This window comes from Quercus robur, chromosome 2, assembly GCF_932294415.1.
Source record: "Quercus robur chromosome 2, dhQueRobu3.1, whole genome shotgun sequence".
NCBI lineage: Eukaryota > Viridiplantae > Streptophyta > Magnoliopsida > Fagales > Fagaceae > Quercus > Quercus robur.
Window position 1 is genome coordinate 27,451,903 of NC_065535.1, and position 117,535 is coordinate 27,569,437.

Consider the following 117,535-nt stretch of genomic DNA (forward strand, 5'->3'; position numbering starts at 1 on the left):
TATGTTGAAATTTATTTATTGTTATTGTTAAGCTAAAATATTTTAAAATGATTATTTGATTATTTATTTAAAAGAAATATTTTTATAAAATGATGTAATGACAGTTTTGTGAATGATAAGGCATGTGATGGTGTCATAAATGTCATCCCTCTCTCACTGTTTCTCTGTGTCTCTGTTCTGCGTTCTCTCTACGGCTCTACCCTTCTCTCTTCCTCACACTTCAGACTCCTCTGACCTCTCTCTTCTTCTTTTTTTTCTCATCTCTTTCTCTCACACTCTCTACTCTCTTCCTCTCACGGCTCACGGTGAATCCTCTCTCTTTTCAAGATCGGCTTTGGGTGGCTCCAAATCGGAGTGGGTGGCTTCAGATCAGCGTGGGTGGCTTCAGCTCGGCGTGGGGTCGTGGGTGGCCGTGGGTAGCCATGGATGGCCATGGGTTTTGCTGTTAGTGGGTGTTTCTGGGTGGTTGGAATTTCAGAGGTGTTTTAATAGAGTTTCTGGGTGGTTGGAATTTTAGAGGTGTTTTAATGGAGTTTCTGGGTGGATGGAATAAGGAGGAAGATGACGAAGAGGGAGATGGGAGATAGGATTATTTTGGTTTTTTTTTTTTTGGAGAAACTTTTGGTTTGGGTCTGTCGGTCTGTGCTTTGGTTTTGTGCTTACGTTTACTTTTTTTGGTTTGGTTTTGGATTGTGTTGTGCTTGTGATATAGAGGAAGATGGGAGGAGAAAGAGTTGATCGGGTTTTTATAAGGAAGGAGGAGTATTGGGAAGAAATAGTTATTAAAATCAGAATTTTTGTTTTATAATGCTGATATTTTAAAAATAATGATGATGTGGAAAATTGTGGGAGCTTCTATGGCTTTGGTTATATATATATATATATATATATTGTAGGGACGCAATTCGTAACGACCCCAAGATAATATTGGGCTCGTACGTAAAGAGACCCAAACAATATCATTTATAGAGCGTGGGTTTGAAAGGCTAGACCTTGGTCACCAGACGGTGATTAGTCATGGTGTTCATACATGATTAAATCGTGTTCGCTTTAGGAGTCTTTCTCCTGGAGGCAAGTTGGGAGGCTCTGGTTTTTGGCCATTTTTCCCAGCCCCTCTCTCTGGATTGCTTACTTTTTCTTTTATACTAGCCTATATCCCTTATCCAACGTCCATGTGTGGGTTCGACTTTCCAGGACTGATACTTGTCCCATCAACCCATACCCAGAGTGGTTGGGGGGTGGTTGTAAAAGTTGAAGAGTATGGTTCTGTCAGGTGCAGAGTATTGAATGGTAGTAAGGGCAGCTTTCCCTTTATCCTTGGTCGTTATACTATCCAGCGTACCCTTCTCTATTGACATAGATATTTTTAGATTTTTTCCCAAACTGTTCCTATACCGTTTTTGCCCTTCCTCCCAGGGGGACCTCGAATATGTCGAGGACAAAATCATCATCGACTGTGTCTCAAGACTATTTGGACTTTTATTACCTATCTTCAGCTATAACTTTCCTCGGCTCGGGCCTTGGGCCCCAATGTAAAAATGGGCCAGGGCCACATATTATTGGACCCCACAATAGCCCCTCAAAACCCTGTTGTCCGACCTCTTGGTCGGAGAGGAGGGTTTTGGTAATGTCAAGCCTTTATTACGGCTCGTTTAGCTCTGCCCTTCATCAATGTGGGTGTCCCTTCATCAATGTGGGTGTCTCTTCATCTATCCAAGAAACACACCAGACTACGAGACATTCCTCTGAATTCATTCACGTTGTGTTCCTACCGTTTCATTATCCAAAACGCGCCTTTAATGACTTCCCTTTACGAGACCATTTAATTTCGACGGTTATTGACGGTGTGGGGAAGTGGAGTGGGTATATTCTCGTTTATAGATTTTCTTGGAAATTTGAATAGATTGAATGCCTCCCATTTTGCCCTTCATATAAGAAGAAAGGCAAGAGGTTATTTCTCTTACACAGAGACCTTTTAATCCTTTTAAAGTCTAAAACCCTTAGCCTCCCCCAGAGTTTCCTTTATCCGCTAGTTTACACCTTGAATTGTGATACATTTGAGATAAGAGCGGGAATGAAGGGACCATACCCTTCCCAGAAATGCCATGTTCTTCTGAAACTTAAAATGGCTCGGTCAGGGCAGGGATGGCAAAGACACAAGCTACTTCTCATCCTTCCTTCAGCCAAAATCCGAAGCAGGGGCTCGTCGCGTTAAACTTTTGGTGCGGTTGAGCTGGGGTCACCCATTATCAGTACCAGCCGCTCTCTTATGGGCATAGCTAACATGGCACCAGCGTGTTAGGAGTCAAGACTGACGTAGGGACCAAGTATCCCTGCTTCTTCCTCTCTTCCTTCACTGGTGCCTCCTTTTGCCTCCCCTTCTTCTTCTTTCCCATCACCAGATCCATCCTGGTGCTTTTCCTTCTTCCTCTTCTTCTCCTCTTCTACCAAGGAAGGTCCTCCTCTCAATATGGGTGCTACTGAGGCAGAATTTGGAAAAACTTGGGAGTGGAGCTTAAAAAGACTTCTGGTTGTTTATTAGTTTTGTTTTTTATTGTTTTTGTAATTCGTTTCCTACATAGGCTTGTCTAAGCCCTTCATTGTACGTTGTAATACCTCCTTATATTAATAAAAGTCATCATTGCTTTATTTCGTATATTCTATCTCTTCTTTTTGAAATGGTTATGCCGTGAATGGACGTACTACCCTGTGACTTCTTTTTTATTTTTATACTCTGAACGATGCTTAGGGCCAAAATCCCAGTTAATAAAAAGATCTTGCTCTGTGCTTGTTGAAACTATCCGACATAATAATGCCGATTTGAACAAATGATACTAAGGGCTGAAATCCTTACTAAGAAGAAAAGGAAAAGATATTATGATGAGCTTATTAGAGCTGGCTGGCATAATAATGCCGATCTGAGAAAACAATACTTAGGGCCGAAATCCCTTACCAAGAAAAAAGATGTCATTATGAACTTATTAGAGGTATCGTGTAAAATAAGACCGACCTAAAAATGGGTTATATACCCCAAACTTGAACGAGGTGATGGCTGAATGCTCGATGCCATGTAGGGAGTAATCATCCGAGGATATATAACCCAAAAGGTACAGCCCCTGTAGGTCGCTGAGTAATAAGGCGTTTCGCCATCTTCCTAATAACTTTCATAGCCTTAACCTTTTCTGGTATTTGGTCCGAGGACTGAGCGACTTAGAATTCTTTTTAAGTAGCTGACTTCTCCATAGGTTTGAGTCCGAGGACCATGCGATACCTTAGTTCTGGCCAAAATTTGATATTTTAGTAGTTGGTTTCCCCATAGGTTTGAGTTCGAGGACCATGCAATACCTTGGTTCTGTCCAAAACTTGATTTTTTAGTAGTTGGTTTTCCCATAAGTTTGAGTCTGAGGACCATGCAATACCTTGGTTCTGTCCAAAACTTGATTTCTTAGTAGTTGGTTTCCTCATAGGTTTGAATCCAAGGACAATGCAATACCTTGGTTTTGTCTAAAACTTGATTTCTTAAGTAGTTGGTTTCCCCATAGGTTTGAGTCCGAGGATCATGCAATACCTTAGTTCTGTCCAAAACTTGATTTCTTAAGTAGTTGGTTTCCCCATAGGTTTGAGTCCGAGGACCATGCAATACCTTGGTTCTGTCCAAAACTTGATTTCTTAGTATTTGGTTTCCCCATAGGTTTGAGTCCGAGGACCATGCAATACCTTGGTTCTGTCCAAAACTTGATTTCTAAGTAGTTGGTTTCCCCATAGGTTTGAGTCCGAGGACAATGCAATACCTTGGTTCTGTCCAAAACTTGATTTCTTAGTAGTTGGTTTCCCCATAGGTTTGAGTCCGAGGACCATGCAATACCTTGGTTCTGTCCAAAACTTGATTTCTAAGTAGTTGGTTTCCCCATAGGTTTGAGTCCGAGGACCATGCAATACATTGGTTCTGTCCAAAACTTGATTTCTAAGTAGTTGGTTTCCTCATAGGTTTGAGTTCGAGGACCATGCAATACCTTGGTTCTATCCAAAACTTGATTTCTAAGTAGTTGGTTTCCCCATATGTTTGAGTCCGAGGACGATGCAATACCTTGGTTCTATCCAAAACTTGATTTCTAAGTAGTTGGTTTCCCCATAGGTTTGAGTTCGAGGACCATGCAATACCTTGGTTCTGTCCAAAACTTGATTTCTTAGTAGTTGGTTTCCCCATAGGTTTGAGTCTGAGGACCATGCAATACCTTGGTTCTGTCCAAAACTTGATTTCTAAGTAGTTGGTTTCCCCATAGGTTTGAGTCCGAGGACCATGCAATACCTTGGTTCTGTCCAAAACTTGATTTCTAAGTAGTTGGTTTCCCCATAGGTTTGAGTCCGAGGACCATGCAATACCTTGGTTCTGTCCAAAACTTGATTTCTTAGTAGTTGGTTTCCCCATAGGTTTGAGTCCGAGGATCATGCAATACCTTGGTTCTGTCCAAAACTTGATTTCTAAGTAGTTGGTTTCCCCATAGGTTTGAGTCCGAGGACCATGCAATACCTTGGTTTTGTCCAAAACTTGATTTCTAAGTAGTTGGGGGAATTAACCCCTCAACTGTGGCGTTTGGCGCCTTGGTTTAGGGGGATTAGCTCCTCGGCCAAGCCCCTAAAACCATCCGTACTGCTGACGCTACGTAGCGCAGCCCCTAGTGAAGAAACGTAGCCCCTAGTGAAGAAACGTAGCCCCTAGTGGAACTTTACGCTAGAACACTACATCCGGCTGTTGGAAATGATGTGAGGGATTGTCTCCACCCACTGCCTGTGCCAAGACACAAGCCCTTCCCACAGACGGCGCCAATTGTAAGGACGCAATTCGTAATGACCCCAAGATAATATTGGGCTCGTACGTAAAGAGGCCTAAACAATATCATTTATAGAGCGTGGGTTTGAAAGGCTAGGCCTTGGTTACCAGATGGTGGTTAGTCGTGGTGTTCATACATGATTAAATCGTGTTCGCTCTAGGAGTCTTTCTCTTGGAGGCGGGCTGGGAGGCTCTGGTTTTTGGCCATTTTTCCCAGCCCCTCTCTCTGGATTGCTTACTTTTTCTTTTATACTAGCCTGTATCCTTTATCCAACGTCCACGTGTGGGTTCGACTTTCCAGGACTGATACTTGTCCCATCAGCCCATACTTAGAGTGGTCGAGGGGTGGTTATAAAAGCTAAAGAGTATGGCTCTGTCAGGTGCAGAGTATTGAATGGCAGTAAGGGCAGCTTTCCCTTTATCCTTGGTCGTTATACTATCCAGCGTACCCTTCTCTATTGACATAGATATTTTTAGATTTTTTCCCAAACTGTTCCTATACCGTTTTTGCCCTTCCTCCCAGGGGTGCCTCGGATATGCCGATGACAGAATCATCCTCGACTGTGTCTCAAGACTATTTGGACTTTTATTACCTATCCTCGGTTATAACCTTCCTCGGCTCAGGCCTTGGGCTCCAATGTAAAAATGGGCCAGGGCCACAAATTATTGGACCCCACATATATATATATATATATAGATAATAATAATAATAATAATAATAATAATAATAATATATAGATTAATAAAAAAAATATTATCCTACCCTAATTAGTAATTAGTAAAATATGATAGGTGTATAATATGGTAAATATATGGGTATAATTCGGCATCTCTTTAGAAAAATACATTTCAAAAATTCGGTATAAAAATAATAGACTAGAGTACAAGTGGGCAACTACTATAGGTTTACTTTTATAACTATTTGTGTTTATGTAGACCGTTTCTTAATGTTTTTCTATACCATTTTTTTTTATCAATTAAACAATACGGTTCTCAATAAAATGGAAATAATTTTTTTTTTTTTTTTGGGAAAAAACTATTTATATAACCATACAATTCAAAAGAGAATGCCAAAACCCGAATTTAAAAAAAAAAAAAACTTTACGAAGATATGCCTATTGTATATATAGTGTATGTTTGGTAAAAATTAAAAAGTCAGCTTATTTTACTATTTAACTTATTTTTGGGACTATTTATAGGTTTCACTGTACTATTCTAGCTAACTTTTACTTTTTTTTTTTTTTTGATACAAGATAGAATTCTACTCTAGCCTAATCTAAGTGTATATGTGTGTGAAGTTCTCTTTTGGAGACTTGAACCCTGGCCCTTATCCCCCCACACCTAGGATATGCGATGGTAGCTAACTTTTACATTTATCTACAGTACTTTTAGCAAAAAAAAATTCAATTTCAGCAAAATAAGGGAATCCCAAATAGACCCATAACATATGCGTTTTTACTAACTAGGAATCCTACAATTACTAAAATAATTCCTTGTGTCACACTCCCAACCCGGACAAATAGGCTTAAGCAAACAACAATTATCAGCCACACACCTTATAAGTGTGCAAGACCATCTTATACAATAATGACTATCCTCAAAGAATTATTACATCAAAGTAAAATCCAAACTATCTTTAATAATTCAATTGCCAAAAATCTCCAAAGCATTGATGAAAATTGTAGGGGTAAGGGCCCAAGATCATATATTGGGCTCTAGGCTTCACCCGGGACAATTGACAAGTCCGAGGAGAGGCAAATAGTTGTTAAGGGATCCCTAGTTAAAGTCTCATAAGCAGGGAATGAATGGAAGATGATCCGAGGAGGAATACCTCCTCGGATGTGACGAATGTAGCTCAAGTGTGTACCCTAGCAATTAGAGTGACCCTCCAAAAGGCTATAGCGATAGAAATGTGCCTCATGAACATACGAGAAAGAAGGAAACTCAAAATATCTAAGGAAAAGCTGTTATCACTGCATTAAATGAGTTGCAGCTACTTTTCTAGCCGCATTTATGTGGAGAAGACCTCTGAACAGTGCTGCCTTGGTTACCACAACTCACAGAAGGCTAAAAAGGGTGTCTGATGGGACGAGCACTCAAGTAGGGACTCAGATGATCAACAAATGTAGGATCAAAATGGCCTAAAATGGGCTATATAATGTGAGAGACCCTCCATGAGAAGGGGATCGGAAAATAGAGAGAAAAAAATATTATAGCAATTTAAATCATTCTGATATCCAAGAGTGATCATTATATACAAGTCTAACCTCCTCATACTGAAAGTCTATTGATATCAGCATCCTTTATTTGTGTTTGATCGTTATACAATTCAATATTAGCCATTGTCCAACTCATTAGGACCTAGTTCTTTGATCCATTCTCTACAAATTTATTGTATTGGGCTCATTGGGCCAAGACTCCATATATTTTGGGCTTAGGCCACAAATTGTGACCCTACAAAAATAAAAGTCCAAATCTCCAATACATTTTTTTTTTTTTTTTTTGGTTGAGATAGTTAAACTATGTTGCTAACCTCATAACTCAAATCATTTCCCCCTTAAACTCTCAAGCACTTTGTGTGTAGATAGGTGCCAATTAAGTTACAAGACTCTTGACTTCAATACATAAAATAATAAATAGCAAGAAATTACTAAATACTAAAAGCCCAATCTTATTCCAAAAAAGATTCATAAGCTCCACTCGTTGGCATCTGAAGATGTAAAATTCATTTTTCTCTATTTTGGATAACACTAGGAAAAAAAAAAAATCACAAAAACACATGTACCCACATCTAGTCATGTATTATTGTTTAAAATTTTACTCATTGCTACAGTTAAATCTAGCTATACATGGCCATTGTATAAAAATCTAAAAATTAAATGCGCATATTTTATTCTGGACAAAGTTTGTCTACAAGCTTAATTGTAACCTAAGGCCACAACTCTCACTAAAAAAAAGAAAAATTAACATGGCTATATATTTTGAAATTTTAACCATTATATTGCGTGTTCTTTATGTTTTTAACACACATATCAATTTTCTTGTCAATCGAATGTTCTTTACTATTCGATTCATAAACTTATATGCATAATTTTAGACTACAAAAATTTGAAATTTAAACATTTAATTGATGACATTACTATTGATTTTTGATCTTCTAGAAATATTGCAAGTTTGGAAGATATAAGAATAAAATGCAATCCAATGGTAGATTTTTGTTAAAATTTACATCCAATAAAAAATATTAGATGGATTTGTAGTTATAGGCTATAACCAAATTTGTAACCAAACTTTTTCCATTAATTCCACTCACATCTCTCTTCAATTATTTTACTATCAAAAACTCAATGTAGATCTGTGTGTGTGTGGTCAACAGAGAAATCTTCTTCTTTTTTGACAAAAGTGATAGACAGAGAAATCTCTCTTTATAGTACTTTGGACGAGGGAAGTGGGTGATTACTTTGGGCTTATCCTTGTGGACTTGAGACAAGAAGATGACAATGCTCATTGAAGACTAAAATCTCTCTCTCTCTCTCTCTGAGAGCTAGCTTGTCTTTGATATCAATATCATATTTTTTTTCTTGATTGAATGTTAGATTAACCAATTTTATGGTTCAATGTCAAAATGAGCAAAATTTTCTATGTTGACTCAACTACTTTAACCTAGTTGACCAACAATCAAAGAAAGCCAAAATTTCAACAAACCACCTAATTTTAACATTTCATATCAAAATGCATACTTTCTTACACTTTTCACAAGTTTGGGTTGGCTGAGTTGGAATGCAGTGAAATGAGTTTTTATTTGGTTGTTTCTATTATTTTATTGGAATGATTTTTTTTATCGACTAAAAAAAAAAAAAAAAAAAAGAGAGATCGGATGTAGGATAAATTGTAAAATAATATGTTAAAATAGATAAAGTAGTTTTTTAAAAAACTAAACACCAAAGTTTTTAACACCTCAAATGTAAATGCTCTTATATATAGTTTTTTAAAGTCTCAAATTTTACAAATACAATTGTATTTTTATCCACTTTCATCAAAATCATTAAAAAGCTAATACAAACGTACACTATGTCTGATTTACCATTAGAAAAATTAAGGAATAGAAACTTTCAAATTTATTACTATTCTTTTCAATATTTTGTTTCGTAAATGGGGAGAAAAACAATAAAACAATAAAATATTATAGTCTCTAGATATTTTTAATATAAATTTTAATTTTAATTCTTTTATTGTTTTTCTCCCCGTTTTAAGTTATACTCCCCTCTATTAACAAATGAACATTGATGTCTAGCTTTGAAAATAATCTTTCTAATATTTCTCTTATTTTCATATTAAAAATATCTAGAGACTATAATCTATTTGCATTGACATGTCAAGTGTGTGTTTGGATACCAATGAAAAATTAAAATTATTTTATTATTCAACTTATTTTTACAACTATTCATGGGTCTCACTACACTTTTTGGTACTATTCATGGGTCTCACTGTACTATTTCAACTAATTTTTACTTTTATCTACCGTACTTTCAGTAATAAGTTTTCAATTTCAGCAAAATTAGCACTATCCAAACAGACATGTTCATTTGAAAAAGTAAAACAAACTAATAATATTTTTCTCTAAAAAAAATTATAATATAAATAAATTTATTTCTACCAACTTTTTTTTTTTTTTGGGAGAATGTATTTCTATCTACTTAAAAATAGAAAACAATGATAAAAAATCAAAAAATAATTACAAAAAAACGCACGGGAGGGTCGTTAAAGTGTCACTGTCGAATGACATTATGAATGTACATGGGATGTTATTCAACACCAACCCTAATGAATCCAGTTGCAAAAGATCAAAAGTGTAATATAAGTATTTTTTTTCTTTTTTCTTTTTTACAAATTTACAGAATCACACTAATAGATCATGAATCACGAATCACGAGTTGACCAAATTTGTCTTTGTCCGGTGGCGGTGAGAAATGGAAAGAGGTGGAAGAGATTTAGACATTTTGTCCTTGATAGTTTGCAAGATGTGGGTGGCAGAAGGCCTGAGGGTGGGCGAGTGGCCAAGGCAGAGGGCTGAGATGGAAAGCATGGCCCTTGCTTCTTCCATATCATAGTCTCTGCCCAGTCGTGGGTCCACCATGTCCGCCACATCCCTCGTCAGCAATGTCGGTCCCACTATAGATGTCAAGAACTGGCCCCTTTCGGAACAGAAGGCCTCCATCCCTGTCACAAGCTCCAAAACCACGACTCCATAGCTGTAAATGTCGTTCTTCTTTGAGGCTAATCCAGTTCTCAGGTAGTGTGGATCGGTGTAACCTGGAGAACCCATCATCACTTGCTTCCTCCTCGAGGAATAAGCAGGGGAAGATGAAGAAGGTGGGAGTATAGACGAAGAAAACCCCATCTTTGAGAAACCGAAATCACAGAGCTTGCAGTTGAGATGGTGGTCCAGTAGGATGTTTGAAGCTTTAATGTCACCGTGAACAATCTGTGGGCTACACTTTTCATGCAAATATTCTATTGCTTGCGCTAGCTGGAAGGCTATTGTCATGCGGCTTCTCCACGAAAGCACAGGCAATGATTTCCTTTTGCTTTTTGCATCTTCTTCTGCTATACCATCACCACCACCATGGAGCTTCTCTTGCAAGCTTCCGTTGGAGACGTACTCAAATACCATTGCCCCTTGTTCTGAAATTATATATATATATATATATATATTATATGTATCAAATATCAATATATCACAACTTCTCAAAAAAAAAAAATATCACGGATTAATTTCAGATCTCAAATCTTCAATTAATTAAAAAGATAGAGCAAAATACTACATATATGTACAGTACTCACCTCCGTCATCACAATAACCAAGAAGCTTGACGATATGTTGATGGCGAAGACGGAGCAGGATGTCCAGTTCTTGCTTGAACAATTGGTTGAGGCGCTCACTGCCAATGTGGACCTTAATTGCCCCCAGCTCCAGTTCCAGGCCCTGGAAGTGAGCCAAATAGACGGTGCTAAATCCTCCCGATCCAATCACCTTGGAGAAGTTCTTGGTCAGCCTCTCAACCTCATCCCAACTGAATTTCCTGATCACCCCAACCCCATCAATATTCCGCTTTTGACCATCAATTAGCTCAAGTCTATTAGTCTTACTACTATCATCAGTAGCTGTATTAGTAGTGGTGCCATTGCTAGTAGACTGGTTCCGGTTCCCATCATGGTCCTGATTATAAGTAACGACACGATTGGATCTGCGTCTAATTTTGAATCCAATAAGGCACTTGAGGAAACCCATCACTTCCAATTCCAAAAGCAGCAAAGCCAAGTATAAGGATAGCTAGCTAGCGCTGGTCAACGTGGTGTGGTTTGATGTCCCTCCTGTCCGTCCTTGAAACTTTTATAGGAGATGGAGGTGTCGGTGGGTGCAGTGTAGTTGGTAATAGAATCTATCAAGTATTGTATTAGATCAAGGACAAACTAGTAGCGGTGGTACTAATACTAAGTGCTAACATAGGAAGAAGAAGAAGAAGCGACCCAGAAAGAGTCTAGGTGAGTTTGAAAAACTAAAAAAGAAGAGATTTCAAAATGAAAAAGGGATGGACAACACACCAGAAGACAAATACGGACTGTCGGTTCAGGGTACAGACCCGTGCGGTTGAACCTCTCTAGATTTGTTTAATCTTCATACTGGGGGTCGCTACGGATGCAGAATCCAACAGTGCCTCCTTTTCTGATCTAGAGTTTAGAGAAAATGAAGCTTCCAAGGAAAACAGTTTTATTATTTGTTAAACGTGACATTGTCTCATCCCAACAAGAGGGACCGTTTCTAACGATGGAACATCAAATAAATATGGGTTTTAAAAAAATACTCCAGTTGTGATTTTCCAAGATTCTGGTTTCCTACCCTCTACTTTTTTTTCTTCTTCTCTTTTTTTCCCTACCTTTTTTTTTTTAATTTTTTTAATTTTTTGGCCTTATGTCAATTCTCAGGTCAAATTAGGAGGATTGCTAGTTGCTCACTCGCTTTAAAATTTAAAACACGAGGCAATACTATAGGCATCACCTTGTGGCCCACTAATACCACTAAAGGCAAAAACTTTTTTTACACATTGTGATTTATAACTTTTTCTTCTTTTCTTTTCTTTTCTTTTCTTTTCTTTTCTTTTTTTTTTTTTTTTTTTTTTTTTGAGAAACACATTGTGATTTATAACCGTTAAATCTTAGTTATAATATATTTCATATTGAATATGCTTGTATAGATGTGGAAGAGGGAAGCATAAAATAGAAATACAAGAACACAAGAGTTACGTGATTCAGTTTAACGACCTACGTCCACAGAGGAAACCCTAAAAAGGTCTACATCTTTAATATATATTACAGTGTAGTACAAATCTTTTGTTACAATAAACCATAATATGGATATATATAGTAGACTAAACTCTAAACTAATAGACTTCTAGTATAAGTAAGAGACTTGGCTTACACACAAAGTAAAATTAAGTTTGAACCTATGCTAATGGGCAAATATATCTATAACAGTAACTAAAGACAAAGTTTAGTTACAAAATTAGTTGTAGCCTAAGGTTACAATTTTACTCAATTAAATAAACATTATTACATATTTTGAAAATCTAACTATTGAATTATATGTTCTTTATGCTCTTAATACACATGTCAAATTTTGTGTCAATCGGATATTATTTACTATATGACTATAAGTTTATATTTTATACATAATTTTAAATTACAAAAACTTGCAATTTAAATAGTTTATTAATGACATAGCTATTGATCTTTAATTTTTTAGAAATTTTGTAGCTGGTGGGACTAACGAACTCCCCTTCCTAGACGACCTTATCAAATATATTAGTCCACCTTGGCACGACACGGATGAATATAAGCGAATCATTAATAAGAGCATTCAATGCCTTGGGCAATTACCAATTAAGGGGCAAACCGTTGGAGTCCCATCGAAACCCATATTCATGAGCCCTGAGGCGTTACAAAAAGGGCACTAAAGCTGCAATTAAGGCCCCAACGACTAGAAACCATGAAGTTGTATATATACTGATCAGAGACAAAGCAGGTACAGAGATTCATCCAAAAATACTCTTATATTTAGAACAGTCTTATTATTCTCTAAAAACTCCCATATATACTAACTTCGGCATCGGAGACGTTGTGGCAGGCACCACACCGGTGACCACCTTAAGGGAGCCATTGTTCTACATTTGCAGAGTTGGTGGCACGGATTCAACTTCGTCTGGACGAACCTACAAGACTGATGATTTGCACATCATCAGTTTGGCGTCGTCTGTTGGAATGACATTTTTACACTTAGGTTTGAAAGCATGGTTCCAGTCAATTCCCAAATTCAAATGGAGTCCAACCAAGATCCTGCAACATTAGCTCTGCAAATCCAGACACTTGCAGCTAGCATGGAAGAACTCACCAGGTAGAACCAGGAGTTGAGGCTACGGCTTCAGCAAGAGGAGAACCGGTCTAGGGCTAATCAAGAAGACGAAGGAGATAGTCATAGAAGGAGCGACCGTCAAGGACCAGCTACTTTAGATGAACCAAACTCGGATCTCTTCCAGGAGATGTGAAAGGAATGGACAAGCTGAGGAATGTCATTAAAGGGAAGAAAGATCAAAGCCTGGATAGGATGGTTAAAATGACAAATTCACCTTTTACAACGGCAATCTTGGAATGTCTAGTACCGTCGAAATTTTGCCTGCCTTAGCTTGAACCATTTGATGGACTTAAGGACCCCCTAGACCACCTCAACACCTTCAAGACGACATTGGGCCTTCAACAGCCTCCTGACGAAATATTGTGTCGCTCTTTTCCCACCACTCTCAAAGGAGCTGCAAGGGAGTGGTTCACGAAGTTACCAACATCGTCCATCGACAGCTTTGAATAGTTGGGCAATGCCTTCTTATGCCACTTCGTTGGAGGACAACGCCCGAGAAGACCTGCAGGCCACTTACTCACCATTAGACAAGGGGAGAAAGAGACCCTGAGGTCGTACGTGAAATGTTTCACTCGAAAAACTTTAGAGGTAGGCGAAGCTGATGACAAGGTACAGTTAACTACCTTTAAAGCTGGATTGAAACCCAGGGAGTTCGTGGTCTCACTCGCGAAGAATCCTCCTAAGACGATGGTAGAAATTCTTTTGAAGGCACAAAAATACATGAACGCAAAAGACACTATAGCCGCGATAAAGGACGTAGAAAAGACTAGTGAAAAAGGAAGGAAGGAGGACGATCGCAAAGGACGAAAAAGGGATTTCCCCAATCATCAGCCTAGTGACGGGGATAAAAGGAAAGATGAAAAGGCTCCTCGAACAGTAAAACTCATACCTTTAGTTATGCCTGTTGACAAAATTTTGGCACAGATTAAAGATGAGCACTACCTCAAATGGCCAAGGCCATTACATTCGTCACCTAATATGCGTGACAAGAAGAAGTACTACCATTTCCACAAGGATCACGCCCACTACACAGAGGATTTTAGAGACCTAAAGGAGCAAATAGAGGAACTTATATGAAAAGGGAAATTGCAGAGGTTCGTAATGAAGGGGGAACCTAGTAAGGCCAAAGACGATAACAAAAACTAGCGCGAAGCCTCTCCCAGAGTCAAGGACCACACATTCCAACGTCCGCCAAGCATGGTCGGGGAGATAAAAACAATCACAGGTGGGTCGTTCAGATCCCTCAGGAAAGCATGTCAAAGGCAGGTAAACAGTGTCCACAGAATACCCCCTTGAAGCAGAGACGAACGGACAAGGACATGTTTTTCTCAGAAGAAGATGCTAAAGGAGTGAAGCAACCTCATGATGACCCCTTGGTCACAATGCTTACAATAGAATGATTCAATACTAGGAGAATTCTCGTAGATAATGGCAGCTCCGCAGACATCATCTACCTCTCTACTTTTTAGCAATTGAAGCTAGATCCAAGAAGGTTGCGCCCATTTGACTCCCCCTTCATCAGCTTCAGTGGAGATAGAGTGTATCCAAAAGGCATAGTACATTGACGATCACAGTAGGGTCTTACCCGAGGTAACTGACTCGTCAATTGGACTTCTTGGTAGTAGATTGTCCTTCATCTTACAACGTAATCATCGGGAGGCCCACACTCTACCGTTGGAAAGCAGCCATGTCCACCTATTGCTTGAAAGTAAAATTCCCAACAGAAAATGGCGTAGGCAAGGTAAAAGGAGATTAAGTACTGGCCAGGGAATGCTATCAAGCCGTGTTAGTTGCAAAAGAAAACCATACATGGATGATTGAGGAGAAGGAAAAAGATAAAGTAGAAGCCTTGGAGACAGTGGAGTTGGTCGAAGGAGAAACAACAAAGACGACCAGAATAGGGACGGCTTTGAGTCCCGAGATGAGGACGAGACTCATCCAATTCCTTAAAGAGAACATGGACGTCTTTGCATGGAGTCACGAGAACATGCCAGACATATCCCTAAAGGTCATCCAGCATAGGCTAAATGTGGACCCCGAGAAGAAGCCCGTCCAACAAAGACGTCGGGTCTTCGCTCCAGAATGAAACCAAGCAATTATAGACGAGGTCAACAAGTTGTTATCAATAGGCTTTATACGAAAGGTCTACTACCCAGATTGGCTTGCCAACGTTGTCCTAGTGAAGAAAGTGAATGGAAAATGGAGAATGGGCATGGACTTCACAGACCTAAACAAAACTTGCCCAAAGGACAGCATTCCTTTACCAAGGATAGATCAGTTGGTAGATTCCACAACAGGGCATAAACTACTAACGTTCATGGATGCATTCTCGGGGGACAATCAGATCAAGATGGCTTAAGAAGACAAGGAGAAAACTGCTTTCATCACGAGCCAAGGGCTTTATTGCTATAAGGTAATGCCCATTGGGCTAAAAAATGCAGGACCAACCTACCAGAGGTTAGTGAATAAAATGTTCAGCAAGTAGATCAAAAGGAACATGGAAGTATACGTGGATGACATGCTCGTCAAGAGTAAAGAAGAGCTCGCACATCTAGACGATCTCAGAGAGACGTTCACCATGCTTAGGCAATACCAAATAAAGTTGAACCCCAGTAAGTGTGCCTTTGGAGTAGCCTTAAGGAAGTTCTTGGGATTCATGGTATCCCAAAGAGGGATAGAAGCAAACCCAGAAAAGGTGCGAGCCATACTTGACATGGCATTGCCTAAGACCGTCAAGGAAGTCTAGAAGCTAACAGGAAGGATAGCGGCATTCAACAGGTTCGTCTTTAAAGCAACGGACAAATGTCTACCCTTCTTCAAGACATTGAAGCAAGCTTTTACTTGGACTAACGAATGTGAGGCAACTTTTCAAGAAATCAAGCTTTACCTAAGCAATCCACCCCTCTTGAGTCCGTCCAAGAAAGGGGAAAACCTGTATTTATAACTGGTAGTATCAGCCACAGTCGTGAGTGCAGCCTTGATCCGAGAAAAGGACAGGAAACAACTCCCAGTTTACTACGTCAGTCAAGCTTTCCAAGGGGCAGAAGCCAAATACCCAAGGATTGAGAAGATTGCATTCTCATTGATAGTAGCCTCTTGCAAATTGCGGCCTTATTTTCAGGTGAACCCCATCTTGGTAATGACGGACCAACCCATTAAGCCATGAACAAGCCCGAGGTAGTAGGGAGAATGGTCCAATGGGCAATTGAACTTAGCCAATTTGACATTGAATACCACCCCAGGATAGCTATTAAAGCGTAAGCGTTAGCAGACTTCATTGCCGAGTTCACCATCACAGACGAGGACAGTGCAGCCAATGAAATAGAAATATGGACGGTACAAACTAATGGTTCGTCAGCCCAAAAGAGGGGAGGAGTGGGAGTCGTCATCATCACCCCAGAAGGAGAAATGCTTAAGTATGGGGTTCAACTAAAATTCCCGGCCACCAATAATGAAGCCGAGTATGAAGGAATATTGACGGGGCTAAAGGTCGAGAAAGCACTAAGAGCTAAAAACTTGCTCCTCCAGAGTGATTCTAAGCTGGTAATAGGGCAGATAAAGGAGAAGTATGAAGCGAAGGAGGAGAGAATGCAAAAGTATCTCAGGCTGACGAAACACTTAACACAAGAATTTGATGGGGTGGAATTCGTGTAGATCCCCAAAAGCCAGAACAGGGTAGCAAACAAGATTGCGAAGCAGGCATCATCGGAAGAAAGACCAACGAGCATGGGCCTAGAAATGGAAGTCCAAAAACACCCTAGCATTGAAGAAGTCTCTACCTTTGCAATCTAGAGCACAAGCAACTAGATGACCCCGATCATATCCTTCCTCTAAGACGGACACCTCCCATAGGACGTCGAGGAGGCCAGGAAGGTCAGGAAGAGAGCAGCCAGGTTCACGATCCTAAACGACATTTTGTACAAGAGAGGCTTCTCCATGCCTTACTTGAAGTGTGTCGACGTAAAGGAAGCCAAATATATTCTAGAAGAGATCCATGAAGAGGTTTATGGAGACCATGCAGGCCCTAGATCTTTGGTAAGCAAAGTCATCAAAACAGGTTACTTTTGGCCTACTTTGCAGGTAGACGCGAGGGAGCTCGTCAAGAAATGCAATAAATGCCAGAGGTTTGGGAACGTCCAACGCCTCCCAGCAAAGAGACTGACAACAATAGCCTCCCTATGGCCATTTGCACAATGGGGAATTGACATCATCAGCCCATTGCCCCGAGGTAAGGGACAGGTAAAGTTTCTACTAGTCGCTATTGACTACTTCACAAAATGGGTTGAAGTAGAGGCATTATCAACCATCATCGAAGCAAAAAACTAGAACTTCGTATGGAAGAACATAATTTGCAGGTTCGGGATACCACAGACGATCATATTAGATAATGGGCGACAGTTCGACCGTCAAGGCTTTAGGGACTTTTGTTTAGGTTTAGGGATCAAGAACCAGTTCTCATCCCCTGGACACCCATAAGCAAATAGACAAACGAAGGTGACTAATCAAACATTACTCAAGATCATCAAAGCCAAGTTGGACGACGCTAAGGGAGCATGGCCAGAGGAATTGCCCAATGTCTTTGTGGGCTTATAGGACTACAGCAAGAACCCCGATGGGAGAAACCCCCTTCAAACTCACTTACGGCATCGAGGCAGTAATCCCAATCGAAGTAGGAATCACCAACATCAGATGAGAGACGTTCCACGAAGGAACCAACGACGAACAACTAAGGATCAACCTGGATTGCTTGGATGAGGTCAGAGACGGAGCTTTTCACAAAATGACGAAGTATCAGTAAAAGATGGCTAAGTATTACAATAGGAGAGTGAAACTCAAATGACTTGACATAGGGGATTTTGTCCTGCGCAAAGTCACCCCAGCAACCAAAGACCCTGCCCAAGAAAAACTCGGTCCAACCTAGGAAGGACCCTACCGAGCCGTCCATTACTCTAGACAAGACAGTTATCACCTAGAGACCTTAGACGGGCAGAGACTACCTCGACCATGGAACATTGAGAACTTGAAGAAATACCACCAATAGATGTAACAGATAATTGTATTCATTTTTTTGAAAGCAATAAAAGAACTATTCAACTAACGACCTAATGTAAGCAAACCTAGCAACTTAAAAGCCAAAAATTTGCTAAGTAACAAGATTCTGCCTAGACAGATGTAAGTTATTGACGAAGCCAAAAAATGACAAGATCCCTTAAATGGATGTAAGTCATAAAAATGGGCTAAGTAACAAGATTTCGCCTAGACGAATGTAAGTTACTGACGAAGCCAAAAAATTACAAGATCCCTTAAATGGGTGTAAGTCACAAAAATTGGCTAAGTAACAAGATTCTGCCTAGACAGATGTAAGTTACTAACGAAGCCAAAAAATGACAACATCCCTTAAATGGGTGTAAGTCACAAAAATTGATTAAGTAACAAAATTTTGCCTAGACAGATGTAAGTTACTAAAGGGACAAGACTCCACCAACAAGTATGAGTCACAACAAAAACTTTAACTAAGTCACACTAATGTAAATTACTGACGCAAAAAAAGGCAACTAGAGGAATGGAGCAATCACTGAGCATCATGCAAGGAAAGAATGAAAACAAGTAAGTATAAAAATTACTGACATAACTGAAGGCACAAAAACAATGGGCAACTAACATTGTTTCAATATGATAAGTAAAAGCCCATAAACACTGGGCAGAAAACATCGTTCTTGAATTAGAGTAAAAACATTGTTCTGAAATTAGAATTAAAAAGCCCAAAACACACCAGGCACAAAAAAAAAAAAAAGCCAAGTAAACAGATTCAGGTGTCTGTAGCTGTTTCGTCACTGGCTGGAGGCAAAGGAGCGTCCCCAAGAGCATCACCTTTAGGAGCTGTGGACTGAGAAGCTTCATCAACCGCCATCTCCTTGTCCACCTCTTCAAGGTCTAGGTTCTCTAAGTCCACTCCGACAAGATGCTTGGCAAGATACCGCCTTAGGAGCTCGAAACCTTTGAAGTACCAGCTGAAGAGGACAGTATTGTATTCCTTTGTCATCTGGAAAGCCTCCACGGACTTCGCAGCAATCGTCTTGATTTTTTCTCTCATGGCTAGAAGCTGTTTGTCCTTCTCCAAAGTTAGCTGCTTTTCCACCTTCAGCTCATCGAAAAGGCCCTTAACCTTTTCCTTGACGGTATTAGCTTCGTCCATCGCAACGATTAGATCCTTCTTCAGTTTGGAGTTCTCCGGCTCCAAGGCCTCCACCCTAGACACTACAATAGTGACATTCACCTCTTAAGTAAGATACTCTGAGGTAATGTGAAGACTCTCCCCCAGCACCTGAAAAGAGAGTTAAAATATTCAAGACAATGCAAAAAGAAGAATGAATTTAGACAAATACATTACCTGGACAAGCTTGTAGATGTGACGACCCACAACCTCGTTGGGAGGAATGCCTAAGAAGACCTTTAATTCCTCAATAGAGACGACCTCATGTGCCCTCGCCACTGCAACCCCGTGTCGTCCCAAACGCTGGAAATACGAGAATCAACTTTCTCCTTTCCCTTAGCAGCCTTAACACATTGCTTGTACTTGCTCTTAAGCTGGGACCATCTCTTAACTACACGAGACCATAAATAGAGGAGTTAGTGACGATATAACGCACAAAAAAAAATGAAGATTAAAGAGTTGGTAGAAATAACGACGCACTTAGGTTCGGGGTTCTCCACCGATGAAGTAACCTAGGGAGATCACCCCAAACCTCGTCAAAAGGAGTCTCCCAGTCATCCTCGGACACAAAAAAGAATCGGGACTTCTAGTATCTGAATGACGAAGGCAGGTCCTAGACGATCCTAGTCCTCCTCTCCTAAGACATCAGTTCGTAATACCCACATTCTTTGGGTTCCTTTAAACGATACAGATAAACAAGTTCATCCACCCTAATCATATCCCCATCAGTAGCAGCCAGCCATATCTCCATACAACTGACTACTATCCTCCACGAATTGGGCATAAGTTGCCCAGGAGCAATGTCGAAATGGCCTAGAAGCTCCATAATGAATGGGTGGACGAGGAATTTAAGCCTACTTAGGAAAGCAACCTCATAGAAGCATTCCTCCCCAAGTGAGAAGTGGCAAGCTCGTTCCTCCTTATAAGGAAGACGAACCCTAACCCTATCAGGGAATTAGAATTTACCCCTAAATCTGGAAAGTGTCTCATCGTCCAAACTACATACATCCCCAAGGGCATGGAAAGCCCTAACCTCATAAGGAATGGAGACAGCAATATCTCCCTCCATAGGGTCATCGCTAGATGACAACCCTGTCTCTAGCTCACTTAACCTCACCCCAGACATTACTCCTTACTCCCTAACTAAACCCTCAAACCAATCAATTAACTAATGGAGCAAGGGTAGCAAATCAGCCAATGTAACGCTTAAACTACTACCCTCAAAGACAAAATTCTCAAGGTACGGGAAAACACCTAAAGATCCCCCCAAACGCGCAAAAAGAAATGAGATTAAGGGGCAAGCTATCCTAAACTCAAAGCTACTAACCATGGAAACCCAGAAAACAAAAAGGGAGGATAATCCTAAACCCCCCCCCCCCCCAAAAAAAAAAAAAAAGAGGAGGAAAAGGGAGCAAAAATCAGAAATCAAGCACTATTTACCTATGCCATAGAAAAGCAAAGGAAAAGGGAAAGGAAAGAACATACCTCAAAAGGAAGCTCAACCATAGAATGCAACGACTCAAAGAAAATCGCAAAAAACAGGCTAGAGGTGAAGAAACACAGAGCAATGATTAAGAGTTGGAGAAAGTGAAGGGGAAAGTGAAATGAAGGGAATTTTAAAAACCAAGGCACAAAAATTGAAAATCAGCGGGAAACTCAAAAGTCACACAACTGGAGCATTAACTCCACTGGTCAGAACACGCCACGTGGCCACAATGTATATGGCGCCGCCACTATGCATTAAATGTGGAGCAAAACCCCAAGAGCCATGTCTAGCTAGAAAACCTTTCATCTTCTGAGGGTCGTCATAACCACGACGTCGCCAGAACCTGGGGGGCAACTGGTGGGACTGACGAACTCTCCTTCCTGGACGACCTTATCAAATATACTCGTCCACCTTAGCATGACACAGACGAACACAGGCGAATCATTAATAAGAGCATTCAATGCCTTGGGCAGTTACCAATCAAGGGGAAGACCGTTGGAGCCTCATCGACCCTATATTCATGAGCCCTGAGGCGTTACAAAAAGGGCACTAAAGCTATAATTAAGGCCCCAACGGCTAGAAACCATGAAGCTATATATATACTAATCAGCGACAAACCAGGTACAAAGATTCATCCAAAAATACTCTTATATTCAGAACATTCTTATTATTCTCTAAAAACTCCCATATATACTAACTTTGGCATCGAAGACGTTGTGGATGAACCTACAAGACTAACAATTTGCACATCATCGGTAAGCATGAAGAATATAAAAAGAAGATGTAATCTAATAGTAGATTTATCAAAATTCACATCCAATAAAAAGATATTGAGTAATTAGGTTACAACCAATTTTGTAGCTAAACTTTGTTCTATAACTAAAAACATGACTTATTTATTTTTGAGAGGAAATGATAGTAGACTTTATTTAAAATCATGTTATACAATAGGAAAGAGAAAATAGGGATAGTCTTTTAACCAAATTATGACCTTCTCATTCTCTTTTGCAACACTAGCCAAAATTAGAGTAGCATGATTAAATCGTAAAGATATACTAACAAAATAATAATAATAAAAATATCACAAAAAAAAAATTAATGTCTTCAAACATCCAAGCTATTGCAAGAGAACAAGTCCTCTCTTCAAAGTCTCTAGATGCTCATAAAAACCAGTAAAGCGTCAAATAACACCCTCTTGATTTACTATGGTATCATTGTGATGTGGATAAATTTTCATGTCAAGGGAGAGGGCTAAACAACGACTAGGGTGGAATGAGATACTAATAGTTTACCTCTATTCATTGCTTGTCTCGTATAAGGATGAGTTTCCAAAGGTAAAAAAATACCATCAACAGCTTCAGAAGGACATTTAATTGGAGAAGAGAAATTATTTGAGGCTTCAACAATAGAAAAGTTGTTGGATTTACATATGAGGCGTTTCCAAGACCGAAGCGATTTAGTTTGACCGAAAAAAACATTTGAGGTATTTAAAATTATATCCATATCTACATCAAAATTTAAATCCCCCTTAACAACCTTCTGTTTATCCGTATCTTCATCCAAATTCAAAACTCCTTCAATTTTCTTATGATTATCCATATCTAGAATATTTTTCAAATTTCCTTGGATAATCTTCTACTAATCCATGTCACCTACTAGTTGTTGCATAGGACTTAAACATTGGCACTTATCTTCCTTCGCCATTACTATAGCTGTTTTATCTATAAGTTGTTGCCTAGAAATCAAACAATAAGACTTATTTTCCTTTGTACCTACTTTTGTTGTGGAATTTGAAATAAATTTCACAGAGAAAGGACAAGGTTTATCCGAAACAATCACCAAGGGATCAACGGTAGAATCCAAGGTATCTTGGGGAGAATTATCTAAGACTTGGAGGTTTGAATTTTGAGAAGGGATAGGGTTATTAGCAATTTTGAATTTGGATAAGCTGATATCTCACTCATAAATAGGGACCTGCGAGGAAATAAAGGAATTTGAATTTTCCCGCTCAAGAGACTTTTTGGCAGGGTCATCCACGAGGTGCCTAGTTGTCATCTCAGTGGATTTTCTGACCAACAAAGGGGATGTTAGTTGGTGATGGGTTGATCGGGTTCATCCTCACCTTTATCTTCCACAGATACATGTACTTCATCATTGTCTTTCTCTCTTGTTTTGGATTTGCTAGAGCTATTCTTCTTCTGTCCAAATTTTGGAGCTAGAGCACGAAGCAAAGGACCATATTGGAAATCATCCTCCTCTAACGAGAGGCAACCTTTTTTAATTTTTTGGCATTCACGGTCATGATGACCAAGTATACCACAGTGGTAGCAAAAGATAGGCAACCTCTCATATTTGAAAAAGACTCATCCTTCGTAAACATCTTCAATATAAGTAATTTTTCCTCTCATCAATGGTTTTGTGACATCAATGTCCACTCTAATACGAAGAAATGGACCTCGAGCTAGACTGCTCTTAGGAGTTTCAACCATAAAAGGAGTGTCTATTTCCTTAGCTATACGAGTACCAACAGCTCTATTCATACTTTTAATAGGAATGTTAAAAACACAAATCATACAGTGTTGTTTATTTTTGATAACAAAGCAGATGTTGATACTATTTTAGCCAACCAACCTTGGAGCTTTGACAAACATCTTATGGTTTTGCAACGCTATGAAAAAGACATGGATGTGGAGGAACTATCTTTTAATATCATGCCTTTTTGGGTACAAGTGCATGGGATCCCAATAAGATTTAGGAAGTAGAGAGTGGTTGAAGGAATATGTGAAACAGTTGGTCAAGTGTGTCATGCACCAGATGGAGTGGTGTGCAAGGGTACAGGTTTTTTGAGGGTGAGGGTAAACATGGACATCACTAAACCACTACGGAGGGGAAGGATCATTTCTTTGGGCGAGAACAAAGAACAGAGGGTGTTTTTCAAATATGAGAGGCTCCCAAATATCTGCTATTGGTGTGGTTGTTTGATACATAGTGACAGGAACTGTGAAATATGGCTAGAAAGTGAACGAACTTTAACGGCGGAGCAACAAACCTATGGTTCATGGATTCGAGCACTAGCTTTCAGTAAAGTGCAAAGGAACGTGATTACTGTCCCAGGTTTCTATGAGAGGAAAGGCCGCCCCCCTCAGGCAGCCATGGAGAGTCAGGCAATGACGGCAGACACGGTTGCAAAACCAAACTTGACAACATACCCTGGTATGGTAAGTGCTAAATCTATGGGATCTTTTGCCCCCACTACAAGAAATTTGGGTTTAGGCGACGTTTGAAAAACGTCAGTTTTAACCCAAAAAACGTCACAATAGCCACAAATGGCCTACAGCGACGTTTTTTTGGTGACGTTCGAAAACGTCGCTATAGGTCTATTGCGACGTTTCAAAAAACGTCACTATATGATACTCTTTAGTGGCGTTCAGAAACTTTTAGTGACGTTTTATAAAACATCACTAAATAATATAACATTTTCGTTCATGATGTAAGAAAATACATTTAGCGACGTTTATAAAACGCCACAAATAATCACACCAATAGCGACATTTTGAAAACGTCACAAAAGCATTTGTCCTTTTGCTTTTTAGTGACGTTTTTAAAACGTCACAAAACCTACTCTTTTTTTTAAAAAAAAAAAATATTAAAAATGCTATATAAAACTATTGAAAATTCAATAATAACTAACATATGCTTGCAATAAGCTTGTAATATATCAAATAGACCTATCATCATTATTCCACAATATCAAATGTCCAATGTTAATGAGTCATGGTGGTTGAGAATTTAGTAACAATAAAAAAAAAAATATATATATATATATATATATATACACACACATATAAAGAGCATTTAGTTGAGATTATTTACACATTAGTGGGTAGTGAGCTTTTTAAAAAAATTAATTTCAAGCTAGCTAAACCAAAAAACTAATAACAAAAAAAATTCAAAATCTACATACTACAGAAAAATTGTAGGAAAAAAAAAAAAAAAACCAAGATTTACAAACTTGTACATAAACTTACAATGATTTAGCCTTTGATGCTCAAGTCTTTTTGCTCAAAAATCCAAATTTGAATAAGAGTTTTCTGTACCAAACTCCAACCAAAACAAGCAAACAAAAAAAATTAGTACAAAAGTTTCATGACCTATTAAAGAAATACTAAATCAAAGCAAATTCATAAGCCAAAATACAAAGACTCCATGACCCATTAAAGAAAAACCAAATCAAAGCAAACCCATAAGCCAAAACACAAAGACTTACACTTTAAAGAAACTTGAACACCAAAAAAGAGGGAAAAAAAGAATGGTAGTGGCAGTGGGTGGTGGCTAGAGAGGGAAGAACTCGTACATCATTGGGTTGGCGGTGGCGGCAATGGCTGGCAATGGCTAAGTGTGAAGAAGTCATAAGGGTGGGGGCGGGGGGGGGGGGGGGGGGGGAGGGGGGAGAATATGGAAGTAGGAAGGGAAGTTTGTTTGAGAAAGAAAAAGAATGATAAGAAAGAAAAAGGACTGAAAAAACGTGTAAGGAAAGGAGACGAAAAAAAAAAAAAGGACAAAATGGTGGGAACTTTCCCACTTAGTGAAATTTTGAATGGGGAACATATAGCGACGTTTTGAAAACGTCACTATATCTTTATCCAAAACGTCGCTATATGTTTATCCAAAACAAAAAGAAGAAACGGTGGGAACTTTCCCACTCAGAAATTTTGAACGGGAAAAGGACAAAAATTTTGGGGAAACATATAGTGACGTTTTTGAAAACATCGCTATATGTTTATCCAAAACGTCGTTATTTGTTTCCCCAAAATTTTTTGGAAAATATGGTCTGAGTTCTTTAAAAACTATAGTGACGTTTTCTAAAAACGTCACTATAAACAAAAAATACGTCACTAAAACTGTACTTTTTGCGGCGTTTTAAGAAACGCTGCTATTGTTTTGGGTTACAACAACATTTTTGGAAAAACGTCGCGAAAGGATCACTCTTTAGCGGCGTTTTTCAAAAACGTCACAATATACTATTTATAGTGGCAAATTTAAAAACGTTGCCTAAATCCAAATTTCTTGTAGTGCCTGAAAAATACTTCCCATATTGAGAATTCACAAGGAAGTCCACCACCAGAAACTATTATGGCAAGCGCAAGTCCTAGAAAATCAAATTCAAATTCAAATCCTACTTCCCAATTTGAAAAGTCCACAACTGGTGTGACTAATGTTGGTCCTGATTTTGAGCCTTTCCATAATGAATATCCCACGAGTGATCTCTCCAAGTGTATCGATGAGATAGACCGAGAATTGAGGAAGTTTGACTTACCTAAAACTCCTGTGATGCACACGACTAATGACTCTCCTTTCATAGAATCCTCACCTAAAAGGTAGTTGATGCACACGGATGTAGACACATCCCACATTAAAAATTTCTCTCCCACACACCTTTCTCCCTCTTCCCCCCCCCCCCCCCCCCCCCACACATATCTCCACCCATATCTGAAAAGGACTTATCAAACCCAAATTATACTCCCAGCAACAACAATCAACCAACCTGGAAGAGGATTACAAGGGCTGCCACGGGTCCATCCAATACAAAGACACATAATTTGAGTAGGCAAAAGAGAAGCTTGACTGGCACAGAAATTTACCATGAATTACCAAACAAAAAGCAGGCAGTTTTCCATGGTGAAGATGAAAATACAAAGATATTGGTGGAGGTTGTTGAACAGCCCTACTAGAAGCAATAAGTCTGTTAGTATGGAACTGTCGTGGGCTTAAGAACCTACGTACAAAATATCAACCTGCAAAAATAGTGTGGGTAAAAGATCCCTCTGTTGTATTTTTAGCCGAAACATGGATAGATAAAGATAGGCTCGTTCAAGTTCAAAGATGGATAGATTTCAAGAATATGCTTGACGTTCCATAGAGTAATAAGATGGGAGGATTGGTGATTTTTTGGAAGGAAGATTTTGACTTATCAATTGAGACTTTCTCTCCAAACCATATTGATTCCACGATTAATAAGGGCAAAGACAATGAATGGAGATTTACAGCTTTCTATGGGGAACCAAATACGCGGTTTAGGTATGAATCATGGGCAAAACTTCGTATCCTAAAATCTCGTAGTAACACTCCGTGGATTTGTGCAGGTGATTTTTACGAAATTACAAGACAATCTAAGAAGTTAGGGGGGCGAACCAGACCAAATAATCATATGCAACCTTTTAGAGATGTTCTTGATGAATGTGGGTTCATGGATATGGGTTTTGTAGGGTCACCTTTTACATGGCACAAGCATTATGCAAACTATACAGTTTGGGAGAGACTAGATCGAGCGGTAGCTAATAATGATTCGTTTTCAATGTTCCCGGGGACTAAAATTCACCACTTGGATGTTACTACTTCGGACCATAAGCCTTTGTGGATTGTACCTGAAGGGATGGACTGTGGTTTTCAAAAGCCCTTTCGGTTTGAACAAATGTGGATGAAGGATAAATGGTGCACAAATACTATAGAAAAAGTTTGGAGAAAAGATATGAATGAGCTATGGGATACAAAATTGTCACCAAGATAGACCAATGTGGCAAGGCACTTACCCGTTGGAGCAAACAAGCTTTTGGGAATGTGAAACGTGAGATTGAGAGGAAGAGAAAAGAATTGTCTAAGGCTGAGCAAAAAGCAATTCATAGGGGGCGGGGCGGGACCCAAGGCATATGAAAGCATTGCAAGAGGAAATAAACTTACTACTTGATAAAGAAGCCACTATGTAGCGGTAAAGATCCAAAATTATGTGGTTAAGAGATGGAGACAAAAACAAAAAAAATTTCATAGTAAAGCTTCCCAAAGACGATGAAGAAACTACATCACTAGACTCCATGATGCTGGCGGTAATTGGTGCACTCATCAGCAACAAATCAATGATACTATTGTGGCTTTCTACATGGATTTGTTCACTTCAAATAGACCCGAGCACTTGGAAAAAGTTATAGATGTTATTCCTGAGGTAGTCACAGCCGAGATGAATGCACGCTTAACTAGTGAATTTACAGCTTTGGAGGTGGAGGTAGCTTTGAAACAAATGGCCCCCAGACCCGATGGTATGCCCCCCTTATGCTATTAAATATATTGGCCCTTACTTGGTAATGATGTTACACAATCTGTTTTGCACTTTTTGAATTCGGGTTCTTTACCTACTTCCCTTGGTCATTCTTTTGTTACTTTCATTCCAAAAGTGAAAAATCTAGAATCAGTGTCTCAATTTAGGCCAATCAGCCTAAGTAATGTGCTGTACAGGGTGTTTTCTAAAGTCTTGGCTAATATGCTGAAGAAAATAATGCCACAGCTTATTTCAGAGCACCAAAGTGCTTTTCTCTCTAATTGTTTGATTTTAGATAATATCATGGTAGCCTTTGAAACTTTGCATTACATGAGAAATCATTGTGTAGGTAAGACAAGGTACATGGCTCTAAAACTCAACATGAGTAAAGCCTACGATAGGGTTGAATGGGAGTATATAGAGAAAGTGATGAGAAAGATGGGTTCTAATAACCGTTGGGTGGATCTTATGATGGAATGTATTACTACTGCCTCCTACTCTATTCTAATTAATGGTGAGCCTCACAGTGATATCAAGGCAAGCAGGGGCCTACGACAAGGCGATCCACTCTCCCCATACCTTTTCCTTATGTGTACTAAAGGACTTCATGGTCTCATAAAAAAGGCAGCAAGTAATGGGGATATTAAGGGAGTTTCTATATGCCGAATGGACCCAAACTAACACATCTTCTCTTTGCAAACGATAGCTTAATTTTTTGCAAGGCCAAGGAGGATGAATGTTTAAAGTTGCTTGAGATTTTGGCGACCTATGAGAGAGCCTCGGGGTAGCAACTTAATGGGGCAAAAACAACACTCTTTTTCAGTAAATCAACCTCATCTGAAGTGTAATAGGTGATCAAAGAGGCTGTTGGGGTACAGGTGGTTCAGCAATATGAAAAGTATTTAGGTCTGCCTTCCTTTGTGGGTAGAAATAAAAAGGAAAGCTTTGCCCATCTAAAGCAAAGAATTTGGAAAAAATTGCAAGGGTGGGAAGTTAAACTACTATCACAAGCAGGGTGAGAAATTTTAATCAAAGTTGTCGTACAAGCACTCCCTACCTATACGATGTCTTGCTTCAAGTTACCAGCCACTCTTTTTCATGAGATTGAAGCTTTGATCTGGAATTTTTTTTGGGGGCAACGTGGAGATGCTAGAAAGATACATTGGGTAAAGCAGCAAGAATTGTGTAAAACCAAAGTCACATGGTGGTATGGGCTTTAAAGACCTCTCCCGGTTTAATGATGCTTTCTTGGCTAAACACACGTGGCGACTCCTTCATGACCATCACTCCTTATTTTATCAGGTCTTTAAGGCAAAAATTTTCCCAGATTGTAGTATTATGGAAGCAAGGGAACCAAGCAACGCTTCGTTTGCATGGAAGAGTATCCTTAGGGGTCGAGATGTATTAAAAGAGAGGTTGTTTGGCAGATTGGGAATGGAAAATCAATGTATATATGGGGTGATAGGTGGCTACTAAGGAAGTCAAATAATAAAATCATCTCCCCTTCTATTGCAAATGATAACTCTGCCATGGTTAGTTCCTTGATTGATCAAACCAACCGTGTGTGGAAGGGGGAGCTCATTGAGTCCTATTTCTTTGAGTGGGAAGCCAATATCATCAAGAACATACCTCTTTGCCGATCTATACAAGAGGATGTTTTAATATGGCCTTTTAGCCCGGACAAAGAGTATTTAGTTCAGACGGGATATAAATTTCTACAGAAGCAGTGCAGAGCTAGTGAACCTGGCTCTTCTGATGGTACCACATTGCGGCCCTTATGGAAGAAGATTTGGGGTTTAAAAGTTCCAAGGAAGGTCAAAAATCTGGTATGGCATGCTTGCAAGAATGCGCTGCCCACCAAGATGAATTTGCTTCAACGCCAAGTGGTTACTAGTGGTGTGTGAGTTGTGTAACTTGCACACAGAAGACTCAGTTCATGCTTTATATCGCTGTCCAAATTTGGAGAATTTCTGACAAAGTACCCCTCTATGGAGTCATGGCACCATCAGACAATGCAATAGTTTTTAGATATAATGTTTGTTATTTGTGCAGATAACAGGAACCCAGAGTTGTTCTCATCAGTGGCTTGGACTTTGTGGAATAGAAGAAATAATATCAGACTTGGAAAACCCTTTATCCCGCTAGAATAGGTGCTGGACAAAGCTCGTGAACTCACATTGGGCTGCTTACATGATCCCACATCAGCAACAGCAGCACCGAAACCATCAGTTGTAGCGTGGACACCTCCACCCTTACATGGATACAAGGTTAACTTCAACGGATCACTTTTTGAACATGAAAATAGAGTTGGTTTGGGAGTAGTCATACGAAACCATGATGGATTAGTGATGGCCTCATTGTCTGAAGTCGTTCCGTTGCCATTCACAATCATTGAAGTGGAAACCTTGGCGGCATGCCGAGCTATGGAGTTCGCACTAGAACTGGGATTTGATAACAATGTCCTTGAAGGAGACTTTGAAGTCTTAATCAAGTTTTTGAACAACTGCAGCAGGTCATTGTTGCCCTTTGGTCACATCATAAATGATATTATTTTTCTTGCTTTGAGCTTTATTGGTTTTAGAGTTACACATGTTCGGAGACAATGTAATAAGGTTGCCCATTTGCTAGCTAGAAAAGCAATCTCATCCTCCCCTTTGTCCGTCTGGATGGAAGATGTTCCACCAGACCTTTTATCTGTCATTCAGACTGATTTGAATAGCCTTCCTTAATAATACGTATTGTTTTGATTCTCAAAATATATATATATATATATATATATATGGGGAATGTTGGAAAGTAACGTTACTAGGGCTTACATCACCATTGAAGCACTTCAATAAGACCAAGGACTTCTGTCTTGAACTTCAATCATGTTCTCCTCCTTAACAAAGATAGCCAGAAATAAATTACTCCCAACTTCTTTAATAGTCACACCATGAGAGCACCACCAGAGTTGGTGAAGAGTAGATTTAAGAGCCTCCTTGTTGAAATCTTTGTTGGTTTGTAGCTTGAATAGAAGACTAAATTGGGCTCATCGTTTAGAGAGAGCCACTTCCTCAGAACTAACAGTCATAACCCATTTTTCTTCTTCAGACTGGTGAACTTTTTCCATAACTCCTTCATAGAAGCATTCATGTTGGCAATGATAAGGAAAAAAAAAAGGTAAGAAGAGAAAGTTTGTGTGAGAAAGATAGATGGATTGTGGAAAAAAATAAGTAATAAAAAATTAAATCTCCTACAAAAATCTGATAGTTAAATTTAAGAGGATTAAATTTTATGTATGGAAAATGCAAGTTGGTTTCTTTTATGTTCCAAAGTCACAGAGAGCCAAGAAGAGAAAAGTTTCAATTTGGTAACTTTAAATTTTAACTAAAAACATTACTTAATATTATATTTTAAAGTTTAAAAAATTAAGTATTTAAATAAAGATTTTACTAACGTGTGCCCTAAAAGCACATAATAGTATATTATTTTTGGAAAAAAATTTTATCGAAAATTCCTAATAAAATTTTTCTAAAAATAAATTTGTTAATACATGTCTTTTCTTTTATATATACCTTAAAGGCATACATTAATGGAATCTTTTAAATAAACATCGCCCAAAATTAAGAGGTGCCAACAATGAGGTTTTTTTTTTTTTCTAACAAATATTTATATTATTCAAATCTCTCACTCCTACCATTAAAATTATAAAATAAACGAAAAGTAAAATATCAAGCCAATCATTTTAGAATTTTAAAATATATTATTCTTTATTTTATAATACATCATTTTAAAATAATATATTTTCCTTCATAGCTCAAACCAAACCCAAAGTCAAATCACCCAAACCCCTAGTCAATTTTGTCACCAACCATCTCCATTTACATCTTCTCGTATCCACACAAAACCCATCACCAAAATTTTAACTCACTCTTCACAAAACCCAACAACTTGTCACTGTAGTTTCGACTGCAACCTGTCACAAAACCCATCAATACAAACCCATATACGGCCTGAGATTTCAACCAAGGCGCCCTTATTACCATTTTAGCCACCCATGTCACTAGTAACAGTATTCACCATTCAGAGAGAGAGAGAGAGAAATAAAATAATGTGAGTTAACTATATGAAATTGCTAGTGGTCTTGTATATTTACGAGACCACTATAGCTTTTGTATTATTTTTTGCAAAGCACTGGATGTGAATATTCTAATCTTTGATTCTAAAATATTTCTCTTCATCTATATATATATATATATATTATCTGAAGCCTTCATCTATGATCTAACAATCTTTAATTATATCCTAAAATCTATTTATTTTCCTTAAATTAGATCGCATCAAAGAATCAAACTTCTTACCTTTATTATTTATTTTGAGAAAATTTCTTGCCTCTATTTAATGAGTTGCAGAACCATTATGGTCACATATAAGACCATTTTCATTTGAAATTTATTTATTTTATAATTTAAATTAAATATTACAAATTTAAGAATATTTAAAAAGACGTGTTGTTTAAAATTTTAAATGATTTAGTAGTTCAAATTGAGAGAATTGAAAAAACCAATACACAAGGTACATATTTTCTTCTATTCTCTTATATAATTTATCTTTTGACATTGTCGGCACGCGTTAGAATTTAGAATTGAGTCTTTAGTCATTTGATGCATTTTTCATGTGGTTGCATATTCTAACCCCACACATAATCATCATCCTAACTACTCGTGCACTCACAAATTCCCTTTTTTTTGTTTTCTATTTGGCATGTCCTTTTCTCTTTGCTAAAAAGACTCATGCAAGCTAAAGTCAGCCCTTTTGATTCATTTACAAAAACTTGCTGCCACGACGTCTTTGTCATAAAATTCTTCTTCTTCTTCTTCTTCTTCTTTCTTTTTTTTTTTTTTTTTTTTTTTTTTCTTTTTCATTTGATATCATAAAAGTTTTTAAAAAACCTTATATCAAAGCTAGATATATTTTTTTGCGCTAAAACTTAGATATATATAGTATTTTAGGTGCAATACATTAAGTTTCTCAATCAAATTCAAATACATACTTGCACTGAATTAAATTATCTTTGGAAAGGATAATGCTTATTGTGTTTTATTAGTCAATACAATCATATGTATGAATTTAATTGAGAAGCCTAGTACATTGCACTCAAGATATTGTACCTAAGTTTTGCCCTAATTTTTTATAAAAATTTTGTTTTCCTTTTAGATTTATCATGTTCCATTTCTTCTTCTTTCTCCAAAAAAAAATAAATAAATAAAAATGTTCCATCTCTTCATCTCAAGAATGCGTTGTCTCTCATCCCCCTTCCCCCATATATGTGTGTGTGTGTTTCTCAAATAAAAAAAAAAAAAATATATATATATATATATATATATACTCAGTGTTGTCGAGTCATCTTACATCGGTAAGGTGTAATATTGAGAAGGGGTTTATCACTTACTCCACGACACTAACTGTTGCATGCAGTTTTGGTATCGGCGTGTGAGTGTATTCTTGTATCTCATTCCTCTTCCCCCATATATGTGTGTGTGTGTGTTTCTCAAATAAATTTAAAAAAAAAAAATGCGTTGTCAATTCCCTAGTGAGCTAGGGATCTCTCTCTCTCTCTCTCTCTCTCTCTCTCTCTCTCTCTAACATACAAGGCCTATATTACAAAAATTTTTATCATTGAATGTACTCATCTCATCGCCTAAACATATGGTGACGAAACACCTTTCTTCGCTTAAACTCGGTTGCCAAATGTCTTGGTGATGAAAATATTAATAGCCAAATTGTTTAATAACTAAAAGAAAAAAAAAATCATAGGCAACAAAACTAGTTCATTGCTTAATATTTTTCTTGCTAAACAAAAGTATTCGCAGACAAAATAAATGTGAAACCAATGTTTTTTTTTTAATTTTTAATTTTTTTATGTAACAAAATTAGGCAACGAAATATTTCATTGCTAAATGTATTTTTTTTCTCATTTCAAATGATTAAGCAACAAATTATTTCATCACCAAATTATTTTTATTTTTTTAGTTGTCGTCAATTGTTTTATTTTTTATTTTTAAATCTATGATAACGAATAATTTAGTCACCAATTCCTTTTTATTTTGAACTTTGTTATTTCAACATTTTGGTGAAGAAAAATTTTGTCAGCAATTATTTTTAATTTTTCAGTTCTAAACCCTAAACCGAATTTTCTTCACCAAATTTCTTTTTTTTTTTTTTTTTTAGTTATTTTCTATTTTTATTTATTTATGCTCATTACATTACATTAATCTGTTCATTTTCAACCATGCATTCCTAAACAAACCATCCACATAATCGAAAAGCAAATAAAAAACAATTATACTATTCAAAGTTTCAAACCATCCATGCAAGTAAGTTGTTCACAGCATAATTACAGCAAAAGATGAAAGATATCTTACAACAATATAAAATAAAAATGAGTTCAAGTAGTTCCACACAAAATGTCTTTATGCTCCCAATCTCATATTTGCACAAAGATAAAGAAAAATATATCTAGACCATAGAGCAAAAAGATTAATTATGTTAGTAATATAAGAATTATTGTTAGTAATGCGTTCGAACTAATAATAACATCATTACATAATTTACATTTTTTTTTTTTTTGAGAATGTACATAATTTACATTTAAGTCACCACAACTCATTAAAGATAAGTTGTAGAAAGTAAAGATATATTTTTAAGGGTTATTTAATGCACGAATATGTCTAACTCTTTAACCATGAGTCCTATTGGTGAGCGTATGTTCTTACACTTGAGGGTGTTGTAACTGTTGTTTGTGTAGCTCACCAATGGCCCCTAAAAACAAGAGTCTCATTCCAAACCCCCACCCCACACCACGGGGAAAAAATAGGCTAACTAAAAATAAATAAATAAAAAGGACCCAAAAATTTCCTTTACTTAAAAAAAAGAAAAAAGAAAAAACAAGGACCCAAACTGCTAAATATACCAAATTTTTGAACCATCTTAACTATCACATTGATACTTTTAAAAAATCTCAATCATGCTCCAACAATTTGATGCACTAACGGCATAAAAGAAAATAAAAGGCTAAGAAACATCATAATCTAGCACTATCATATTGATAAGTCTGAGAAAACTGCAGCACGAACAAGAAAAGTAAAATTTACGCTCTTCGCATGTCTCTCTATCAACATCACAACCTTTTTTTTGGTAAAAATTCATCCTATAAAGAACCCATGTTGGACCCAATTAGTAAAGAAGTATCCAAGCATTTCTTATTTTGGTATGGATGACTTATAACAATACGATTAACACAAGGAAAAATGAAGAACAAACAGTGTTAATCATGATTCTAAGGGCAAAGCAAGAAAATACAATATATTCAAAAAAGTTAATGCAAGGGAAGAATTTTAAAATTCACTCAAAGTCCCCAACAACAAGCATTGGTAAAATAAAAGGACAATGTAAATGCAATGAATATTATTAAAAAAATCTACAATTGTTACTTTATCATGAAAAAAAAAAACCAAAAAGTCTATTAGCTAGTATATGAGCTCCCAACACTACCAAAAGTGTTATAGAAACCCTTGCTTCAAAAAGTTTATGATACCAGTTGTTTGAGTATTTTGCGAGTCTATCTTTTCCTCATGCCTTATGTTTGCATCTTTGAGCTCATCTATCTAACCCTTGACATGCAGGATATATTGAGTTGAGGAAGTAGATGAGACAGTAGTCGTAAGAGATGAGGAAGACCTCATACTAAGTCTCTTTAGGTAGCTAGATCTAGGCTTAAAAACCATTATAGATATCTCCTCTACGGTCAAGGGATCTGCTTCTTCGTGACCAACAATTTCGACCCACACCCTTTTATTTTTGACAAATAGGTGATGGGAAAATTATTTTGTCACTAATGATACCAAATTTTTTACATATTGGGCAACAATATTAGCTTTTCATTACCTCTTATCAGTAGTTGGCAATGCCCAATTTCGTCTCCCTAGATCTCACTTTCCAAAATGAAATAGTTTGTCGCCATATACATCCGTAAATCTTGTGCCTAAAAATTTTGGTGGTGCCATTTTTTTCATGACCTATAGCGACAAAATTTTGATTTCATCACCATGTTTAATTTTTTTTAATATTTGATGAGAATTAATTGTTTCCTCACTAGATATTATTTGAAGACAATTATTTTTCTTCGCTAGATTTTGTCACCACACGCCATGTTTGTTCTCTCTCTCTCTCTCTCCTTGTGAGATCTTTTACTTGCTAATATGTCAAAGTCAAGATGAATTGATCTGTAAGTACAGAAGAAAGAGATGACTGCTCATGACATATTAACCTAACATAGTTTAACACTATTTGTAATTTTAAAATCAATTTAACGATACATATTAAAAAGATGAGATGGAAAATGTGGATTTTAAAAAATTATATGTCAAATTTAGAAGAAATCAAAAATGACTTTTGTTTTATATTATCATTTCTTTGTGTGTAATATTTAAAAATGTGGGCTATTAGCCAATGTAGCACAATTCGTGTATAAAGTTAACAATGTTATTTATTGGTTAATGCAGCATAATAATATTCTTGTGTATATATAGTTACTAATGGGATTGACGAACTCAACTTCCCTAGACGACCTCATCCAAACCAACGAGGCAGTATTGATAGACGAATTAACTAGGTGCCTCCGACGATATTAGCCACATTACTGACAAAGGAAATTCAATGTAGTCAAATAAATGCCTCAGACGGATACAAGGACAGGTGTACAGACCGTTAGAAGCCCATCAAAACTCACATCATTGACCATGAGGCGTTACCAAAAGAGGCATTAAAACCACCATAACAGCCACAACAGCTAGGGGCTATGGGAATGTATATATACAACCCTCCCAGCACCAACATGAGGTATAGAGACTCACCTAAAAGCACTCCTAGTTATTTTGACATTCTGTTATTTCCCTAAAACCTTCTTATACTGACTTTGGCATCAGAGGCGTTGTGGTAGGCACCAAACCGGTGACCATCTTAAGGGATTGCTACTTTTACTGCGACGTAAACAAGGGTTGGGCTCCATCTGGACGTGTTTGCAATTACTGAAAAGTTTGCACTTCATCAGTTTGGCACCGTTTGTGGGAACGACATTTTCGTACTTTGATTCAAAAGCGTAGTTTCCATCAATTTCTATATTTACATGGAGTCCAACCAGGATTCTGTAGCCTTAGCTCTGCAAGTCCAAGCCCTAGTGGCCACCGTTGAAGAGTTGACCAGACAGAATCAAGAAATGAGGCAACAACTTCAACAGGAGGATAATCGGTCCAGAGCCAACCAAGAGGATGAGGGAGATAGCCATAGAAGGAGTGACCACCAAAGACTAGCTACCTCGGATAAGCAAAACTCAAATCTTCTTCGGGAGATGAGAAAGGAGATGGATGAGCTGAGGAATGCCATTAAGGGGAAATGGATTGAAGCCTGGATAGAATGGTCAGGGCAACAAACTCACCCTTCACTACAGCAGTCTTAGAATGCCCAGTACCGTCGAAATTTCGATTGCCTCAACTTAAGCTGTTTGATGGGCTTAAGGACCCCCAGGACCATCTCAACACCTTCAAAATGACATTAGGCCTTCAATAGCCTCCTAACGAAATACTGTGTCATTCCTTCCCTACCACTCTCAAAGGAGCTAGAAGGGAGTGGTTCACAAAGTTACCAACATCGTCCATTGATAGCTTCGAGCAGTTGAGCAACGCCTTTTTGCGCCACTTCATCTAAGGACAACGCCCTAAGAAGCCAGCGGACCACTTACTCACCATTACACAACGGGAGATAGAAACCCTGAGGTCGTACGTCAAACGCTTTACTCAGGAGACCCTAGAGGTAGACGAAGCTGACGACAAGGTGCAGTTGACGACCTTTAAGGTGAGGCTGAAGTCTAGAGAGTTTGTGGTTTCACTAGCGAAGAATCCTCCTAAGACGATGACAGAGATGCTCCTGAAGGCATAGAAGTACATGAACGTTGAAGATGCATTAGCCGCTATAAAGGACGTAGAAAAGCCAGGAGACAAGGGAAGGAAGGAGGACGATCGTAAAGGACAAAAAGGGAGCATCTCGATTGTCGAACCAATGACGGGGGTAAAAGTAAAGACAAAAAAACTCCTTAAATGGTAAAATTCACTCCTTTAGTTATGCCTGTTGACAAAATTTTGGCACAGATTAAGGATGAGCATTACCTCAAATGGCCGAGGCCATTACATTCGTCCCTCAACGTCTGTGACAAGAAGAAGTATTGCCGATTCCACAAGGATCACGGCCACTACACAGAAGACTACAGGGACTTAAAGGAACAGATAGAGAAGTTTATATGGAAAGGGAAGCTGCAGAAGTATGTGAAAAAGGGGGAATCCAGTAGATTCAGGGGTGATAACAAGAACCAGCGCGAATTTTCACCCAATGACGAGGATCACACATCTTAGCGCCCACCAAATGTGATCGAGGAGATCAAGACGATCACAGGTGGCCCATCCACAGGTAGGTCATTTAGATCCCTCAAGAAATCGTATCAGAGGCAGGTGAACAGCGTCCATAGGATGCCCCCATTTAAACAAAGACGGACTGACCGAGACATGTGCTTCTCAGAAGAAGATGCTAGGGGAGTCAAGCAACCTCATGACGACCCTTGGTCATAATGCTCACAATAGAAGGATTCAATACCAGGAGAATCCTCGTGGACAGTAGCAGCTCTGCGAACATCATCTACCTGTCTGCTTTCTAGCAGTTAAAGCTAGATCCAGGAAGGCTGCGCCCATTTGACTCTTCCCTCGTCAGTTTCAGTGGAAAAAAGGTATATCCCAAAGGCATAGTGACACTAACGGTTACAGTGGGAACTCACCCATTTGACTCTCCCCTTGTCAGTTTCAGTGGAGGCAGGGTATATCCCAAAGGCATAGTGACACTGACAGTTACAATGGGAACTCACCCAAGGTAGCTAACTCGTCAATTGGACTTCTTGGTAGTAGACTGCACCTCATCTTACAATGTAATAATCGGGAGACCAACGCTCAACCGCTGGAAAGCAGCCACATCCACCTATTGCATGAAGGTAAAATTCCCAACAGAGAATGGTGTTGGTAAAGTAAAGGGAGACTAGGTACTGGCCAGAGAATGCTACCAGGCCGTGCTAGCTGCTAAGAAAAACCATACATGGATGATCGAGGAGAAGGAAGAGGATAAAGTTGAAGCCCTAGAGACAGTAGAGTTGGTCGAAGGAGAAGCGACAAAGACGACCAGGATAGGGATGATGTTGAGTCCCGAGATGAGGGTGAGACTTGTCCAGTTCCTTAAAGAGAACCTGGATGTTTTCGCATGGAGCCACGAGGATATGCCAAGCATATCCCCGAGAGTCATCGAACACAAGCTAAACGTGAACCCCGAGAAGAAGCTTGTCCAGCAAAAACGATGGGTCTTCACTCCAGAATTGAATCAAGCTATTACGGACGAGGTTAACAAGTTGCTATCAGCAGGCTTCATCCGTGAAATGTACTATCCAGAATGGCTTGCAAATGTTGTCTTGGTGAAGAAAACTAATGGGAGATGGAGAATGTGCGTAGAATTCACGGACCTAAACAAAGCTTGCCCAAAAGATAGTTTCCCTCTGCCGAGGATAGACTAGCTGGTGGACTCTACAGCTGGGTATAAGTTACTGACGTTCATGGCAGCCTTCTTGGGATATAACCAGATAAAAATGGCTAAAGAAGACCAGGAGAAAACAGCTTTCATCACGAGCCAAGGGCTCTATTGTTATAAGGTAATGCCTTTCGGATTGAAAAATGCAGGGGCAACCTACCAAAGGTTAGTGAATAAGATATTCAGCAAGCAGATCGAAAGAAACATGGAAATATATGTGGATGACATGCTCGTCAAGAGTAAACAGGAACTGGCCCATCTGGACAATCTAAAGGAGACGTTTACCACACTTAGACAGTACCCGATGAAGCTGAACCCCAGCAAGTGTGCCTTTGGCGTAGCCTCGGGAAAGTTCTTGGGATTCATAGTGTCCCAAAGGGGAATAGAAGCAAATCCAGAGAAGGTGCAAGCCATACTCGATATGGCCTCACTGAAGACCGTCAAGGAAGTCCAAAAACTCACAAGAAGGATCGCGGCACTCAACAGGTTCGTCTCTAAAGCGACGGATAGATGCTTGCCCTTCTTTAAGACATTGAAGCAGGCGTTCTCCTGGACTGACGAATGTGAGGCAGCGTTTCAAGAACTCAAGCGTTACCTAAGCAATCCACCCCTTTTAAGCCCATCCAAGGAAGGGGAAAACTTATTTTTGTATCTGGCAATGTCGACCACGGCTATGAGCATAGCCCTGATTTGGGAAGAAGGCAAGAAACAGCTCCTAGTTTACTATGTCAGCCAAGCTTTTCAAGGATCAGAAGCCAAGTACCCAAGAATCGAGAAGATCGCATTTGCGTTAATAGTAGCCTTGCACAAGCTACGTCCATACTTTCAGGCAAATCTCATCTTGATAATGATGGATCAATCCATCAAAAAGTCCATGAACAAACCTAAAGCAGCAGGGAGAATGGTCCAGTGGGCAATCGAACTTAGCCAATTTGACATCAAATACCACCCCAAGACCGCAATCAAGGCACAAGCTCTGGCAGACTTCATTGTCGAGTTCACAATCCCAGACAATGACAGCCTCACCAATGAGACAGAACGATGGATGATATAAACCGATGGTTCGTCAGCCTAGAAGAGGGGGGGAGTAGGGGTTGTTATCACCGCACCAGATGGAGAAGTGCTTAAATACGGAGTTCAACTGAAATTTTCGGCCACCAATAATAAGGCCAAGTATGAAGGCATATTAACGAGGCTAAGAACCTGCTCCTTCAGAGTGACTCCAAGCTGGTAATAGGGTAAATAAAGGAGGAATATGAAGCAAAGGGAGAAAGAATGCAGAAATACCAAGGCATCTAACCCAAGATTTTGATAGGGTAGAGTTCATGCAGATCCCAAGAAGCCAAAACATGGTAGTAGACGAGATCACAAAAATGGCCTCATCAGAAGGAGCAACAAGCATGGGCTTAGACATGGAAATCCAAAAACGCCCCAGCATCGAAAAGGTGTCTACATTTGCAATCCAGACTACAAACAGTTGGATGACACAAATCGTATCCTTCCTCCAAGACGAATACCTCCCACAGGATGCCGAGGAAGCCAGGAAGGTCAGGAAGAGAGCAGCCAGATTCACAATCCTAAATAACATCCGGTAAAAGAGGGGCTTCTCCATGCCCTACTTGAAGTGTGTCGATGAAGAGGAAGCTAAGTATATCCTGGAAGAGATCCATGAAGGGGTTTGCAGGGACCATGCAGGCCCCAGATCCTTGGTAAGTAAGGTCATTAGAATAGGTTACTTTTGGCCTACCATGCAGGTGGACGCAATGGAGCTCGTCAAGAAGTGTGACAAGTGCCAAAGGTTCGGGAATGTCCAACGCCTTCCAATCGAGAGACTGACGACAATAGCCTTCCCATGGCCATTCACGCAATGGGGAATCAACATCGTCGAACCGTTACCCCAAGGTAAGGGACAGGTAAAGTTCCTACTAGTCACTATTGATTACTTCATAAAATGGGTCGAAGTAGAGGCACTGGTAACCATCATCAAAGCAAGGACCTAGAGCTTCATGTGGAAGAACATAATTTGCAGGTTTAAGATTCCACGGACGATCATATCAAATAACAGGCAGCAGTTCGATAGCCAAAGCTTCAAGGATTTCTGTTCAAGTCTAGGGATCAAGAACCAGTTCTCGTCCCCAGGAAATCCACAGGCAAACGGGCAGATAGAGATAACCAATCGGACGCTACTCAAGATCATCAAAGCCAAGTTGGACGACGCAAAGGGGGCCTAGCCGGAAGAATTACCCAATGTCTTGTGAGTCTACAGGACTACAACAAGAACCCTAACAGGAGAAACCCCCTTTAGACTCACTTATGGCACCAAAGCAGTAATCCTAGTTGAGGTGGGAGTAACTAGCATTAGGCGAGAGATGTTCTGCGAGAAGAGTAATGACGATCAGTTACGAGTCAACTTGGACTGTCTGGACGAAGTCAGAGAGAAAGCTTCTAATAAGATGACAAAGTACCAGCAAAAGATGGTTGAGTACTACAACAAAAGGGTGAAGCTTAGACGACTCGACATAGGAGACCTCGTCCTACGCAAGGTCACCCCAGCAACCAGAGACTCTGCCCAAGGGAAACTCAGCCCCACATGGAAAGGACCCTACCGGGTCGTCAATTACTCCAGGCAAGGCAGCTATCACCTGAAAACCATAGACGGGCAGAGGCTTCCATGACCATGGAACACTAAGCACTTGAAGAAGTACCACCAATAGATGTAATAGACAATTGTATTCATTCTTGAAAGCAATAAAAAGGACTATTCAGCCAATATTTTAATGCAAGCAGATCTAGTAATGTGAAAATCACAAAAAATGGCTAAGTAACAAGATTCTACCTTGACGGATGTAACTTACTGACGAAGCTATAAAAATGACAAGATCCTTTAAATGGGTGTAAGTCATAAAAATGGTTAAGTAACAAAATTCCGCCGTGATGGATGTAAGTTACTAATGAAGCCATAAAAATGACAAGATCTCTTAAATGGGTGTAAGTCATAAGAATGGTTAAGTAACAAGATTCCGCTTTAACGAATGTAAGTTACTGACGAAACCATAAAAATGATAAGATCCCTTAAATGAGTGTAAGTCATAAGAATGGCTAAGTAACAAGATTCCGCCTTGACGGATATAAGTTACTGACGAAACCATAAAAATGACAAGATCCCTTAATTGGTGTAAGTCATAAGAATGGCTAAGTAACAAGATTCCACCTTGACAGATGTAAGTTACTGACGAAGCCATAAAAATGATAAAATCCCTTAATAGGTGTAAGTCATAAGAATGGCTAAGTAACAAGATTCCGCCTTGACGGATGTTAGTTACTGACGAAGCCATAAAAATGACAAAATCCCTTAATAGGTGTAAGTCATAAAAAATGGCTAAGTAACAAGATTCCGCCTTGATGGATGTAAGTTACTAACGAGGTTAAAGATGACAATGTCTATTAAACAGGTGTAAGTCATAAAAATGGCTAAGTAAACAAGGTTCCACCTATACAAAAATAAGTTACTGACGATGTACAAGTCAATTCCCCGCCTAGACAAGTACAAGTTACGGACGAGTCGGTCCTCCTTCAAAAGGGCAGATCACAACAGAAAATTTAACTAAGTACAATGTACCAATGCAAATGAAGCAGCCAAATGAACGAAGCAAGCAAGGATCATACAGAAACAAGGACACAAACAAGCAAATAAGTATAGAATTACAAACGCAAGTGAAAGCCCAAAATCAAAGGGCAACCAGTATAGTGTCATTGTTGCAATCAAAACAAGGTACGATTGTCCTCAAATTAAAATGAAGATATTGTTCTCAAAATAGACTTAAAAGGCCCAAAAACACAGCTCACTTAAAAAAAAAAAAAAAAAATGACAGGTTCAAGCATTGTTGGCATCATCACCAGCAGGAGCACTCTTAGGAGCATCTTCCTCAGAAGCCGAGGACTGGGAGGCTTCGTCAGCAGCCATCTCCTTGTCCACCTCTTCCAAGTCCAAGTTCTGTAGATCTACTCTAGTGGGATGCTTAACAAAGTACCTCCTCAGGAGCTCAAAGCCTTTAAAATACCAACTGAATAGTACTGTGTTGTACTCGTCAGTCTGCTGGAAGGCCTCAACGGCCTTGGCAGCAATAGTCTTAAGTTTCTCCTTAGCAGCCAAAAAATGTTCTTCCTTTTCCAGAGTTAGCTGCTTTTCGACTCTGAGGTCGTCGCTCAAGGTCTTGACTTTTTCCTTCAGAGTATTGGCCTCATCCATGGCAACAATCAATTCTTTAGCTTGGAGTTCTCCGCCTCCAGAGCTTCCATCCTGGACTTCATAGATGCGACCTTGGCTTCCTGAGTGAGGTACTCCGTCGTAATGTGAAGACTCTCCCCCAGCACCTGAAAAGAAACTTGGAGTCTTAAAAAAATAAATAAATAAATAAAATAAAAAATAAGGGAGAGGAACCAAAATTGCACAAGTACTTTACCTGAACAAGTCTATGGACGTGACAAGCCACCACCTCGTTGGAAGGCACACTCGAGAAAACCTTCAGGTCCTCAGCAGTGACAACCCCATGTGCCCTTTCCACCGCAAGTTCAGCATCGTCCCAGATACTGGATGCTTGGGAGTCAGCCTTCTCCATCCCTTTACCTACCAAGCGTGGCCTCTTGGAAGTAGGAGTAGGTATCTCTTCAACAGAAGTGGTCGGAGAAGCTGTCTTCGTCACCTTAGTACCGGGGACAGCTGGAGCAACGAGGGCACCTAAAGTAGTGGGGGGGCCCATCCTTGTAACGCGCACTGTCCTCTTACCAAGATTGGACAATGGCTCGTCCTTCTTCGATCTCATCTTTGCATACATGTCTTTATTAAACTTAGTCATCATTCCTGCAAGAGGAAAACACTTTGTAAAAAAAAAAAAAAACCAAGTGTATACAAGGGAATCAATACTGACAAACCTAACACTTACTCTTTTTTTCCTCAATATCAATATTGTGCAAGACGAAGACGGAAGGCTCTGGACCAAGGCAATAGAAGGCAAGAGTCCGTGGGTCCACAAGATCGTCCCAGTCCTCAATTGACTTTGCGTATTCGATCTCCTTCTCCACACGCTCTCTGTACCTGCTCTTAAGCTTGGACCGTCTCTTAACTACGCAAAACAATAAGCAAAGGAGTTAGTGGCAATAAAAATAAACACAACGAAACTCAAATGACGGGAAGAAATAATTACACACCTAAGGTTGGGGTTCCCCACCGGCAAAGCAACCTCGGGAGATCACCCCAAATCTCGTTGGAGGGAGTCTCAAAGTCGTCCCTAGACACAAAGAAAAACCAGGACTTCCAGTACCTGAAAGACGAAGGTAGACCCCTGACGATCCTGGTCCTCCTCTCCTAAGGCACCAACTCATAATACTCGTGCTCCTTGGACTCTTTCAAACAGTACAAGTAGACGAGCTCGTCTACTTTAAGCATGCCTCTGTCTATAGCGGCCAGCCATATCCCCATACAGTTGACCACTATTCTCCATGAGTTGGGCATAAGTTGCCTGGGAGAAATACCAAAATGATCTAATAGCTCCATGAGGAACGGATGGACGGGGAACCTCAACCCACAGACGAAGGCAACCTCATAAAAGCATACCTCCCAGGGAAGAAGTGACAAGCCCGATCCTCCTCATTGGGCAGACGAACCCTAACCCGCTCCGGAAACTAAAACCTATCCTTAAACCTACCTAATGTGTCGGCATCCAGCCCACACACCTCCTTGAGGGTGTGGAAAGCCCTAACCTCTCGAGGGGAAGAGACAGCTGTATCTTCCTCCATTGGGCCGTCGTTAGATGACAACCCAGTCTCAAGCTCACTAGATCGCACTTCAGATATCCTCTTCCTTTCCTCTATCAAACCCCCAAACCAATTGATCGATTGGCTGAGTACAGGAAACAACTCACCCACTACAACTCCTAGCCCACAACCCTCAAAAACAAAATTCTCAATCAGAGGGAGAAAAGCATTGGAAGTGTCTAAAGAAGCCCCTAAACGAGCAAACAAGAAAGAGACTGAGGGACACACTACCCTAACCTCAGAACTATCAACCATGAAAACCCAGAAACAGAAAAAAGAGATGAATGCTAAACCCTAAAAATCAAAAGCAACAAAAGAAAAAAAAAATCAAAAGCTTTATCGCAACCAAGAAAGAAAAGAAGTAAGAAAAAGAAAGAGAAGTGTACCTTAAAAGAGGGCGAATGTAAGAAGCACCATCACGCTACGCACCAGCTCGAAGAAAAGTTGCAGAGGGAAGTTGGAGAAGAAAACACTTAGAGCAATGATTGGAAGTTTGGAAAAAAGTGAAAGGGAAAAGTGAGGAGAGGAGAAGTTTAAAACCAAGGCTCAAAAAACTGAAATTTAGCGAGAAACCCAAGGGTCATACAATTGGAACATTAACTCCACTAATCAGAACATGCCACGTGGCCACGACACGTGTGGCACCGCCACTATGCATTTAATACGGAGTGAAATCCCAAGAGTCATATACAGCCCATAGACCTTTCATCTTCCGTGATCGTCATGACATGTCACGACGACCACAGAATCTAGGGGTAGCTGATGGGATTGACGAACTCAACTTCCCTGGACGACCTTATCCAAACCAACGAGGCAGTATTGACAGATGAATTAACCAGGTGCCTCCGACAATATAAGCCACATTACTGACGAAGGTAAAGAAGCCATTCAATGCAGTCAAATAAATGTCTCGGACGGTTACAGGGACAACTATATAGACCGTTGGAAGCCCATCAAAGCTCACATCATTGACCATGAGGCGTTACCAAAAGAGGCATTAAAACCACCATAACAGCCACAACGGCTAGGGGCTACGGGAATGTATATATACAACCTTCCCAGCACCAACATGAGGTACAGAGACTCAACTAAAAGCACTCCTAGTTATTTTGACATTCTGTTATTTCCCTAAAACCTTCTTATACTGACTTTAGCATTGGAGGCGTTGTGGCAGGCACCACACCGATGACCGTCTTAAGGGATTGCTACTTTTACTGTGACGTAAACGAGGATTGGGCTCCGTCTGGACGTGTTTGCAATTACTGACGAATTTGCACTTCATCAATTACAATTCTCAAGTTTATATTCCTTTAAAAAATAAATAAATAAATAAATAAATAATCTCAAGTTTATATGGTTGAATTTAATTAGGGAACATATTTTACATTATCTAAATAAGCTTACATAAATTTAGGCGTATAATATTAGATATAGATGTGTACCCATAGTCAAACTTTCTATAACTGGTTCATCAAAAACCACTTTCTATAACTTGAACTCCCAAAGCCTCGGCCCATTAAGGACCTGGTTGCTTCTTTTTAGAAGTTTCTCAACAGTTAACACTCTATCGTGTTGGTCTTGAGTGTCAAAATCAAATAATTACGAGATATATTAGGACAAAGTCAAAAGTAAATAGTAATGATGATGATATTCTTTAGTGATTATAGGGATTTATATGGAACCCAAATCATTTTTTTATTATTCATTATCGGCAAATCTTGCAAAACAAAGATAAATATAATAAGACTGAGAGAATTAAATGGGATCTAGAGCATCATCAATTTTGCTAGAAATCCAACTCAGTTTTCCTATACCCAAGACCTACTGAATGCGAGCTCAATGGCAAGGTCATGCATTTAAAAGCCCAGTTTGGGCCAATAAATAGGGTGCAATGTCTATAGGAGCGGACTGATGAAGAGCTACAAGCTGGCATTTAGAGATGGGCTGCACCAAAGGCCCTAATATTCGAGAAACTCTGCACTTTCAATTTAAAACCAAGTGTAGTTAGATTGAGGTCAAGAGGTTTACTTTAGCAATTTTGTTCTATAAAATCACACTTTACCCCCTAACAATATCACTAATTATTTTGAGAGTAATACTATAGTCACAAACTTTTTTGTAATATTTTTACAAACCGTTGAAGTTGCAAATTCTTATTGGTTCGTATTTGGGCCTACCACTTACATTACTTTTTTACATAACAATAACCACTAACCACATCAGCAATTTATAAAAATGGTTTTAACTCTAGCATATACTCCTTTTGAAGGCTATAAAAAATTTATAGATCTAAAATTTAAAACAAAATATACAAGTCCAGAAAAATTAGCCCAACAATAAAAATTACCAATAGCAATTTTTTTTTTTTTAAATTAAGTCCAATTAACTAATTTTACTCGAAACAAACAACTTGGCCCTTTAAAAAATTTTAAACAAACTAATTTTGTCCTTACCCAACAGTACTCATTAAAGACACTAAAAAAAAAACATATGCGATTGAATAGCAAATCCAGAGGGTGGAACCACAACATGTAGTCGGCAACAAAACCACCTCCCTTAGGGCACATTTGGTAGATTGTAACAATAATTACATAAGAATAGGAATATGTATTACAAGGAATATAAGACGTTGTAATGTAATGCTTATTACTATTCATTTGTTTGGTAACAACACAATTATAGAACTCTGAAGACAATGGAATGAAAGCATTTTAAATCAAACTTAAGAAATATTCTAGAAAATATCTTACTTATATAATTATATTTCTTAAAAAATAATATTTTTTAAATTTGAAAGAGAGATTAGTTATTTTTTTATGATTTTTTATTTTCATAATTGTTATATACAAATGGAAAGTTTGTTTATCTGGAAATATATTTACTTTAGAAATTAATACACTTACTAAGGAATAACTATTACATCTCTTTTAGAGATGAATAGTTATTAGCTAAACCATAAGAATAATTATTATATACTACAGTACCTATTACAATCTACTAAACATATGCTTAATTCCAAGTCCTAACTGCCAAAGGTCTTGTAGCTGAATTGGCACCTCCTCATGCACAAAGTGTTTGTGAGTCTAAGGGGGAAAGGGTTCAAGCTGCGGGGTTAGCAACATGTTGTAATTATTTCTAATAAGAAAAAGTCCTAACTCCGTTTCTGCCACATAGCATGTTGTAATTATCTCTAATAAATTCCTGCCACACAGCATGTTGTAATTATCTCTAATAAAAAATTAAAAAAAAAAAATCTTAACTCCGTTCTTGCCACAATTCCATTAAACGACTTCTATATGTTTAAAATTGTCAAGTCAATTTATAATAAAAAAAATTGATAAATTGACTTGACAATTTTAAAAAGATATAAATAGATGAGAGTCTTTTAACCAAATAACGAATAAGTGACTACTCCACCGTAAGTAGTATATAATTTCTACATAAATGGACAGCCTAGTCTTTTATTTATTTAAAAAAAGAACAGGCGGTGCAGTCAGCAGCACTGTAATAAGAGATAACACAGGGACTTGTTCACACGTAAAATTATTAATATTATGGGAATAAAAATTATATATATATAGGGAGTTAAATAAAACATTAAAAAAAGGGGAAGCAAGGGGCATGTGCAGTGAACTGGGCAAAGGGGTAGATGCCTGGCAGTTAGGGGTTTCAGAAATCCGGGAGAAACGCCACGCACGTTCTTACCACCACCTCATGTAAAATGGGCCCCCTGCTACAGCTGTATCAATCTGTTCTTGTCTGCCTTTCCCATCCATCCTCATTCCTCAATGTAAAATGGATTTGGGTTTCTGACCTTCTTTCCTTTTCCTCCCAATTCTTTTTCTTTTCTTTTCTTTTCTTTTTTTATAACTTTTTTGAACCCTTAATTAATTCCACTTTATTAGTTTTAATATATATATATATATATATATATTTATTAATTAATTGTTGGATTCATCATTTCTAAAAGAAAATCTTTGTTGAAACCCAAGTTTTTCATTTTTAAAAGATTATAAGGTATAGAACAACTGCTTGATTCAAAAAGATTTTTGAGAAGTTCATCATGAAAAAGAAAAATAAAAATTAATAACCACTTTTCTTAACATCTCCCCCTTACACTTTTCCAAACTCTAAGGGGATCCTCTTCATTATAGTCCAGACTAGAAATAGTAAATGGTCTATACTTTGGGATTAATAATAATAACTTTTTAAAATCAACCACTCTAAATATTTCTCAAAAAAATAAAAATAAAAATCTCTTTAAATATTTGAGATATAAAACTTGTACTAAATATCATTGAATTTACATTTGAATAACCTAAACCTCACTAAACTTGTCTATTTATCTTTACCATGGTCAGGACAAATATATCAAAAATAATCGTATAGAACATATTAGTTTTCATAAATTTTTTAACAGAGAAATAAAAAAACTTATTTTTAGGATTGGTTTGGGTTTGAAAACCCACTAAACACAAGAGATTGACAATAAATAATTTATTTATATATATATAAAAAAAAGTACTTGACAATATTTGAAAATTAATCCCTTTTGTATCATCTCGTAATCCTAATCACTTGATCCGAGACATGGGGAGAAATAAGAAAATTTTGCTTATGTGATATAAAATGTATACAGTACAATAAAAAAATAAAAAATAAAAACTTGATAGACAATTCATAGTTTTTTTTTTTTATGAAATAGACAATTCATAGTTGATTGTAAAGATTAAAGAATTAGGAAAGTGACTTTAGTGGAAGGAGAGTACGTAATAAAAATGTGTGAATCGTACAAAAACCTACAATTGCCGAATTTGATAGGAGCCGATCCAGTAGCCACAGATGATTGAGATTATTCGTTTGGTTTACCTCGGCATAAAAGAGGTGGTAATACGGAATTTAAGATGCCCCAATCACATGGAACTTATTTAAGCATGTCAGGCGGAGATGGGGCCGACACGACAACCCCAACTTTGTTAAAACTTAAAACTAAACTAAAGTCACCTCATCTCTTCTGACACCACCACTGAGCACTGATCCAGCCAGCGCTGCCTAGGCTAAGCCAAGCCCTCCTCAACCAACCAAACACAAACACCCAGCTGAGCTTACTGTTATGCGGCTTATGCATATATGGGATTAGAGTTGTTCTCCACTACAAACAAACTTATAATTTTTGACGCTACAAATTGTTACTCACTCAGTTTTACATGATTTATTATATTTTCTCCACCAATCAGCCACATGAAGTTATACATTTTTTTGTAGTGTTAGATTTTTGGGTTTTCTTTAGCGCATATGTTGAGAAACTATTTAAGTAATTTTTTTATAGAAAAATGAAAAAGTGATCATACATTAATCAGATTCTAGATTTTATTTTATGAGGTGATTGAAAATATTATTGAAGTGACAAGTGAAATTCAAAAAGTTAACTTTATTATCTTTACCTTCTATAAAGCTGATAAAAAATCTAACATAAAACAAAATGATTTGATATAAAGATATTTCGAGATCTTATCAACACTACCCTATTATTATATGAAAAATATAAAAATAATTCATGAGTTTTCATTTCAAGTGTGGTGGGTTTTAGTAGTAATATTAATTAATAATTATAAATAAAAAATAAAAAATAGTAGTTGTGGTAGATCTAAGCATTTGGCCTATCTATTTTGGGTTACATTTTAACTCTGGTTAAGTTGGAGCGTAGACATATTCTGATTCGCCTGGGCTTCAATCCTCGAGTTTGTTCCGATCGACTGAAGAAGTGCGTAGTTTAAAGAAAAAAAAAAATTTGGAGTTTGAACTTGATAAAAGAAAGAAAAGGAAAAAAGAATCTGTTGTGTGTCCCTTGAGAGAAGGGGGGCAATACTTTGCTGCTGTCAGTTCTGAAACAGTTAAAACATAGTCCAATATGGAGATGCCACGTAGAACAAAATGGAGTGTTAGTCAATTTACTAGAACATGATTGAAGATGGGGTGGCACTGGATTTTTATTTCCGAATGATGGGTACTCGTGAGTGTGTGACGGATTGTTTGCCATATCCTTTTTCACAAGTTTTATTTTTATTATTATTTTATATAATAAAAAAATAAAAAATAAAGTAGATATATGTTGGTAAATGGTTTTAACAATTATTAGCTGCAAAGTGAGAGCTGCTGACAACACAGCATCCAGTTGGTTTTATCATTTTCTCTTTCTCTCTCTCTCTTAATCATCATAATCCTTAATATCGTCATCTCCATTCATTTCTCTCTGTCTCTGTCTCTCTCTCTCTCTCTCTCTGTGTCTCTCTCTACATTTATCTCTTTCTTTCTTTCTTTCTTTCTTTCCCCCACAGCCCATTCTCTCCTTTCTTTTCTCAGTCAATTTTGCAGGGGCAGGGGCAGGACAGTGCAGTGCAGTGCTAGTTGATGATGATGATGATTATGCCCGTCTGCTTATCTTCACTTTCTTCTTTACTGCTTGCTTCTTTTTCCTTAAATCTTATTTTATTTGGTTCCAAATTAGAGTAAAATAAACAAAGGAATAAAGATCAAATCTGAAGGCCAGCACTAACTCATAGAAATTCACTTTCTGGCTTTCTTTTCTTTCCAGTTGTCTACTCTCTTCTTTTTTTTCCATTCTTAACATCGATCCCATAATCTTCATCTTTCACCAAAACTTCTCTTTTGCTCTCTCTCTCTCTCTCTCTCTCTCTCTCTTACCTCCAGCAACATTACGAGTAAGTGAGTGAGTGAATGAATAAGCTTAGGGAAGAAGCGAAAGTGAGAAGAAGATCCAGTTGATCATTTTGTGGCTGCTGCGACTGGTGCTAGAATTATTATATATATATTAGAATTTGGAAAGCAAGGTGCAAGGCGCACAAGTGGAGGAGCTAGCTAGCTAGCTGGGTGTTGAAAAATTAAAGAGGCAACAAGGAGGTGGAGGGTCTAATAAAGCTCAGTACTAAATGAGTGCTGCTGGAGCTAACCCGAACCCGATGGGTATGGAGAGCAGCGAGCAAGGTGGTGGTGGTGGTGGTGGTCAGCTAGTAGTAGAAGCGGCTTCTCCTATCAGCAGCCGACCTCCTGCCTCAGCCTCAGCCCCAGTTAATTTGGATGAACTGATGCCTTTACAAGGTGATGAAGTTGGGGATGAGGCCGATCGAGCAGGAGGATCAGCCGGTGGCGTTGGCGGTGGTAATCGGTGGCCTCGTCAAGAGACTTTAGCACTTCTCAGAATTAGGTCGGAGATGGACGCTGTTTTCCGTGATGCCACTCTCAAGGGCCCTCTCTGGGAAGATGTTTCTAGGTACCCTTTTTTTCTTTTTTTCTTTTTTTTATTTATTATTATTATTTCATTTCAACTTTATTTCAACCTTCTTCTTATCTTCCTTTCTTCATTTCCATTTTCCAGACAAGTTTATTTATTTCATTTTAAGAAAATAGAAAAAAAAAAAAAAAAAAAAAAAAATCCTTTTCTTCATTAAAACGCATTGTCTTCCGGAGCTTACATTGAAAGCTTTATTAATGGTAGTAGTTTTTAGTAATGATGGACTCATGAGAGCTAGCAATTTTTTTTTTTCTTCTCAAGATCCCTCTTTGTCTCTAACACACACGCCCCACTCTCATTTTGCACACAATATGCACATGGCTTCTTATCTCTTTCCCTCACAATTCACGAGCTAGCTGTTAGGATCCTTCTCTCTCTCTCTCTCTCTTTAATTTTTTTTTATGAGCGGCCCAGATCCACTGCATGTATACCACCCAATCCCCCTTTAGACACACTAAACTTTCCTCTTATCTATATTATTTTCCTATTTTCAATCGGAAATTGAAAATCCCAAGAAGAATTCTTCTTTTACTTTTATTTTTTTTTATTAGTTTTAAAATAGTTAATATAATTGGAAACAAAAAAACAGTAAACTTGTCGCTCTCTCTCTCTCTTCCCTCATTCTTTATGTATGGAGTTCACCTTTTTACCTTTGATAAACCAACTAGATTATCAAATTCAGTGTGGGTTTTGTTTCTTAGTCTTCAGATATGATTTTGTATAATTGTGAAATTGATAATACTCTAGAATTTGATGGAATGCGTTTATTTTATGTAAAAACTGGGGTTGGTGCGCAGGAAGCTAGCGGAGCTGGGATACAAAAGGAATGCCAAGAAATGCAAGGAAAAATTCGAGAACGTTCACAAGTATTACAAGCGAACAAAAGAAGGGCGAGCCGGTCGTCAAGATGGGAAAAGCTATAAGTTCTTCAGCGAGCTTGAGGCTCTCCATAGCTCATCACCTGCCAGTAGCAGTGCCGCCACCACCAGCAATAACCCCTCACCTTTCCTCATATCCCCGCCACCCGCGACGACTACTACCACCCCAGCTGTTGTTTCCAGTACAGCTGGGATAGGCATCATCAGCAACCCCATGCCAATCTCATCCGTCAGAGTTACCCAAGCTCCTCCTCCTACTATCGGAATATTTCCTGCCAATCCGAGTGCATCAACAGCAGCAGCAGCGATGACTGCACCTGTGGTGTCTGTACAACCACCAGCAGCTGCAGTAGTAAGAACAACCACCCAGCTGCCCACTGGTATCAGCTTTTCATCTAATAGTTCGTCCTCTTCTCTGGGCACCAATGACGATGACGATGATGAGGAGAGCCTAGAACTAGAAGGGGAGCCATCTAACGTAGGTAGCAGCCGCAAACGTAAACGGGGGTCATCATCAAGCAGTGGCACCCGTAGGATGATGCAATTCTTTGAGAATCTAATGAAACAGGTAATGCACAAGCAAGAAGTGATGCAACAAAGATTTCTGGAAGCCATTGAGAAAAGAGAGCAAGACAGGATGATAAGAGACGAAGCTTGGAAGAGGCAAGAGATGGCTAGGCTTGCCCGTGAGCACGAGGTCATGGCTCAGGACCGAGCTATCTCCACTTCTAGGGATGCCGCCATTGTTACTTTTCTACAAAAGATTACTGGCCAGACCATCCAATTACCTACACCTGCACCACCTCCAAGTTTTCCTGCTGCGCCAACACCGCCGCCTGTGTCGCAGCAAGCCCCTATCCCCACGCAGACTCCAGCGCCAGCGCCAGCGCCAACGCCAGCGCCAGTGCCAGCGCCAGCGCCAACGCCAACGCCAACGCCGCCACCATCACAGTCACAACAACAGCAACAAGTTCACCAACATTCTCAAAACTTCTCCCAAGTAGTGATGGCTGTGCCAGAACAACAGGTACCCCCACAGGCACGGGACATTATTATGAGTGGTGGAGGAGGTAGCTTTGAAGCAACATCATCCTCGAGATGGCCCAAGGTAGAAGTTCTTGCACTTATAAAGTTGAGGAGTGGGCTTGAACAAAGGTACCAAGAAGCAGGGCCCAAAGGTCCACTTTGGGAAGAAATTTCAGCTGGGATGCACAGGATGGGTTACAAGAGGAATCCGAAGAGATGCAAGGAAAAATGGGAAAACATCAATAAGTACTACAAAAAGGTGAAGGAAAGCAACAAGAAACGCCCCGAAGATGCCAAAACCTGTCCTTACTTTCACGAACTAGATGCCCTTTACCGGAAAAAGATACTTGGCGGCGGCTCTACCAGTGGTGGCGGCGGCACCAGCACTACTTTTGTTAACCAAAATATGCCACAACAACAACAAGAGACCATCAAACAAGATACAAGTGATGCCCCAGCAGCAGCAATTATGCCAACTCCACAAACGCAACAACAACCACTCGCTGCTACCACTGCATCTGAAAACAAAAATGGAGCTAGTACACATGTACAGGCCCAGACCCAGTCAAGCAATGTAGGTTTGCCAGAAGATCTCTTTGGAGAAGGAATTGGAGGGGCATCCAAGAAGGTAAACTCAATCCCTATAGTTTAATTATTTACTTTTAAGAAATAAAATAGTATTGGCATTATATAGGCTTTTCCAAGAGAAATATGCTGATTCTTGTTTTACTGAAATTTGAAGCCAGAAGACATTGTGAAGGAGTTAATGGAGCAGCAGGAGCATCAAAGTCAGCAACAATTAATAGTAGAAGACTATGACAAAATTGAGGAAGCTGAAAGCGACAATATGGATGATCAAGAGGAAGAAGAAGAAGAAGAGGACGAGGATGAAGATGATGAGAATGAAGAATTAGAAGTGGGAAGCAAAATGAGCTATAAGATAGAATTTCAGAGACAGAATACAGGGTCCTCTAATGGGGGAGGAAATGGACCTCCCTCATTTTTGGCCTTGGTTCAATAGTCCTTGCCCTTGCAGCCATGATTTCGTACCCAGTTAAGTCAGGTCAGGTCAGGTCCTCGCCAAAACTGTACCATAAATGTATGTACGTGTTTAGAAGCTCGAGAAGATACCTAGCTAGCTAGCTAACGTCTGTGTTGAAATCCTCATTATGATAACCTTAATTCCTCCTCCTCCTCCTTTCAGTGTCAGGAAAAGAAAAAAATATATTATTTTCCTATCCAATTCTTTCTGACTCCTATGATCACTAGCTAACATCTTCTGCTACTTGTCCGGTACCTTGAGTTAGAATATACATGTGTACGTTAATTAAGGTGGGAAATCTTTGGATGGCAATGCAGTCACTTCACTTGTACTAGATTTTTCTAATTTATTGATTTGTTGGTGAATAAACCGTTTCAAAGGTAAAACGGGAGGAATGGATTATTGAATTGAGACAGAGAAATAAGCTTGCCCGGTAGCAGCAGCAACATCATGAGAGAAACACACGAGCAAGGAGATAAGGTAGTTTTGAAAGAAGCACATGTTGTACTTTCAGGTTTTCATTTCATTTTATTTTTATTTATTTATTTATTCTTAATTTTTAAGCTTTTCTTTCTTTCTTTCTTTCTTTCTTCTTCTTGATTTGGATGAAGAAAGAAACTGGGGGTATCCAGAAATTTGTCCTTCATATTCAAATTGTAATAATATTACTACCATTTTCCATTTCCTATAATATTTGTTATGTTAATTAATTTCATCCTCACCTCCTCCTACACCTAATTTCCAATATATAGTTGGCTTCTAACGGGGCAACACTAATCTTACTAATTTTTTGTTCGTAAGAAAATTTAAAGCCTATCAATTTTTTGTTAAAATAAAATTGTTACAAAATTATTACTAATTTTGTTACAAAACAAATAGACTTGGATACTGTGATGCTGATGAAACGAAAATTTTCATTTTTCTTGGATACTGTGATCCTCCAAATTGATACCTGAGAGAGAGCAAATTCGCTAGACATTTCAATTTGTGTAGGATTTAAAAATCCATAACCTCTTATTCTTTCATCCAAAGCAATGACCCTATCCACAGGAGGGAGAGCTGTGTTCAATCCACAATGATTAATGAAGGATTTTGCCTGGGCAAGGTTATCCCATAGTGTAAATTATAATTACCAATTGACAGGAAAAAGAAGAAGAAGAAGAAGAAGAAGAAGACGAAGGGGAAAAAGTGTTCTTTTTATCACTCTTAAATGAGCTATTAATGAGATGGGGTCACATGTAGGGAGCAAGAGAAATCATGTAATAAATATAATCAATAAAAAAAATATATTGAAAAGGCATTAAAAAAAAATTAGGGTTTAACTCTTAGCTCAAATCTCTTATATCTATGATTTTACCCCAAATATAACCAAGCCATTAAGAAATAATCATAAAATTTTATTCTAAAAAAAGTTTTTGAATCCTGATCTAAATACTATACTCATGTGTAATTTCACGTGTAAGATGGAGGGGCAAAACTAGGATTTTGAAATTGGAGGATCAAATTAGAGGAAAAATTATTTATAATTAAAGATTATAGGGATATATTTGTTGTGAGTGATGTTAGGTTTACTAGCTATAAGTTTTACCGTATGACTTTTTAGAACACACACAAAAATAATAATAATATTTTAAATCGGGTTTATAATACACATAATCAGAGTACAACTACAAAAAAGCCTAACATTTGTAACTATTATTATTTTCGTATGTGTTCTAATAAGTATTACTATTTACTAAAAAAAAAAAGGTTTTACTGCATGACTTATAATTAATGTATTAACTTTGAACACAATATAAAAAATGTAATTATAAATTTAATTTATTATATTATTGATGTGACTAATCACACTATTTACCATTATCGGTTTATAAGATTTTGTTGGTAACTTTGATTGTATATTTATTATTTCTCATGTGTCAAAGAAAAATTCTTATAATTTTATATATATTAAAAATGTTATATTTGAGTTATTGAAGAATTTTAATTTTTTTTTTTATAATTGCACCCACTAAATATAAATTTTGTAGGATCAATTATGAGTATTCTTCAGAAAAAAGATCAATTTGCAATTTTGAATAGAAAATATAGAAAATTTATTTTCTAGATATGATCTTGAGACCAAAAAAAAAAAAAAAAAAAAACCTGATAACCATTCAACCTTCCCCTTTCCCTCTTCTCCCTACCGTTGGGAAAGTTTGGAACTACCAAACAAGAGTAAAAAAAAAAAAAAGAGGGAGAAAGAACATTTTCGAGATAAGTAAAAAAAAACTTAAGTCATGAATTCTTAAATTTAGTTACAATTATTTGATTTTTAGACAGTAAAGTACATGCTTATAGTATGTTTTTACTTGATGAATTGAAATGATTTATTTTAGGTCTTTTATTATTTAGTTTTTGAATAGTAAATTTCTTAATCATATCTGTTCAAGTATTGAAAAGTTCAATTAAACTCTTCATTAGTTAATTTAAATTCATATTAGGTTATCAATTATTTTAAAAATTAAACTTATATTCTTAAAAAGTTTTGAGGTTGATTATATATATATATATATCAATTATGGATACGATTCTAAAAAGAGAATAACAAATAAACACTAATATTATGTATCTATTAGTGTATTTGCTTATGAAATTGACTTGATTTTACCCATATCAACTATAATTTTGATATTTTTCTATGCTTATATATACGGTAAAGAGTTGATTGTGTGAAATAATTGGATGAATGTTTTTAATTACAAACTTTGAGAGAGATGTTTTTGATGGCATTGATGATGAGGCAACATATGCTCTATTTTTTTTAATCTTAAATATAATTCTACTATAGTCTAATTTAAGTATATATATATATATGTATGAAGCTTCTTCCATGTACATATGCTCCACTTTAAATATATAAAAACTTGTTGAGGAGAATTGTAATGACTTAATGATTTAAAATAAGAAGTTTTCTATACCAAACAATATCAAATCAATAATGAAAAATCTTACAAGGTTTTGCTCCATTTATTTACATTTTTTTATTTATCTTCTATTATTTATGATAATGTGTACAACAGATCTCGCTTATTCTATACTTCTCAATTGTTTTCAATTACGTTATTAAATATTATAGTTCTTTTAGAAATCTTAGATGCAACTAACAATGAAACATTTTAATACCCTAAATATAAAAATTTTAGGTTTTTTCAAAAAGAAAAATAAATATAAATTTTAAAAAAGACAATAAAAATTATATAAATCAAACTTGTTGAATGCTTCCATTAATACCTATCACTTTCTCCAGATTAAATAGCTTCGTCGACCACATGTTATGAAAAGTTATATATAACGTGTAAACATCAACTATTCTCTATCAGTCATTTCACTAACAAAACAACTGAAGAGTATGTAGACCAATAATGATAATAATAATTCATGGAGACATAATAATTCCATTAACTTCATAAGCAAGAATACATATATAAAACAAGCTAAAAGAATACTTCAAAAATAAAAATTATACTTTCATATAGACTTGAGAATTCTTTCGCTTTTGGCAGTTTTGTTAATTGTTACAGCTTATTTAGTTGTCTGCCGCTTGAATATGTTAAAAATTAATACTTCTCCGCCATCCAATATTAAAAGAGACTCATTTAGCTAAAAACAAAACCGAAGTATCGAATTTCAAGCCTCATAATTACAGCAGATTTTTTTTTTTTTTTTTCCTGGTCGACATAAAAGTTATGAACCTCAAAGTTTGTGGCCAGATTTATCTTTTACCTTTAGTCCTTTACAAAATAAGTATGTTTCTGTAATTCGGTGAAAGGAGTGGTCTATAATATTTTGGGTAAGGAAATAGAAGAAACAATAGGACAGAAATGGAAGCACCTAGGGAAAATGTAATAATGGGGCTATGCACTTTGACAAAGTAGGAACAGTAGTGTTACTATTATAACATCAAATAAATGCCCTCCAGTAATTCCACTAACATCATCTTTTGCCAACTTATATCAACGTGGGTTTGGTTTCTTAAGTGCAAATGCAGCTCCTTCTCTCACAATCACAATAATGATCCAACTCATATCGACCACACAAGTGCCCTACCATGTGCTTTTTTTTTTTTTAAATAATTGTTTTTCGATATATACTATATAGTACCTTGGCCGACTTATTCTCTCCTTTCACACTCACCACTTTTTTTGTTGTGCCTTTTTTTTTTTTTTTTTTTTTGTTACAAGGTACAATCAAGCCTTTCGATTACTACTAACTTTAAGCCTTTAAGAACATTTCAAAACTCTCCAAATTCATAATTCATGTGCAATTATGTGTATATGCATCTATCTATTTATGGGCATCTTTGATTGTGTGAATGATGTGGTAGCTTTACTTGCTGTGATGCATCTAATAAAGTTCATATATATATAAAAGAATATTATTAGTTAATTAATTAATTAAATAGGTGCAGACTGGAGCACATGGCAGATAGCAAAATAGATTGGTTGGTGTTTTTATTATCAGGAGGAATAGGATTTCCACATTGTTAATTAAGGAAGGTCCCAGACACTACTTTCTTAATCACAAGTGATAAAATTAAGGAAACAAAGTGGAGAGGTCAGGTAGGATAAAATAAAATGTTAGAAAACCATGTGATAATATCTCTTTCTTCCGCTCTCTCTCACTTTGCTTAGCTTGGACTCGATAAAATACTTTACAAATGAGATATATTTTATTTATTCTGAAATTTCTTTTAGTTATATATTCCATTGCATTCTATTATGGCAACCTTATTTCCTTTTTGTTTGAGAATGTGATCCCTATTTTCATGTTTCAAAGGATACAAAGAGTGGAAGGCCATGTGATGAGACTTTTCTCCTTCTGCAGCATCATAATATTTAGTTATTATTAGCGCAGCATATCCTGAATCTTGGTGCTCCGGAAATCAAAATTGACACCCCAAGTTATATACCTTTATAGACTGATCATTATCTCTTCATCTCTTCCAAAACAAAGTAACTTCATCTCATCTGATACATATGTCCCTTATTTCCATGTCTTATCTCATTTCGTACATGCTTTCTTACCTTTTTATTTTATTTTATTTTATTATATAACAAAAATAAAAATAGAAGGTATGAATTACCATTTTTCAAATGATAATGGAAGTGTAGCTTAATTCAAGTCGAGTGAACAAAAAAAGATAAAGAAATATTTAAAATAACACTAGTAAGAGTAATTAAAAAAAAATCGCCAATTAAAGAGGTAATAGAGATCTCTAATACATGCCGCTTACTAAATTTTAGAATTGAGGTTTGGTGGTTGTTGTTGTTAATAAGGGAAGTTCCTAATGCCTCTTTGGTGAATATTTGTACTTTTTTTTTTTTTTTGAAGGACGTGAATATTTGTACTTAATTCATATATTAATATAATGAGGCAATATATCTAAAGTAAGTCAACCTGTTGCTGTTTGACAACTTAATAGAGTTTTATAACTTAAGTGGTATTTATTGATAAAATAAAAACATTTAATGTTCAAATCTTTCCTTTCAAGTAAATGAGAGAGAGAGAGAGAGAGAGAGAGAGAGAGAGAGAGAGAGAGAGAGAGAGAGAGAGAGGATTTTATTAATGTGTGTCCTAAGGGTATACAATAATTTTTATTTTTGGAAAAAAAAAATTTCAGGAATTGAAAAAGTATTGATACTTTTTTTAATTTTTGAAAAAATACTTTCAAAAATAGAAAGTTTAATGTGTGTGCTAAGGGCGCATATATATATATATATATATATATATATCACATCCATCATTAAAGCTTCATCCAAGGCCTGGTTGGCCCACCCACCCAATCTAGTGGGCTTCAACTTTCAAGTCAGGTCCACGTTGTGTCACCCATGTGATCTGCTGCACTCTGTTATAAATATCACTACCACAATAAGTAGAGGAACTGTTGGCAAATGGTTGATAAGTGACATGCAAGTTTAACTTCATCCTACGTGCGGCAACTAAAAGGGATTAACCCATAAAATGACCCTCATATTCACAACAGTATTCAATAAACGTCAACAAAATTAACTTTAAATACTTCTTTGAAGTATAAGGTATGAATTTCTCACGAGAATATATCAATTAGTAGGACCATGACAGTGCTTTTTAGGGAAAAAGTCTAGCTTTAAATCGATTTAGAATTGTCTTCTTCTCTATGGCGGAGCTAAATATGGCAAAATGCGTCAATATTCACTTACCTGACCTAAATTTGAATTTAAAAAAAAAAAAAAAAAAAAAACACTGACCCATTTAACCCATGACCCGACCTTTTTTTTTTTTTTGGTTTTGGGCAAACAAAAAAAAGTCAATATTTGTTTAATTTTTTTTTATGAACTATAGTGTATAACTCAAACTCAATTGACAAATATAATGTACGTTATTATTAGTTATTTTTAAAAATATCAGTTTTTTGGGATAACGTCATTAAAATATTTTATATATATATATATATATATATAATGTTATTTAAATACAATGGTCTCAAGAAAATAATTGAGACATTTATCTGGTTGCATACAAACAAATTGAATTCTGTTATTTGAATAATGTGATAAGTAAAAAAATTTAGATACTAAATAACAAAATACGTGATAAGATAATCTGGTTGTAGTAAAGTTAGAAACATATATTTGACATTATATATAGACATATATGAAAAGTATTTATAAGTGTGAAAAAAAGTGAAACTGAAGTATATCGATGAAATTTGGCAAAAATTATGGATGCTTATGCTTATTTTTCAACAATCCATGACCAAAATAAAAGATGATATGCCTTGGATTTTGTTCCTTAATAATGACATTATATATATATATATATATATATATATATATTTAAAAAAAAACCATATATAAATAAGTAAACAATCAAATTTTGATATATATTTCTTAAATTGAAATAGAGTGCTAACCACAATTGATATTAGATTATAAAATGAGTTTACATTTTAGGATGTCGATATTGTGAAAAAATGAAACTTATGTATCTGTTTTAATTAGATGTTCAAAATGTAGACTAGACTCCTTTGTGTTATTTTGTTTTGGTTAGCAATGTTGAGATTTTTATAATTTTATAAGTATTGAACAAATATTAATTTGTTGAACCAAGCTCATTCTTAATATGAGTGGTTAATTCAAAGTAATGAATTTTACACCAAGTAATTTGTTGCATGACTTACCAATAGGCAAATGCATAAAAAAAATCATTTGAAAAAATATGGGTCAACCCGACCAAACTTGCCCTTTTTGCCATATCTAGATAGAGCTAGGAATTTGTCTTTGGGGGCCGAACAAAAATTTGTCTTTGGGAACGGTTTATTTAGCTTTTTGCTGAAAATATTTTGTTAAAAGTGTGTTAAAATATATTTGTAACTTGAAAAAATTTGAAAAAGTGAGGTTTTAAAAAGCTGTACATAAAAACTAAAAACTAAAACTTAAAACTTAAAGCTGATGCCAAACTCACCTTAATTATTCAAAAAAAAAAAAAATTCCTGAGAACAAACTACATACAAAAGTTTTATATATATATAGACACACACAGTTATCCTATTAGGATTGTAACCATATTGATGGGACTGACGAACTCACCATCTGATGGGACTGACGAAATCAGCTTTCTTGGACGACCTCATCGAGACCGACGAGGCTGTCCTCTAAGACGAACTAACCACATGTCCATATCACTGACGAAGGTAACAAAACCATTCAATACAGCAATAATGTCCCGAGCAGTTACAAGACCAGCTGTACAGACCGTTGGATGCCTTATTAAGGTACACATTACTAAGCATGAGACGTTACCAAAAGAGACATTAAAACCACATTAACAACCACAACGGCTAGGGGCTGTGGGAGCATATATAAAGCCCTCACAACACCAACACAAGGTACACAGACACACCTCAAAGCATTTCTAGTTATTATAATACTTTGTTATTTCCTCAAAGTTCTCTTATACTGACTTTGGCATCAGAGACGTTGTGGCAGGCACCACACCGGTGTCCACCTTAAGGGAGCTACCTTACCAGTTTCACAGTGACACCGACGAAGCTACGGCTCCATCTGGACGAACCTACAAGACTGACGATTTGCATTTCATCAGTTTGGCGCCGTCTGTGGGAACGATATTTTCAGATTCATATTTGAAAACGTAGTTTCCATCAACTTCTACGTTCAGATGGAACCCAATCCAGATTCCGCAGCCTTGGCCCAGCAAGTTCAAGCTCTTACAGCCACCATTGAAGAACTCACCAAACAAAATCAGGAAATGAAGCTACAGCTTCAACAGGTTCAGTAGGCTTAACATGCGGAGAATCGATCCAAGGATAACGTGGAAGGAGAAGGGGATAGCCATAGGAGGAGCATTCATCAAAGACCAACTACTCCAGACGAACAGAATTCAAACCTCCTTCGAGAGATGAGGAAGGAGATGGACGAACTGAGAAACGCCATCAAGGAAAAGACAGACCGAAGCGTAGACAGAATGGTAAGGGCCACAGATTCACCCTTCACCGCGGCGGTATTTCAATGCCCCGTGCCGTCAAAATTTCGTTTACCTCAGCTTGAGTCGTTCAACGGACTCAGAGACCCTCAAGATCACCTTAATACCTTCAAGACGACGTTAGGTCTTCAACAGCCACCTGATGGGATATTGTGTCGTTCCTTTCCCACCACTCTCAAAGGAGCTGCAAGGGAATGGTTCACAAAGTTGCCGACATCATCCGTGGACAACTTTGAGCAATTGAGCAATGCCTTCTTGCGTCATTTCATAGGGGGGTAGCGTCCAAAGAGGCCGGCAAACCACTTACTCACCATTAGACAAAGAGAGAAGGAAACCCTAAGGTTGTACGTGAAACGCTTTACTTGGGAGATTCTAGAGGTGGACGAAGCTGATGACAAGGTGCAACTAACGACCTTCAAAGTAGGACTGAGATCCAGAGATCTCGTAGCTTCACTTGCGAAGAATCCACCAAAGACAATGGCAGAGATGCTCCTGAAGGCACAGAAGTACATGAACGCTGAATATGCTTTAGCCGTGATAAAGGATGTGGAAAAGACCCTACCCAAGGGAAACTCGGCCCAACCTGGGAAGGACCCTACCAGGTCGCCCATTACTCCAGACAAGGCAGTTATCATTTGGAGACCATAGACGGGGAAAATTACCGCAACCATGGAACATTGGGCACTTGAAGAAGTACCATCAATAGATGTAACAGACAGTTGTATTCATTTTTGAAAGCAATAAAAAAAAAAAACTATTCAGCCAATGACTTAGCACGAGCAAACCGAGCAGCTTAAAAAACAAAAATTGGCTAAGTAACAAGATTCCGCCTGGACGGATGTAAGTTACTGACGAAGCCAAAAATGGCTAAGTAACAAGATTCCGCCTGAACGGATGTAAGTTACTGACGAAGCCAAAAATGGCTAAGTAACAAGATTCTGCCTGGACAGATGTAAGTTACTAACGAAGCCAAAAATGACAAGATCCCTTCAATGGGTGTAAGTCACAAAAAAACTGGCTAAGTAACAAGATTCCGCCTGGACGGATGTAAGTTACTGACGAAGTCAAAACTGGCTAAGTAACAAGATTCCGCCTGGACGGATGTAAGTTACTGACGAAGCCAAAAATGGCTAAGTAACAAGATTCCGCCTAGACGGATGTAAGTTACTGACGAAGCCAAAAATGACAAAATCCTTTCAATGGGTGTAAATCACAAAAAAACTGGCTAAGTAACAAGATTCCGCTTGAATGGATGTAAGTTATTGACGAAGCCAAAACTGGCTAAGTAACAAGATTCCGCCTTGACAGATGTAAGTTACTGATGAAACCAAAAATGACAAGATCCCTTCAATAGGTGTAAGTCACAAAAAAACTGGCTAAGTAACAAGATTCTACCTGGACGGATGTAAGTTACTGATGAAGCCAAACCTGGCTAAGTAACAAGATTCCGCCTAGACGAATGTAATTTACTGACGAAGCCAAAAATGACAAGATCCCTTCAATGGGTGTAAGTCACAAAAAAACTGGCTAAGTAACAAAATTCCACCTGGACGGATGTAAGTTACTGACGTCCTCAAGATTTCTTTGTCTACGACCTCAAGATCAAGGTTCCCCAGATTCGCTCCAGTTGGGTGCTTGATGAGGAAACCTTTCATCTTCTGGTGCTCGTCATAACACGTCACGACGACCACAGAACCTGGGGGGCATCTGATGGGACTGACAAACTCACCATCTGATGGGACTGACGAAATCACCTTTCTTGGACGACCTCATCGAGACTGACGAGGCTGTCCTCTGAGACGAACTAACCACATGTCCATATCACTGACGAAGGTAACAAAAACATTCAATACAGCAATAATGTCCCTAGCGGTTATAAGACCAGCTGTACAGACCGTTAGATGCCTCATTAAGGCACACATTACTAAGCATGAGACGTTACCAAAAGAGACATTAAAACCACATTAACAACCACAACGGCTAGGGGCTGTGGGAGCATATATAAAGCCCTCACAACACCAACACAAGGTACACAGACACACCTCAAAGCATTTCTAGTTATTATAATACTTTGTTATTTCTTCAAAGTTCTCTTATACTGACTTTGGCATCGGAGACGTTGTGGCAGGCACCACACCGGTGTCCACCTTAAGGGAGCGACCTTACCAGTTTCACAGTGACACCGACGAAGCTACGGCTCCATGTGGACGAACCTACAAGACTGACGATTTGCACTTCATCACTTATATACATGAAGATAAAATATAATTTTAGACTTTCTTACAAAAAAATTAATACTAATTAATTGTTACAGATAAGAATTGTTATTCAACTGAAATTCAAACTCACGCTGGTTGTGATAAAGTTATATCCCTCAAAATTAAAAAAGAGTCCTACAGTTAGTGATAAGATAAGTGATAATATTAGCCATTAGAATTAGAACTATTTATAATTCAAAAACCTTTCATTTTGTAAATTTAAACTCTTCTATCTTTGCATAAAATATTTTCTATGTTAACGAATAGCTAATTACCATGTATTGTTAGGCTAGAAAAATTCAAATCCACTTAACTTGTATCCATGGTTTTAAAAACCAAAACGATCAAAGAATTGAAAAATTGTCTGGATCTCAATTTTTACTGGTTGAACCAATGGTTTTTGCTAATGAAACACCAATTTTTATAGTTTTTACTGGACCAATTGAGGGTCTAATTCCTGGTTAAACCGGCTAGTCCGATCTGGTTTTTAAAACTATACTTGTATCTTTACATTACGTGGCTCCGCCACTACTTTCTTCAACTTCTTATATGGTGATTTTTATTTTTTTTAGAACACTAATAGTGATTGAAGAGACTATTCATAGTTTTAGTAATATATATATATATATATATATATATATATTTTAAATGAATCATGTGACTTATTTAAATAATATACATGTATAGTTTTATAAATCGCTACATAGTAGGTTGGAGGAGATTCTTCCAAACTAATTTGAAAGCAAACTTTGTCGGCTTATTAAATTCTTTTTTTTTTTACTCAATAATCAAAGACATTTTTGCCCTTCCTTTTTAAGTTTCTATTTCTTTGAATGTTGAGTGAAATTCAAACTGACCCATGTTCTTTGAATTTGAAATTGAAAGTCTTGAATTTTTTTGACAAATATTTAAATTAGTCATTTTGTTGCATTCAATGAAATGAATAGAGAAAGAAGTTAGAAAATGCTTCGCACTTGATTTATATTAATCAAACTTCATGTTGTAGTAAAATTAATAAAAATCCATTATAAAACCTTTTATTTTTTTCATTCTTTTTTCTCTCTTATAAATAAAGTTTGAGCTTTGGTAAATACATGGCAAAGGTCTTTCATCTAAAGTGACATATCATGGTTGGGGGATAAGGTTACTTATCAATTATTTATGTTGACTTCACAAAAGTGAGAGTTTTATATGCCAAGTTTAACTCTCTCTCCTTTTTTTTTTCCTCAAAAGAAAAAGAAGTTTTAACTCTTTTTACCTAGGTATCTTCTTCAAACGGAGTTTTAAGTGGGGTTTGCTAGTGACTGGGAGTTGGAGGGATAGTCGATGATATCAGGTTCTGGCATTGTTTAAGTGAGCATCACTATCAGTAGGGGTTTGATTAGCTGTGAAGAAGCTGGTTTTGGCAACTGACAGTGGGTTTGTGCCACCAACCAGGGGCAGCTCCACGTGCATTTCAGGATGTTTTATATGCATAATTATTTTTAAACTAGTATATTTTTTTAAAATATTGAACACTCTGACTTGAAAATCCGAAGTATTTGTGTCCAACAAAAATACAGTAATGCAAGGATCACAATAATTTTATAATAAATCTTAAGTGGCAAACTATTACTAGTTTTCAATGGACCTACCATTGATATCATTTTTTTTTAATCCATCAATAACAAACTGACACCTAGAATTTGTTGTGAAATTGTTGTGGACGTAACATTTCTCACAAAAATTATCTTGGTCCCCCAAACATAATCCTTAACCCTTAAAAAAATATATCCTCAAAAGAAACCCTTTAAAAAATATAAAAATAAAAATAAACCCAAATAAAAATAATAAAAACTAGCCTAAATAACATCAAAATAACCCAAATAACAACAAATGAACAAAAGATTCAACAAAAATAACAAATGAAATTTCCCAAACAACAACAAATGAACAAAAGATTCAACAAAAACAAAATAAAAACTTAAATAACAATAATAAAAATTGCCCAAACAACAACAGGATTAGGCCAAATAACAACAAACGAATGAAAGATTCAACAAAAAGTTCATTAAAAAATAAAGAATAATAACGTCTAATCATTCAGATTTGTAACTCGATCAACCCATTACATAAATATAATTCCCAACTTATTTTTCTTTTTTAAAAAAGATGCTAAGAGAGATAATGTAACCATGAGTTCTCCTCGCAGCGCCAACAACTTTGCTCTCCTTGTCTTAACTCGTAGTTGCTGCAACTATCCAACTTATTTTTCTTTTTTAAAAAAGATGCTAAGAGAGATAATGTAACCATGAGTTCTCCTCGCAGCGGCAACAACTTTGCTCTCCTTGTCTTAACTCGTAGTTGCTGCGACTATCATCTCTCTCTCTCTCTCTCTCTCTCTCTCTCTCTCTCTCTCTCTCTCTCTCTCTCTCTCTCTCTCTCTCTCTCTCTCTCTCTCTCTCATATTAGCATTATCAACTCTCACTTTAACTCTCGTCAATCACTTTTTGCTCTCTCATTTTGTTAGTAGAAGGAAATTGTAAAACTTCATGTATTTTTTTTTTTTTTTTTGTTATATCGACATATTCAAGTTTTCTTTTTATTATATTTTGTATAATTTAAGCTTCTTTTTTACCATCCTAAAAAAATTCCTAGAGTTGCCACTGCCACCATCATGGGGTTTTGGATGTGAGTTTGGGATTTTGAGGATTTGGGTCTCTCAATTTGAAGGTGGTGTTGGATTGGCTTGGTTTATTCTTAATGGAGGATAGGTGTCCTTTGTTTGTGATTCAGGTAGCTTGGGATGATGAAATTTATTGTTTGGGTGATGATTTGTGGAATATGGGTGAGATGACTAGCAGCTGGTGCTTGGTGTAGTCATGGAAGGGAGTCCATAGTTGGGTTTTTAATGGTTTGTCGCTTGTTGTTTTATGTGTGGGGCTGTGTAGTGGTGGTGTTGCTGCATTTTTTAGGAGGAAGAGGAAGCTTTGCTAGTGGGGGTTGTGGGACGGAGCTGATGTTCCTTCTTGTTGTCCTCTTTGAGCATTCACAGCAAGGTTCTCAAAAAATATAACTTTTAGCAATTTAAAAACCTATTTTATCTATTTTAACAACTCACTTAATAATACATCCAACATAAAAGATTTTATTTTAACTAACGACATATTAAAATAATATAAACAAACAAAATAAATAAATATAATAAACACTACACATGGACAAGAGAGAGAGAGAGAGAGAGAGAGAGAGAGAGAGAGAGACTAATTTAATAATGAGAGAAGAAAGAGAAAATAATTTAATATTTGTAGCAACTTGCTACAGTGAGCTGCTACCACTAACAGTTCAATGTAACAAGTTGGTAAAATATTTTAAGCTTAGCAACATTGTTGTGGGGTGTTTTTGTTTGTTTGGAGCTATAAAATAACTAAAAAGCTATTTTAAGAGCATTAGTGTGGATGCTCTATAGTTCTTTTTTATTTGTTGAAGCTCTAAAACCATCACACCACCATCAGCTATCCAAATCTTCAAGCAACCCCAAACCATCCAGACCACCCCGCTCATCCTTCACCTACAATGTTTTTTTACTCTCAATGTAATGGCCTATTTGGATTGAGGGGGGGGGGGGGGGGGGGGGGGAAGAAGAGGAAGTGAAAGGGAGTAGAGTAGAATTAGTCGAATATAAGCTAATTTTGGGTCATCTCTACTTTAATCTACTCCTCCTCCCTTCCCCTCAATCCAAACAGATCATAAGCTTTTATTGAATACCCAATTTCACAACAGAGAGTATCAACCAATACTCCACGAAGACAGAAGATTGGGAAGGTGGACTCAATGCAATATGTAAAGAGAAGTATAACTGGAACCATCACGAATTGAATGAGTGAAACATTAGGCTACAATGTCAGCTTTGACGAAACTTGTGTCGGTGATGGCTCCTGTTGGAAAGGAAAGAAAAAGAAACAGGCAACCAAAAAATAAAATGAGTTTTATAGGAATTTTAATATATAATCACCCAAGTGCTAACATCTTCCGTCCACCCAACTCTTGGAATAATTACCGAATGACAAATTGAGACATGTTTCATACTCAAAAGGGTTTCTAATTTCAAAATTAGAAGAATAAAGAGTCCAATTCATTTTGATCCAGTGTTTGAGATTACATTTTTCCCAAAGGGGATTATTACTGAGAACAAGAAACGAACAGCTCGATAGGATCCAAAACAAAAGAACACACACAAATGTCGACCCTAAATTTGGCAGCATAGAATTGGAACTATAAAATTGGGATCATATCTACATTGAGGCATCACCATATTTCTAAAGATGGCCTCCAATTCCAAATCTATAGTCCTACTCCTTTGCTGCCAAGCACAGCCTTGGTTCTGCATAGAAACAACCCCAACCCAACTTCACAAAAAGAGGACTAATCTCTGCCAACCATGTTTCATTTTAGGAAGCACTCAAGGTTTCTCAGTGACGTCTTCCTACATGATTGCTAGCAAAACCATCTCAAGGATGAAGTACAATCTGACCTCACAGAGTCTATACCTTGATTCCAACTTTACCCAAAGAGGTGACCACATAATACGGCCAAGTACCACACAAAATCATAGAATTTGAATCCAACATTACGGTTCTGTCAAAATGCATTTGTACTCGCACTTAAAAAAAAAAAAAATCAATGCTACGTCATATATAGGTTAATGGGAAGTTAAAACGAAGATTTATGAAGCAATTTTTTACAGCCTTAGCTTCAAGAAGCATGTTTGGGATTGAGACCAAGAAAAGCATTACAAAAATGGAATCCTACAAAAAGCTTTAGGAAGAAGAAGATAATTAGGGATGATCTGTTACAGTTCCTGCTTGCTCTTACTTCTTTTCATCTTTGCCTTAAACCTTGACTTCGCCATTAGTGTCTGTACTGTATTTGTAAAATTCCCAACAGCCATTAAAACTAGAAGGATCCCACAAAAAAATACCTGCCAACAACAGCTTTCTATCAATAAACATTGCTACAGTACATAAAAGGCAAGAATGCTATATCATTTGGCTAAAGTTTTTTTGTACAATAACTTACCTGCCATTCAGAAACAACCCCAATGAATGCAGTCTTGAGTAACAGTAGTCCAACATATGCCTCAAAACCCTAATCAAGTCCAAAAACACAAATATATACAAGCCACAACTAAACTCAGGTCACTGTGCTAACTTCAACAAATTTATTTATAACAAAAATGAAATTTACTCCTAATATAGAACCATCCAGGAGGCCATCATCTTCTTGATATATTTTTAGCACAAAATAACATTAAGGCCCAATTTGTTTAGGCATTAACATTTTTCAGAAAATATTTTCCTCATTTTCGGGCATTTGGTGCAATTAAAAAACTTGGTCAAACCAAAATCATTTTGTGTAAAATTACATTTATCTCCTAATTTATTTATAAATTAAAAGGAAAAAAATGTAAAATACATTCCAAAATGACAAAAATACCCCCCTAAAACCTCTAAAATGATAAACCTAAAATCTCCAAAATAACAAAAATACTGTCAAAACCTCTAAAATGATTGACATACCCCTGAACCTACAAAATAAGGGGAAAAAAAGCCTTAAAACCTTCATAGTGACTAAAATACCTTCAAAACCTCCAATATGACTAACATACCTTTAAAACCACTAAAATGATAATAATTCTCAAAAAAATCTCTCAAATGTGTAAGTTTAGTTGATAGCTTCTATTGCTTTCCAGTTTCCACACAAAAAATAATAATAATAATAAAATGATATCTTTTGTTAATTGTTATATTAATTTTTTTTTTTTTTTTTTGGTAGCAATCTTATTTTGATTGTGCTTCTAATTGTAATTTTCAATAATTTTATTTTAATTGTGCTTATTTTTTAGGCTGATTTTAGTTTTTCTATATTAATATTTTGGGTAAATTCCATTAACATACCTTGAAGTTTGGGCTAATGCTGCTAACTAGGTCCAAGACTTTTCAAAACTAACCAATTTGGCCCCTAAATCCAACTTTAGTCCCTAAGACAGTTGAGGAAAAATGACTAACTAGCTTAACAATGTTTAGGAACTAAGTTGGCTTTAAGGACCAAATTAATTAGCTTTGAAAAGTCTTAGACCTGATTGGCATTAGCCCAGACCTGATTGGCATTAGCCCAGACCTCAGGGAATGTTATTGGAATTTACCCTAATATTTTAAAGTGATGAGTAAATTTATGCCAAACAACAAAAAATGTTTTCCAGAACATTTTCCAACAGGATACATTTTACACTAAAACAAAGGGAACTATGCCAACACCCCACCCCCCCCCCCCCCCCCCTCTCTCTCTCTCTCTCTCTCTCTCTCTATCTTTACCAAATATAAATTCAGCCAACCCTTAGTTGACATGACTTGTACGTTCCCAAAACAACCTTTTCATTGAAGCTGTGTATAGGTAATCAATTAATATCATTGCATGTCATGCAAAACACATAAAGGTGTGACAGATGCAATAGGTTATATTCATCTTTAAATGAATCATTGAAAAAAAATGCTCAAAAAAAGAGGCGCAATCCTAAAGCATGGGGAATATATAAAGGAAGTGCCAAAAGAAAAAGAAAGTTAATAAATACAGAAAAAAATTTATCTAAGATTCATGCTAACCAAGGACTCTAGCAAGTTTGACGTAGAGAATGACACTGTAGCTGAATAATTTAAGTAGCATGCTTCTGTAAATGTTTAACAAGTAATGACCAAGTTTTGCGTACATCACCTGCAAAATGAAAAGAATGGGACACAACAACCACAGTTGGCCATCCACACCGGCCGTTTCTCCCCAGACAACATCCATCCTCTTAGCCTGAAAATAATAGTAAAATAAATATTGGAACCATATGTTCACATATATCTGAAAGAAAGACATTCCTCATCATTCTTGTCATTCTAACAAAGAAGATTCATAATAGCAATAACATGGAAGATCAAAAGAAAAAGGGTGGGGATGGGGGGAGGTGGGGGACCAAAGACTAAGGATCAAAATGTGTAAAATGGTCTATATTTAATATAAAACATAGAATGACAAAGGCAAATTTAAGGGGCAAAGACAATTTGGGGGACAGCACCTTTCCCAATGCAATACGAGTATAGAGTCTCTGGCGTTGATATCTATTTTGTAAAAGCATCGCAACCCCTTGCATCATAGCCCATTGTAGGAAAAGTTGAACCCCTCTCTGCACAAGATTTAACTGATAACTATATACAGAACCAATGTTATTGTTAGTACATTGTTAAACAAAAGTAACCTGCTTTCGGGCGCAATTTGGTTGTCCTTTAATCTCCCAGGTGAGACTAACCAGGGCCATAAGCATAGCACAATAGTGATGATAAATCCACCTGCAAAATCAGTGTGTTTGTAAAATACTCAGCGTGCTGTGCAACACAGCCAAAACAAAGTGCCATGTCAAAGATGAAGCACTGATAAAGAAACTGAAACACACCATTTAATGTGCATTTTGACAGAAATATAATGTTGATATTTCTTTTGAGGTAAGTATAGAAAATTCTATCAGGGAAAACAGGTAGATCCCTAATCAGAGGAAGTACACAAGAAAAGCCCCTAACTACAAAAAGACAAGATTTACTCTAAAAGCTCAAGGCATTTACAACACCCAAGAAAAAAACTGGGGCGGGGGGGTTAGAGGACACGAACCAGACATCAATTTAAGTCAGTACAATAGAACAGAGCCAAACTTCCTTTTTATTTTTCTCTCAAAGTGTCTGAAGTCAGCCAAAGTCAAACTCATACAGAGCTTAATCCATCATCTTTGAGTAAAGGGGCAGCTTCGTGCTTGCTTAGTTCAATTGACAACCTAGTATTACTGCTTAACAAAACACACCTTCTTGTTGGAAGGGATTCACTAAATCAGGGGATTGGAGCAATCAATTATATTGATAAGAAATTCAAATTCAAAATAGAAATGTAATAAATTGATGGTTGACCTATTTTCAAATTCTTTTTTTATATGTAAGTAACAAGGTATGTAGCCCAAGTACACAAGAAGTATACAATAGGTACACCCACAATTAAATTCTAAAGTTACAAAGATAATCAAATCTAATAAGTTTGAAAATGAAAATAATCCTGACACTGTCATCCATTTAACCATGGATCTGAAAAACAGCAGTTTCAAATCTAAAATGGTCATTTCACACCTCTCGAAGCTTTTAGAAATCCTTATTTGCCTAATGCTCTAATGCACCACATTAAGCAATAAGGTGTGCGTTTGGGATGAGTTGAATTTTTCAGCTTATCTCCACTTTCAACTTATTTTTGCTATTATTCATGGATCCCACTGCACTTTTTGATACTATTCATGAGTACCACTGTACTATTCAGCTTATTTTTTAAAACTTTTTTCTATACATTCAGCAAAAAAATTTCAATTTTAGCTAAATAAGCTATTCCAAATGGACACAAGGAATCACCTTTCATAGAATTTCCTTTTATTTTGGGATAAATAATGAACGTAATTGAGACCAAAAACAGTCAACAAGAATTTCTATGTTCCAACATCAACCAAATCAACCTTCCCAACAAGCTAGTAAGTCTTAACTCCCTCTGCATCACCCATTAAGCCCCAAAAAGGCTAAAGACCATAGTCCACAACTCTAAAGCAAGTGAACAATGGAGTAAATGATCAATTCTCCCCATGCCTTTTGCACATACAACATCAATTCAGCATAATAATATTCTTTTTTCTCAAGTTGTCTATTGTTAAGATTCTCCCCAATGTGGCAGTCTACAAAAAGATAGCAACTCTTGCTGGACTTGAAGGCTTCCAAATGCTTTTCCAAGGAAAATCCACATCTCCATTGGAGTTAGGGCTCTGTAGTAAGATTTGACCTCAAACTCTTTTTGTGCATATGGCTTCCAACAAAGTTTATCTTCTCCACCTACCTATCTCTAATAGTGAATATATTAAGTCCAAGAAAGACGAAATGGACTCCAACTCCCAATCATGTATTGTTTGTATAAAATTCAAAACCCAATGAACACATCCATTGCAGTTCTGTAAATGATTTGCTACTAAACTTTCCCTATCACGTAGTCTCAAGGTTGATGGGGGTACTGACTTCAGACCAGGAAAGTATAGAGGGCTGTATTATTCAGTTTTATAAGAAATTATTTATGGAACATGGAGCCATTCGCCCTCAACTGGATGTGTTAAACTTTCCAAAAATTTCTACTGACAAGGCTGTGAGACCTTTTGATGAAGCAGAAATATTTGAGGTGGTTAAAGATTTTGAGGGGGACAAAGCTCCTAGCCCAGATGGTTTCCCTATGATTCTTCTAGACTTGCTGGGAGGTTATCAAATTAGATCTTTTGGAAAATTTTCAAGTCTTTTATGAGAAAGGTTAGTTTGAGAAAAGTTTAAATGCCACCTTTATTTCTTTGATTCCCAAAAAATTAGATGCAATGTAGGTGAAAGATTTTCGCCCTATTAGTTTGATAGGTGGGGTTTACAAAATTATTTCTAAAGTATTTGCTAATAGGTTGAAAGAGGTGGTTGGAGATGTTATTTTGGAGTCTCAGGATGCCTTTGTCAAAAATAGGCAAATTCTGGATTTTGTTCTTATTGCCAATGAGTGTCTGGACAGTAGGTTGAAATCAGGAGTTCTGGGAGTGTTGTGCAAGTTGGATGTGGAGAAGGCTTATGATCATGTGAATTGGGGTTTCCTTATCTATATGCTTGAGCAGTGTGGTTTTCTAGAAAAATGGAAAAAATGGATTCTCTTTTGTATATCCATGGTTAAATTCTCAGTTTTAATTAAAGGAGCTCCTTGTGGTTTCTTTGAGAACTATAGAGGTTTACGACAAGGTGGTCCTTTGTCCTTATTGTTGTTTGTTATAGTTTTTTTTTATAGGTAATCAGAGAACTATTATTAATGAGAAAAAATGAAAAGTACAAGTTGTTCATGATGATGAACAACAAGAAACAGATGAAACAAACAGCAAAACAAAAGAGAGGGAAATCAAAAAGATAATCTAAGGGAAAACATAAACTCTAAAAGAGACGAAGAATCAGTAAAGCCCCAACAACAAGACCACTCAAAAAGATTGCGCTGGCATAAAACCTTGAACTCATCCAACGTCTTCTCCATGTTCTCAAAGGAGTGACAATTTTGTTCCAACCAAACAATCCACATTAAGCACCCTAGAATCAAATTCCAAATATTCGAGTTACGCTTCCCAAGCCACTGATGGCAACAAGATAACAATCCCGCCACCGATCCTGGCATAACCCAATGAATACCAAAAGCTTGAAGCATGAAGGTCCATAAGATATGCGTAATAGGACAATGAAGCAAAAGATGGTCTATCGACTCCCCATCACAACAGCACATACAATATCGATTTACCAAAGGGCGACCCCTAAGCATGAGATTATCCAACGTGAGAATCCGATCGTGGGCAGCTGTCCACAAGAAGAAAGCCACTCGCTTAGGAATCTTTAGTTTCCAAACACCCTTCCAAGGAAACAAAAAATTCGAAGTACCCTGAATTGTTTGGTTATAAGAACAGGTGTCAAACTTACCATCACCTTTAAGCCACCAACAAAGTGTATCCCTCCCATCACCTTGAGGAATACAAGGCTAGATAAACTGAAGTAGAGAATAAGAAGCAGCTAGCTCCTAATCTTCAAAAGCTCTAAAAAACCTTAAATCCCACACTCTAAAAGTACCTCCTTCCTGAATCCACAAAACCTCAGAGATGCAAGCATCCTTGGCTGCTGAAAACACAGAGCTCAAGATAGAGATCTTTTAGGGTATTATCCCCAATCCACCTATCATGCCAGAAGCAAATACGGGTGCCTTCACCCACTACAAAAGACATATTCTTGGAAAAACTCTCCCACCCTTCATGAATGTTTCTCCAAAGACCACATCCATGAGTCCTCCGGCACACTTTCGTACACCACCCCCCTTGACCCTCACCATCTTTTGTGGAGATAACTCTCCGCCAAAGATGGGTAGCTTCATGCCCATAACGCCACAACCATTTACCTAATAAAGCTTGATTAAACGACGCCACTCTTCTTATCTCCAAACCACCCAATTTAACAAGTACATACACCTTTTCCCAAGCCACCAAAGAATATTTGAAACTCCCCTCAGAAGACCCCTAAAGAAAATTCCTCTGGATACTTTCCATTCTAGCAGCCATAGCTTTAGGAATTGTGAAGAGAGATAAAAAGTACATTGGAAGACTAGAGAGAGTACTCCTTAGTAATGTGAGCCTACCACTCTTAGATAAATAGAGACGCCTCCACCCTGATAGTTTCTTTTCCATCTTCTCTAAAATAGGATTCCAAATCGAAGCTGTCTTAAAAGAAGATTCCAACGGCATTCCCAAATATTTCATAGGCAAACTCCCCACTTTACATTGAAGAATACTAGCCAAAGCAACTAGATTATTCACCTCCTCAACAGGGACAATCTCACTTTTCCCAACATTAACCTTCAAGCCCGTAAAAGCTTGAAAACAATACAACGCCAACCTTATGGACAACAACTATTCCCTAGAGGCATCACAAAATAAGATAATGTCGTCCGCAAACAACAAATGGGAAATCCGCACACCAACAGAATTCACTGCTCCCACATGAAAACCCCGAATAAGGTTATTCTCCTCTGTCTTCTTCAAAATTCTACTTAAAACCTCCATTATCAAGAGAAACAAAAGCGGGGATAAAGGGTCTCCTTGTCTTAACCCACGAGAGCTTCCAAAAAAACCTTCAAGGGATCCATTAACCAAGACTGAAAAATGGACAGAAGTAACACAAGCCTTAATCCACCCCTTCCATTTCAACCCAAAACCCATCTGGTCCAACAGATAAAACAAGGCCTCCCAGTTAACATGGTCATATGCTTTTTCAATATCAAGCTTGCAAACCACACTCGGTAACCGGCTCTTCAACCTACTATCCAAGCACTCATATGCAATAAGCACTGAATCCAAAATCTGCCTTCCACCAACAAACGAATTTTGAGTCTCGGAGATGAAATTATCCAAAACTGCCCTCATCCTGTTAGCCAACACCTTGGACAACAACTTGTACACACTGCCCACCAAACTAATAGGGCAGAAGTCCTTAATGTTTGCGGCATTACACTTCTTAGGAATTAAAGTGAGGAATGAAGCATTCATAAACCATTCAAACACAGAGTGCCAATGAAAATAATCAAAAAAATCCATGACATCCTTTTCCACAACATTCCAACATTTAAGAAAGAAAGCCATGGTGAAACCATCAGGACCAGGGGCTTTATCACCCTCCATCTCCCTTAAGACCTGGATAACTTCCTCCTTCGTGAACTCCTCTAAGAACAGCCTCTCCTCCTCTTCAATACAAGCAAAATCTAATCCATCCATAGTAGAGCGCCCCAATTCAGTTTCCTCATACAGCCCTTGATAGAAGAGAACTAACTGAGGGCGTACATCCGACTCTTCCTCATAAAGAACACCATCCACCTCGATCCTCTTAATTTGATTAGCATTTCTATGAGAGTTTGCTAATCTATGAAAGAAACAAGTATTATTATCTCTCTCCTTTACATACAAAGCCCGAGAATTTTGTCTCTAGGAAATTTCCTCAAGAGAAGCCAGTTGTTCTATGTCTCCTTTGAGTTGAAAACGACAGAATTGTTCCTCATTCGAAAGCCCCAACAACTCCTCTCTCGCATCTAAACCTATCAATTCAGCCAGCAAATATTTCTTCCTAAAAGCCAAGTCACCAAACTCCTCCCTGTTCCACTTTTTTAAATCTGCTTTCAAAGCCCTCAATTTTTTAGCCAAAATAAAACCTGGTAAACCCACAAAACTGTAAACATTCCACCATTGCTGAACTCTATCAACAAAACCCTCAACTTTCAACCACATATTTTCAAATTTAAAGGCACTCCGACGACATCAAACAGGCCTAGCTTCCAACAAAAGTGGGCACTGGTCTGAAATAACACGAGAAAGCACTCTTTGGGATACATTCTCAAAATGTTCCTCCCAATCTAGAGAAACCAAAGCCCTATCAATTCTTGACATAGAGGGAAGACCAGAATCTCTAAACCAAGTGAAGGAAGCCCTCTCTAAAGGTAAATCAACTAAAGAATTACTCTCTATAAAGTCCGAGAATGCAAACATAGCACAGCTAAACGACTCGCAGCCAAGCCTTTCACTTGGGTACCTAATGATATTCAAATCACCTACTAAGCACCATGCCATAGGCCATCTAGCACGAAACTGAGACAACTCCTCCCACAAAGTAGCCCGCTGTCCATCATCATTGGGCCATACACACCTGTACAAGCCCAAACAAAGTCATCCACCACTCCTCTCAGTAAGACACTGACAGAAAACTGTCCAACAATGACATCCAATTTTTCAAAAACCCTCTTATCCCAAATCAACAAGACCCTTCCCGAAGTCTGCATAGCGTCCAAAACAGCCCAATCAATAAAAGGACTACCCCATAAACTCCGAACAAAAACAACATCAGTAGAAGATACTTTCGTTTCTTGAAAGCATACAATATGGCACTTCCACTCTTTTAGAAGATTCTTACAAACCTCTCTCTTCTGGGGATTGTTAAGCCCCCTTACATTCCAAATAGTCGTAGAGTCATTTACAACTACCAACAACCCCCACAGCAGTCGAAGAAACTCTGCTCCTACTCCTAGAAGAGACACCATCGTAATTAACATTAGAGATAAGCCCCTTAAGCTCCCTGAGACCTCGTGACCCTGAATTTGTAAGTCCGCTTGGGCACCCCATCAACAATCACCTTGAGACACTCCTGTTCCAAAAGGCAAAACAGAGCCAAACATTGAGCTTCATGTTTCACGATAGGGAAACCCACCATGTTACAGAAATTTTTCATCAACAAGGACACCCAATTCGAAGGTGGCACTGACTCCGTCACCTGAGTTCCTTCTGTAGAATCCTGAACCAGCACCAACTCTCTAAGTTCATTGGGTTCCCACTAAGACAAAGGGTCACACTCCAACACACAAATATCTCTCTCCACTACCACAGCTATGGTCAAACACTTCACTAGTCTCCCACGAAAGGAGATGAGCCCAGAATCTGACTGACATTCCCCAATAGAATCCACTGACCTTTGTAGCGTCGTATCCTCATAGTGATACCTCCTCTGTTCTTCTTCATGATCTTCCCCTTCCCCAAACTCATCATCAACCCCATAACCCAATTCTGAGAGACGAGAAAATCGATTTTGAACCACCCATGGAAATCGACCAAGGATCGACAACACAACTTTCAGAATCGGAGCCTCAATCGCCGCCATCGCCGAGCCAACCACTGTATCACCGGTGGACCCAGAGTCACGAATGCCTAGTCCAAGAGATACCTCGACATCGGGGACTGAACCCATGGAAGAGCCCGCCTTAACAGAGTCGAGAACCACCGCAGCGAAGCTACTCCTTGACGCCACGGCTTTTCCAGCCTCTGGATCACCTACCACCCTCATTGGGTTGGGTGCGAGAAGCTTCGAAGCTTGATCGGAGCTGGATGTTGGCGAGATACCTGCCGTCGAAACCTCAGGCATCACCGTTGACTCCATCGGTGGCTTTGAGCTCTCGCCCACCACTCTCACTCTGATTACAAAACACACTCACGCCCAAACCAAGAGGAAAAGAACACTCCCCTTGGGCCTTACCTCTCAGGTTAGCTAAATTGGCTTTTTCATGTCTAGGTGCAATTTTTAACATAACAAGCCCACTATAATTGGACTTGTGAGGATTATTTTGATTCATCCACGTTACCACTCTTTTTCCCCCAACTGATTTAGACACCCTCAGCGCCAAACTAGCAGAAGTCAACTGAAACTTAAACTCACGCGTGGGTCTGCCATTTTTAGAAGAAACTATAATGCTAGTATCAATCTTCAGCACATTATGTCCCGAAAAAGCTCTAGAAATTTCAAAATTCCTTAACTTCCGCTGGTTACCAATGTTGATAGATTTCTTCCCATTTTGTCCACCACCATCCGTCGAACCACCACCATCAGCTTCATCAGAAGTCCTCCCTTTCTCCCATACAGTGTTAGAACCTGATAGGAATCTATCTAATTCTTTTGTAAACGAGCACCACCCAGACCGGTTTGAGCTTGCAGGTACCATAACCCAACCACGACGAGCTCCACCATAATACACAACAATCTCCACAAAAATACCAGCCTTATTCGACCTTCCCGAAATTCGAAAAACTTATTATGTACTCTGTATCGTTTGCACAAGTAATCCTTTCCTGGAACCCAGTCACGAATATCGGCAAAACATGCGAGAATCCATTCCAATCCCTTTTGACCCATCCACACGGAACTTTTAATATTCCGACGACATTCGTGGATAGCATAAAAATCAGCCCGCCCGCCATCAAACGAGAAAGAAAAGGTTTTGGAATCTATGTGAAAAGAACCTTTACTGCCCCCTCTACCCTGAGGAGAAGGTTTAAGAGCTGTGATAAGGGGAGGCGCATTGATAGGAAGAGGTATGGAGGCAGTTAGCAAAATGATGGACAAGGCGGTAAGGGAAGGTCATATGTCTGGTTTTAGTGTAGGGTACATCCAAGGATGATCACTCACAGGTAAATCATCTTCTTTTTGCAGATGATAAATTAATTACGTGAGATGCTGATCTTGACTAGATGTTGTTTCTGCATTTGATTCTATCATGGTTCGAGATCATATCGGGTTTGAAAATTAATTTGGAAATATCTAAGTTAGTTCCAGTGGGAGTGGTTCCAAATTTTGAGCTGCTAGTAGATGCTTTGGGTTGCAAGCAAGGTTCTCTTCCTATGAAATATTTAGGTCTTCCATTAGGCACAAAATTAAAAGAGAAGATAATCTGGAATCCCATGATTGAGAAGGTGGAAAGGAGGTTAGCAGGATGGAAACAGTTGTATCTCTCTAAAGGGGGTAGAGTTACATTCATAAAAAGTACTCTACCAATTTACCTACTTATCCTCTTTCCCTTTTCCCAATTCCGACAGATGTAGCATATCATATGGAACAACTCCAACGGAATTTTCTTTGGAGTGGCTTGGGAGATGAATCAAAACTTCATTTGGTGAACTGTTCCAAGGTGTGTTCTCCTATTCAAGCCAGGGCTCTGGCAATTAGAAATTTAAGATGCTTTAATGAAGCGCTATTGGGAAAATGGTTGTGGAGATTTGGGTCTGAGAAAGATGCGCTATGGAGAACAGTGATAAGGGTTAAATATGGAAGTGAGGAGGGAGGTTGGTGCTCTAATTTTGTTTAAGGCCCTTATGGGGTGAGTTTATGGAAGACTATTGGTAATGGCTAGTCTACTTTTTCTTGCTATATTCAGTTTGAGATTTGAGATGGGACTAGAGTGAAATTTTGGTATGACGTCTGGTGTGGGGATAATCCTTTAAGTGTATGTTTTCCAGAGTTATTCAAAATCAATAGTGCTAAGGACGCTTATGTGGCGGATCTCATGAAGTTCCCCGATGGGGTTCTCTATTGGAATATGGAGTTCTTGCATGCTATTCAGGATTGGGAATTGGAATCTTTGTCTAACTTTATGGATGTTATATACAGAATCTTGTTGAGGGGTACTAGTGAGGATAAGAAACACCGGATAATTGGTTAGAGAAGGGGCTTTAAGGTGAGTAGCTATTATCAGGCCTTATTGGGGGTATGCAATCAATCTTTTCCTTGGAGAAGCATTTGGAAGCCAAAGGTTCCTTCCAATGTTGTGTTCTATTTTTGGACTATAGCTTTGGGGACTATTTTGACTAATGATAATTTACGCTTGAGGAAAGTGTGGATTCTAGATTGGTGTTATATGTGCAAAAGGAATGGAGAATCAGTAGATCTTCTTTTCTTACATTGTCCTATTACTTTTGAGATGAGGTCTATGGTGTTCACCTTGTTTGGTATCTACTGGGTAATGCCAAAGACTCTAGTTGATCTCCTAGCATGTTGGCAAGGAAAGTTTGGTCGGCATCATAATGGAGTTATTTGGATGGTTGTCCCTCATTGTTTGATGAGGTGCATTTGGTGGGAGAGAAATAGCCAATGTTTTGAAGATTCTAAAAGGACAACAGCATATTTAAAACTTTTTTTCTTTAAAACATTACGGATTGGAAGTCTATCATAGGAAGTCTTTCTATTTCTTCAGTTTATTATCTGATAGATGCTTGTAATTTGTGTTTTTGATCGCTTTGGTCCCTAGTTGTATACTTGGGTTACTCCTTTCATGATATGAATAATATTGTCATTACTTATCCAAAAATAAATAAAAAATTTCCCTATCACGTGTAATACTAAATAGTTCTAAGGAGGCCTCCTTGAAAGAAGGATCAGCACACTAGAGATCAAAGAAAAATTAAATTTTGGTACCATCACCCATCTAAAACTTGATGAATTGCAAAAACAATTGCACAACTTCTTATATATTATCCTAGGCTAACACCATAAGACCCATTAACAACATTAGTACACCATCCACCCCATAAAGTACCATACTTCTTCTCTACAACCCTCTTTCGCAATGCCTCTCTCTATGAACCATATCTCCACAACGACTTCCCTAAGAGAGCTCCATTATACTATTTCAAGTTCCAAATGGTCAAACCCCCACTTTGAAAAGGTTCACAAATTTTATCCCATTTAATTAAATGAAATTTAGACTCTTCACCTAAACCCCTCCATAAAAATCTTGCTACAAATTTTCATTAAATCAGAGTCATTTCCATTCCACCGGTCTTTTTTCCATATTTCTAGAATGGTGATCCAAATGATCTTCGCTTTGAATTTAAAATCAAAAGGAAGGGTTAAATATTCCATTGGTAACTTTGACATTTTGCACCCCAAAATAGTCACCAACTCCTCTAGATCATGCACATTCCCAACTGGAACCAACCATGATTTTCCTAGGTTAACCTTTATACCAGAGACAACTTTAAACCAAGTAAAAACATACCTCAAGTGCAAAACTTTATTCGAGTTAGCTTCACAAAAAATCAATGTGTCTTTTGCAAAGAGAATACAAGGAATCATCAATAGATTATTCTCCAAATTGCTGATTGGAAAGCCCGATAAATACCCACCTACCTCCTTCAGCCTAATTTTTACATTCTGCTCAATGCCTCTATAACTATAACAAAAGGCAACCGATTTCCATTGATGAAGATTGAAAAGCAAACTGTAGGTATGCAAAACTTCTACAAAACAAAATCCATCTCCTACATTTTGTTGAAACCCCACATCTTCTCAACAAACAATGAGAAAATCCCAATTTACATGGCCATAGGCTTTCTCCAAATCAAGTTTGCAAAGCACTCCAGGTCTCCTGATTTTGAACTGCTATCAAAGCATTAATCAACTCTTAGAATGAAATCTAAAATTTGCTTCCCCTTCACAAGGGAATTTTGAGAATTTGAGAACATTCTCTAACACCAATCTTAGCCAATTAGCCAAAATTTTAACAAGAATTTTGTGAACTCCAACTACAAGGCTAATGGACTGAAATTCCTTCACATCAAGTGTGCCATACTTTTCTGGAATGAGAGCTATAAAAGTTACATTAAGACTTTTCTCAAACTAACCCTACTTGTGGAAAGCCTGAAACACCACCTTAATATCAGATTTAATTATGTTCCAAGGTAAAAAAAAAAAGCCACAGGAATACCATCTGGCCCAGTTCATTATCTCCATTCAAGCTCTTGACCACACCACACCTAAAACTTCTTTTCAAAAAAGTCTTTCCAAACACTCGGCATCATCTTCAGTTATAGCTGAAAAGTGTAAACCATCCAGCAAAAGGCGCGTAAATTCTATCCAGCAAATGATTTCACCATGTCAATACTACAGTTTTATCTTCATAGGAGTATTTCTTGCGGAATTTTGATTGAGGGTGAGTTGCCATTTAATGTTTTGAAGTATGTAAATTGATTCATAATAAGTTTCTCATTTGTTCGTTAATTTTCTCATACTCCACCAAAAATAAAAAGTAGTACAAACTACTTTACAGGAAGCAGTTCAAAAATAGGTTTCAATTCCTACAAGTTGCACATTTCCTCAAAAATTTAACAATTTAATGCACAACTTGAGGGAGAGTGTAGGAGAATATGTTCATTTTCCAAAGAATGAAAACTAAATCAAAGAATTAATTACTTGGAGTAAATCAAGAGACTAAATAAGTCAATTATATTAATATGAAATTCAAATTCAAATTCAAATTCAAATTCAAATTATACATGTAATAAACTGCATGGTTTTAAAAACCGGAATGATCAAAGAACCAAAAAGGAGACCAGTTCCTAGTTTTTACTGGTTCTTAACTGGTTTTTTCGGTTTTGGCTGGACCGGGTCCAGTTCCTGGTTGAACAGTCCAGTTCAGTTTTTAAAACAGTGATAAATTGATAGTTGACCTATTTCAAATTCTATAAATCCCATTATAAATATGGGTGGCCTTGTAATTTGTTGTCTATCAAGTGAATGAAAGACATAGGCATTTGGGTTTTGGTGCTCACTTGATAGAAAGATAAAGGAATTTGGGTTTTGGTGTTGTGGACTTTGGTCTTATTGACTGAATAACAATAATATCTTCCATTCTCTTTCTCATCTAAGACCGAACCACGTTAATATCTTCCAATTTTCTTTTCTCATCTTCTATTTATTTTCTATAGTATTTCGAAGTTTGACACTTCTCATTCATAGAAAACTTCCAAATCATCTGAGCCTCACCAAACTCTCAGGGCTTTTCTTAATACAAGAAATCAAAGGTAGTATCTATCCATTCCAATTCCCAATCTTGCACAGCTGTACAAATCACAAGTTCCAACCAAAACAAGTCTGGAGACTAATGGAATGTCTAAAACTCAAACATCATGCCAAAAGCAAAGTCTCTAACCATCCCCAACATCAAATCTGACATACAATTAAAATAACCTTCCCCCACTCTTCCAACCTCTTCTCACCCCTTTCAAAGACTAAACCCCATGTTGACTTTGACCATGTTAGATATTTTCAAGCCAATGAGAGAGATGGCAATATCTAATATTTTCAAAATACACATTTCTAGTACCATGTATTATAATATACAGTCCCTTCATATTTTCAATCAAATTCCATATTGGACAAATTTTAGCTACAACCTTACTCAATAAAATAAACATTACTACATATTTTGAAAATCTAACAGTTGAATTACACGTTTTTTACGCTCTTAATACACATATCAAATTTTGTACCAATCAGATATTATTTACTATATGATCAATAAGCTTATTTTATACATAACTTTAAACTACAAAAACTTGCAAATTAAACAATTTATTGATGACATAGTTATTGATATTCAATTTTCTAGAAATTTTGCAAGCATGGAGTATATAAGAAGAAGAAGTAATCCAATGGTGGACTTATCAAAATTCACCTTCAAAAAAAAGATATTGAGTAAGGTTGTAGCCTTAGGCTACAACTAATTTTGTAGCTAAACTTTGTCCTTCTATATTTATTCAAGTCAAACCACAGATTTTTCCTTCACCTCTCATCATGTACGCAATACCTAGATTTTTTCTCCTGGTAAGTCCGATATGCACCAAATGGGTACAATACCTAGATTAAATCTTCTACATCAAGATTTGAACATCCTTTTCCATGAATACTTGAGATAACCAACACAAACAATATAAAAAGTGCATTTACCAGGTAGTGAGTAGTGACACAAATAAGATACCCAAAAGTAGCTTGGTAACAGGATATAAAGCCTCTCTTTTTTTTCCTTTTTTGATAACTAACTTAACTCTATTGGAAAAACAAGGCCAAAGTCTACAAGAAGTATACTATGAGACCATCACAACCAAACTCTCAAGTTACAATGATCAATGAAATCTAAAAGAGACATAAAAGAAATGTAACCCAAAGATGACATCCAATCAAACAAACCGACCTTGCCAAGAAGAAAACAAATTCAAAACTCTTTTTGGAATAGCCCACTGAACTCCAAACAAACCAAATATACTCCACAAGTCAGTAGCTATAGGGAAATGAAGGAGTAGATGGTCCACAGTCTCCCATCTAATAGATTTCCAAAGACTAAGCCCATAAGGATCCGAAACCACTTCAGTGCAACCCCCCCCCCCCCCCCCCCCCCCAAGCACTACTTCACCTCAATCACTCTACACCATAACAACTCTCTCTCAATGCCATTTCTACACAACCACTTCCAAATAAGGCTTCATTAAATTTTCTTAAATTCCTAATAGCCAGCCCCCCATACCACATTGTCTCTGCATCTAGTTAGGCTTCTCTCTCTCTCTCTCTCTCTCTCTCTCTCTCTCTCTCTCTCTCTCTCATCCATCTAAATGCTGGTTGAACCTCCTTATTTCACTCCACATCTTATCAACATCTTCGTCTAGATCTCACTTGCCTTTTTTCATCATTTTATTTTTAAACACATTTTGTTTCTCTCCCTTCAAATCCCACCACCTAATTTATGGGTTTCCAACCATGCATAGACCTTCATAAAGGAACAAGTAGATCCAGATAAACTCAATATTAACTAAAGGTCATCCAAATATAAGTCATCACTAAAATTGAATTCAGATGTTTTCTAATATATAATATATAAAGCCATTGTTCACAGAGTGTCAAACCAGTTTGTTCTAATTAGGAAAGTAAAAACACAAGAAACATGCTATCAAAGCCCAATATTATGACAAAAAGCATGATCATTGTTTATTTAGTAGCAAAAATTGAATGCCATGAAAGATTGTATGCACTTTTACCATGGACGAATATCGCTTCCGTTCACTCTCAAAATGTTTTCTCGCAATGCCAAGCCAGTGTAGAGGAACAAAAGCCAAGCCTGACAAAGTGCATGTTCCATATTAAATATCAAAAAAAAAAATATATATATATATATATATACAAATCTTCAAAATCAGGGCTCAAAAACTTAATTAGGGAGATACCTGGTACAGCTGAACGGGAAAAGCTGGCAAGCATCCATCCCAAATCCAAGACCTCAAAATAAGAAGCACTGATGGGAAAAGGAGAAACAGAAGGGCAGTTCTATCCTGATCCAAAGAGATAAAAGAGAGTTTTTAGTGGAAGCGAAGCTTCTTTGATTGATATTCTTTTAGGTTGCATTTGAATATGAAGATTTAAAATCAAGGGACTTGAAGAACAACTGCTAGTATTAAATGCTTAATATGAATTTAACAACACTTGATTGATCGAGCTTTTTTTCTTTTTCTTTTTCTTTTTTTGATGAGCTAGGAGAACTTCACTCGGATTAGTTGCAGAGAGCATACTGTACAACAATCCTCACTATAAAAAGTAGTTTGCTATTTGATACTCTATTCAAGTCATTTAAACAAAATATTGAAATTTTTAATTTTTAATTTGTTCCATCCAAATGAAGCATTAGGCATTATAATTGGCAAGTACACTCTAAATGTGTTGCAGAAGAGGATGAAAAGAAAACATAGAGTAGTGCATTTGTAAAAGCAAAAAAGGCAGAATAGAAAACGACAAATAAGAAAAAGGAGGAAGAGATAGAAAGATAAAGAAGGAAAGCATACTCTGTAACTGTTGTACTCCTCTTTAACCTTTAATTGAACGTCTTTTTGAGAGGCACGAACATTTATAGGACCCAGAAACATCTTCAAAAATCTCCCTACATATCAAATTCATTTCAATAAACAAATTCAAATATAAATATATAAATTTGGATTGGAATTCCAATAGTAACCTTGAGTTTTGGGAGGAAGGAAAGAAGCGGCGTCTCCATCAACCATGATACACCTTGCTCTCTGTAAATCTTCTTCGAGCTGCTCACAAATTAAAATTAATGAGAAAAAAAGAAGAAGAATGGGAATGGGATCCAAAGAGAAATGAACACGCAAAGAGAGAGAGGGGGAAAGAATAATAATGATTGCCTTGTCTACTAACTTGGGATCGAGAAGGTGGTGGTTATGAGAGAGGAGGGAGCGGAGGCGACGAATGGAAGAGTCGAGGGAAACGACACGGTTACGGAGAGATTGGTCGTCGGAGGAGGCCTTAGAAATGAAAGACGATGCGGAGTCCTGAAGCTCCTTCGCCTGCTCCACCACTCTTCCTACTTCTTCCTCCAGTTTCTTTGCCGATTCCGATTCCCCCATCTCTTCTCTTCTCTTCTCTTTGATTTCCTCCCCTTTTTTTTTAATTCTTTAGAAATATTAACTGCTGAGAGTTATTGTAATTCAAATTGGAGATTAGCAGAGAAACCCAGGAACAGGCAGCTCTACAAAAATACAAAATACACTCAATCTCAAAGAGAAGAAAATGAAACAAAAAAAAAAAGAAAAAAGAATATGCTTTTGCTACTCACAGTCACTCACCTTTTTCAGTTTTCACGCACTCTCTCCCATTTGTTTTGTTCTTTCTGGTTGTGGGAAAGAGAGATTCACATCCTCCTCAAACTGGTGCTGGAACTGGAGTCTGGAGGTAGATACCATTACGCACAGCTCCTTTTCATTTCTACAAGTCTTGTACTCTCTACAAACAATCAAACAAACAAGCCTCCGGAGGGTAAAACTGTAATAATACCCATTACCCGCTGTTTTTTTTTTTCTTTTTCTTTTTTTTTTTGGAATTTCAATCAGTTTTTAATATTTATTTTATTATTTATTTATTAATTTAAAAAAATTAATTAAAATAAATAAATAACACGTCGAGAGATCCAAAACTTGTTTGGTAAGAAAATTTAAATATAATTTTTTGTTTTGCAAACTATAAAATGATGATGGGTCAAGCACTTGAATATATTGTTGATTGAGTTATGACTTGTATCTTTTATTTTGACTCTTTTTTTTCTTTCTTGAAAAATGGTGATTATTCTCTCTCTGTCGCTCTCTATTATTTATTCTTTCTTCCAATCTACTTTAGGTTAATGAATATTAAATGATTAATTATTGTATTTTTTTATTACATTATTTTGGGTTAATATGATTTGGTGGTGTGTTTTTAAAGTTTTCCATCACAAGTGCCTATCAACCATTTGAGTAATATCAAGTTTTTTCTATGATAAGTTTTTATTATTATGAGAATCTCTTTAATTTAAGAGAATGAGAAATTTGAATAAAATATTTAAAACTTAAATAGTTTAGTTGTACCCAAAAAAAAAAAAATGGATAATACAATGCACCATAACATAACTTAGAAAAATATGGAATACTTGATAAAAGAATGACATCAATCAAATAAATCCAAATAATAAAATGATAATGATGATGATATATTTTTTGAGATAAATAAAAGAAAAATAATCTTATAAATTGTTTAATTTTTTGAGGAAAATAAATTATTTCCCACAAAAATTTAAAGAACAAATTATATAGTATACCATAATTATAAAATAATTATATATTCTCACGTATTGGGTGTATCTACAAGTAGTTTAAATTAAAAATTGAAATCCTTAAATAGTATATCTTTCCCTTGGTATCTTCCATCTCATTGAACTATAAAAGAATTTGACCTATATATTAAAAAAATTGGACATACTAATAGCAGAGGAGTTTGGCACAACACCCAAATTAGAAAGTGTACGAGTATCAATAAATTCCTTGCAAGCTGCAACAAAGTGTGCCGATGTGGTATCTAGTTTGTTCCATATTGGGCTAAAATCAAAATGGGTGGGGGGTGGTTGTCTCCCTTTCAAGAGTTGGCGACCTGTACTTCTCCCATTTGTAGTGAAAATTAAGAATTTGACATCGCACGAGGGGCACATCTCATCTCTCTGCTCACTGCCCACTGCCCACTGCCGACTTCTGACTTCTGAGTATATACATCACTCTGCGTGCTCGTGGAGATCTCTAAACGACTTTGCTGTGTAGTTCAACTATTGCAATCCATCATCAATCATGGACAACCAAACTAACTTACTGTCTCCAATTCACTTATGTTACATCACATGACTACTGCGTCTAAGCTGTCTTTTTTCATAATGAAAAAAGGTCCAATTATAAATTGTATCATTTTAATTTTATTTAAGCCCAATAAAAAAAATTACCCAAAACAAATTACATGACTACTGTAGATAGCTTTTTTTTTTAAAAAAAATTTATTTAAGCCCAATAAACCAATTTTACCCAAAACAAACAACTTGACACTTTAAAAAAAATTTAATAAAATAATTTGTCATTACCAAGCAGTATGCATAAAAAACACTTAATAAAAAAATTATTAAAAAAAAAAACCCTAAGTGGCTAAATAGCAAAGCAGGAGGCTAGAACCACCTCACGCAGTTAGCAGCAAAGCCACCACCCCTAATTTCAAGTCTTGACTTCGTCCCTAATCTCAAGCATTACTCTTTAAAATTCAATTCAATCTTGTAATTTTTAATTTATTTATTTCAATCCTATAACTTCCATTCGTATACTTCCATCCACTTCTGTTAGAAGGGTTGCCATTAAGTGTCCCAAAATGATGTAGTTTTGGTATTTTTGAATTTCCCAAATTACATTCATTTTATAGAACTAAAATAAACAAATCAAAAGTTACATAACTGAATTAAATTTTAGACAAAACTAGTTACAAACCTATGCGATATATGAGAAAATGTAATATAATTATTTTATAAGAATATAATGTAAATTTGTAGGTTAAAAGTGCATGTATTATCTTATGTGTTGTCTAAAAGTATTTTTTATTTTTATAAGTTTTATGTAATGGAAAATATAATGTATTTTGTATTCAACAACAATTTATAGTAATATATATATATATATATAGATATAACGTAATTTTAAAAAAAAAAGATTAAATTACATAATTATACATCCTCAAAAAAAAATTACATAGTTAGAATTTATATATATATATATATAAATGGAGAATATGATATTAATTTTAAAAAAAAATATATATATATATATATATATATATACCATAATTGGTTGACTAATTTGAACATATCAAAAAATAATTATAAAAAAAATGGGCTTCCTCATTCCATTGAACACATGTAATATGTTATATTAAATTAAATTGTTATATAATTATATAACTTTAGATTTTTTTTTCTAAATATAAGTATAATTCCTATAATATTGAAACTTGAATATTAATGTAATTTTTTGAATATTTATTGTAGGGCCCTTGGGCCCAGAAGTTCATTATCTACCCATATATTGGGCCTGTGACCCAAGCTAAGAATAAGGATCTGCCTGAGGAGGAGAAGTCTTCGTCAGACGAGACTGTGTTAATGACTAAAAGGTGGGACTTGGTCATAATAGCTCAAGAGAGTGTGCCAAGGATGAAGGAGTCCTCAGCTAGACAAAGTTGAGGTCCTAAGAGATTGTTTATCAATAAGAGTGATGATCCCGAAAATTCAGTTGGAGCGGACAAGCATTGCAGAGACATCAGATAAAGAGAAGTTCCAAAATATTTTAGATAAAAGCTACTGCCTTCGCATTAAATGCACTATAGCTAACTCTCTAGCCACATTAATGTAGAGGTGATACCTAAACAGTGGATTTCAGCCTTACAGCTACTACGTAAGGACTTATGAGGAGCGCTGATGGGACAAGTATTCAAACCAACCATCTAGAATGCACATGGAAGGTGGAGATGAAGGGAAAAGACAGTATAAAATGAGAAGGAAGGAGTGAGAAAAGGGGATCGAAAAAATGAGGAAAGAAACACTGTAACAATTAAGAATCAATCTTGTAACGTTACCTAAAAGCACTATATAAAAACCATTATCCTCGGATTTCGCCAAGGACGTCCTTTCTTTAGCACACACACATGTATTTTCATTCTTTTGACATCAAACTTACCTAACTTGTTATTCAACTAACTAAAGCCCAGTTTTTCTAACTCATTTCTTTACAAATTCATTGTTTTGGGCTTTTTGGACCTAAATTCATTCATAAATTGGGCTTGGATCTTGAATCTGGTCCCCACATTTATTTATTTTTTATTTTTTTAGGGTTCATATCTTTAATTTCTAATGCCAATTTTGTTTGTATTTTTTAACCCAAAACTAAAGAGCTAGGCCAAATAAAGTAAAATTTCATATTTTTTAACCCAAAAATTAAGAATAAAAAATTGAGCCAAAAACTAAAAATCAACCTACAAGAATAATCAATTTAAATCTCAATTAGTCCAAAATTGACTAAATTGACCAAGTGAGCTGAAGTGGACTAAATGGACTAAAGTGGACTAAATGAACCAAAGTAGACTGAATATACCAAAGTAGACAAAAATGGACTGAATTGACCATAATGGACCAATATACTACTAATAGTATCACTAAAAAATAATTAGGAATTTTTTAATTATGTTGTTGATGTGAAACTAACTAATCACATCACTTTGTAAATTTTTTAGTTAGAAAATGATATCGTTAGTGTTCTTTTTTACTACTAAAAATTTAAATGAAAACATTCATAAGATGCATTATTTAAAAGATGTTATTGTTTGATTAATATTAATTTTTTTAAAAAGCTCAAATGACTTCATGTACTAATAAATTTGGTCAAAATAAATAAATTAACTCATTTAATTAATTACTAATAGATTTTTGTACTAAAGTGGACAAAAATAGACCAAAATGCTACACTGATGTGGCTCAGTAAGAGCATACTACATTTCAACTTTTAGATATTATATAGATTAGAGAGTTGCAATGTAACCAAAAAAATAAATCCTAATGTAGTGAAGTGTATATGTGTTGCCTCTTCTTTAATCTTGCGCAATCCAATTTTAACAAAGAGAGAAACCAACACACAGCAAGTGGCTAATAATTCCCAGAAATACTCCTATAATGCTCCATTTCAGTCCGCTCATTACTTGCTGCTCCACTCCACTACGCTCATAAGACCTTAAGCTAGTGGGCTAGAAACAAATATGAGCCAACTCAAACAATATTTAAGAAGTTTGTGTGTTCAGGAGCACAGGACAACTTGGCTAACCTAAGTTTGGAACCGTGTATTTGCAACAGCGGGAGAGAACTGAGAAGGCAAGGACTAGAGTAAGTCATTAGAGTTCCCAACAGAGGGCTAGAGTCAGTTATCAGATTAAGACATTGGGCCACCCTATATAGGTCTATGCATATTTGGAACTCTAAATTATATTCTGGCTACCCATGCCTCCTCCCATTGAAACATCAAAAGGCTAACGCCAGTGATCGAACACTCAACACCCTTTCTTTTATCTCTTGAGACCAATCTTCTCTGCATTACAACCTCTTTCCTACCCTTTGTGATTTGAATTTCCTGTAATATACTCCTATCCATCAATTCGCAATAACGGGAACCTAAGAGCCCATTTCATCAAAATACAGAACTGTGCATTCCTGCTAAGCTAGTCCAACCATGCACCTGAACAAAATGACCATTATGATAAAAAGAAACAATATCCAACCTGCAGACTATGTCAACAAAATTCATGATGACTAAGAAAAAACTAACCTTTCTTCCCTATTAATAGGAAAAGTATTTTGCAAAAATAAGAAAACATAATAATTCCCAAAGAAGAATAGAACTCCCAAAGCTGCAAGCCAGAGAGAGACAGGAGCTGCAGGGAAAAAAAAAAAAGAAGGAAAATACACTATGCTCTGTACTAGTTTTTCTTTTGTGTAGCTTCACCGGTCCAGTAATTTTTGACAGCAACGAGAATTTTCTCGGGATTGAAGGGTCCACTTTCATGGTCCATAATCTGGCTCTTCCATCTCATCCCATCTGTTATAGCCTTAATCTTCACAAGGACCTCTACTGTATCTCTAAATATAACTGTCCCTTCTGGCCTCAAAATTCTATCCATTTCTAGCAGAATGTAGGAGATGTCACACCTTCAATACACAAACACAAATTCAGCCAAAATATAAAAAATTACCAGACCAAAGATCATTGAGCATATAGTGTGCATCTGTATCTCAAATTTTACCTGTCCTGATATATGCTGAACACACCACCTGCATGTATGAGATCATAGGTTCTTGGATATGTTGAGAATGCCTCACACCAATCTTGGTATGTCCCAATGAAACCTCGTTCGTAAATTACACCTAGAGTGTCCTGGTTCGAGTTGGCAGGAACCACATTCATAACCCACACAGGATACTTTACCAAGGCCGCAGCAAATCCACCAAGGTAGGCATTCATGTCCATTATATTCCTGTATCGTCCCTGTGCTAGGGGTAGGTTCCGCTTGTAATGTGTCACCCTGTCCTTCCATAGTTCATTGTCTTCTCGGAAATTTTCAGCACTAATGCCTGGAATTGAGCCAGTGCTAATTCTAGGAGGGATGGCAAAAGCGCGCTGGGGCCACTTCTCCAAAGCTCCACCAGCAACTTCATCTGAGCTGCTTGCCTCTGGTAGTGGGGTTATGCAAGTTTCCATATTTCTGTACCTTTTCAGCAAAATTGATGCAAAGATAAATAGAGTCAACCACAATAGTTTTAGTATTATCAGAACAAATGATAGCATGAAAGATGATGAGATGGTAGTACCAAGCAGCGTCTGGATTGTCCGATTTGCATATATGTGGTGTTTTATAAACCTTCTTTCTCTTGTTGCATTCAATGTGGTTGATGGGCTTTTGCCATATTGCAAGATCATTCTTTTCAATCACTTTCTTCCAGCAAAGGCTCTTAGCAACACCCTCAATTGCATCTTGCTCTTGTTTCAAATCTTCTTGGGTTCTTTCCCATCCTCTCCAGTATCTCTTCCAGCGGATAGGAGGGCCAGAAAGAATCCAGTAACCACCAGGCCTTAGAACTCTGTCCACTTCAATTAGATACATACCATCTGTAAAAATCAAAAGATCTCAGATGAAACATTTTTTTATGCCACACAGATAAATGAGGATGGTTGAAATTTTCAATTTGTATTTTGTTAAGCATGAAGGAGAATGTTTCTATCTCCCTTATCGTTCGATGTTTCAAGTTTGTGAACCAACAAAAGATACAAAAATTCTTACCAAATTTATTCCAAGGTATCAAGCAACGGGAACAGTGAGCCATATCAAAAGCCCTAGCTGGGTATGGAAGCCTCTGAGAAGCCATGATGCCAATCATAGCTGGAACTCCCCGCTCCAATGCAAACTGGACCTGTGCTTCATGCGTGTCCCTTGGTGCAAAAGACATTGCCAGGATGTCCCTCCTCAACAGGTAAGCACCCCAACTTGCTACCTTAATTCCCACAACCAAGAGGTGTAGGGGGAAAACATATTAGCAAATTGCATGTCATATATACTTGGAAATCACAAATCAATTAAAACTACAGGTAGCTTAAGGAATATTTAGAAGTCTTTTGGTTAAGTCCTCATTTGCCGTCCCAAGTAATTTTAAAAACAAAATATAAAAAAAAAAAGTTGAAACGAAATATCAAGCCAGAAATGATGCTGATTTTCTTACACCACAGCCAGTATCTATGGCAGTTCTGATACTTCCACTTGTGAGAGGAATGAGTTCGTTAATGTCATCAATATAAGCATCAGCTCCACGGGGGAACATGGTGCCTCCTCCAGGGAATCTGAAACGATCACCCTCGACTTGAATCCAATTCTGAACAGCCTTCTCAATGCTGAGCGCTCTATGGGGAATATTGTCGTACCAAGCATAGTCTCGACTCTGAGGCCATTTGAAAGGGGTCTTATATTTTGGTGGAGCAGGTATCTGGCAATGGAGGAGCTCTTCCTTGGCAGGGCAATGCCGCTCTCTGTATTTCAACATGGTGCGATCAAATTTCCTTCCCCTTACAGGATCTTGGCAAGGAGTGTATTCACTATAGGACATATCACAAGGTGGGAACTTCTGGACTCCACCAGAGTTGTTGATCTCAACTTGATGATGGCTTTGAAAGTCCAATGTATTTGATGAAGGTGATGATGATGATGATAAGGGTACACCATTCCCTGCTGGAGGTACATCACAACCGACTCTATTGTAGGCCTCAGATCGATTGGTGGGAGCAGGAGTATTCTGCCAAGCCCCAAAAATGTAAGACAAAATGCAAAGCCCACTAACCCCTAGGATCCAAGAGAGCCGCTTCCTCTTTGCTTCCAGCTGGTGATGCTTTGGGGATCCACTGTACTCCTTAGCCATTCCTACTTCTGCAAAAAACAAAAATCACATAAATAAATCTCAAGAGAAACTAAATACACTCGTTTCTTTCCTTTTAAAACAGAGGAGAGTCATTACTGGATAATGCTGTTTATAAATTTCTTGAAAAGTAGACATTACACACAACTTAATAATAACCATTTCCCCTTCTGAAAAAACAAAACCAAAAAATAACGAAAGGATATAACAAGTTTACGACAATCAAAGTCAACAGCTGATAAATCAAATGAACAGCAGAAACAAATGAGAAAAAAAAAATTGTAAAGTGAAGATAATGGGCTCAAAATGGAGATTAAACAGAGGAAGAATACTAATGGAAGGCAGTCCCAAAAGCCACTATTTTAGGTTTCACAGAGAGACAAAAAAAAAAAAAAAGTACTGGAAAAAAACAGCTCAAAACATGAAAAGATTAAAACTTGGAAGACAAAAACAAAATCTGGAAAAAGTGGACAGAAAATTAGAGATATTTTAGATCCCACTCCCAACAAGGCTGCCGGTACCGTATAGGACTAGGAAATGAAAAGAAATTAATTAAAATCCGAAGTAAAACAAATAAGGAAATGAAATTGAGTAAATGGCATGGCAAGTGGCAACTCACAGTCCAAACACACCTCCCCTTCCAGCAATAGAAAACCAAAAGCCAAAAAAAATCAGAGAAAAAGTTACTTCCTCTCCCCCCTTTCTTCCATCCACTTCATAAAGCTCTAGAAAGAAATGAACTTTGCAGAACCTTTTCTTTTGCTCTTTTTTTTTTTTTTTTTTTTTTTTTTTGGTTATAAACCCAACAAAAATAAATAAGAAAAAAGAAGTCACTTGGATCTTCAGGGAAACACACAGGAAACACCAAACATCTAATGCAGTGTTGGATTATTTAAAAACAGTAATAAGAAAGAGACAGAAGCATACCTGAAGGTGATATTTGATATTAAATTCAGCTAAGACACAGAGATTCTTCTCCCAACGAAAAGTATTTACTGGCACTTCTCCAAAAAAAAAAAAAAGTATTTACTGGCAAGTGAACATAGAGCTCCTTGGTATTCGAGTCTTTTTTTTCTCCTTTTTCTTTTGATTTGTAGTACTGGTTGGAAATAGAATTAATTACAAATAAATATACACACATTATACGTACATGACAAAATTCGGAGGACGAGAATGACACATGAATGTAGCCTGGGACACAGGGGGAAGGTAGAGAGAAAAAAAAAATATAGAGGCCAAGAGTTTAGAATTAGAATAATGAATGGTGGGTCACAAAAAAGAGAAGGGAAGGTGCAAATACACCGCCATTACAGAACTGCTGATTGGTGAGGAGAACTGAACATACTTTTTTATGATATATATTCAAAACAAACAGTGAAAGAGAAAAAAAAAAAAAAAAAGCAGAGATGGGATATTGTTGTTTTTTTATTAGTATTTGTTATTGTATTTTAGTTTTGTTTTTAGTTTTTTAGTTTTTCAGGTATTAAGAAATGAGAACAGAAAGGACAAGGAGAGCGTGGATTTGGTCTACAGGATATAGCGAGTGGCATCATATGAGTTTTCGAAGGAGAGTGACTAGCCTCATTTTCCTCCCCACCGTTAGCTCTCTCCTTTTCCTTTCTTCTCCTAGCTAAACATTAGAATATTGTAACTTGCCCCCCTCTTTTTTTGGTTGGTAAATAATCCAACCTGTCTAAATCTAAAAGCCACAACGGAGAATATGTTTATATATAGCACTGATTATTGCACATGGTGGGTGCACATAGTCTATTAAGGTTGCATTTGGGGTAGTTTAGATTGAGCGGCTTTTTTTATTATTTAATTTATTTTTATTATTATTTAGTTTATTTTTTATATTATTTATGAGTTTCATTATACTTTTTGGTATTAGTTATGGGTCTTGCTATACTATTTTAGTCAACTTTTAGTTTTATCTACAATTTTTTAACAAAATTTTTTTCAATTTTAGCTAAATAAATTGTTCCCAAACGAACTATAAATTACACGTTCAAAACACGATTTCAATTTTCCCTCCAAAAAAAGAAAAACATGATTTCAATTTAATTTTGAAGATATTCACAATTTCAAAATTTTTTTTTTTGAAACCCACAATTTCAAAATTATGACCAAATAACCTATATATATTTTCAATTATTTGTTTATTGGTTCAAAATTAATATAAATACAATTGAATCTAAAGTATTACAAATTTGCATATATATAAACTAGGTTCATCACACGCGATTTTTTACGCATGCAATAATGCAATTATTTATTTATTTATTTTTGTTTAGTGTTATAATGTTTAAATTGATATACCAAATTTAGATAGCCAAATTTACCAAATTGATTAGTTATACCAATGATGTAAAAGCCCATTTCAGTTTAAGATGGTACCAACCATATTGCAATAATAAAGTGCTACAAAAAATAAAATTTGACACAAAGATGTGGTTACTAAGGGAAAACTCTGATGAAAAAAATTCTAATGGCGATTTATAGCTTATCACCAAATTAACTAAAGAATTCACTTTAGTAGAATGGAATTACAACAATACAAGAATATACCCAATCATAATATTGCTACCTATATTAGGACTTATGTGACCACATACAACTCCAACCTAGTTGAACTTTCTATCTCGTGAATCTTCTTGGAGCTAGCACAGATACCCAATCAGTGTCTACACTTATAACATAAGCTTGATTGAAGTAGGTTTTTCGTATAGCAACTTCACTTGGGACACTCTTGGATCTTCAATATGGTGCCGGAGATTTTACTTGGCACAAACCCTTAACACACAAATGTTATTCTCCCTTTTGTTCATGATGGCCTAAGATATCTTTAAATACGTTACGGAACCATAGTGTAGGGATCCTTAGGTCTTTGGTCATCATGGGCCACAAACTAAGAAAACAATTTGCCCAAGGTTTGATCGTTCAACTAGAGTCAAGCTTCAATGAAGATCAATCAATTGAGCAACAATTGAGCATAAAGGCAATAGAATTAACTAGTTTTGAGCAATTTTATGTGTCTTCAATGTAGATCTTCAGCCACTAATCTAGACACTAAAACTTACAACTCAATTATGATTGAACAAAGTTCTGGAAACAAGTTATGCTAACACAAATTACATTTCACCCTAACACTCCATAATCAAAAACATCATTCAACTCATGGCATTTGAGCAAAATTCCAACTAGAGGACGTTCATGTCACTAAGAAGTTTCACTTGTCTTATTTAGCTCATTATCAGTCAATTAGGGGTAAGCATGAAGCCATGAAAACCGATCCAATTGCTTGATTTGGTCTAACCCACAACTTCTTCATTGATTTTGTCGGCATTTGTCGTTCAATATCGAATTTCAACGGCATGAAACTCGACCCTTGTTAAGACAGATATTATAGTCATGATTGTGGAAGGCTGCTTTGGTGTTGGTGAGGCTAGGATTTGGCGAGTTAGAGGTCAAATATTTACCAAAAAAATGAGATCTTGTTGTGAGAGGACTGAGGAGTGGAGAACATCATCTCTTCCCCTCCCCTCCCCTCCCTTGCCATTAGCCGCTACTCAGTTATTGTCATGAATGTGCCACGCTCGTGAAAGCGCCTGGATTTGACGTACCATTGGAGGATGCTAGTTGCTTGAATACTGAGTGTCAAGTGTCAACGATCGATATCATGTTCTTACTTCTTACTTTCTAAACCCGAAATTGTTGGGTTAGCTGGCAAATTTAACAAAAATTCACTTGACTTGACACGTGATCACCATGATGCCAATATGAGGGAGCATGGAGGAAAGAGATGTTCATCTTGAATTTATGAGAAAAGTTGTGGAATTCGTTCAAACATAACTAACTTTGGGTGTAATTTATTGATTAATATGAGTTGTCAGTTTAATTCTAAGAGACTTTTTTCCCCCTTAATCTTTGAGATTTTTGCTTAAAATTTTTGTTAGATATTTTTTATTTCTAGTTAAAAAATTGATAATATAAAGAATCACCTAATGCTCTTAACCTTCACAATTAAAAATGGATTTACTTAAGATCCATTTTTAATTGTAAAGGTTAAAGTGTACCTTAAAAAAAAAAAAAAAAAATGGTTTGATGATGACTTGTTGATAAGAGATACTTTTCTTTTTTTTTTTTATACAAATTTTATGATATTACTATTCATTTTAAAAAAAATTATGATCTTACCAATCTCATTTTATCAAATTTAACAACCTAGCTGTCCAATTAATGAATTAGAAAAATTTTAAGGGTTATTACTTATTAGCGCCCTTTGTGAGTGTAATCTCATGACTCATCATATATAAATTTAAAGCTAAAGTTTGATAGAAAAACTCAGTTAAAATCTAAATTAGATATCAATTGAAATCTAGTTTTGTGCTACATCACCCATTTAAGTTTTTAAATTTTTATATCAAATGAGTTAATTCAGTGCAAAATATGAGGAGTCCAATATAAATGAACCATAAGAAACCAAATCATATATCTAAAACTCCTAAGAAAAAATTCTATATCTAAAATTAAAAGAAAAGAGAGTTTCAAAGATTATTCTTTCCAATACCATTTATTTGTCTAGCTAAAAAATAATTCAAATTTATAAATTTTTTACATAATACCATGAAGTATGAACAAATGTTATTTATTATTAAGTAAAAATTTATATACATTGTGTGTGTGTGTTTTAATTGTACCCATGCATCTGATACAGGTATAAACTAGTATTACTAAAGAAATTTATATATATATATATATATATAGAAATGTATTACTTTTTTTTTTTTAGAATTTTTTTTTTTTAGAAATGTATTACTAAAGAGTAAAGAGTAAGTAATTAATCAAAAAGAGTAAAGAGTAAGTAAGATGTTGATTTTGTCCTTGTTTATATTTAAAAATCAAAGTATATTGTTTGAGATGTGCTTCCATAGAGATTTAAGTCTTGTTTGGATTTGTTTTTTCATCACTCATCACTCAATTTCCGTCACTCATCACTCATCACTCATCATTCATCACTTAAAATACCCTACCCGTTTGGCACCATCATTCACTTGTCATCACTCAATATTATTCACACTGTTTGTGGGCCCATACTTGTCACTCGGTGCAACTTTTTTTTTTTTTTTTCCAGAACCCAAACTCATCGAACCAATGAAAAAAAAAAAACAAAAAACAAAAACCAGCCAACAAAGACCAAAAATATTATGTGATGAAGAACAAAAAAAGAAAAAAGAAAAAGAAAAAGGAAGAACGAATTGACAAAAGCGAAAAGGAAGAAAACAAAAAAGAAAAGAAGAAAGAATAACTGAAGAATAGTGGAGAAGAAAGAAAAAAAAAAGGGTCAAAAGGTGCGGCTGACCTGATTAATAGGTCCTTCCATGTGTGTTTAATTACAAAAATACTATTGAAAACAGAGTTATAGAAACTGAAAACAGTTAAAATGTGTTTTCAGTTTCCATAACTCATTACTTAAAAATCAGAGAATTGAGTGATAGAAACAAAAATTGGAAACAGAGTTATTGAAATCCAAACAACCTTTTAAGTCATGGGTCTCATCATTTTTGAGTTATAAATTATACAAATAGAATTATGAGTTATGGAAACTAGAAATCCAAACACCCCTTTAAAAACTTTCCCATACCTCTTTATCAATCGACAGATTTTTTTTAATTATTTATTTTTGAAAGATTGGTCGACTTGGATTGACGTTCCTGTTAGTGTCTCTCACATCAACGCATGACTCGAAGTTCCATATTATCTTATCAATCTAATTTTGTTAACTCGAGTATATCCATCTTCTTTTTTTATTTTTCTTTTTTATTTGGCTGAACTCGAGTATATCCTTACCCCAATTTCTTTTATATAAAAAAAAGTCTTACGTATATCTATTTTTTATTTGAAAATTTAAAGTAGCACTATAAAATTTTATTGGATAAAAAACTTGATCTGACCCAACCTCACGCAACAAACCCACCCCCTAATTTGGTTTTGTTTTAGTTATTGGGATGATTTTTATGTTATTTGGACATTGATAAATTTGATCTGCATTTAATGTTTGGTTGTCAAGAAAATAAAAAATAAAAAAAATGTTCCTACATTTTTTTATCCTCAAAATTGAAAAAATATAATTTAAATTATAATTTAATTGAAAAAAATATAATTTTAAATTTCAAATAAATTTTTCTCTAACGCTCTGTTTATTTCACTGGAAAACTTTTTGTAAAGATAGTTTTCCACATTTTCTAATGTTTGGTAGCACAAAAAAAGTGGTCAACGGAAAACTATCTTTAGTCAATGGAAAATCTTAATAAAAATAAAGCTTGTTTTCTATAGGTTGTTTTCTAAAAAAAAAAATTTGGAAAACAATCTCTCTCTCATTGTACACTCTCTCACTCTTTCTCTCTTCCCTTTTTTTTTCTTTCCTCACACCCTCACTGTCACTAACTCTGGTCTCTCTCTCTCTCTCTCTCTCTCTCTCTCTCTCTCTCCATGTTTCTCTTCCCCTTTATAACACAGTTCTCTGATTAGATTTTTCTTTTTCCCTTCATTACTCAGTAATTATTTCATTCCTCTCTACCAACTTGCAAAGGAGAACATATTTGCAACGGCAATTATTTCATTCTTCTCTACTAAAATCCCAATTCTTTACTTTGAATTTCAAACTTGATTTTATTTTTTTTCTCTAAGAAATTTTTGGTTTGATAGATTGTAGGTAGTTCTTTTTTGCACATAAAAGTGCTAAAAATTATATAAAAATAAAAATAAAAAAGAAGAAGAAAGAATGAATGAAGTAAAAGAAGAAAATTTTAAACATAGTGCCTATATGGCTCTAAATTGCTTTTACATAGGATAATCTTTACAGTAAATTAATAATATTGTTATATAATAAATGATAATTGTTCAGGGGAATTGTATTTGTTGGTTGATACATTATGCAGATACTATGTAGTGATAATATATTATGTAGATACATTATATAAATACATAATTTCGAGTAATATTCAAGATGTGGTTGACCATAATAGACAATTAGTATACCAGCAAAAAGAATAAATAGTTAAAAGTTATTATTATTTGTACTTATTAAAGATGTATTCCTATGTCAATTTTATGTATATAGACAAATGGTTGATATATATATATATGTGTGTGTGTGTGTGTGTGTGTGTGTGTGTGTGTATGTATGGACGTTACTGTCCATATATATGAGCAAGATGAGTGGTAGAAATCATGAAAATTTGACAACTAATTTTGATTGTATCTATTGTCAAAATTTAAGTATGAAAACCAAATTCATTTATATATATATATATATATATATATATATTGATTATATTAGTTGGTTTACATAATACACATGTTTTAAATTACACAAGAAATATAAAAAATAAAAATAAAAATTTGCATACCAAACACCAGAAAACATTCTTAAGCTCATTTTTAAGGTCGTTACCAAACACTGAAAAATAATACTTATTTCTAGAAAATGCTCTTTGGAAAATGAACCATTTTCCAGAAAACGTTTATGTTGAAACAAACAGAGCGTAATAAGACAATTGAAGAGGAAAATTAACGTTTGGGAAAAATACAAAACTACTCATGAAGTTTGGGCTAATGCAAGGTACTACCTAAACTTTTCAAAAATATCCAATTTGCTCCCGGCTGAAAATTTAGATAACCAAATTTACCAAACTGATTAGTTATACCAATGATGTAAAAGTCCATTTCAGTTTAAGATGGGAACAACCATATTGCAATAATAAAGTGCTACAAAAAATAAATTTTAACACAAAGATTTGGTTAGAGCATCACCATCAGGTGTGCCTGATGGTGTGCCAAATGCCAAATATTTGGCATTTGGCATATCAAACACCAAAAACAAAGCATCATGAGGTGTGTTAAATGTGTCAAAATTTTGAGACATGTTACAGTACCATTCCATCTTTGGAACGGTACAGACAACTAAAAGCTCGAAAATATGTTAAAACACAGGAGCTATTTAGACCCCCAAATTAAATATTACGGCTCGATTGATTTTACTCTAACTTATACTAAGTGCAGAATAGAGTAAATGCGAGCAGATAAACAATATAACTACTCTAAGCCATATTCATTAAAACACGCAGTAAAATGAAAGCTAAAATAGTAGGAAAGAAGAATGCAAACACAAGATAACACGCCAATGTGTTATCAAAGAGGAAACCGAAGTACTCGGCATAAAACCTCTCCGCTGCCCTTCAAGCGATAAATCGATCCACTAGACAATCAATTGGGATACACGAATAGCAAAAGACCCTCCAAGCCTAATCTACCCAATCTTCTCGGAACTGTGTCTTGTCTAGCTTTCCGGATCCCGCAATACACTCGATTGCATCTGCCAAAGCTTAGCTTCTTCCAATGCTTCCCAGTAGCACCAAAACCTCACTTAACACTCAGAATGAGTGTGGTAAGTGTTTGGGCTATCAACCTCCCAAGGATATGGAAATGGAGAGGTAGGAGTTGAGGAAAAACCACAATGGATAGTGTAGGGAATTGTGGGTATAACAATCTCTCACTCTCAAGGGTTATGACTAGGGTTTTCTCTCAGAAGCACTCCCCAACATATGTGGGTAATGGGGGTATATATAGTGTGGGTAGATATAGTGTGTATCAGATATGACAGATTGGCCAAACAGAATGTTTTGCGGGTATCTTGCGGGAAGGCCTTACCCGCAAGACATAACCAGTTATCACCATCTTGTCCTGACTCTTCGCATTCCAATCATATGCTGGGCACATGCTTCACTTCATGGAAAAGCTTCTCGCAAGCTACTCGCGAAATCTTCTTTGCTCTGCACTTTGCCTTGAGTGTTCACACACACACACACACACACACACACACTCTCTCTCTCTCTCTCTCTCTCTCTCTTACACAACCCTTAAAAGAAATCCCATATAAAATACAGGGTACATAAGATTGAACATAATTACAATCAAATTTGGCATGAAATTAAAGCCGACACAAAATAGTTGTAATCTATGAACTACTCAGACTTTGAATCAGATCCCTGCTCCATCGACATATCCTCAATCTGTGAAGATAGTGCAGTAATCTACCACTGGATGTATACAAACTGGTCGGAGGTATGCTGCACATGGGATTCGAGCATGCCATACATCTACTCTATCCGTACCATAAGACGATCCAGACGATCGAGTCCTCGTGCTTGTGCTTGAGAGGATGGCTGAGTAGAACTTTCTGGTGCTGAGGTGAATCTGTCGATCTCTTATTCGGTATCTCCACCCTCTTCCTCAACATTATCCCTTGATATTTAAGAGATCCCGGTTTTAGGTCCGGTGATGTGAGCTCTGCTTTTAGTCATAGTGTTAGCACCAATGGGATAATCTCTTGGCACAATGGTGAAACAACCGGAATCTTGAGCCTTGTCTTTGCAATAAGGCCCATGATGAGAGCGGGGAATGGCATGATTGTCCTTGTGTTCCTTTTGGTGATGCTCTTGGTTAGGAGGTGGAAAATGTGTCCACAAATGTCGATCTCTTTATGTGTGTAGAGATTGTATGGGAAAATGGTCCTTGGCCTGAACAATGTTGTCAAGTTGTTGACCAGATACAAGTTGTGGATCATGACATATTCTAATGTCCTCATCTCCGCGTTGAATGGAATGGTGTTCATTGATTTCTTATGTAGCGAGCCGCCAAGAACCTCCACCATTGGCTTAATAGAGTCCAATCAATCATCATATTGCACGGTAATCGGCTAAGAAGGTGGACTAACTTCGAGGAATTCTTGGATTGAGTCCCTTGTAATCACAAATTCCTTGTGACGCACCCAGCAGTTAATGTGGTCTCCATCCACACTAGCATCCGAAAAGAACTCTTTGATGATTTCCGCATACACATTGCCACTTGGATTCAGCAGCTTTGTCCACGTCCTCTCCTTGAACACATCAGGGATGGAAGTGTCCTCAAGAGTATCAAATCGAACAACCCTTTCCATAATTATTGTTGGTCGTTTGTAGCAATCGTTATAAGCCATATTTGCCTCAATGGACTTGAAGTTGTCGGAGTTCGTACGAGGACGCTTGGATGATTTCTTGGAAGAAAAATGCTTGGTGGGAGACATCTACACAAGTAAACACAAAACAGAAGCAAAAAAAAAAAATTAATAATAATAATAAATAAATAAAGTGCAAAAACACAAAAACATAACACAAACTTGATTAGTGTCAAGTTAGTCCAAAACATAAGCACAAAGACTTAAAACAAAATACAATAGTGTCACATGAACATGGTTTAAGTGCTAAAACATGTAAAAAGCATCAAAATGCAAAAAATAGCAATTGTGCATGTATGTGCATCAAGTGTGCATGTGGTGTGCATGAGGTGTGCCTAAGAGATGCATGACAAGGCATGAATGGGCACAAGTGGGTCAAAGTGTGTAAAACACACACCCAAAGATCAAAACATGTTAAACAAGATCAATCATGGGTAATCCCAAAATTTGGAACTCATTTGAGTCCAAAACAACTCAAAAATGCCACTTGAGCATTTTGTCAAACACTTGATATGCAACACTACACTTAGCATGTGAACAATGCATGATCATGTGAAAATATGTCTAAATACAAGCTAAAATTGCCACATGGGGCCAACACAGATACAAACAAATCACATGGGACAAAGTCCAATAAAAAATTTTAAGAAATTTTGACAAAAACCAACTTTCCCAACCCCTTTTTCAAAAATCCCCAAATCAATGAAACCTAGAAAAATTTCTGCATAATATAAGTAAAAGAGTAAAAAGATTGTTGAAAAACATATCTTAATGATGATTTTGCAGAGTTTGATCTTGAAATTGATGGGGTTTAAGTGAAAATCAATTTGGGTTTGAGAGAGGCACGAGGAAGGTGAAGAAAGGGAACTCAAGTATGTTTTAAAAAACTGTCACATCAGCTCTATAAAACTGCAAACACACCTTCTTTGCGGGTTATATACTCGTGAAATTACTCGCGAAAAACACCTCTGAAGCACAAAACCTTTCATGGGAAGCCTTTAGTCACGAAATAGTAGCGAGACAGTTATGATAGTCTCTGCATGAAATTTTGTGATTTCCAGTTTTTGCCTTAACCTCTTTTTGCGGGAAGATCTTAGTCGTGAGCTTCTCGCAAAAATGCCTCTAAAGAAGTTTTTGAAGAACAACACAAAAATGCATTTTGAACAAAAACTTAAAAACACTTTCAAAAACATATAAAATACTCAAAAATATTTTTGGGTTTGATCGACAAGCAATTGAGCATACACATCACATTTGATCATGTACAATCACACAAATGAAATAAGCATTTGTTAAACAAAAGTCTTGTGTGTTGTGTGTGAGTATCAAATGGGGAATAGTCCTTAGTCCAAAGTGAAGTTTCAATGATCAATTCAATCAAGTCATAAACAACTAGTACTAAGTCAAGTGGTTTATCTCAATTATAGAAATGAACATATATGACCTCCTACAAGAAAATGATTACACATCTTTGAAGCTTTTCATTTGGTTTCTTTACAAATCATAGCACGTTATCATTTTTTAACAGAACATCTCATTTTTAGATCGGTACTTGAAATTTTTGATATTTCAATATTGAGAATGAGCCTTTGGCTTTTTAAGCACCATACATTTCAATAAAAAGTCGCTTTCCTTTTTTTCTAATCAAATATTATTATGTGTGACGACTTTTGCAACTCATTATCTCTTTTTCATTTTGAGATTTACATTTGGTGAGCTATAATGTAAAAACATAAAAGAAAAGTGGGAAAATATATAGGCACAAATCTATGCAAGTATCAAGACCATCAAGACTATTGACCAATCATTCATGGCAAGCTTAAAGATCGATTTACAATAGTTACACATAGTTTTCAAGATTTTTCCCACACAGATATATGTGTATACAAAACAAGCTAAGCTCGTAAATGCACTACGCCATTAGTGTGAAAGTACTAGGCCAAACTCACATGTGATATACACAACACAAGCAATCAAACTTTTTGGAGATTTTTCAATTTTTATGCGTTTTTGAATTTTTCAACACACTCAAAAACAGAACAAATAAAGTAAGATCAACAAACAAACAACAAGTACAAAACAAAACTTGTAAAAGAAACATGCTATAAACTGAAAGCAATGACACAAGAGGATTATGTATGTCATGATGCATGAACCTATGACCCTAAACAGTGGAAGTATTAATGCATGGGCATAGAGAGTGATCATGCATAAGTACCCTTTTCTCACCCACTCTTTACGAGTGTTTTGGGTGAGAGCCTTAGATGGTGGGGTACAACCAACATAACTTTCAAACCTCGGAGTGAAGCTAGCAAGGCATAGTGATATGTTCTTCAACATTTCCATAACGTCTCCAATGAGATGTCCCTCACTATCTCCCTTAGCTTGTGCTCCCTTTGGTCTTCTCTTTGAACTTTCCTAGCCACACATAGAGTCAGTCTTCTTGAGTGCATGAAGCTTGAAACAATTTGGCTTTGTGTGCCCTTGTATGCCACAATGATGACACATATGCTTCACTTGAGGCCCCCTTTGATTTTTGGGTAATGACTTCCCTTTTTCCTTTGGTTTTGCACTAATGGTTCTTTTTACAGCATCAGGAGTTTCAATCTCAGGCTTCACTTCTTTGAGTTTCTCGTCATTCTTGGCTGATACAAACCTTACTTCCTTCTTGGGTTCGCTGCTAGAACTTCCTTCTCTGGTATAGCCCAAACTAGTCTTATCATGTGAAGATTTTTGTGAGGATAGCACGTTGTCAAGTTTCTTTGTGGAGATGCACTCAACCTTGACATTAGCTTGGATAATTTCAAGTTCAAGAAACTTGATCTTTGAATACGCTTCAACCAGTTCTCCCTTAAGTCCTTCCACTTCACACTTTGCTTCCTTAAGTTGCAAAAGTATACACCTATGTTCTTCTTTAACCTTTTTCATCTTTTTCACAGCAAGGTTCGCAACTTTGGCGTATTTGCCACAATCTTCCAACAGAGAATCATATGCTTCTTGAAGGTTGTTCTCGCTTTCATTTTGGCATACGTCTTCATCTTCTGGTTCATCAACTTCCTCATCCTCAGAAAGATCACCAAGTTCATCAACCAAATTGCTTAACTCATCCTTTGAGTCAATGGAGATAATTGCCATGAAGGCCCTGTAGTTTCCTTCACTATCACATCTCTTTTCATGTCTGAATTTTGAGCTTTCAAAATCACTAAGGGTAGTGGCAAACACTTTACCCTTCCCCCTCAAATAGTTGGGACACTCCTTCTTAAGATGTCCATGACCATTGCATTCGTAACACATGATTCCTTGAGGGGATTGAAAATCCTTCCAGTCTTTCTTCTTGAACTCCTTCCTATCACCTTCAAGGTTTTGAAACCCGAACCGGACCGTATGGTCCAACCGGAAAAATCGCGAACCTCTCAGTTTTGCGGTTTTTTTTAGCTTCAAGAACCGCTCTATGGGAAAAAAGCAGGGACCCGTGTGAATCGTGGTCAGACCGTACGGTTCTCAGAACCGTGACCGGTTTTTGAGGTTCGGATGGTTTCTTTTTGTTTCAGCTTTTCCAGTGAATTTTGGCCGATACACCGGTATGAAGTTATGATCAGATCTAGAAGAAATGAAAAAGAAATGAAAGAACATGAAGAAGAACAAAGATCAGAAGGAGATCTGATAATTTCAGATCTTGAACAAAGGGATTTGTAAGGAAAAAAAAAGAGAACCAGAGAAGAAGATGAAGACAAGTTCCTCAAAAACAATTTTTAAAAAAATAAAAAATAAGAGAAGAAGAACACCGATCATGCCTTCGTGTTCAGCTGTTGCTTCTTCTTCTTTCTTTCTTCTTTTTTTTTTCCTTCTTCTCTTTCTTTTTTCCATTGATGGAGATCACTTTGTAAATTCCTCTTTTTCGCTAAATACTACTGCCATGTGTTCTTTTTCTTTCTTTTCTTACTTTGTTACTCCTTTTGAATTCCAAAGTCCCACACGTGGATAACATTGGAATGATGAAAGGTTTTAATTTTTTAATAAAAGCAAAACAATTTCAGCCATTAGATTTAGATCTTTTTTTCAGCTGCCCAACATGACGTGACATGCATTGGTAGGGGCATTAAATATTTTAAGTATTTTTAAGAAGAGTAATACTCTAGGCACAAATTATTTTACAATATTTTTACAAAATGTTGATGTGGCCAGCCTCTTATTGGTTTTCATCCATGCCCACCATTAATATCACATTTTATTTACTAATAATCACTCACCACATCAGCAATTTGTAATATAATTTATATCTCTAGCATTATTCTTTTAAGAGTAATGTAGTATCACAATATTTTACACAATTTTTTGCTATAATTTGACACATGGCAAAGTGTGAGTAATGAAAAAAAAATTATGAGTCTACATCTCTACCACTCACATCTCGTCACGTGGTAAATTGTGACAAAATTTGTATAAAATGTTATGGTACTAGTATTGTTCTAATTTTAATCAATATTTACAGTTAAGTATATAATAATTTTTAAATAGTTATTTCAATTTAAAATTATTAATAATTTATTTTTTTTTATTTAAGTGTCTTTCTAATTCTTCTTCTTATTATTATTATTATTACAAGTTTAACTAATCAATATATAAATAAATAAATAGATATTATATTTAAATTTGCTTAGGATTTGATATTTCTTATTTGTCTTGTAAAAGTTATGATATGAAAATATATATTTGAAATATAGATATTTATATTTAATTGGATTATTTTAGTTAGATTTTCTATTTATACTAATTTAATATATTTATTTATATCAAATTAATTATGACGTCATCACGGTTCGACTCCGGTTTAACCTCGGTTCGACCTCAAAAATCTTGAACCTTGAACCTTGAACCTCTCCCTTTTACGGTTTAATGAACGGTCCAGATGAAAACTTTCCTTTGCTGAACGATTCAAGGAATGCTACCTCCTTCTCCACATCATCTTCTTCGAAGGAGTCATCCATCCTCTTGGTGATGGTTTTGAGAGCAAGTGATTTGCTCGACTTGTGAGAAGGCAGTCCAAGCTCATATGTTTGGAGAGTTCCAATGAGTTCTTGGATCTTGATCTCATCCAAATCTTTACTTTCCTCTATAGCTGTGATCTAAGCACGGAAGCTCTCTAATAAGGACCTCAAAATCTTTCTCACCACCTTAGCATCCTCAATCTTCTCTTCGAGATTGAGTTTAGCAATTATGATTTCATTGAGCTTCCCATAGAATGAATCAAAAGACTCATCATCACCCATCTTGAGCTCTTCAAATCGGGTGGTAAGTATTTGGAGTTTTGTGTCCTTGACTTTCTTGGTACCCTCATAAGTATTCTCAAGAATCGTCCAAGCTTCCTTAGCAGTCTCCACATGCGATATCCTATGAAATTCATCAGTAGACACACCACAGAATATAGCGTTAATAGCTTTACTGTTTGCATTAGCCAAAGCAAGAGCTGCCTTGTCCCATTCGGATTTGGCTGTCATGGGTTTAACATACCCATTCTTGACGGAATCCCGTATCGACTCATCTATAGCACAAAGGAATACCCTCATACGGACTTTCCAAAACGCATAGTTGCTCCTATCAAAGAATGGTGGAGCATCAAGCGATTGTGACCGGTCCATCACAAAGGGGTCAAGGATCACACTTAGGTAATGAAACCAAATAAGTGTAACCACTCTGATACCAATTGAAAGCTCGAAAATGTGTTAAAACACAAGAGCTGTTTAGACCCCCCAAATTAAATATTACGGCTCGATTGATTTTACTCTAACTTATACTAGGTGCGGAATAAAGTAAATGCGAGCGGATAAATAATATAACTACTCTAAGCCATATTCATTAAAACACAGCAGTAAAATGAAAGCTAAAAGAGTAGGGAAGAAGAATGCAAACACAAGATAACATACCGATGTGTTATTGAAGAGGAAATCGAAATACTCGACGTAAAACCTCTCCGCCACCCTCTAAGCGGTGAATCGATCCACTAGACAATCAATTGGGATTCACAAATAGCAAGAGACCCTCCAAGCCTAATCTACCTAATGCACCTAAGCCCTCCAAGCTCCTACTCTAATAAGGCTTCTCGGAACCGTGTCTTGTCTAGCTTTCTGGATCCCGCAATACACCCGATTGCATCCGCCAAAACTTGGCTTCTTCCAATGCTTCCCAGCAGCACCAAAACCTTACTTGACACTCAGAATGGGTGTGGTAAGTGTTTGGGTTATCAACCTCTCAAGGATATGGAAATGGAGAGGTAAGAGTTGAGGAAAAACCACAATGGATAGTGTAGAGAATTGTGGGTATAACAATCTCTCACTCTCAAGGGTTATGACTAGGGTTTTCTCTCAAAAGCACTCCCCAACATATGTGGGTAATGGAGGTATATATAGTGTGGGTATATATAGTGTGTATCAGATATGACAAATTGGAAAAATAGAATGTTTTGTGGGTATCTTGCTGGAAGGCCTTACTCGTGAGACACTGGTGAAAACCAGCTGTCACCATCTTGTCCTGACTCTTCGCATTACAGTCATGTGTTGGGCACATGCTTCACTTCGCGGGAAGGCTTCTCGCGAGCTACCCACAAAATCTTCTTTACTCTGCACTTTGCCTTGAGTCTTCACACTCTATTTCTCTCTCATACAACCCTTACAAGAAATCCCACATAAAATACAGGGTACATAAGATTGAACATAATTACAGTTAAATTTGGCACGGAATTAAAGCCAACACAAAATAGTTGTAAATCACAACTTTACGAAAAACTATGCTAATAAATAAAATAATTTTTTATTCCATTTCTCTCTCTTCATTTATGACTCTTTCTTCTTTCTCTTTCTTTTCTTCTTTTTTTCTCCGCCTCACTTCATCTTCTCAATTCACTTCTTTTCCCTTTTTTTTCTTCTTCTTTCTCCAGAACCTCCACCTCTCCCTTTTTCTTTCTTTCTTTTTTTCCCATTTTTTTCTTTTCTGTCACTTTCTCTCTGCGCCTTTGCCTTCTCTATCTCTTTTTTTTTCCCTGTCACTCTCCCTCTCCGTCTTTTTTTTTTTTTCTCCACCTAGGCCATTGCCATTGAGATCAGCTGCCACTGTGGAGTTCAGCCTCGCCATGGAGTTCACCTCATTGATGAGGCCGTCACCGTGGAGATCTCTTATTTTGATCTCCCTCTGTTTTTTTTTCCCCCTTTGATTGTGGATTCCATGTGATTGTGATTATGGGCTGTGCTTGGGTATGGTGGTGGCGGGCTGTGCTATGTATGGTGGGGTTTTGTTGAAGATTTGGATTTTTTTTTGTTTTTTTTTTTTTGTGGTTTTTGGATTTGGAATTTTTTGGAGGATCCAGTGATTGTGGTTGTATTTTGTGGCGGTGGTTGTAGCGGTGGTTGGTGGTTCTTGGATGGTGGTGACTGCCATTAGGCTGTGTGTTGGTATATTGCTGGGTTTTTAAGTAAATATATTATTTTAATGTATTGTATCTATTATTTTAATGTTTAGAATGAAAGAATAGAACATGTGATGAATGTGATATTGTAAAATGATGTGGTAAAATAATAAAGTAGGCTTTTGGTGTATCAAAATAACATTTTTTTAAAGAACAACTGATGGTGATGCTCTTACTAAGGGAAAACTCTGACAAGAAAAATTCTAAGGGTGATTTATAGCTTATCACCAAACTAAAGAATTAACTTTAGTAGAATGGAAGTACAAAAATACAAGAATATACCCGATCATAATATTGCTACCTATATTAGGACTTACATGACCACATACAACTCCAATCTAGTTGAACTTTATATCTTGTGAATCTTCTTGGAGCATAGATACCCAATCAGTGTCTACTCTTATAACATAAGCTTGATTGAATTAGTTTCTTATTTCAACAACTTCACTTGGGACACTTTTGGATGTTCAATATGGTGCTGGAGATTTCGCTTGGCACAAACCCTTTACGCACAAATGTTATTCTCCCTTTTGTTCATGATTACCTAAGATATCTTTAAATACACTTTGGAACCATAGTATAGGGATCCTTAGGTCTTTGGTCATCATGGGCCACAAACTAAGAAAACAATTTTCCCAATGTTCGATCGATTTACTAGAGTTGAGCTTTAATGAAGATCAATCAATCGAGCAGCAATTGAGCATGTAGTCAAGGCAATAGAATTAACCAATTTTAAGAAATTTTATGTGTCTTCAATGTAGCTCTTCAACCACTAATCTAGGCACTAAAACTTACAACTCAATTATGATTGAACAAAGTTCTGAAAACAAGTTTTGCCAACACAAATTACATTTGACCCTAACACTCCATAATCAAAAACATCACTTAACATCGTTTGAAAATTTATTTCCTTACTATTTAAATACCATTGGCTTTCTATACAATCCTCACACACATAATTGCCTATAATCAGACTTGTGTAGTTAAGAGTTAAGACAGGTTGTTGAAAGAAATTAAAGAACTTAAGAAAGCAAGAGATTTCAAATAATGTTAAATGCATTTTATGTTTATAGAGCAAGATAAAACATATGGATATTTTTAAAATAATCTTGGTATTAACTAATGTTAACCCAAGAATCAAGGCGATTTTTGTATTTTAACTTCTAAATTTTTGCTTAAAAATGTTTCATAAGGGTTGTGGGGATAAATGAGCCGAGTAGGAGTATTGGGCCGTGGGCCATGCTCGAGGATATAAGGGAGCTTGAGGATGGTCAAACAGTAAGATAAGTATATTGGTCAATGGGTCGAGAACAAGGACAAGTAATAACGAACAAATGGTGTCTCCCGAGGATCCAAACTTCCTTAGGAAGCGTTGTGGAAGGTTAGAGCCTAGTCACCTAGAGAATACTGTGCAAGAGGCAACCATACTTCTGATGATAAGCTTCAGATAAAGGAGTCCACAGTAAACTAAGAAATATCTGAGAAGAAGGCTGTTACCACTACATTAAATGTTCTGCACCTAACCAATTGGCCGCATTTATGTGGAAATGACCCTTGAGCAAGGATATCTTAGTTCATAGCTACTCACAAAGCTTCTAGGGGGTTTCTGATGGGACAAGCATCCAAAAGATCGCCTACATGATCAACATATGGAAGGTTAGGAAATAGGACTATATAAGGAAATGGTCCTTGTGAAAAATGGGGCATGGAATTTGAGAGGAAAAGAAAGAACTCCTTGTACTTAGAGAAAACTTGAGTAAATATAAGAACACTTCATCCTCGGACTTGACCGAGGAGTGTTATTCCCTTCAAATTGTGTTTTCTTATCTTTCTAGCACAGATCCAATCTATTGTGGCCTATACTTGATTTACTGAGTCTTTTACCTGTAAAATCCACTCTTTAACAAATATATTGTTTTGGGCTTATTAAGCCAACATCCATTTTCGTTGGGCTAAAGGTCTAATTCTAGTCCTTACAATTGGCGCCGTTTGTGGGAAACAGGGAAGCACTTGTAATCTTGTTTAGTCATGGTGGGTTCAGGACCAAATTAAGAAGAATTTGTGAGATCTCAACGTCAAGACCATTTTCTTAACATAGAACGGAGGAAAGATCGTGAAGTTAGTCTGCATACGACTCATACTAGTAGGAGTCATTCTAGAACTGAGAGTCATGTGTCGCATGGGAAAATAGGAATCTCCAGTTGGAGATAAACCATCTGCACAGAAAATTACGTCGTAAATAGAGAATGGCATCTCCTTCAAGCTCCGAATCAAAATCGGGGGAAGATAGCAGTTACA

General features: G+C 36.8%; 4 protein-coding genes across 12 annotated transcripts; 1 reads left to right on the top strand and 3 right to left on the bottom strand.

Annotated features, from left to right (window-relative positions):
- Positions 1–9,587: 9,587 nt before the first annotated feature.
- Positions 9,588–11,706, bottom strand: LOC126713135 (probable receptor-like protein kinase At4g10390). Its single transcript, XM_050412793.1, has 3 exons — positions 11,438–11,706; positions 10,676–11,274; positions 9,588–10,516 (listed from the first exon to the last, which is right to left on the bottom strand). Exons 2-3 carry the CDS (start codon positions 11,121–11,123, stop codon positions 9,759–9,761), a joined length of 1,206 nt encoding a protein of 401 aa, XP_050268750.1. The 5' UTR covers positions 11,124–11,274; positions 11,438–11,706; the 3' UTR covers positions 9,588–9,758.
- Positions 11,707–51,757: 40,051 nt separating this feature from the next.
- LOC126713137 (trihelix transcription factor GTL1) lies at positions 51,758–56,536 on the top strand. Of its 2 annotated transcripts, none has more exons than XM_050412796.1 (3): positions 51,758–52,854; positions 53,673–55,407; positions 55,526–55,687. In XM_050412796.1, the coding sequence occupies exons 1-3, from the start codon at positions 52,514–52,516 to the stop codon at positions 55,535–55,537; spliced, it is 2,088 nt and encodes a 695-aa protein (XP_050268753.1). In that variant the 5' UTR covers positions 51,758–52,513; the 3' UTR covers positions 55,538–55,687. The 2 variants fall into 2 exon arrangements, with proteins under 2 accessions (XP_050268753.1, XP_050268752.1); XM_050412795.1 differs by having other exon boundaries at positions 51,767–52,854; positions 55,522–56,536.
- A 14,713-nt stretch (positions 56,537–71,249) lies between these two features.
- On the bottom strand, positions 71,250–90,176 carry LOC126713138 (uncharacterized). 5 transcript variants are annotated; one of them, XM_050412797.1, is made up of 11 exons: positions 90,013–90,176; positions 89,572–89,915; positions 89,385–89,463; positions 89,215–89,309; positions 88,603–88,707; positions 88,417–88,496; positions 73,882–73,972; positions 73,702–73,809; positions 73,353–73,439; positions 71,661–71,729; positions 71,250–71,562 (listed from the first exon to the last, which is right to left on the bottom strand). In XM_050412797.1, the coding sequence occupies exons 2-11, from the start codon at positions 89,791–89,793 to the stop codon at positions 71,434–71,436; spliced, it is 1,065 nt and encodes a 354-aa protein (XP_050268754.1). In that variant the 5' UTR covers positions 89,794–89,915; positions 90,013–90,176; the 3' UTR covers positions 71,250–71,433. The 5 variants fall into 5 exon arrangements, with proteins under 5 accessions (XP_050268754.1, XP_050268757.1, XP_050268756.1 ...); XM_050412800.1 differs by having other exon boundaries at positions 89,572–89,857; positions 90,013–90,171; XM_050412799.1 differs by having other exon boundaries at positions 89,572–89,854; positions 90,013–90,165.
- Positions 90,177–95,073: 4,897 nt separating this feature from the next.
- LOC126713139 (probable methyltransferase PMT18) lies at positions 95,074–99,021 on the bottom strand. 4 transcript variants are annotated; one of them, XM_050412803.1, is made up of 6 exons: positions 98,649–99,021; positions 97,035–97,732; positions 96,599–96,809; positions 96,129–96,426; positions 95,564–96,028; positions 95,074–95,468 (listed from the first exon to the last, which is right to left on the bottom strand). In XM_050412803.1, exons 2-6 carry the CDS (start codon positions 97,722–97,724, stop codon positions 95,240–95,242), a joined length of 1,893 nt encoding a protein of 630 aa, XP_050268760.1. In that variant the 5' UTR covers positions 97,725–97,732; positions 98,649–99,021; the 3' UTR covers positions 95,074–95,239. The 4 variants fall into 4 exon arrangements, with proteins under 4 accessions (XP_050268760.1, XP_050268762.1, XP_050268759.1 ...); XM_050412805.1 differs by lacking the exon at positions 98,649–99,021 and adding an exon at positions 98,354–98,578; XM_050412802.1 differs by lacking the exon at positions 98,649–99,021 and adding an exon at positions 98,341–98,578.
- Between the last annotated feature and the right edge of the window lie 18,514 nt (positions 99,022–117,535).

What these genes read in the sequence shown, in the direction of transcription:
- LOC126713139 (XM_050412803.1), bottom strand. Translation starts at nt 97,724, where the DNA reads ATGGCTAAGGAGTACAGTGGATCCCCAAAGCATCACCAGCTGGAAGCA. An exon ending in CCATAGATACTGGCTGTGGT is followed by an intron (nt 96,810 to 97,034) that starts GTAAGAAAATCA and finishes GTGGGAATTAAG; the next exon opens with GTAGCAAGTTGGGGTGCTTA. An exon ending in GATACCTTGGAATAAATTTG is followed by an intron (nt 96,427 to 96,598) that starts GTAAGAATTTTT and finishes TGATTTTTACAG; the next exon opens with ATGGTATGTATCTAATTGAA.
- LOC126713137 (XM_050412795.1), top strand. Translation starts at nt 52,514, where the DNA reads ATGAGTGCTGCTGGAGCTAACCCGAACCCGATGGGTATGGAGAGCAGC. An exon ending in CTCTGGGAAGATGTTTCTAG is followed by an intron (nt 52,855 to 53,672) that starts GTACCCTTTTTT and finishes GTTGGTGCGCAG; the next exon opens with GAAGCTAGCGGAGCTGGGAT. An exon ending in TTGGAGGGGCATCCAAGAAG is followed by an intron (nt 55,408 to 55,521) that starts GTAAACTCAATC and finishes TGAAATTTGAAG; the next exon opens with CCAGAAGACATTGTGAAGGA.
- LOC126713138 (XM_050412797.1), bottom strand. Translation starts at nt 89,793, where the DNA reads ATGGGGGAATCGGAATCGGCAAAGAAACTGGAGGAAGAAGTAGGAAGA. An exon ending in CCTTCCTCCCAAAACTCAAG is followed by an intron (nt 89,310 to 89,384) that starts GTTACTATTGGA and finishes TTTGATATGTAG; the next exon opens with GGAGATTTTTGAAGATGTTT. An exon ending in CAAATTGCGCCCGAAAGCAG is followed by an intron (nt 73,810 to 73,881) that starts GTTACTTTTGTT and finishes AATCTTGTGCAG; the next exon opens with AGAGGGGTTCAACTTTTCCT.
- LOC126713135 (XM_050412793.1), bottom strand. Translation starts at nt 11,123, where the DNA reads ATGGGTTTCCTCAAGTGCCTTATTGGATTCAAAATTAGACGCAGATCC. An exon ending in TGGTTATTGTGATGACGGAG is followed by an intron (nt 10,517 to 10,675) that starts GTGAGTACTGTA and finishes ATATAATTTCAG; the next exon opens with AACAAGGGGCAATGGTATTT.